A 144,179-nucleotide genomic window follows, 5' to 3' on the forward strand; every position below is an offset into this window, starting at 1 on the left:
TGGGTGGATCCACACTTGGGGTTGAGGGTAAATGGGCAGAGAGAAAAGAACCTTTGCATAGATTGACACTACCAAAAAAAAAAAAAGTCTAGGAGGACGTACTTTATTTTTGTTCTGCCTACAATTTTATACACACACACAGAGATCTCAAAGGACTCCCATTAAAAATGAGAAGAAAATGTGTTCTCCATAGGAAAGAAGAGGATATAGCAAACTAGATCTCTGGTCAGAAAACACCCACTGTCAGGTCAAGGTACCAGCCTCTGTGGGAAGAGCAAGTTTTCTCTTCAGTTCTTTCTACTTTGCTGCTTCCATTCTACATAGACTAGTGATGCTCAAGATGTGAGTTGTGACCCCTTGTTTAGGAGGCCATCGAAACCACTTTCCCGGGGGTCACAGAGCAGAGGTTCTTCATGTCAGATATTTAAATCCCAACTCAGAACAGTAACAAATGAACAGTTATGAAGTAGCAACAGAAATAACTTTGTGGTTAAGGTATCACCACAACATGAGGAACTGCATTGAACGGTCACAGCATTAGGAAGGTTGTGAACTACTCACTGACTTAGATAAACAGGCAGGGCAAAGCAGAACAGCAAGTGAAAGCCAGGAGATTTATATATATATATATATATATATATATATATATATATATATATATATATATATATATATATATATATATATATATATATGGGATATTACCTATATTTACATTTCAAATGTTATCCCCTTTCCCTCACTCCCATCCCTGCTCCTCCCCCTTTTTGCTTTAAGAAGATGATCCCTCTCACAGCTACCCTCTCCACCTCAGCGCCTTGGCATTCCCCTACACTGGGAAAAATGTACCTTCACTGGACCAAAGGCCTCTTTTCCCACTGATGCCAGACAGTGCTCTCATCTGCTACATACGAAACTAGAGCTATGGCTCTCTCTATGTGTGTTTATTGGCCGGTGTTTTAGTCCTTGGGACTTCTGGGGGCAGGGAGGGGGCTGGTTGGTTACTAATGTTCTTCCTCTGTAGTTGCAGACCCTTTCAGCTCCTTCAGTCCTTTCTCCAGCTCCTTCATTGGGGACCAATGTTCAGTCCAATGATTAGCTGCAAGCGTCCTCATCTGTATCTGTATGACTTTGGCAGAGCCTCTGAGGAGGCATCCATATTTTACTCCTGCCAGTAAGCACTTCTTGGCATCAGCAATAGTGCTTGGGTTTGGTGGCTGCATATGGGGTGGTTCCCTAGGTGAGGCAGTCTATGAATGATCTTTTCTTCAATCCCTGCTCCTCCTGTATTTCCTCCAGTGAATGCTTTATTCTCCCTTCTAAGAAGGACTGGGGCATCCACATTCTGGCCTTCCTTCTTTTTGAGCTTCATAAGGTATGCGAGTTGCTTCTCAGTTAGTCAGAGATTTTTGGACTAGTATCCACTTACCAGTGAGTGCATGCCAAAAGTGTTCTTTGTGACTGGGTTATCTCACTCAAGATGATAGTTTCTAGTTCTGTCCATATGCCTAGGAATTTCATAAAGCCATTGTTTCTAATAGCCGAGCAGTACTCCATTGTGTAAATGTACCACAGTTTTTATACCTATTCCTCTATTGAAGGACATCTGAATTCTTTCCAGTTTCTGGCTATTATAAATAAGGCTGCTATGAACATTGTTGAGCATGTGTTCTTATTATATATTAGAGCTACTTTTGGGTATATACACAGGAGTGGTATACATGGGTCTTCATTTAGTGCTATCTCCAATTTCTGAAGAACTGTCAGACTGAATTCCAGATTGGTTATACCAGCTTGCAATTCCAGCAGCAATGGAGGAGTGTTCCTCTTTCTCCACACCTTTGCCAGCATCTGCTGTCACCTGAGTTTTTTGATCTTAGCCATTCTAACTGGTATGAGGTAGAATCTCAGGGTTATTTTGATTTGCATTTCCCTGATGACTAGAAATGTTGGGCATTTCTTTTGGTGCTTCTCGGCAATTTGGTATTTCTCAGTTGAGAGTTCTTTGTTTAGCTCTCTACCTCATTTTTAAATAGAATTATTTGATTCTTCAAGGTCTAACTTTTTGAGGTTTTTTTTTTTTTTTTTTTTTTTTTTTTTTTTTTTTTTTTTGTATATACTGGATATTAGCTCTCTATAAGACGTAGGATTGGTAAAGACCCTTTCCCAATCTGTTGGCTGCCACTTTGTCCTTTTGACAGTGTCCTTTGCCTTACAAATACTTTGCAATTTCATGAGGTCCCATTTGTCAATTCTTGATCTTAGAGCATAAGCCATTGGTGTTCTGTTCAGGAAATTTTCCCCTGTGCCTATGTGTTCTAAGCTCTTCCTCACTTTCTCCTCTATTCATTTCAGTGTACCTGGTTTTATGTGGAAGTTTTTGATCCAACTGAACTTGAGCTTTGTACAAGGAGTTAAAATTTGATTTCTTCTACATGCTGACTGTCAGTTGAACCAGCACCATTTGTTGAAGATGCTGTCCTTTTCCTACTGAATTCTTTTAGCTCCTTTGTCAAAGATGAAGTGAGAATAGGTGTGTGAGTTCATTTCTGCCTCCTAAATTCTGTTCCATTGGTCTACCTGCCTGTCTCTGTACCAATGTGGTTTTTATCACAATTGATCTGTAATACACCTTGAGGTCAGAGATGGTGATTTCCCCAAAAGTTCTTTTATTGTTGAGAATAGTTTTTGCTATCCTGTTTGTTTGTTTGTTATTCCAAATGAATTTGCAAATTTCTCTTTCTAACTTTATGAAGAATTGAGTTGGAATTTTGATGGGGATTGCATTGAATCTCTAGATTGCTTTTGGCAAGATAGCCATTTTTACTATGTTGATCCTTTCAATTCATGAGCATGGGATAAAATTCCATCTTCTGAGATCTTCTTCAATTTCCTTCTTTGGATATTTGAAGTTCTTGACATACAGATCTTTCGCTTGCGTGGTCAGGGTTACACCAAGATATTTCATATTGTTTGTGACTATTGTGAAGGGTGTTATTTCCTTAATTTCTCTCTCAGCCTGTTTGTTCTTTGAGTAGAGGAAGGCTCCTAATCTGTTTGAGTTAATTTTGTATTCAGCCACTTTGCTGAAGTTGTTTAGCAGCTGTAGAACTTCTCTGGTGTTTTTGGGGTAACTTAAGTATGCTATCATATCATATGCAAATGAAGGCATTTTGATTTCTTCCTTTTTAATTTGTATCCCATGGACTTTCTTGTGCTGTCTAATTGTTCAAAACCAGGCAATTTTAATGGCAAGATATCACCTACCTTCTCTTTCAGTGACTAATAAATAAAGGTTCTGAAGCTCCTTAAAGAAAGAAAACTTCTGGATTATCGCATGCTCATTACTTCCTTCCAGAAGAATCAGAATCTAGGTCAGATCTGAGATGTGTGTGCTCTTGTGTTCATCTGTGCTGAGTTGAAATACAATGTATTTCTGTCTCTAAATTGAAAGCCAGAATGTGCTTATACCAGGGACGTGCTGTTTCAGAAAAATTCCCCATGGATATTATTCTCCTTAAAGTGGTAAAAGAGAAATAAGGAAGATCTAATAGCACCATGGAGTTCTTCAATGGAAGCATGGTATCATTGGTAAATATAGTCCAGTCTCTCTTCTTAGGAAAAAATAGTGGAATCTGAGCTTGGCAGGTCATATGCGTTTCTGAAACCATACTGAATGCTGCAGAATAAAGCTGGTCAAGTTGTATGTTAGAATTGAAGGACTGGGTGCTCCCAATCCAAAACAGCCCCACCCTTTTATGAGCTACCCCAGTGTTCTCATTCCACTATACACTTCAAACTGCCTCCTTATGTTTGGACATAGATCTAATGGTATGGTAGGGTTTACCTCAAGGGATGGGGCAGAATAGAGATACGCATGCCTGTGGCGATGGCCTGGTGGGCAGAGAAGGGCTACCTTTCAGAAATTTGAAGATTTCTGGCAGGTCATCTTCCAACAGGTTTTCATTCAGTTGATAGGTATTTACCGAGAAATCACGATGTATAGTATGTAGAGCAGGTAGCAATGCCTATGGCGGTTTATAGTTCAATGCCTATGGAGTAGCTAGGCAGCCTTTCCCCTGGGAAAGGACATATGTTGTTGAAGTTGTTGTTGTTGTTGTTGTTATTGTTGTTGATGGTGGTGGTTTTAGTTTACAACTGCCAAGTCAAACTCCATCACTGAAAGAATCTAGAAATGGTGATTGCTGGTTTGCTTGCTCTGTCTTCTTTCTTATATAGCCAGGTCCACATGTCCAAGGGTGGTAGAACTCGCCGCAGGCTGGGCCCTCCCTCATCCCTAATGCTCCACAGGCCTGCCTACAGGTCAATCTGATAGGGACTTTTGTTTGTCAATAGAGATGTTCAATAAAAGAAATATTCAAAATATTTTCTTGCATAACCCTAGCTTGTATTGAGTTGACATAAACATAGCAAAGCAAACCAATCAAACAAACAACTGTCAGAGTTTCAGGGACTTGAAATTCACCATGAGAAGGAACCAAACAGAAGAAATGGCATTTTTTAGATAAGGTTTTAGGTAAGCAGGCTAGCCTGGGGAAAGTGTTGAGTCATCACAATCTGAATTTTCCACGATAGAAGTTTATGTGTTCATTCATGCCTAAATGTGTGCACGTATCTGTGGAGGGAAAATGTGTAGGGAGGGTGTAGACAGAGGCGAGGGAGAGGGAGATGGTCTTAAAAATGTATTTTAGGTAGAGAGACGGAAACCACAAAGAATGTAATGAGGAAAGTTCTGTAGGTGACTGAGGCCTGAAAAGCTGAGATGATACAGGAAAAAGCAGTTTCAGAAGACTCTGGATGGCTACCTTGTGCCAGCCTCAAGACTCTTCACTTACTTCTCTGGGGATGCTAGACAAAAACTCAGGGTGAAGATGCTAACTCTGGTCTCTCCACATGTAGCCCTCAAGGGCACGTAGAAAGTTTCATGAAAGGTGACAATCTAAGCCTGAGTGGGACTCTGGGCCAGCTTGACAGCATATCTCATCTAAGACAAGTGCTTAGAAACTCTATGCCAAGGCAAAGATTCAGGACACCCTCCTACTAGGCAGACTGAGAGCAGAGCATGTGACCGGGAAAGGGGGCGGGGTCTTGTCTGAGAGCAGAGCATGTGACTGGGAAAGGGGGCGGGGTCTTGTCTGAGAGCAGAGCATGTGACTGGGAAAGGGGGCGGGGTCTTGTCTGAGAGCAGAGCATGTGGCTGGGAAAGGGGGCGGGGTCTTGTCACTGAAATCCACTTAGTGAAAGATCTCAGAATCCAGCTTGCCCCGGTTACACAGCTGATTGTTAATGAGTCTTCTAGATGTCGAACTACTAAACTGTGTCAGATAATATTCGCCTCCCTTCCCCAGGGTGACTGGAATATGTAACATTTATTTCAGTACAATTTCGAAAAACTTCAAAAGTATGATTCTTAAAAATGTAGGAAGGCAGTAGATAGTATGTTTGTTCTCTTCCTTTTTAAGGGAGTCTTTGGAGAGTCTTTCAATTTGTATACCTTTGAAGATAATCTGATCTGCTTATTCATAGCTCTGTATTAAAACCAAAGTAGGGCGCCACTAACTGTAGACAGAGCCTCTAGGAATTATAACAAGCAATAAGTAATTGTCATGAGACCTAGAGTCATCACTAGACTGCAAGGTACTTGTTGATGATGGTTTTAGGTTACTGGGTTTACAGCATTAGCTCCTGGGAGAAATTTCTGCTCCTTTAAGTAACTTAGGGATTGTCTAAGTTTGCCAAAGTTCTTATTAAGCAGTATTTTTTTTTCCAGATGAAAACAAGGGCTTAAAGTTTAATTTCTCAATTCAGAATCAGAAAACATATTCTAGACTTTATGATAAGCCATTTCTCCAGTGACACCAATCAGTACCTCTCATTGATTCTTTCAGTCTTTCCACATCTCTGTCAACAGAGCAACTTACATGTTAGCATCTAATGGCACTCCTTAGACTCCTTAAAATGATAGGGTAAGATACCTCACACTTTGTGAAGTTCCTCTTTGTAGCCCTAAGACATAAGAGGTATTTCTTCTACTGTTGGTCCTAAGTAACAGAGTTTTACCATGAACATTACCATGTGCCCTAAAGGAATCAAAAGTTCCTCTGAAAAGACACTAGTTTCTGGTCAGTTCTTAAATAGCTTGACAACAAGAAGCATCTTTTCTCTCCGGAGCTATAACCATTAGGTCCTTTGCTTTCCATTTCTATTTTGGAGTCTCCTGTGGTCACTTGAAAAACACTGCCACTGCCCTAGCATTAGGAGTGGTGAGAGAGCAGGAAATCAAACTTGAAGAGAGGTAAGCTTTTAAATCTGCTGTCAAGAAGGAAAATCCTGCTGCCACTGCCTTTCTGAGTCCAGGCATTGCGGGAGGTCCCTCGGGGAACTGCACTGTGTGTTTTAGATCCTCGCAGTGTGGCAAGACCCCAGGAGAACAGTGAATTGTTTATTTCAGACAAGCCTTGCACTCCTCTGTTCAATCCTATCCCCCCTGCCCCCCCCAAAAGAGAATGTTGATTGGCATTCTTTCTGACCTCAGAAGAGGGGGACAGCAGGGCTTTGGAAGCAGGAAATGCCCTGGAGGGAAAACCAGCACCTGTTCCAAGAAAACCAAGGTGCTGATGATATGAACTGAAATTACATGGGAGTTTATAGCTTAAAGACGGGTGAATGACTGGAAATTTGCTGTGGCACAGAAGTACTCTCAAACTGAATGTACCATATCCAGGCACCGGAAGTATCAGGAGATGGCAGTGCAAGAACTCCAGCAGGCAGCAATGAAAACAAACGGTCTTCACTTTGAGACCAGCACATGTATGGAAGTGTATTGGTTTATCTATCAAGCCATTAATTTGTCTCTCATTTATCTATCTATCCATCCCATATTTTGAACCATAAGTTTCATATGTGGAGATATTATGCAAATTAACAAGTCATTCTAAAATGAGTTTTAAAGTGATATCAAAACAAAAACAAAAACAAAAAGAGAAACAAACAAATGAACAGAAACATCCCGAAAACAAAGAAACAAACATACAAATCAGAAAACAAAAACTAACCCTATTCATGAATTTTTTGGGGTTCTATCAAAACTGTAATGTACAGCCACTGGCATTTCTGCATCTTAGAACTGAGGATTTCATTTTCAGGCAGTCTTTCAGAGTTGAATCCTGCATTCTTGCCATATGCCAGGGGTTAGGCCATTAATATGTAAAAGAAGCTGGTATCCAGGGAATTGACTTTATAATTGGAGAATACCAGAATAAACCTAACACTTCTCCAACAATGCCCTCCACAGCTCCCTGTTCTTTGGGCTATTAGGCCATGTCCAATTTTCTCGGTCTGTTGCAGGAAGCAGCTGCCTCCGTGTGCTGGAGAAACTTTAATTACGGGGGCCTTTTCCTCCCACTGGAAAGCCTCTTCCTGTGGTTTGGAAGTTTGAATTATTCAAGTTCATGTTAATACACTGTGCTGAATGTGCAGCTTGCTTTCGGAGGTGCTCATGGGGCTGTTTGCATTCTGTAGATCTGGTCTCTCTCTCTCTCTCTCTCTCTCTCTCTCTCTCTCTCTCTCTCTCTCTCTCTCTCTCTGGCCTTCTTTGCTGTCCTCTCTCATCTTCTCATCTTCTTCCTGTAAGGCAGGAAGGAAGGGAAACTCATGACAGGAGCTCGCCGAGCTCATTTCTGGTAGAAATCGTGAGCAGAAAAATCTCCCAGTGGACCTTTCTCAAGTACAACTCTCTCTTCCTTAAAGTTTTGTTGTACAGGAAGTGGATATAATGAAAACACTTTAATCCTCAGAACCTCTAAGTATATTTCTTCCAAATCCTAGCTACATAATTGTGGCTTTTTTCTTTCTAAACACTTCAGTCAATAAGATAACACCTCAGTATTCCTCTTGATGCTACAAAGTTATGAATGAAGAGCTATAGATTCTGGCCTTAACTTCATCTTCATCATTTTTTTCAATGTTTTTTTTCATTGGAAGCTGTGTAAATATAAACTCTGAACTTCAAGTTTTGATTTAGTCATTTTAAGGATTTATTTAAAGCTTCAGTCCTCCTGTTCCCTTGTTCTGTTTTTTTTTTTTTTTTTTTTTTGGAGGGTGGTGTCTAGATTTTGAGTTGTCATTTTGACTTCCAGACAAAGAATATCAGCTTCAAAATACTCAACACTATTCCGGGATTAGGAATCACCACAGTTCTCTTGTTGAAAAAATAGCCATAAAAATGTAAACACTATCAAGAGATTGCATCAATACAGTAGAATTACAGCTACTATTATTTTTCAAAATTATAAGTATGAATTCAGGAATTTCTTCTCATATTCATGTCACAACATGAACGTTACTGTCACACTTTCTTCTTCAGTTTATTGAACAGAAATCACAGGTCCATGGTGCCAAATTCTCTTCCATCCCTATGAATTAAATCTGCTCCATGAAGAGAAAAGCAAAAGGGCAGGACAAGGATTTGATCCCTGAAAATGACTAAAGAGATTCACTGGTGTGTTCTCACACATAACTGAGAGCCATTGTGCAAATGATGGGCTGAGACATGCTGCTAGGAGCTGTTTTAGGTATCAGAGGCAGGGAAGTCTTCAAATAGAACCACAGGTGCTTTTGTTGTTGTCTGTTTGTCTGTCTGTCTGTCTGTCTGTTTGTTTTTCCAGAGAGAGGTGTATTATTCGTGTAGAAAATGCAGATGAAAAGTATATTCAGACTACCATAGCATAGATTTTTTAAAAAATCAAGCAGTCTTTTGAGTTTTTATTGTCAAATGTTGAAAGCATGTTTAAAAAGCAAATCTTAGCCAAGGGAGCACATCTGAGCCATAACTTGGTATCAGAGATCCCTGCCACTGCACATCTCCTGAATCATATTCCAAAAAATATAGAGTCGTCCAGATTTTAAGTCTCTGTTTATGATAAGAAAACCCTGAAAAGGGAGTTGAGGTAGGCAAAAATATAGCTCAAGGGTACGCAGCCAGAATACACTCAAAATACAGTGATAATAAGGGATTCTCCAATGTGTCTGTGTCCAAACTGTACCCATGCATCCATGTGGCATATAGTGGTATCTAAGCCTATGACAGTTTGACAGCCACATATACAATGAAGATCCCATAAGATTTTCCTCTTTTGACACAGGGTCTAACTATGTAATATAGATTGGGCTGGAATGAAGTACGTAATTGAGGCTGGTCTTAAACTCACAGAGAATTGTCTTCCCAAGTGCTGGATTTAAGAGCATGTGCCACCACATTCAGCAGTCCCATAAGATTATAAATGGAGCTGAAGGTTTTGATTCTTCCATTTTATTTTTTATCCTTAAATCAACAAAGAGTAATTTTTTTCCTTAAGAATACATTTTTTAAACATTTTTCTGTGCTTCACTTCAAGTTTAACAAATATGTATTTAACTTCAAAAAGCAAGATATAAAGTCCAAATAGCTGATGTCTTAAGAGGTCAGATGACTAGATACTCATCACAACGCTTTCTTCTTGGGAGGGGAAAGATGAGATGGCTTAGACTGCAAAGTCTACCAAACTCCACGACCTGATTTAATCCTTGGATTGGAGAGGAAGAAAACCAACTGTTGCAAGTTTTCATCTGACTTCCAAGTGTGTGCTACTGCATGTGCCTTATACACAAAATAACAAATAACTAAATAAATAAGTAATGTTTTTTAAATAGACCTTTCATTTTGCCCACTCACAGTCCCTGTCGAGTTGCTGTGACCTCATTAATGAGTGACGGCTCTTCAGAAGGAGCTGAAGGTTAATGGAACTAGAGTTTTTCTACTCCAGAGCATTAGTTATTGTTCTCCATTTAAATCACACCTGAAACCTGTATTCATATGTACTTTATACACATTAGGAAAATTGGACAATTTAAAAAGAAGCAAATGATCCCTTTTCATGGGAGTTTGAGAGCTAATTACTAAGATTTTGGATGAATAATGATAATATAACTTTAACAATATTGGACATGCACTTGAAGTTCACTTGGCTCTGAATTATTTACGAATCTTTAATTTTTTCAAACAAATTCTCATTTTTATTTAAAAATGAAAAAATCAGGGAGCAGAAGAACCAATTGCCTTTCCCAAGGTGAAAGTTATCATATCTCATGGCTAAATGACATTTCATGAGCATATAGAATATACAAATTAACCTCTTTCATACCATAATTTTATATATGTGTGCACATGTGCGCATGTGTAATTACAGACTTATACATATAAGTTAAGATGTTTGTGGAAGATACATCCTAACCCTAACCCTAACCCTAACCCAAGGCCTTAGCTAAGAGAGTCTTTCCCCTTATCCAGAAACTATGAACATGATGTAGACACAGCCTCCCCCATAAGACTCTTTACATATTTCATGTACACATATAAATATGACACAGACGTACAAAGGAATTATGTTTAAAAAACAGTGGACAGGACGGGACAATGCGGTATGAAGATGGGCAAAGTATAGGAGATGCCAGGATGAAATGTCAGATGAAACTCATTAAAATCTCATTACTACACAGTGGACATATGCCAACGACATGTTTAAAATATACAAGCGAGGCTGAGATTGGTATAGCCACAACCTTCTAGACTCCGTATGACTCGGTGCGGATCTCTCTGTGTCACTAACTAGGGTTCTGCTGCAGCAACAGGAAAAGCAGCATCTTGCCGGTTTCCATCATGCTGTGATTCTGGAGACATAAGCAACAGGGGCGCACCCAGTTTTCTAACATGTGTCCAAGCCCAGCACCTCCTTCTGTAGGCCTACAGAAGTCGGTGTGGCAGGACTGGCCAATGGTTTGATTGCACCAATATCCTTTTTCTGAAAGTATTCTGTTCTACCTCGTTTGTCAAAAGACATTACCACCTCCACCAAATAACTAATTGTGTGCCACATTGAAATATGAAAATTGACCCTGTACTAGTGTCTAACCAGCTCCCACCTAAAAGATCCCTAGGGAACAGACCTTGAAATCCTCTTCTACTGATACTGGAGCATGTGAAACTTTCATTCCAACACACGTGCACCCACAGTCACATAAGAAACTCTTCTTTTCCCTCACAACTGAAGGGAGTTGGGAATTGTGGGAGGCATCTTTATGAATATGTTGTACAAAGGATGCACACAAATGATCAATTTGCTAGAATCTTTCGATAGTACTCACTAAGGAATGTGGAGCAGCGGTGAAATCAATAGGGAGAAGCTTTTGGTGAGTAAAAGTAGGAATCCACAAGGGCGATTATAGAATGACAAAATCAGCAATTCCCCGGTATATTTTAAATCAGAAAATACATGCAGTAGTCCAGTTTATTTTGTTTTGCACATACACTCCACCAGACATGGCTATTATATTCAAGACTGATGCAATTCTTTTACAGAAAGCCTTTCTTTAATACAGAAGGGCATAAGAGCATAAGAGACCCATTCTCTTCACTCACTATTCCTCTGAGCACTTGCTCTTAGATGCCTGAACTGCAATGCTGAGAAAGGATGGATAGGCAGAAGCTGGGATCCAGATGTAGGACATGTTTGTTAAATGTGAGTAGACCAATGAGGGTTTTGTGGAGAAGGCATTTTTGCTATCATTGCTCCATCTTTTCCCAGTGTATGTCCCCTGTGGTGGCCTGTGCCAAGATGACCAGTGTACTAAGTATAATTTGTAGTCAAACAACTGAATGAAAGTAATTAATTTTGATGGTGATTACTCTTGTGCCCTGTGCTGTTGGAGGTGGCAGCAGGTTCTCTCTCTCTCTCTCTCTCTCTCTCTCTCTCTCTCTCTCTCTCTCTCTCTCTCTCTCTCTCTCTCTCTCATTCCACTTCAAATGCAAAGAGCTACAGTTCTTGAAGGACACAGACTGCACTGTGGACTTTGTACTTTAAATACTTTGCTGAATTTTTAGGAGAGAGAGAGTTATATTTTAACTGACTAGAATAGTACTGACACACAGTGGGTCTTCAGGAAACACAACTGATGGGGTACTGGGATGGATGAAGTGAAAATACTCCATCATGGACTTGGTTTTTCTCACTAACATTCTCTTATATGTTTCAATCTGGAATGTGCACATTTTCAAGTATATCCCATAGTCAGGACTGCAATATCGTGTTGAGTTTTACACTAAAAATATCCACTCTAAAGACAATTCAGTCACCAGCTAAAAAGAGAACTCACATTGGGCACTGATCAGAGCTATTTATAAATTTTCCTTGGGTAGGAAAAATGATGCCATATCTGCTTCCAAATCAGCAGAGTAGTGCCAATATTTCAAGAGGAGAAAATTGCTTTGGATATTCATATTAAAATTAAAGACAAAAATCCCCAGACATCCTAGCCATTCTCTTTTTCCTTGCTATTTTTAAAGGGCCCCAACCAGTAAGAAAATGTTTTGGATTTAATCACCAACTGTGTCCCCCATTTTCAGCACCTTGATCCTGCCTGAGGCCATATGCAGAGACCCCATGTCTTAGAGCTCTCCAGATGACAAATCCACAAGCTGTGCTGGAATGTTTAGCTGATGAGATTACTGGGTGCTATGTATTTTCCTCAGAAAGGCTGTGAAGAGCATTATGGTATAGAACTCTCCCTCACGAAGCTCCTCCCAGAGAACATTTCCTATGTACTGATGTTGTACTTTGTAATCGATGAAATCAGAAAGCTTAACCAAGATGAACTTTGCAGGTAACAAAGTACTTTCCTATGGACTTTTGTATCAAAGGTAAAAGCTTTAAGCTCTGGTCAATCTCATGATCACGGTGTTTAAATACAAAACTGCCCTGTAGTAGTACAGTAGCAAGCATTGTAGCTCGCAAGAGGAATGGTGATAAACTTTCTTGTATAGTGATCATTATAGAAGCTGCGGAGACCTGGAAGGGCTGTACCATTACTGTAAACGACATCTTTCCTTAAACGCCACACTAACCTACTTTTCCAAAATGATTCATTGTAGAGGAAACATCACACAGCTTTTGTTTCTATTGTAATTACATTTGCAGATTCTAATTAACAAACCAAATGCAGTCCTTCGAAAGCCACTAAACACTGAATCAGCTATTACAGTGTACCCTCTACTAAATGTACTTGCTATTCTCTGTGCAGGCCGGGAAGAACTATTCGACTCCCTTCTTCCCCTTTCTTTTTTTTCTTTCCTTTTCCCTTTCTTTTTTCTCTTTTCTTTTTTCCTTTCCTTTGCTTTCCTTTCATACCTCCCTCATTCCCTTTTCTTCCTTCCTTCCTTCCTTCCTTCTTTCCTTCCTTCCTTCCTTCCTTTCTTTCTTCCTTTCTTTCGTTCTTTCTTTTTTCCTGAGTATCTAAATTAATAATTGGTGGTCAGTCAGGCCTAAATGGAGAATTCAAAGCTGCTCTCTTGCCATCATGGAAAGAGCCTTAAGCAGTTGAAGTTCTGTCCTGCAATTTCGTTTATAAATTATGTTCCTCTGATGCAGATCAGACTGAAATTGGACTCTGACAGAGGGCATCACACCAGGCAGTGCAGCCCAGAGGGATTCCATTCTCTCAAGGTTGCTCAGTTCCATCTCCTGTGTCTGGCAGCCTTGTCTTAGGAGGGCTGGCACTACTGAGAACACTTTATTGTTCAAGAAAATTTAAATACCAGATGGTGTCTCAGAGAAGATGCTAATTTTTCCATTTTGAAATATAAGCTTGTTGAGAATGCATTTATTTTTATTTTTAAAATTTGTGACCTGAAAATATCTCAGTGATATTTATGTTGATATTGCCATATCTACTAAAGATGCTAAGAACTATTAAAAAGAGATAACTCATGTATCATACTGTGTGACTCATTTTTAATTGCAAGATATTAACCTTCATGAAAAAGATATCGTCAAAACTGTGTTGCAAATGCCCCATCAAGGAGTGAGTGTAAAGGCAAACCTGGGGACTTCAGTGTTGTGCCTGACTCTGGGGACCTGGTTCTCATCAGAGCTTTTCTCTCTGTGACTGTCAGTGGACCGTCACTCTCAGGACCCCTAGAAGCAGACTGACAAGCCTGTTCTCTGGAGCGGACAGGAGTCATGTGTTCAGTCCACCTACCGTGACACTCAGGGTCCGAGCACTGCTGCTAATTGTGCATGTGATGTCAGAGACCTCTGCTCGGGAGCAAACAACAGGCTAATTAAACAGAGCCACAGTCATGTATGCTTTATACAAGGGAGCCACCCAATCTCTGAACACAGTTCATGTTTTGTCTTCACCTGTCAGTACGCTAGCACACTTAAGGCCTCAAAGAGTAATTACTCTCAGCATCTAAGCGGCTGCAGGTCAGCAGTGAATACAATGGCAGAAATAGGAAACAAAGGCCATTCAATCATTAATCTGACAGATATCTATGAGGCCAAGTGCTGTGCAGGCACCAAATCTCAGGCTCTGTAGTCCACTTCCCCAGCTGATAGATAAGATAATGTCTGTGCCATGTCTAGGGGGATCCTGATTTCTGCAAGGCATTAGGAAGCTCTTCTAATGCTCTTATGGACAGGATGAAAAAGGTAGGTTGTCGCATAGGAAGATAGATATGAATGTCTGATAAATGGATGGTGCCACCGGGAAAGAGATCCATAATGCCAGGCTCGGGAGCTCAGAGTTCAGCCATTTCTTATTCCACATTTGTCATCAGAGCCTTCAATGAAGACTTTACAAAAAGCCTCTTTATCAGCGTAGCGGAAGAGTGCTGTGGCTCGAGGTTAGGGACTATGCTTTGACAAAGCTAGGATTTAAATCATGCAAGTTTCTGTTTTCTCATGCAAAAAAGAGAAGTATCTACACTACCACTATGGAGTTACTCTAAGGATAAAAGGGAGTGCCTTGTAACTGAATGTGTGCCTGTTATCCCAAAAGCATGTTTTAAGGATGAACTACTCAGAAGACATGGTTTCGCTGTGGTATACAGCAAAATCAAGATGAGCCTGTACAATAAGGTAGAATAAGGAATATGTTAACAATTAAAGTCATACTTTAGAGATTGTTTAGTTATTTTTAAATTTCATAAATGCTTCTTATTCTTGCTTTTCAGTTAATTCTATTATAAATGTGACAGCAGAGTCTTGGTCTCCCTATCACTGTAATAATGGAATGTGTGTGTGTGTGTGTGTATGTCTATGTGTTTGTGTGTGTATGTGTGTGTATATGTGTTCACGTGTGTGTGTATGTGCATGTGTTTGTGTGTGTGTGTGTGTGTGTGTGTGTGTGTGTGTGTGTGTGTTGTCTCCAGAGATATTCACTTCTGATGGTTCTGGGGCTGGAGTACATAAAGCTGAAGACAGCCATGTCTGGTGTATATCTTCCTGTTCTGTTCTCATGCAGACTTCCTTTAGTCAGCAATGCTCACGTTTTCTTATTCTCTCATTTTTTGCTACTGATAGAGTTAATGAAAGAAAGAATTCAGGTTAACAAAACAAAAAAACAACCAAAAAAAAAAGAGTGCCAAGACTATTTTAAATCATAATTGTCTACTCTCCATTATTCCTTCAAGTCAGACCATATATTTGAATAAAAGAATAGAGTTTTATGCATAAAATAGTAATATAGTGACCCTCAAAAGTATAGGAATCTCCGGTGAGCATAATGTTATGTGCAGGAAACTCAAGTTCCTCTTGACTAAGAAAAAATAATGCTACACTAGGGCAAGAGAAATAAGTCTAAGACCAGAGACCCACACACTATAATCTGCTACAGTCACGGGTATGTATGAATAGCTGGAATTTTCTCAACAGAAAAGTGCATGTTAAAGTCATGTACAGGAGAATTCAAAACAAAACAGAAGTGGGTTCTTCAACAACTTCACAACTTTTCCAAGTCTACACCAAGCGGCAAATGAAACAGACATAGCTGGAAAGGGGGGCATTTATCAGAATAATCTCATATATTAATTTTACATGCTTCTATGTGCTTCAAGAAGCTAACTATATCAACAATTGTAAAGGCAGAAACAGTAGAAGTTTCAAAGGCTTGTACTCTAAATGGAATCGGTACAGCTCTGCCAGCACAGAAAATATATTTACTTCTTGGCATCAGCAATAGTGCTTGGGTTTGGTGGCTGCATATGGGGCAGTTCTCCAGGTGAGGCAGTCTCTGTAGATATTTTCTTCAATCCCTGCTCCTCTATTTGACCTTGTATTACCTCCCCTGTTTTGCTCTCCCTTCTAAGAAGGACTGAGGCATCCACATTCTGGTCTTCTTTCTTTTTGAACTTCATAAGTTCTGTGGATGGCAGGAACCAGATACGGATGTCTTCTCAGAGGCTCTCCCAAAGTTATATAGATACAGATGAGGATGCTTGCAGATAAACATCAGACTGAACATGTGAAAGAACTAAGGAAAGGACTGATAGAGCTGAAAGGTTTGCAACCTCATGGGAAAAACAACATCATCAACCAGCCAAGGCACTGAGGTGGAGAGGGTGATTGGGAGACAGAGCACCTTCATGAAAGCAAGTTTAGGAGGAGGAGGGAGGGCAGTGGGGGAGGATATAACACTTAAAATGTAAATACAGAAACTATCCAATAAAATTGCAAAAAAACAAAATGTATAAAATAAAAAACACTAAAAAAATATATTTACGGAAATTAGATTTCCTATATTCTAAGTATAAAATTGAGAGCAGTTCATCTAACTCTTCACAAACCACTCTGCTATATTAATGTTTTCCCCAAAAATGGTCTTCGTATGCCACTCAACTATTAATAAAGACTGACCATGTTAACTATACTTTAGTATGATAACCAACAATCCTTTCAGAACAGTGACTGTGGCAGAAAATAGATTTCAAGTAAAAGATTCATCATAACTTGTGCTAAATTTTTGTTATGTGTTCTTGTCTGAAAGAAAAAAAATGCTAGTGCATGAATAATCACATGCACATTAATGTGCCTATAGGTCATGTATATTCATGCATAACATTTCTGATAAGTACACAGGCAAGTCAGCTCTATAGCAAACACTAAAATAATACTTAAATATATTCTCAAAGATACTTTTTCTACAACATTTGAACTCTTATACAATCCTGATCATTAGACTCTTGTAAGTTACTAATAAAATATATACCCAGTAAATGCAAACACATATAATCATCACTTCTGTCAAATTGCTGGGCAGAGTTAAGAGCAGAAATTTGTAAGCTTAGCAGTCCACAAGCTTTCCCAGGTGGAAGGAGTTAAAACAAAGAATCTTTAAGAGGATAAGCAAGTGGGATATGTAAGCAGATGCAAAAAGCCATGTATTGTTTTAAAAGGCACCACAGTTCCAAAGGTTCCTCAATGAAAAGGTTCATCTCTGGCTAAGAAATGAGCCTCTGGGTTCCCGGGAGGGAACAGGAACTAGTGAGTGAAACTGGGTATCTTGCAACCAGACGGAGTGTGTGTTTCTTTGGGAAAGAAATGCACAAATAATCTGACTAAAAGCACTGCAGTAGGTAAGCCTCAGCAAGTGGAGCTCTGTTGAATTCCATCCTCATATTTCACAGCTTGGGAGAGGCTCCTAGACTCTTCATGATAGCACTACTAGCCACCAGTAGGGTCGGCCACTATGTCAACCAATCAGCAAACATTTGAGTTATGATACTGTATAACATTACTGAGAGCTGGATAAAAAGAATACAACATAGGCCATGAACTGCTTTGTTTCTCACAGAACCCAATTTATACACTTAAAACAATTCATCTGTGCTATGAGAAAATGTAGGTGTCAGGTGTCAGGGGTCATGGGGTAACCTTATGCGTCTGTATGCTGGCAACTTAAGTGAGGAGATAAGGAACCAGATTTGAAAACCCTAAGGCATATAAGAACTATTGCTCATGAAGAAAGATGTCCTGAATACCTGTATCATTTTTTAAAAAATATGGACTTAGCAAATTACTTTTTTGAAATTACACTCATAGCTCCAAAGTTGCAAAATTTGGTAAAAACTCTGTAGAAATCTACAAAGTATTCTATGTGGATAAAGTACTGTGTTAGATCTGAGAAACAGAATGCGTTGGGTTGATGCCTCCCTTCCAGGACTGGCACCACCACAGCAGTCAACAGGTAAGCAACGGGCACGTATGTCACTACTGTGCACTGGTAGAAGTTGATAGGAGCTGATAGGTACTGCCATAGTTTGTCACAGGAGTGAATTTGATAAGACATTCTGGCAATAAAAACTGCAGCATAGCTTTTAAAAATCTTAATGTTTCTGTGACTTCCTATTACCCAGTTAAAAAGAGCATGATTATTTAAAAAGTTCATTTTCCATAGGATCCTTTATCCTTTTTTTTCTTAAATAAAATATTAGTGTATTTGTGGCAATTAAAATAGAAAGTAATTAAGAACTCTTTTGATTAGTTAGTGCATTCTTTAAAGAATGATTTGTTTGTTTGTTTATGTGTCTGACTGAATGTGTACCCCATATGTGTGGTGCCAGAAGTAAAAGAAGGCATCAAGCTGCCCTGGAACTGGAGTTTAAGCCACTTGATATGGGTACTGGGAACTGTACCCAGATATTTTGCAGAGCAGTAAGTTCTCAGCTGCTGAGCTATCTCTCAAGCCCTATTTGTGTGCTGATTTAATGACTAAATAAAACACATTAAATGACAAAGACTGACCAAAGTGATCCCATCAGAAGGTATAAATGATATTTTCAAGAGGGAAACAAGCACCTTAATAAAATAGGGATGTGTGGTATTGATTTATTTAAGTTTTATTTCAGATATGAATATAGGGATTATAGTTTAGGTACACCTTTTTTACATTTTCCAAAGTCATTTAACAGTAGAAAAGAATATTTATTAGAATCGCCCTGGTAAGTTTTCTACATAAGCTAATTTTATAATATAACAAAATCCACACCACCATCTTCATCTTGCAATACTCACAGGCACTGATTGTATATCAGAAGTGCAAAAGTCAATTTTGTCTGCAATATTCCAGTTAGTTATTCCAACCTAGTAAGGCCTAAGATATTATCCTAGTTTCGTAGGTAAGAATTTTGATGCTTGCCTTTTATAATGAACCTCACTGGACTTAGAGATATGGAGAAGGGACCCTAATATGTGTGGTAACATTTTTCTTGGAAAGCCAGCTTCGTTCTGATGGTTGCACACATGTTTTAGTATGAATGCGGAGAGGCCACATGTTGCACAGAGGACACGTTGCTTTAACTTCCTGAGGTGGAAACACATGGTCAAAGCTTTTAGTCAACCCATGTGAGTTAATGATGAACAAGAAATACGTGATTCAAAGAGCCCCATTCCTAGGAGTAAATAAAGTCTATATTTGGTCTTGGTGCCTGTTATTGGTGCAGTGTGAAGGGTCCTTCAAAGTGCTTTTGTTTTAAATTCACCAAGATAGTGCTACTGAACAGTTAATGGCTGTCAACAATGCTGAAAACAGTCTGTGTTTAATCCCTGAGTGTTACCTGGATGGTGTCTGAAGATAGGAACAAGTGTGAAGAAGTGGGTGACAGGAACCTTGCCTTTGAAGGAACCATCCCTGAATCTTCTTTCTTACCTTTGATTCCTGACCACCATGGTAGTCTGAGAAGCTTCATTCTGACAAATCTTTCCACTGTGATACCCAATCTTTCCACCTCCCTACCCAAGCAACAGCTCCCTGCCTACAAACATAAGCCAAAACAAATGTTTTATATCTTTAGGTCCCCTGTATCAGATATTTGGTAACACTAATAATACAAAATAACACAGTAGTCAGGGTATCAGTATACTTTTAAGGCATCTTTATTCTAAACAAGCTAATCTCTATTCTCCCTATACTACATGACTTCCCAAATATAGTATACCTTAGGTTCATTTCTTATCTAACTGGAGCTGAATCCTTGACTTGAACTCAGTTTCTGGACATAGGCATCTCCTTCTCATCTCTCAGCATATGACTGAGTTCTCCATTGAATCCTGTGCTCTATTTAGAATAGGCTTGGTCTCCTAGGACCATGACACAGCCCTGCCACGTTATAAAAGGCAAGCATCTGATCACCAACATTTAAGTATGACTGCCAAGTTTAGGAGAATGGAAGGGCACTCAAGGACTTAGAAGGATTTTTGTAAAGGAAAAAAAGTAGCCTCATGGATAATTAAACACTATTCCCGATGTAAAATGACACTGTGTAGTCATTAGATCTTTCCATACCATTAGTGACTCACCAAGTTTGCTATCCAAGCTACAAACCACACTGTCTGCTGCTGCTCTTCTCTCCAACGTCAGCTAGTGTTTGAACTTAGCAGAATGGTGTTGAGTTATTCCTGCCAAAGTGTCATTCTGAAGGCTATACTTTAGAAGTGTGCATTCATATAATAGGAGATAAAATTAGGTGCGTATGCGCGCTCACGAGCACACACACACACACACACACACACACACACACATACACATACACGTTAAAGGAGGTCATAAGAAAGATAGAAAGATCACGATCACTCATTTTTGTCAACATAATCTTCAAAATGTCGTTTCAAGGTAAGAGTACCTAGGCCTGCTGGGAGCCACAGAAAATGATTGTGAAATGATCAATGGACTATGGCAGCATGTGAGAAATACTAAGGGAAGGTCATGCTTAAGTTTATAAATGATAGAGTTTACCTGGCTTTATTTCTTCACTGTGGCTATAAGTAAAATTAAACCATCCATCATTTTTCTACTTAAGTAAACCTAGGACAGTAATTCAGATGCATAGATTCCAGACTAAAATACATTAAACCATCTGAAAAGCAATGCAGAATAATAAAAATTCTTTATGAAAATTAGATATTTAAGGTGCAATATATGTTTGGAAACAAAAATCACCTTTTTTTTTTTTTCTGGGAAAGCTTTAGCTCAGTGATTTAGTGACCAAAAGCTTCTTTCCAGCATCCTGATGTTCTTCATTGCCATGACTGCATTGGGCTGCATCCTCAGCCTCAGCCTTTCATCCCATGCCCAAATCACAGTGTCTTCATCATTCATAGGAAGAACATGTCATGCTGTCTCAAGCAAGAATTAAAGGGTCACACAGCAAACCTATCAATAGATCAACAACATTGCCACTACTCTTATTAAGTTAGGTTTGAACATATTTAAAACATTCCTATTAGGAAGAGAACCAAGAAAAAAAGGGCCCACAAGGTTATAAGCAAAGTGCAATGGTACTTGCATATGAAAATGTAAAAACAGGAAAAAAGGAAGAAGGAAAGAAAGACAGACAGCAAGAAAAGAAAAGAAGACAGAAAGGGGAAAAAGGAAGAAAGAGGAAGGAAGGAAAGACGGGGGAAGGGAGGGAGAGAGAGAGAGAGAAGAGGGAAAGAAGGAAAGAAAAAAAGGTTGATTTATGAATTTTCTTTAGGGAAAATTTAAAAGTACCACTGCAATGATTGGCTTTAGTAGACAGGTGACTTCAGAAAAGAGAAGATAACTTACTGAATGACGATTCTTTCCTTAAGCATAACCATTCTGATGTAACAGATATAAAAATACCTGGGCAAAACACAAGATGTAAGAAGTTTCTGACTGATAATCATTCAATCAGCAGTTACACAAAAATCAGTAAAAAGACAGACACATCATTCTGATATGGAATGGGCAAGGATGACATCAGTGCAATACATGGCTTCTTTCCAATATGGTACCATATATTAAGAACTTGTGCTGTTTTCTTCAGCGTCTTCGTTAGTGAATAGATTTTTAAGCACTGTATTGGCCTACTAATGAAATACAGAAAACTTACAAGTCAATTTTATTAATTCTCCACTATACATTTGCATAAAATAAAAGCGCCCTCTAGTGGCTGGTGAACATTCATTTTAGATTTAAATACCTTCCTCCAAAGCCCATACTTCATGGTTTGTAATGGGATGGGAGGGTGGGGAGGGTAGGAACATCCTCTTGTAACCGGGATGTGGAGGAGGAATGGGATAAAGAACTCTCAGAAGGCGGGCCAGAAGAGGGATAATGAATAGATTGTAAAATAAAAAAGGATTAAATACAATTTAAAAAATGTTTTTGATAGACATTTAAACCTATATAACTTACATTTTTGTAATAATGCACTTGTTTTTATATGTTATCATCAGTAGTGATATTCCAAAATAATTACATGTTCAAAGCAAACAGGTATAGGAAGTTGGGTGGATATCCTCTATTTTGTAAACTTACAAATCTACTTAACACATATATGGATTCTTTGTAGTCTATCATAACTGCTTCAGTAGGCAGTCTGTTATGGCATTCCGTTAGTATTAGTGGAGAAATGAAAAACTAGTCCTCACACAAATCTGCAGGTGAAAAGAGAAAGAGTGATTTAATACCTTTCATGTAATTTTAGGCATCATTCTTTCTACTACAACAGAAGTTGACAATCAATAGTGTCTTAAAGGGTATTTGTAATGTGGAATCTGAAACTATATCAATCAACTTCAGCATATTAAAATATGTGGACTTAATTTTCACTTTGAAAGAATGGATTTTTAGCAATCATAAATTATAAAGTAATACATTGGACTCTTACAAAGTACTGGTGTTATTTATGAAAATTTTCTGTTGACAGATTTCTTTATTCAAAATTCATATTCAATAATATCACCAATTAGTTCATCAGAAAATCTGTCACATTTATGGTGGCATAAACATAGATTTTTCTAGTACTTTTACTTAAAATCTGGAATTCTATCTGTATAAACAAATATTATCTATTTTGATCATTTCTTGACAAAAGATCTGTAAAATACCTAAGTATGAATAATGCTACATTGCTTATCCTTCTCTATGGTGAAATAACTAGTACAATGAAAATATGGCTAGTTTAGCTAGCAACTCAAACAGTCCACCTGAGTCTTTCTCTCAAAAAGTACTTGCACTGGTGCAAAGAGAACAAATGTTTTGTATATATACTCAATTTCAGCACATAACATATTAATAAAAGAATACATAAGGGCTGATAATATAGTTCGTAATTTGTACTGTTTCATTACATCCCTAAGTAAAATGGCCTCTTCTTACTCGCTTCTCATGAATGCATGACAATTATTTTGGTACATGTCACCATTGAGTTTTGTGCCAATCATACAAATACCAATGTAATGAAAAGAACAAAATTACCATTGTCTTTTAAGAAGCCCTGGAAAGTGACTAGAAGAAACTAGGAGTCTATGGGCTGTACTTTGAAAGTTTTCTCCTATATATGTTCACTATTAATTACTAACCATGAAAAGGATTATAGACTAAAATAGTCTCATTTGACTCTAGAAGAGAAAGACATACTGCTAAAAATGTGCCAAGCCTATTTAGACACTTGATGTAAATAAAAGATGGAATAAATGATTTATAACATGGGAATCCAGTAGGTTTTTTAAAAAGTCAGAGACCTGATAATACTTATCTGTTTCTGAGTTTGCTAGAAATCATCATCACTTACAGAAGTCCTGAATTCTCAACACCCATTCACTTCCTGTGACACATAAGATTGCTTCTTTGCTCCATTTCAAAAATCCCTTTATTCCTGCTGAAACCCAGTTCAGACCACCAAGGAACATATAGCAACAGCAACTGTTGGAAACTGGGTGTGGGGGTGAGAGAAACCTGTATACAATTAGCTGTAGTAGCAAGAGCAGAATGAATGTATTCCATACATGTTAAGCTAGGGACATTACCAGAAATTGCCAATTGGACTTCCATCCCTGTTGATATTGGAAGTTAAATATAGGCTGAGGGTTCTGAGAGAAAAACCTATACTTTGATTCCTTAGTCCACACACCCCATTGTACCCATAGTACTGTCTAGCTCTAAGTTTGCTAGGACATCTTTCTGATTGTTATAGGATGCCCATAGCCACAAACTCTAGTCAGTACTTAAATAAAATCAAAAATACTCTTCTTTCTCTTATGAGAAGTGAAGAGTGCCACATTTGAGCAATGTGTATTACAACTGGCCTCACTTTTTCCCTCCCATAATAATCTATTGAGAGTTAGACTCATATTTTCCAGAGCTATAGTAAAACCCCCACTGTTGTTTGATAAAACAAACAGATGTCTAAGAGTTTTATTGCTGTATTAAAGCTTAATATAGAAACTAGGATTAAAACTTGGATGTATTGATACTGGTCTAAAATACAGACTCAGAGGACATTCATAAAATAATTTAGATATTCAAGCCCATGTAAAATACAACATGTCACATGTAAACTCTGCTTTAATTTATCTTTCTGTAAAGGTTAAGGGTGAAAATTTTACATTTAACTGTAAGAAACAGAAGAATGAGCATTACGAGTTGGATGATATTGACTTTCTTTTAATGAACAGTGTAATATTCATAGTAACACAGACTAGAAAACAGAAAAATATTGTCTTAATTAGCAGGAATGTGAGGAGAGGTCATAGTGATCTCAAAAATATTCATGTTTACCAGGTGTGCGTTGTGCTACTTATGAGTGATTTATGAGTCTTGACAATTTTGATACGAACAATATTCAGATTTCTGAGGTAATCACTTGATTTGCTGTATTAAAACTGATGATGCAGGAAAAAATGTACTGAGTTAATTCACAGTGGACACTTAGAAGTTGTGTGCGAGAAGCTGATCAACTGGACAACATATATACTGCCACTGATCATAGGGAAGAAATAAGTAACTAAAAATAGTTTTTATTTCATGAAATAAGACTAAACACCCATTAAAACATTGAGTTGAGTTTTACCTACTAATAAGTATGAAATGCATCAAGAATAAACTAAAACTTTGCAAACTCTTTTTTGATCCTAAGTCTACTAATAACATTTTACCTTTGTTTGACTGGTCTGCATAGTGCAAAATAGTCTCATTTTATATCTACCCCATGGTTCACTGACCACTTCATTATAAGCACAAGAAGGACACAACTCTTTCACAAGAGCTGACGTACCTAGGGCTTGTCTCTGAAGCAGGAAAATCCCAAGTAAAAAGACAGTAGCTATAGACATAGTAGTCACGTGGTTCTCCTAGTGGCTCCCTCATGCCAGAAAAATCTGGATATGCCCTTGGAGACACCCTCACTCCCTGGTAGCTAAGGCCCACTTATCATGGAGGACCCAGAATTCTCAATCAAGAAGATATAGAAAAAGAAGGCAGCAGTCTGCAAAACACCTTTGCATAAACTGGCAAAGTAAGAAGCAAAGTTGAGACCTGATCCACAACGTACTTTTTCTGGGGAGACCACTGAATTCCTTTGCCATGTGGCTGATGGTACCAGTGGTGCCTCCCTCTCACTTTAATAAAGCAGACTTAGAGGACGTGAGGCCATATGGACCGACTTTTCACAAGAAGTCTTCTGGAGGCTGAAGAGAAAGTCTCATTGGTCATGGTCTATGAAATCCTTTCTCATCCATATATGCACCAGAGGAAATGAACTCTCTAGAAGGTATTTTCTTCAAAATAACTGAAGCTTGTAAGATACTCACAGTACAAAGAGAGCTGCACAAGGCATAGATTTGAGTAGTTAATGGGTGAAACTCCTTCCTATAGAACTGACTTGTCAATCAGACACATACCTGAATTTCTAACATATTATTCAGGGTAATGAATTAAATTGTAACTTTGTGTTGTGGATTGTCCTGCAGCCATTTGTATTTTGATGTTAATTCCACTTCCCCAGGAAGGGTGGCCTAGTCACTTACTCTGGTGACTCCATCAGAACCTGCCCATTTTAGTTTGTAAAATAAAGGTGAGAGTCGGTGATTGAGAGGGTTGGAGGAGAAGGGAGAAAGAGGGGGACAGAGGAGGATCAAAATGGAGCTCCAGAAGAATGAACTGGATCCAGGTGGACTTAATTGGCATTACGTAGCAACGAACATTTTAAGGATTTTATAGATCTTTTATCTCATATGAAAGGGCAGTTTGTATTTTTTCCATAGGATATAATCTTATTGTATAGAGGGTCTGTGGATTGAGAATTGAATATATAAACCTGTATGAAAAGCTATCGGGCCTTAAGAGTAATGTTTGTGCTGGAAGTTAGGGCAAAGAAACACACTGAGGGGGTAATTCCACCGGGATGGAGGCAGTCATGGGGACTGACTGAGACCGAAGGGGTGGCTTGGACCAAGTGACCGTCCATGAGTGTGGCTCCATATCAAGCAGTACCCGAGGAGTGAGACCACGGGGGCTGATGAAGAGATAAGCAATACCTTTTTTTTTTTTTTTTTTTTTTGAAATATTACTGCAACAACCTTGGGTTGAAAATGTCACAAATCCTTTTGTGTTAAGCATCATCATTTTTTTAACATGGGACACAAAAGACTAGAAGACTATGGCATACATTTGTCTTTGCACCAAGATTGTTGAACATTTTGAGTAGCAAATTAAGTTTACATTAAATATTGTCTGCCAGGGCCTTCTCCCAATATTTATTTCATAACTATAAAAGTCAATCTAAAGAAATGAGTTATTTATAGTTTTCAACAGGCCTTTTGCCAAGGTCTAAAGGCTAATGTGTAGAGAACCAAACCTCTGATTTGAGTGAAAGTATTACATGTAAACTTATTCTTTCTGTACCATAGCAGCAGGGAAATAGCACTTCACCATGGAATGGCTGGAAGAAAAAATAATGCCACAGTTTTCACAGAGGACAAATCTAACTGCAAACTCAATTCTTATAGATAACAAAACCTTTTCAAGTTCTCAAGGCCCTAGTAGGTGGCATCTTGAGGACACTCAACACATTCATTGCATAATCGCACTCTGACGATACTCAATGCGTTATTTATGTAACAGGACCCTGAGGATGCTCAATGCATTTATTACAAATAGCACCCGACACACGAATGTTCTGCATGTATCAGGCACCAGTCAACAACTGAGAAGTGGTTCCATAAGAAAATGGTATTACAGTTACTTTTCAACAAAGAAGAAAGAAATAAAAATGTAGGCTTATCTATGTGGTGTGTAAAGGCTCTAAAGAAGGAGTGTCTATAGCAACGTCAACCACCTTCAAATTCATAGGTACCAGAAAGAGGAAGAAGAGCCAACTGTGTTTACTAACCAAACAGCTTCTTTCTTCCCCCTTGAAACTCAGAAAAACCTATTGTTTTTCAAGTAATTTGTATTGTAGATAAAGCCTTGAAGATAATCAGTATGTGTTAGATGTATGTTTAACAATAAAATTATATTATCTCATAGTTTTCAGTGACAAGTGCATAGATCAGTACTTTTAGCATATTCCTATTTACATAAACTCACTAGAGCAAATATTCTCTGAAAAGTAGAGCTTGGAAACTCCATAGTTTAAACTTGTAGACTATAAATATCCTCTGAGGTTGAGTAGTGCTGATACAGGCAAAGGCACCAAAATTAGATATTTAGGCAGAAAAATAAGTTATATAAATAAAGAGTAGAGGTGTCATTTCAATTCATTGTAACAAATATCTCCATTTAAAAGGATCAGACATGAATGGAAAAATATTTGCACTGGGATGCCATACAATCTTTTTGGTGTCTTAAGGGAAACATTCACAAGTGGGTCATACTTACATTTTGACATTTTGTCTTCATATTTAGAGGCACATACACTAGTACATTAGGAGGGCTTACTTCTCAGCAAAGCGATTCAATTACTCTCTGTTTATATTTTAATTTTAAAATAGAGCGATTTGGAATATTACTGCCAGTTAAGAAGACATTCATGTGCAAAGTACATTTTATAGTCCTTGCTGAATCATTGTATGTTTTCCTAATTCTTTCATTATTAAGTCATTTTATTTAAAGTTTAACATCTCCCTTTGAAAATTAGTAACAAACATTTTTGGCTTTCCCTTCTAAGAAAAACTGGAGCAAATTGGTGCTTATATTTTGGCGAATCCTAAATTTTGCAAGAATAGATAGATGTCTTGTTAAAGATTACAAACTAACATCAAGTCAAACATGTGTTAAAAAAAAATCTAAGAATGATTTAAAATTAAAAGGAAATGTGAAATGTCTTTGAAAGATAAAAAACAAACAAACAACAGCAGCAGCAACAACAACAACAACAACAACAAACCCAACTAACCAAGAACAACAACAATAAAAACACCCAAATACTTTTCTGAAGTTTTATAAATGTGTTAGAAATAGATACCTAAATAGGGACAAAGGACAAACAAAAAAATATTGGCTTTGACCTCCATACTCTTCATAAAATATGATTAATCCTAAATAAAATGTAGGCTATATCCATTAATATATCAGCTAAATGTGTGTCGAATCTAACTTATATCACCGAAGGTTATGAGACAAATAAAGATTTCTAAACCAAATGCAAAAGTTAAACAAACACCAATAATCTCAGCAGATATAATAATCTGCCACTTCAGAGGCTGAAGCTAAGTGAGTGTTAAGTTTAAATCTCACCTGGCTGAGACGCTGTTTGGAAATAAAAGGTAAAAAGAAGTTCAGGGTATTGCACAAGGATAGAACATTTGCCTAGGAAATCCTAGATCCAATCATTAGTGACATAAAGAAAAAAAGCTTATGAACTGCATTCATTAAAATTCTAATTGCTTATTTCAGGACATAATTATCAGAAAAAGGCACGTTACAGATTGGAACAAATATTTATAATGCATATAATAATTATGCTAAACACCTGAATCCAGAAACAAAAATTATAATAAAATTATGGTTGGTTTTATGTCAATTTAACACAAGCTAAAGTCATCTGAGAGGACAAAACTTCAATTAGGTAAATGCCTCTATAAATTCTGGCTGTAGACAAGACCGTGGGGCATGTTATTTTAAATCAGTGATTGATGAGTTGGTGCCATTGTGGGCTGGTGATCTTAGGATCTATAAGAAAGCAAGCTGAGCAAAGTGACCAGATATATGATTAACTCCAACAAATTAGTAACCTTCCTCTATGCAAATGATAAATGGGCTGAAAAGAAAATAGGGAAACAACACTCTTCACAATAGTCATAAAAAAATACAAAGTATCTTGGGATAACTTTAACCAAACAAGTGAAAGATCTGTATTACAAGAACCTAAAGTCTCTCAATAAAGAAATCAAAAAAGACTTCAGAAAATTGAGAGATCTCCCATGCTTATGGATTGGTAGGATTAACATAATAAAAATGACCATCTTACCAAAATCAATTTACAGATCCAATGCAATCCCTACCCAAATTCTAACTCAATTTTTCAATGACACAGAAAGAGCAATTCTCAATTACATATGGGAAAAAAAAAAAAAAAAACAGAATAACAAAAACAATTCTTAACAATAAAAGAACTGCTGGGGAAATCATCATCTCTGACCTCAAACTATATTACAGAGCAATAGTGATAATAACAGCCTGGTACTGGAACTGAGACAGAAAGGTTAATGGATGGAGTAAAACTGAAGATCCAGAAATGAGACCACACACTTATGGATGCCTGATCTTTGACAAAGAAGCCAAAAATACACAATGAAAAAAGAAAAGCATCTTCAATAAATGGTGCTGATCTAACTGGCAGTCGGTATGTAGAAAAATGAAAATAGACCCATATTTATCACCTTGCACAAAGCTCAAGTTCCAGTGGATCAAGGACCTGAATAAAACCAGATACACTGAATCTAAAAGAAGAGAATGTAGGAAAGAACCTCAAACTCATGGGCATGGAGGCAAACTTCCTAAACAGAACTCCAGTGGCTCAGGCTCTAATATTAAGAATTGATAACTGTGTCTTTATAAAACTGAAAAACTTCTGTTAGGCAAAAGACAAAGCAAAGAGGACAAATTTGCAACCTACAGATTTGGAAAAATAATCACTAGCCTGTCTTGAGCATGTTGGCGCCACAAAATAGTTTTCGGTGGGAATTTTTTCAAATCACAGACAACAACCAGAAGCTAGTCAGGACAGGAATCTGACTCTGGCCCTATACCCAGGAAACTGGCCCAGATTAAGAGCATTTACATTTGAAGCTCAGGGCAGAACACCTAGAATTGAAGTTCAGGGCAGAACATTTACACCTGTAGCTCAGGGAAGGCTCAGAAGATGTAGGTGTGGCAGTCTCTTTGTCTCTTGGGACCGCCTCTTGCCCCTAATCTTCCACCTGGCCACCAGAAGGATAACAGGATTTTTGATTACTAACTTGCTTGTTCCCTGACTCTGAAGTGAATGTTATCTTTCTGCATGTAACAGAAGTGGTTTAAAAGAAGACTGAATAAAAAAGAGCTTGGCTTCAGCCTCAGAACTGGACGAAGTCATGTTACAATTTTGACTGTCTTTTTTTCTTTAGATTCTCACTCCTGCCCTAGGGAAACTTGTCATTTGACCGATCTGGTCTTGGACACATACCCACAATTGATAGAGGGCTAGTATCAAAAATATATAAAGAACTCAAGAAGATAATCTTCCCAAAACAAAGCAAACCAATAAAAAAAATGGGGCATAGAACTAAACAAATAATTCACAACAGAGAAATCTTAAATGGACAAGGACCATTTAAAGAAATGATCAAAGTTCTTAGTGTTCAGGGAAATGCAAACCAAAACTCTCCTGAAATTCTACCTTACACCAATCAGAGTGGTTAAAATAAAAAAGAAAAATGTGGTTTATTTACAAAAAGGAATACTATTCAGCTATTAAGAATGAGAACATTATGAGTTTAGCAGGAAATTGAAAGAACTAGAAAATATTATCCAGAGTGAAATACCTCATACCCAAAAGGCATTCATGGTCTGTACTCACTAATAAGTGACTAATAGCCAAAGAAGTACAGAATATCCACAGCACAATCCACAGAACTCAAGAAGGTTAAAAAGCCACAGTGCCCAAGTGAGGGTGCTTCAATCCCCGTGAGGAAGGAGAAGAAAGCAGAGGGCATCGGGAGGGATTTAACCAGGTGGGGGAGGGGAGGGCTAAGGTCATTGAAATGGGAGAATGGAAGGTATTTGGGGTGTGTGTAGGAGTGAAGCCCTGAGGGGCAGCAGAAAGAATGGAAATAGACAACTAGAATTCTCCATAGCCTCTGTATCAGCTTCTTCCTCCATGTCCCTGCCCTGTTTGAGAGCCTATCCTGACTTCCTTGAAAGGTGGCTTATGATGTGGAAGTATAAGTCAAATTAACCCTGTCCTTTCCAAGTTGCTTTGGTTGTGGTGTTTATCACAGCAATGCAATCCCCAACTAAGTTTTCCACCCATTAAAAAATGGCCAGAAGAAGTGATCTGAGATATCACTATGAAAGATAAGCTCATGGCTAGAAAAAACATGAGAGACAAATATCTAAAACTATATTTGACAGCAAGGAAGATATCAGTTTCAATAACAAAACACCTAAGCTATGTAATCTGGGTAGTGATGTGGATCAACATGGGATTCTTATGCTCCTTGTGGTATGAAGTCATGGTCGCATACACCCTAAAACTGGATTCAGCAACTCTGGCTCTATCATTAGGCAAACAGAAACATACCTACCAGGCTTACAGACGAATGGTGTTCAGAAGAATGCTTTATTCACAAGAATGCAAATCTATAATCAATGTAAGTATCTCATGACAGGTGAAGGCTCAATGCTGCGGCGTATTCATTCAGTGCATCGTGATTAATGGTTAAAGATCATTGAAATTTTAAGTTAATGAAGAAATTGAATGAATCAATTTCAAAACAAATTATCTTAAGGAAATAAATACTGATTTCATTTGTAGGAAGTTCTAAAATAAGAAACACTAATCAATGGTGGTGAAAATCAGATCACTTGCTAGGAGCAGATGGGGTTTCTGACTATAAAAATATACAGGATATATAAAAACATTCAATATCTTGACTTATAAGAGGCATTAAAAGGGATAGGTTAATTTTTTAAAACTGACCAAGATGCATTCTCTACGGGTTTCCTTTATTATGTAAATTAGATATTTTGAAATGATTAAAATAGATTCTTCAATATGAATTAAATGAAAGAATCTCTCAGATCAGCCAGTGGGAGGGCTACTTAGTAAAGACTGACAGACTTCCTACTTCATCAGATGGAGCTCTGTAAGACCTGAAGACTGTTGCTGCTTAGTAACACATTTGAGGATATCATCTTCACAATGGAAGTCATAGAAGAAGCTATATAAGGAGCGAGAGCTTAAGGGGCAGTTGGGTAAACAGCAATCATTAAAGCTAAAATGTCTCTATATTAACGGAATATAATCTAGTACTTTGAGTAATATCTGGGGGAAAAGGTGACTCTTTCATATGTTTTCATGGGTTCATGAACACTGTGGAAGTTCATGTGGGTACGTGACAGATGTTTGTGCTCTGCCTCTGGAAATAAGTTAGAGTTTTTGACAAATTCACAAGTAAATGTGATCAGAAAAAGTAAATCCAAAAAACCAAAGTGACTCATGACCAAAGCTGTTTTGTTTTAAATGTCCACTTACATACAGTTTCTTCATCCATAAGCAACAGGCACACATGAATGCTTCTAACTTCATTTGTTATTCATGCGTAGCTCTCAGAAGTTTCAGACATAAAAATTTGGCACAGATATTATGTAGGTCAGTCACTGCAAAGAAGATTGACAGGTGCACACCATCTAGGGAGCATTGCCAAGGAACTTTGGGGGCTGCACACCCCTCAGTAAGGGCAAAGATTTTTCTAAACACGATTGAAATGAAGATATTCTCAGTTCTGTGTTATTTTACCTCGTCTATTCTTTACTGTTCCCAGTTTCAATTTAAGTATCCATTTGTGTAAAGTGAGTCATTTTTAGCTTGAATAACATACGAACAATACAAAACCCATGGATACAGAATCGTTTTCGTTTGTGCAGATAAAATTTTATGTGGAGGGTATACAAGCATTAAGTAATAGCCAGGATTGTTTATCGCCCTTTGGCACTAGGAAATGGCACATTGTGTGCTCACTGTGTTCTGCAGACCTCCTTATTCCTTACAGACGTGCAGGATGTGCACTTGTGGTTTCTGCTTCATTTGCTGTTTATCCTAAGGACATATATGAAGGTCATTTTAGCTTTCCAACAAATTACTAGATATCTCACCATATTCTATTATTTCTCCTTCTCCCAAATTGAAAATGGCGAATATTCTCACAGATCTACTATTAGTGGACTCCCACACACATTTCACAATGCATGTTGGGCAAGTCTTCAATCATGGGCCACTGATGTGCTGTGAGTTCAAGGGTGGAAAGAAAACAATGTGAGTGTCAGAAGTCAGGACCACCATGCTTCCTCCGTGCACCGTTTTATATAAAAGGTCTTGTTTTTATTGATTTCTGTTTTCAACAGGTTTCTCAACAGTCTGTGATTTAGACACCACATGCACATCGCACTATGACAAAAGTGCTTCTTTAATGTGAATTTCATTTCTTTCTCCATTTGTTAATGTTTGCATAAAATCACCTTGCAGAGTGATATTCTTTTTTCTCTCCTCTTGTCTGGGCAGTTGCTGGCGGCTTTTAATTTGGGAAGTCTTACCGCGCCTCACTGGTTTCAGCTCAATTGTTCCTCTAGCCAGCAGAGCATTTCATCTCTACTGAAGGTCACTGCAGGCTGCCAAGGCTTTGAAAACATACCATCTTTTCATTCATGCTGCAGCTACCCCTGCAGGGTCATTAAGAGAAATGGAAGCAGGCATGTGACTTTTTCTATTAGCCATTATTGAGTCTATTGTAATATAACGTGAATTGGGCCATCAGTGAGCGAGGATTCTCCACAGGAGTCATTTTGGAATTTCAGCAGTTTGCCTGTGTACTGGTAATTATTGGCGTAAATTATACCATGTCATCTGCTTTTGGATCCTACTCTTCCAACCATATCACTACCAGTCGCAATAAAGCAGTGATGTAGGAAGCAGCCTGGTCTAAGGACACCCATAAAGCAGACACCACATCGGCCATCTGTTGGAGGAGGGATGGCATTAAACATCATGTGGACCTGGAACACGTCCAGCATTGTTTATTCTGTCACGTATCAAATGAGCACTGAAATCAAATTGATGATTTTTTTTTCTATTCCAAGGGGACAAGAAATGGAAAGCAGAAATGAAGCTGAGTCTAGATCCACTAAAAGTGTGGATCTAGGCATCTGGATCCCAAAGGTAGGGAAAATGCATAAGAGATGATATGACAGGCATATCACCTGCATTTTACAGAGCAACATTTAGTCCCTGGACAACAGGTAGACTGAAATTTTATTTATATACACTGATATTAATATTACTGTAAAAATCAGTCTCTTCCATTTGAGTAAGTTAAATAAAACATCAGGACAATTTTTTCTAAGACTTTATTAAATTTTTTTAAATTTGCATTTTAGGATATGAAACATGTTTTTTAGATCATTTCATAAATTAGTGTTTCAGGTTAGCCTCCATAAAAGAAATAAAATGTAGATTAGGAAGGTGATTTCATGTTTTGTTGCAATTTTTAAGTTTTAAGTAAACAAAACTGTTGCAGAGAAGAAAGACTGAGAAATAAGATGTTCCTTCTAAGAACAAGTTGTATGTTTAAAAGGGAGACTCACTGAAGGTTGATACAGGCAACTGATTTAAGATCTTTGAAATTCCCTATAAACCGTACAGTGACTGTGTATATAATTAAATTCTTACTTTTCAGTCTCTAAAATGTGAATATGCCAAGCTCCAAGTAAATGTCTGACATCTTCAGAAAGCTAACACTTCTTTTAAAGGTAAATCATCTTATTTTCATTTTTATAAAGCACATAGGTCAATCTCAGAAGAGATTTCCTGATGACAGCATGCTGTCAAGTAGAAATGGTGTCTTCTTCCCCAGGTAACATTCTGTACTATGGCACTGACTAAAGTAGCTGGTGACATGGCTGGAGTCCAACTGCAAGTCTTCTTTAAGGATAAAGTCTCTTATGCCTCCTCCTTGAGGACTAGCTTTCACAGCATTAGAAAGTCCCATCCAAGAGATGGAAGACTACCAATAGTCCTACTCTTTTATAATACCTATGAATTACAACAATGACCAGTGTGGCATGGTAACCCTAAGGGTAGAGTAGTGGCAAGGATACCTTGACAGTAACCAACAGCTCTCTAATTGGACTTATCAACCATATTTGATGGTGGAAACATAGCCAGCTACTCAGTACTAGTTGAAGTCATGATTATTGGAGGAAAACCAGCAGCCAATACGTTAGGAAACCAGCATACTTCTTAACAACAGTTCATTTGTTCTTAGACCCAGAAATAAATGTGGTCCTCATTTCTCTTGGAGGAAACTTGTCTTTGAAGCAGACAGAGGTATTACAGAAAACCATAGCCATCAGAATACAGAGTTGTGAATTTTAGTGCTAGCTAATACATCTACAACACAATCCCTGTCCCTAAGGCTCAGGGAACAGGAGCAGAAAGATTGTAAGAACTGGAGACCAGGAGACTGATCTTTCGTGACTCCTAGTGATGTCAGAAGAAGCTACATACATAAAATCTCACCAGCAGGGCTGCTTAAAGAGAAATTGAACAAGGAAGCTACCGATAAATATGCTAATATGAACAGGGAGAGGGGATAGCCGACAATGCTTCATCCCTACACAAAGGCAGCTACAGAAAGAATTGTGAAGTAGCCTGTCTCAGGAAAGAGTTCACTAAGAGTTATGCAGTACCAAATGGTCAGCCCTGAAAACATGCATAAAAGTATTATTATATAGACTAAGCAGGTTTTATTTATGGAAAAAGAAACAATAATTAGTGAAAAAATGGTTTTGGATTTGAAAGAGAGCAAGGAGGGTATATAGGAGACTTTGGGAAAAGAAACACTGTAATTGTATTATAATCTTAAAAATAAACAAAAAAGGTTATTGCTGCAAAACTGAAGATATTTTTCAGCAGTTTTTAAATGCTGTAAGAAAAACATTCTTCAGTATGGTGAGTTATCTGTAGATATGATACTTTATTAGAACATTGTAATGTTTATTATTCAAAGCATAAAAAAACATTTCTTTCATTGATCGATTATTTAACCATTACTCCAGAGTACCCAGAACAGAAGCCTTGGCACCAAGTCAGAAGCAAAATGTGATGTGGTGTCTTACCTAATAGAGCTTACATTTTAATTGGGAAGGGACGCTAATGCTAGGCACACTGATCTATTAATAAATGATCCTGCAGACTACTGGATAATGATGGTGCCTGTGGGTAGGCAGGAGGATACAGAAGGGTTGGAGAAGTTAATTTTAGAAGGAATGGCTAGAGGTCTGCTTCCAGATCATTTGAACATTAAAACTTACCAAGAAAGAAGCAAGATGTCCTTGCTAACACTGCTGTTAATTCAATTTGAAACTTAGAATACTTTATGAGATGAACTGAGGTTTTCTTTTTTATTTTTATTTTTTTGAAAGTTCATATAACTGGCGAGAGTTAAGCTCACTGCAGTGTGAGCAGATGCCATCTCAGATCCGGTACCCTGACCTGCCAAGGCTCATTAATCTCCACCATTTTATACCTTGCTATTTGTGACTTGCCATTCTGGGTCATACCATAGTCTGTCCTCATCATATATGGCCTTTAGCTTAAGGCGATAAGAAAAAAGCATCAATGTCTACACTAACAGAAAGCATAGCCAAGTTTTTAATGTGAACAATCCATCAACTCAGGTTAAGTCACCACAATTTGAAATTCCACAAGGATTACTTCTATAAGTGACCTACCTAATCACTACTGATCTGCCCAATGTATTGTTTTTCCTTCTTATTAATTATGTCTGGTATTAGATTTCTGAGATATTTTAGGTGGCTTTGCAATTTTTACATGCATTCATTTTTTTTGTTTATATACATGCTCTAGCACTTACCATGCATGTGTATGGAGGTCAGAGGGTGACTTACATAAGTTGGTCTTTTCTTTCCTCTATGTGGTTCCCAAGGGATTGAATTCAAGCCATTTGAGTAGAAAGAGCCTTTACCCAATGAGCATTCTTATCATCCCTAAGCAGATTATTTCTTAAAAACAACTGTCTTATAACAGAGACCATTGATGGACAAATTTATGTCAGTCAGATATAGTTCATTGATTCTGCCCATGAAAGCCTTCCACAAAACGATCTTCTGTTTCTACACATGACTCAATCCTTTTGAGTCATTGTTCTTCTGACTTTGAATAACTTTTCTATTACCACCTTCCTCCTGCAGTTTACACTGAAGCTTAGAGCAGCCAGCATCTTGGTCACCAGTACTTTGGGTTTAATATGCTTAACCCAAGGGTTTGCTTGGCCGCTTGGATTCTGTGGAAACACAGGGCAATGAGGAAGCTTCTTGGCTGCCAAGAGAGCATGGGTCAGTAAAAAGGCATCATAGTGCAAGAGCAGGACTTACTTCATCTAGTCATTATGAGAATTGACTCAAAGGAAATCCACCCAGCACCACACTGTGACCTAGCACATTTTATTAGCTATTATGAGTCTATAACTATTTCTCCCAAATGACTATTTTATCAGTTCCTATTAGACCTCAGAGAAATATGGCACAAGTAGTCTAATTAACTTGGTGACTTTTTGCTGTGTTATATTTATTGCAAAAAATAATAATAATCAAAGAACAGTAGAAGCAAATGAAAAACCAGAAATAGTGACCATGAAGAGATGTATGATTTAAAAATTTGTTGATGGTTAGGCTATATAGAAGGTGATGACACCATAAAACTTCCCCTGTTTTAACATTAGAGAAGACAAGAATCACTTATGTTTAATTTTCTTAATATATTTCTTTGGAATTATCCAACTTCCAAGTACCATTAGGCAGATCTTATGTTTTAGATAAACTTTTCTCCTTTAGGGCTCAAAGCACAGCTGCCAGCAGTGATGTGTAGCTAAAGAAAAGATGGTTTTGTGTGTTAGACTCATTTACAACACTGCCTCATATTGTGTTACCAGTCTTTACTGATAATTCCGTAATATCTGTGGCCATCCGTGTACAAGCAGTGTGAAGCTTACTGTAGAAATGCTAGCTGTAAGTGTCGCAACCGTTGTCACATGCATGCCTGCAAATTCAGCAGTGAATAGATAGGCTGGGGGGTTCCTGAAGTTTGCTGGCCAGCAATCTGACTGAAATGGTGAACCCCTGGCTTAGTGAGAAACTATTTTATAAAGAAAGTAGAGAGACTGAGGAAGATATCTGACAACATGCACTTGCACACACACACACATATACACACAAAGAAGCTCTAATTGTATTTATGTATGAATTTGTATTGTCTGTGGGAGATCTTAATGGTATTTCTCTGGAGAGTGTACATATTGATTTTGTATATTACAAGTTTCATACTCACTTCATATTTTAAAGCTTTATATTCTAGTATGATTTAATAAAATTTGACTGCATGAAAAAACACTCAATTCGCTCAGCTATATGAATAGACACTGGGGGGATTTTATCAGGATTTTGTTCCAACAACCATTAATACAGCTCCCTTGCATATGTGTTGTCAGTGGGTTTCTAAGAGCCTGCTTTATCACTGTTATTGTTGTTTTTAAACATCTCTATCAGAAACTCCCCCATTATCCAGATAGTTGGGAGTTTCACCGTGTTTCTTATCCCTTATAGTAGGGATGGTGCACCACCATGCTTCTTATCCCTTATAGTAGGGATGGTGCACCAAATTGAGCCATTCTCTGTGTGCAGTCAACCGTTTATGGAATGAAGAAATAGCAATACTGCTGTTGATAATGATAATAGTAAAATTGACAGAGCTTGTTACAGAGCATATGTAAACATTCCTCAGCATATATATTCAGAAATTTATGTTGGGAAAGGTTTTTTTGTAAGAGACTACACTATTCTTGGGACTTTGTGCTCATTTAACTAAACTCTTTTCAGGTTTTTGTACGCTAAAGAGGAATCTGAGACTCCAGTGAAACTAAGAATCCGACTAAAGTCTCAAACAACTAAGGCCAGGCCCGGCCAGACTAGACACTCAGGTTCTCCATTTTTCAACCACTTCAATGTCTATTGTTTTTCTTTTATTTTTTGCTTCAAGAAATATGGCTTCCATGGTGCTTCTAATCCTGGATACACTTGATCATCCTGCCCCAGCCTCCTGAAGAGTTTGAGACCATGTGTGTTATATGTCTCTGTAGATGTGATAATTCCTTGTTTCATGTTTATTCATGATGTCTTCTGTGTCCTGATTTTTTTTCAGGGTGCACAAGCTCGTTCATACTTCTGTGGGACCTTCTAACTTCTGCTTTAACATTAATTTAGTCAGATCTACTGTAATATTAATTTAGCCCTTCTGATTTTTTCAGGGTGCACAAGGATGTTCATATAATAAACATCTGTGGGAACTTCCAACTTGTACTTTAACATTAATGTAGTTGGATCATAGTGTGGCCCTTTCAGCCTCCATCACATGGAGAATTCGTGCTCCACCATCTGTACCTTCTTCCTTTGTTTCTAGCTGATATTGATACAAGTTGTAAGTGATATGAGCACACATGTGACGTGAGGAATGGTGAGGTTGATATCTGTCACATCAACTGCACTACACAGATTTCTTTTATCTGATTTGCATATTAGGGAGCCGAGTACATAATGTACAATTTAGAAAAGAAACAACATTTAATGAATTAAAACTCAAACTATGAATTTTTAGAAATATTAGGTACATAAGAATGTACAGGATTAGTTTTCCTCTCGTTCGCTGAAGTGTCCTCAGCATCTAGAACAATGCCTAAGAAGGAAACAATAAGCCTTGTGTTGAAGAATTTAATAGATTGAACTAACTTGGGATGTGTTTGTGTACTGAATGAAACATTAAGAAACCGACTCAACTGCTATGAGCCCCTCTCTCACCCCCGGCTTCATGCAATAGCAATGGAGCGAGTAAGATACAAGAACCAAGTACAGTGTGTGAAACATTCCAGACCTTGGGGTCACTGCCGTCACTTTATCTGAAGAGTTTCGTTATTTCTCAAGTCTATCCGACTACAGGTTGTTTTCTTTCTCTGCTAGGTTTCTCTTTGCTGATGACATTAAGTATCTGTTTCTCAGTCCTCTTGTTTATATTTACTAGAGATATCAGCTCCTCCTCTTCACTACTGTTGATCTTCGCACTGGGGCTCAACGCAGTCCAGCCTGAGCTTCTGCTCTTAGGCTCAACGTGTCCTGGTACACTACGGGCAGATGGGCCTGGGGACAGCTTTGCTGTTGTGAGTACCATTCCACTCAGTGTTTACTATTTATTACATAGTGCAAGTTCACTGGCTTAAAGATCTTTACAGGCATATGTGGTGAAGAAGAAACACGATATTGACATAATATAATCTGAACTCTATTTAACAGTCTTAGGTTTGACACAGTGTAAAGTGTTCTGAAGAAATTACACATTGAACATACATGAAGAATTTGTCTGCCATTTGGCTATTTATCTGATTGTGGCTTCTGCCTGTATCTTGCTAATGGGAAGCAAAAGAAACTCAGGCAGTCTGCTACATTCTGACCGCTTAATAGCCCAGTGATATGATAGAACGCTCTCTCAGATTAATTATTAAAATCATACTCAGGGAAAAGCCACTTTTAATATGATCACTTTCCAATTTGCCCCTTTTATGAGGTTTAGATTAACATAATACACACTATATTTTCATGTATGCAGTCCTGATAGCATAAAGGCCTTTGCTGACAGAATGTTCACTTGTGTTAGTAGCATTAACACAAGTAATGGAACTGTTCACCCTTTTGGAATTTCTATCGTCAAAACCAGACAAGAAAATTTCTCTGTGCTGTAAATGTATTTCTTACGCAACCAAAAAATAAATGCGTTTTTAAAGTGGCTACATAATGTGTCTTTGGAAATGAATATATCTTCAATTTGTTTCACGCTAGCCCTCAAAATAAATAAACCTGCCATAGCTGACTGGCTTCAAAGCAGCTTAACCTTAATTTGAAAGACCATATTAAAAATATTGTTGGCATCGCCCTCCCTGATCACGTCTGAAGAGACAGACGGGTCCGCCTTTTCCTTGCATGTGTTTATAGTTACAATCTACATTTGCTCTCATAACACATTTAAAAAAATCAGCTGCAGTACTGACATCACAGAAAGCGATTCCAAATTCTAAATATAAGTCATAAATTCAAAAAGGCAATAGGGCGCAGCCTATGAGTTCTCTGTTGACAATAACCATTCTCCATTTAAACAAAGCAGAAACCGAGCAGAAGTGGATTTGTGACAGGTTAGGAAGCCTGGAGACCACTGCTGTGGAGACCACAAAAGAGGCATTTGAAGGAATTCTCTTCAGCATGTTTCTTTTCTTCTTGTCATCTAGCATGCCTTATATCTCTTAAGGCTCCCTTGGATTACCTAAAGAAGTGACCACGCATTTGTTTAGTGGTACAGAAATGGTGGAACTCCCCAAACACAATATTTCCTTGAATGCTTTATCCATCAGTGTCAGACCTAGGAAGGGATTTGTTTACTAGAAGACTGTGTGACTTGTGTTGATTCCAGGGGAATCTGTTAGGGATAAGCATCTTTATTTTTTGCTTTCCTGGGTTGGGCACCGTTTCTCCTAAATGTCATACCAACCACTGGCCATAGAATGTTGACAATTTGGAGCAGAGCCTTTTGGTTGTCATGTTAACTGTCAGAGGGTGAAATTTGTTTCTTTAAAAGGTGAAGGAGTATTGAGACTCATCATTTGCCAGGACATAATTTAGCATGTTTCCTTCCAATATTTAAGAGTAAAGAACAATATGCCGCAATGGAGGGAGCTATTATTATTATTATTATTATTATCATCATCATCATCATCATCATCATTATTATTTAGAACTGAAAAGGAAAATTGTAAAACAGATTTGTTTGAGGGACTGGGAAAGAAGCATAGGTAAATTTGCCTGAAACATGCTTAATAACAAGTTAAGTGATTAAGGATTCTTTTATGGATGATCAGCAGAAATGTGGGGGTGGGGTAATAGAGGATAGGTCTCAGATCTGCCTGTTCGTACCATGTGCAGGAATATCTAGATTCTTCCCAATCGGAAGCATTTATAAGTGTGGGCAACAGCAGAGCAGGTGACTGGAAACAGGGGCTATAAATTTATGAAACAGGTAAGATAGGAGTTCAATTCTCAGCTGTCCACCTTCGAATGATTTCCTTAAGCTGGAACTTCTTCATATGTAAACGTAGGATACAGGACGTCCTCCAAGGATTCGGATGAGGATAACAGTCACCACGTGCCAGGGGCTCTGTGCTATGTCTTTTACAGAGGCTTCTCAGTACACCCTGCTTTCCATCTCAATAAACAAAATTTAAAGAATGCAAATTTATCAAAAGTTCTGGGTTGAACTTTGTTGTCTGCCCTTAGACAGGCTCTTACTATGCAGGCTAAGCTGGCTTTTCATTTCAAAGATTCTTTAAAAACAAACAAACAAACAAACAAACAAACAAAGAATTCAACTTGAGAGCTGAAGAGAGTTCTGGCGATATTGTGAAGGAACTGGAGCCAGGGTCAGCTACAGTTCTGCTCCAACCTATCAGCAGTGACACCAGAGGGGGATGGTTCCAGCAGCACCAGCCAGGGAACCAACTGTTTCCTCTTCCTTCCTAGCCCCCAAGACTGTGTGACTGGGGGGGGGGGAGCGAAGGGATTAATGGGAAACAAATAGAATGGAGGAAGGAGCTGCTGTGGACGACTGCGGTCATCACTGCATATCCATTATAACTGCATGGAAATGCTTATCCACTCTGGTTCCTCTTTAGATAACAGGCTGCCAGGTCTCATTGGCATCCAATTTAATGTCTTGGTGAGAAAACTAGGAAGCTGGTATGCTGCGCTCTGTGAGGAAGTCACACCCATGTCTCCTTTAATATCGTTTTTTGAGAACTCGCATCTCTAACCTGGCCCTAGAGGGAAAGGGGTTGGTAACACTGACAGGCTTCTGGATTTCACTCATCACTTTTCTTCATCATTTACTGGTGACTTTTGACTTTCCGTCACGGTACAGAGCAACAGAACACTTGGACCTGTCAACCCTTCTTGATGCAACATTTGTGTGATAGTTCTGACCTGGGTGTCAAAAATACAAATGGCCTACTCTCCAAATTATTTTATTATCAGTGGGCTAAGATTTATTTACGACAAGCCCATACAAATATTGTTTCATCAAAATAAATTCCCCTGTGCACCTGAGGTACCACTTATCAGTTTTCCTCTTGTCATAATGTTCTTGCCTTTTGCGGCCAGTGTCTACTCGAACCTTTGAAACAACTGGTCCAAATGCCCCTAAAAATCTAGGAATATACTCTCCATGTGGTGATACTCTGAGAGACTTTCTGCAGGTATAACCAAAGGTATTGGTGCAACAAGGGATGAGCTGCGAATGAAGCCCACAGCAGCCTTTTCTCACGTAGACTAGTCAGGATGATCAGAACCGAGGCTTCATAGTGATTCGGTTGCAGGTATGGTTTTAGCAACCTAAGAATCATTAAAGTACAAAACAACCTCAGCCATAGAACTGGCTAATCAAGTACGGAGGATTCCACAATCGTTTGATGTTTGTGACTGCTTCCATGACAATACCTATGAGAATGGAGAATTTAAACACCCAGGAAGCTTTTAGGGCTGGCTCAGAGTAGGACTTAGACAGTGAATGTGTGAGTCGAATCTTCTAGACTTGGGGTGAATGAACAGCTAAAAAGAACACCTGCAAGACACCCACACAGTCTCTGATTATCACGTGTTCTAAGTCTGAATCTCACAAGTACAAGCCTGACCACTCCACGCCGATGACAGATTACTTTAGCCAGGTACAGCTAATAAACTGTTAGTATAAGAACCTAATTAGACTGCTCTAGGTTCGTGTGAAAGCGGAAGATCTAAGTATGAAATAAAGGTGGGTTAGTCTAATATGGATCCAAATTAGATAATCGGTCCTAAAGTGTTTGAGTAGAAATGTGATTAAAGTTTTTTTTTTTTTTCTTCAGAAGGCATGGCAGACATGCTGGCCGAGGAGAGACAGTTGCATTAGAAGGCGAGATAGGTCTGAACATGGAATCAGTCCATGTGAAACATGACTAGAGGTCAAAGCATGTTCCAAGACTTGCTGCATAGAAATACTCAAATTATTTATTGATTCTGCTTCCTGGTCAGGATAAGGTTTTTTGCCAATCACCAATAAAACAGACTTCAAGCTGAACAGCATCCAGCCAACCAAACTTGAGTTGGACTTCACTTGAACTATGACTGAAGCATCCACTGAGGTGAGTTGTGATTTCAGTTCATCTTGACTGAAAAAAAAAAAAAAAAACAGGGCAGAGTTTACCACAGTAGGATATTCCAGAAATGACAAGGATGGGGACCAGCAAGCCCAGAGCAGGGTTGAAACCTTCAAAACCTGTCTTCTGTTCTTCTCTCATAAGCAGGCTATATCTCTCAAAGCTTCCACAACCTGACAAAATGATGGCCCACACTGGAGGACGAGAATTCAAGACATGGATGTGGAGGACATTTCAGAGTCAAACCAGAAAACAAACTAAAACAGAAACAACACTGAAAGCAGAATCAGAAGGAAAGGAGAAGAAAAACACTGAGTTTTGTCTAGTATTGGTGGTCTCATGGTATGACTGTGCTCTGGTTAGTCCTACTCAGTGTTTACTGTGCAAAAGTTCCTTCCTCCAGAGGCACTTCCTCTTTATTTTTCTCTCACACTCACTTTCTGTTCCCCAGTTCTTCTCCCATAACACCTCACATATAGTTTTATTCACCAAATAGTTCCTGAAGACCTACTATATGACAAGAAATAGTCTAGCATGCTGAGGAGACACTGGTGAACAAAAATTCCAGCTTTCTGTGGAATTCTCACATTAAATGATGAAAGGAAGAGAGAAAATAATGAATTGGTTCTTATTTAACTTTAGGTAATGGATTACATTTTTTCTGACTCACTGAACACAAGCCACTGTTTTGCATCTCTGGGACATGCTGTAGGCCATCAGTCATTATTTGCCTGACTTGACTCTGGCACTCTAAAGAACAACAGTACTAAAAGTCAAAGACATTCCTAAAACTAAGGATCTGAGCTCTCTCTCCTTAGTACTAATTTATGAACTATCACAGTAATTAGAACAGTTGGGTAGTAGTCTCTAATTTTAGGTCTAATTTGAGAAAGTTTTGTGATTGAGACACTGAGTTGTCAAACATGCCCAATTCCAGGGAGCAAAATACGTTTTTTTTCTTAGTTAAAGCCCTTTGCTCCTACAAGCCTACAGTGAAATATTGCCATTCTCCCTTCATTTCTAAATCACAAGACAGGAACAAAACTGTGCTATAAAGATGTAGTTCTGAGAATACAATGTAATTCAGCAGGGTCTCTCATTCCAGGTATTGGTGAAGCTTTGTGGATTATTATCCAAATGATGCAAATTATTCTAACTGAATATCTATTAACTTATTGATACTTATTATGCACACAACAGGTATGTCTTAGAAGTTACGTTTAATAACATCTACTAACTTACTGAAAGACTCATGAAATGTTTTTCTTCAAGAAAAGTGTTCCTGTCTTCCAACAAAGATAACATATTCTTTAGCTTATACACACTTATTTTGTCCACAGCCTGCAATTGTGAATAGAGAGGTCATAGGGTATGGATGGGTGGGTGTCACACTGAACACAGCCTCTGGGATGCTCTTGTTCTCCCTACAGCCTCTGTACGCTTCCTCCTGGCCCTTTAGTTTATGGACACTGGAGGGCAAAGAGAAGTCAAAGCAGAGACAAAGAGCAAAGTGGTGGAGAGTTTGATGTGCAGTTCTTTGTGGGTCAGTTTAGGGTCTCCTTATTCACATTCAGTTTGTCTACTATGTCCACAGATCCATGATCTGTCTTTATTATGACAGCAGCATAAACAACGGAAAATTACAAGATGGCTATATTTTAGACTAAGGCTACTTTTACAACTTGATAAATAAATACTGTCTAAATAGCTGAGGACAGTACCATGAAAACACACTATAACAGCTCCACAAAAGCAACTTTCAGGTATCCTTTAGTAACATGTTTAAATGGTAGAAACTATATAAATGAAGGATGGCAGGTGGCAGGTTTTTTTTTTTTTTTTTTTTTTTTTTTTTTTGTCAATTGATAGTCATTTTAAAAATAGCTACAAACAATCATGCAGTGGAGCTAATAATCCTGTACTACAGGGTTGGTGCTACTCAAATATTGAACACAAATTGCAGTGTTTCAAGTCCCGGAAATGTAGGTTCCCTTGTAATAAAAAACGTTAGTGCCTACAAATGGAACAGCAAGGGAAGGCAAGTCAAATGAATAGGCATTGAATTTGATTGTGAACTTTTTAAGAGTGTATGCAGGTTCTAAGTTTGATCATACATGCTTTTGAAATACTCTGTAACCAAGAAATGTCTTTAGGATTAAGAGAAAAAGATTAAAAGAGAGAAGGTGAGTAGCAGAGGTACAGGAAGAGGAAGAAGGAGAGGAAGAAGTAAAATCTTACAAATGAGCAAGGGTTATGTTTCTATCTCTGATACCCAAATACTCCCATATTCCTACCCAAAACACACACACACACACACACACACACACACACACAATGGAATACATGTTGAAAATGAGAGCCAATTGTTAGCTTTGGACTACTTTTTATGCTCGTACAATCTGTTTGTTTTCCAAAAAGAAAGAAAAAGGGAGAAAGGAAAAGAAAAGCACTTTACAGCTACTGTTTTTACTTTTGCAAAACCATAGACACTCCCACGCAGCACAAGCTCAATTCCAGCCAAACTGTGTGTTTGCGTGTAATTTTAAATATTAAAAAAAAAACAAAAAATATAAAAACATGTCTTCCATTTCTGTTAGCAAAGTCACCTCAAACTACCAGGGCTAAACATGTAATAATACTTTATTGTCATGAGCAGGAATCTGCTTTACTAATTAAATGCAGCTGTCAGTAATTACTCCTTGTCAGTATAATCTATTTTTGGTTGCTCTACTTTAAGTGATAAAAGAGGCCCTAATATTGAGAAGATGGGAGAGTCAAGGTGACTGCTTACTTCCTCATATTAGACACTATTTTACAAGTGACAAGTAAGTCACTCTTCTTATTTCAATACTGTATTAACTGTACTATTCTGTGTGGTTTTTACCACATAGCATGGTTAAAAACTTACAATTAAATTGTCTTTACTTTAAAATTTGAAAGCTTGATACCATCACTGCTCTGTGTAATACCAATAAATCTTAGCATTTTCCCAACACTACCCTGACATACTCAGGACACATTCTGAAGGCACAGCAGCTGATAGTTAGTAAGTCCATAAGGAAAACAGAAAGTGAAGTCTCTGAGATCTCCATCAGTCTGCATATGCCTTCTCATCACTGTCAAATTGAATTAGAAGAAGAAAGAATTCTGTTTTGAGGAGCACTAATAACTTTTCTTTTTATAATTTTTTTTCACTGAGATTCATCTAGTTTCTCTAAGGAAAAGAGTTAGAATGGTTTAAGCCTGTGAGTCCAAATAATAATAATAATAATAATAATTTCAGGATCTTTGTATGTAATATCAATAGATTTGCATCTGTGATACTAAAACAAGGTCAGGACAAAGTTAATGCATCCTGATTCACTGCATGAGACAGTTACGGAGGCAGCCACAGATGCTTGCTTTCTGTCCAGGGTAAAGCGGAGACACAGCCCTGACAAAGCAGATGAATGGGGTAGGAATGGAGAGTGTAAGCTGGGGTCCCAAGGAGGTATATGATAGACCAGAAAAAGGACGCACAGTGTGGGGGGAGCTTGGCGTGCAGGTAGCGCTGCACTCTACCTGGGATTTAAGACTTCTGACATCCTCAGAGCACCCTGGCTCCTTCTCCCTCCATCTGGTTCCTATGCACCACTCCAATAGGATTCCATGATGCTAGCTATTAATCATCTGTGTAGTTCCTCACAAGTCTGGCAGCTACTCTACTGGATGTACTATGTTACTTAAATATATTTGGCATATAAAATGTATTCATGTAAATATAGTTATGCGAGTGAGAGAATTTTTTTCATGAGCAAAACAATGGAAAGTAGAATAAAACTATATAAATGCATGTAAAGATATATAGACAAAGACTAGCTCACAGGGTATCCATAGTCCATTGGAAATGGCATAAATGCCTTGTTTGCCCACACACTCTCACTTTGTCCTATTCCTAAACATCCTTATATCTAAAAAACAGTTACAATCATGGCAATAGAAGAAATGAAAGAGACACTGAAGGCCTTATAAAATGGGTGGGTTGGTTTTTTAAAGAGAAAATTCCAAGAGGTGAAGGAAAAATAGCGGGAGCCTTTAATAGCTTCTGTTTTAATTTTAATAGGTTCTCTCACCTGCCCCACTGATTCCAGAGGCTGGTGTCTACTGACATCTATCTTCTGAACCAGTTGATTGTGGTCCTAGAATCTTGCAGGTGCTCAGTGGTCAGCTGTCAAGTTTCGAGTTATTGCCATAGCAGTTGCTAAGGTGGTTAGCACTTTAGCAAGATTTTAGGCAGCAGAGCCAAAGACACATCTTTGACCCTTTCCATTGATGAGCATGGATTTCTTTCTCATATGAACATCGACAGGTCTCACTGGTCCCACAGTCACATTTACATTTGCCTCAGTTTCATACTCCAAGATATCCTTGGCCGATGTTGGAATCCATGGTCTTCCCTCCCCTTCTCCCAGAGCTCTGCAACATATATTTCTCAAGCTTGCTATATCATGGGGGGCCTGGAGCCTGTACCAGGGACTGTCCAAACTGATCCAGGCCAGACTCCCAGGACTGGTCTCTGTAAACAGAAGACGGCTAGATGTGCAGATGCAATATGACCTTAGTCACTTTAGGGACCTTATGGAATTTTTTTTACAGCATAATTCCGGTTTCAAACATCTTCCAGTTTGGATGGTTGTCTATTTATAGCACACAAAAGTCTTTTGTTCAACTTTCCAAAATTTGAACACTCTAAAACGTTTTAATTAACTCATATTAATCATACATAATAGGTTTTCCTATGATATTTTTATGTCTACACACACACACACACACACACACACAGACACACACACACACACACACACACACACACACACACACACACTCAAATATATCTAAGTTCAGTTAAGCAGCCTTTTAGATCTGGTCGGGTGGCCAGCAAGATGACTCAGCAGGTAAAGGCTCTTGCTGCCAAGGCTGATGACTGGCAGTCAATCTTCAGGATGCACAAGGTAAAGACACCAATTTCTACACATTGCCCTCTGACCTCCACACACATATACTACAATCAGTCTGGCAGAGGAGTTTACACATACAATAAACAACCAAAACAACCAAACAAATACAAATAATTAAAAGTTAAAATACTGTTAAATCTTCAGAACCAGAATTTCAAAGTAAGATTTTAAGTGAAGACTGGTAAGGTTAGTTTAGTTCTCTCCCATTAGATTTCTCTCAGTTAAGATATAAAATGAGGTTCTTATCTTTTTAGTTAATAATATTTTTTTATGTTCTATGTAATTTACAAAGTAAGAAAATATTCAGCAATGTGTTTAACTGTGTGGTCTTGCTTCTGATTTCAGAAAGGATATTCCAACTACGCCAACTAAATGTTTATTCAGGTGTGCTGGATTTTTTTATCTGAAGTGATTGAATTTCAGGTATCTTCCAATTGTGTATTACTATTTATTTATGTGTTTACTTATGTTGGGTATGGGAGCAAGTGTAAGCAGAGAATGCGTTCATGTTTCCCATGCACCCTGTTCTCTCCTTTCACCTTTCCATGCTGTCTTAGAGCATTTGTGTTGTAAGTGACTTGTGACGTGAGACCCTATGTGGAATCTGTGTCTGTGGTATTATCGTTTACAAGCTTTCGCAACCGGAAGTACTCTAGTTCCTGGATTTTAAAGAGATTTCCCAGTCTGTGGTTTATATGCTATATTCAATCCATCAAGATTTTCAGAGTTCAGTAGAGTATACTCGAGATAATTTTGAGGGATACATTTTGTTTTATATATTGTTGAAAAGAATATTTTTTTATTCATACTTGGGGTTACTTATTAGGGAATGGCCACACACATCAAAACTGTGTTTCCACATGTTTACTATGAAATAAGTGACCAACAGGCTGCCATTTCTTTCTTAGGCGATAAACGTGTCTTCCACTCATCTTTTGGTCTTACTGGATTTTTTATTTTGTTCAGTGTAAACTAATTTCATTTCAGATTTATCTCAAATCTTCATAGAGGAATAAAATTCTTCAGAATTTTAATGACATTAAGATAATAAATGGTTAAATTTGTCTCTTCCTTTATAAGGAGACAGCTTAAATACACATGATAATATTATATATTTCAGAGACTTTTAATAGAAAAATCTCAAAAAGTGAGTTCATGGATTATCATAAAACCACCTGAATCTTTCTTAATATCAAAGGCAATAACATAAAAATGAAACAGTCCAAATTTCTATAAACCACCATTAGAGAAACAGACTTCTAAATTTATTCTTAAAGTTTTAGGAAGTAGCCAGGCATGGTGACATGTGCCTTTGACCCAAGCATTCAGGCATCAGAGGGAGGCAGATCTGAGTTTGAGATCATGTGAACTATATAGTAAGTTCCAGGACAGCCGGAGCAACACAGAGAAGTCAAACCAACCAAAAATTAGTAAGTAATCTTGACAGGTGCATGCTATCAAAATGGATTAATTATTAAATAAATAAATAGATGGATTTCTGGGGAGTGGCCAGAGTGATTTCTTTGCTTCTCTTGCTTCCCTGCTTGCTCGTCCAATCTTCTCACACCACCTTCAATTTTTGTCACTCCATCATTTAGTATGTAAACAGATATTTGGTTCTTTACCTAATGGTTTTATTATCAAGTCTATAAATTTTCTAAGAGTGTCAAGTCCCTGTGATGTCAACACCAAGAGTTCTTCCTAGCATATGGGAGACACTCAGCAAATGAGCACTGTAATCAGTTGAAGAATTTTCAAAGTGAGAAGAGGGAATAACAATGTTTCGGAGAGGAAGGGATGAGATGGTTATTTTTGCAACAAAAAATGTAGCTAGTGCTTCCATTATCCCAGACACATTAGAGATACAGGTTTACGGTTCTTTAATGGAAAAGTGGGTGCATATGAGTAGGGAAATAGGAAACAACCCTCAAACGGAGTGTGATTAATGCTAGAGCAGATGATCAGAAATCTAACCCACTCTGGCTTGGGAATGAACTTCAAAGAAAGGCACAAGTAATAAAACCAAGAACAGAGGTGTCGAAGATGCAAAGTTCCAAGAGCAATGAACATCTATATTTAATATGTCCAAAGGCAGGGTCATAACAGAAGGGACATAGCCTGTTGCTCCTTGGAAACAAACACACCATTGCTGTGACACATTCAAAGAATGATAGATGATTTCCAAGCCTTGTCATTGGGAAAGTAAGACTGAGCTAGTAAGTGTGAGTAAGTGTAAAGCTAGCCTGGGATATGCAGGAATGAAGCAGTGAGGGTGTGGGTGGACTGTGTGGTCAGGGTTATGGTTAGAAGCTTTGCAGAGCACTAGGGAGGAGGGAGACTCGTAGCTGATGGACAGGTGAGAGGTCTCAATGGCCTGAAATAAAGCAGGAGCTAGTGTCAGCGCTACATGTCCCTGCTCAGGAGGTAAGAGGCTGACATCTCATGGACACAGCGACATGGAGCAGGAGAAGCAATACCAGGATATGCCCGCTTCCCATTGACCCTTGTCACTGTTCTGTTTCTCACTGTTCTTGGATGTCTAGACACACAACTATGTCAACACAAGAGAACAAAATAACAAAGTATCTGTGAAGAAGTACCATTAAGGATGTAATAGTTCATACAGTTTCTCAAGTCCTTTGTTGGTGTATAGAATTGGGAGTCCATTATTTTGAAGATTTCAAAGCTTTAAAACTATATGCTGCCATAGCAACCCCGAAGTGTCTCTACTCATCCACTTCAAGGGCCATAGGTTATGAAACTACGATAAATACCAAATTATGAAATTCTACCCAGAGGAAATTAGGAATAGCAAGATATGCAATACTAAACCTTTTGGTGTACCTGGCATTGCTATCAAGGCAAAGAGGAATAGCATAGCCTATTTCCAAGAGATGTCGATGTTATGTTGATACTAAATAATTTGTGTAGACTCAGCAAAAGTGGCCTAGAACTATACTTGATAAGAATAAAACAAATACAAGTCCTTTAAACAAACATCTGTTTGCCATGGCCCATGAGTCTTTCACCCATGAGCCTGTTCTGCTTTCTGCCTCTGTTCTCTCCCTCTATTCCATCCCCATCCCTTGGCCAAGTGTCTCTGGGGCCACTGTTTCCTGCACTCTTAGAGGTCCACAGAAAGAAGCCCTATTTCTGTATAACGTGTTGAATGCCAGAAACATATGGGTGGAGATCACAATCCAGCCAAGCTCAGCCCTAGAGAATCATAACCCAGGATCAGAAAAGTAAAAGTAAAAGCCTTGCTGGGCACCCTCTTGAAAGGATGGCTCCAGACACAGTGACATGACACTCACAGAGGCCTGTCACTCACAGAGGCCTGCCACTCACAGAGGCCTGCCACTCACAGAGGCCTGCCACTCACAGAGGCCTGACACTCACAGAGGTCTGTCACTCACAGAGGCCTGCCACTCACAGAGGCCTGACACTCACAGAGGTCTGTCACTCACAGAGGCCTGACACTCACAGAGGCCTGTCACTCACAGAGGCCTGTCACTCACAGAGGCCTGACACTCACAGAGGTCTGTCACTCACAGAGGCCTGACACTCACAGAGGTCTGACACTCACAGAGGCTTGTCACTCAGAGGCTTGTCACTTCATTCTTGAGTGGAAGACACCTTCTGGTGCCTTCTTGCTCTGTTTTCTTTCCTTTAGCTCAAAAACAGGTGCAGTTAGCAGTTAGCAATTTGAGATTTAGAAGCTGTCTGGCCAGGTGAGGAAATCCTGCTTCCTACTTGCAGGCAGGGACAGTTTCCATTATTATATCCATTGCAGTTGATTCAGCAGGATCTCGATGAACCTTTTAGAACCTACTTAAAAATAGATGTAGAAGTTTGCCAAAACTTAATTCATTGCCTACGTAACTATTATAAACACACATTAAAGCAGTGTGAAATGACAAACCACGAAATAAAGTTTTGTTGTTGTTGTTTTGTGTTTTAAGAGGGAGGGGTATGATAAGAAAGGTACGAGGAAATACAGAGGCATAGAGGTAGAATCTATTGAAAATATTGATTAAATGTGAGGTGGGATCATTTATTAGTTCATTGAATGACAATTACATAGAAGGACATGGGTATCTAAACCTTTTGAGCTTAAAATGGGAATGGCAGAGTAAGTTAAAGTTATCAAAAATGAAAACTTAAGAATTAAGCTAAACTTTAAAAGAGGTAAGCTCTTTAATGACCACAGTTAAGATAAAGCTTTTTTTCTTTATAAAATGAATACTTAACTACTGTGTAAATTAGAGTCCAAGGAACACAGGTGTAGCTCACAACTTTTAGCTGATACTGAATTATAAAGAGACTAACAAATATGTTGGTGGCTTTAATGGAAACTTTCACTTTGTCCTTACTGTGCCTGTGTCAGAGGACACACAGAGGACATACACTGCAGATCTCTGTCAGAACAGACCCGGAAGGACTTTAAGCTAGCCTCTGTGGCATACTCCTGTAACCACAGCACTTGAGAGGTAAATACAGGCAGACTGATCCACATCTGAGGTCACCTGGGACTTGTTTAGTAAGTTACAGTCCAGAAAGCCCAAAGAGTTGTAGCTGATTCTTTAATAAGAATGTGAGTTGGCTCTCCCATGAGTCTTTGAGCCTTTTCTCAAGTTCTCTACTTCTTTCCGACTTTATGGTGGTTTCTTAAGGTGGAAAGCAGGGCCTTAGCCATTCTAGGTAAATGCTCAGTCATTGAATTACGCTTCCAGCTACTCACATTCTATGGTAGACATAAATCTTTAAGTCCAGAAATCAAATTTGAGTTTTGCAACATCTTTCGTTGTGTTCTTCCCTCAGCAGTAAGAGGACACACACGACCTGTTCTAGGACACACACATAGCCCAGAACCCTATGATTCAGATTCAGTCCTGTGCACATTGGTCATCACAAGGATGTTTCCTTAGATCAACCTTAATGTGTCACAGTGATATAAAAGATGATGATGCTGTCACCGGGATCAAACACTGAGTCATCCCTGATACTCTGTGTACTTTGTATCAGTTATTATGAGAAATTCTAGAAATGATGTTTCTACCACTCCATAACATTTAAAGATAGGAAGCATTAGAATTGTTAGGTAACCTGCTCCAAGGTGTGAAGGATAAGCAGTCCTGAAAACAGAGAAAAGCTCACCCAGCCCTAACCAATCCGGTTCTTGCACTACGATAAATATCCACATTGAGGTGTTTGATTACGGATGAGTTTCTTTAGGGACTTGAGTTAGCTAACTATGGCAGAAAGCGTCACAGTGACATTTCAATATGTTTGCAAATAGTTCCCCAAACTATGCTCAAATAGCATGGTCACTAATGTTTATGACAGGGCACCGTGCTTCCTTCCTCATGAGCACTTTAAGGATTCTATTATTGAATGTTAACTATGTCTTTTGTGTCCTTTTAAAAGTAAAGGGCACAATTACAGGCACTCTCCCCCATTTCTAAATGCAAGCGTTGGAGTCAATTCTGTAATAGTCCTTACGCTCCCTTGCTGTGTTTTCCCACGCCATTTCACTAGGATGATTATTCCACATGGCTTCAGAGATGAGGCCTCACATATGATGACTGAGACCATGACTGTTAGACAAGACACACGATTCTGGTTATAACATACACAATGTAATTATGAAGATGTTTCCAGGCTCTTGTTTTTGTTTTGCCTCTGGACAATCAACTTTGGAGTAGCCTGCTTTGCTTCAAACAGCAAACAACAACAGAATGCTTACTGTGTGCAGATAAAGTTGACAAACTTAAGTTACATCTCCTACCTTTTATAAAAGTCAGATTTCTTTGGTATGCACCTTATTGTAATACCTAACATTGACCTCTGTGCAAGAAGTGCACATTAGAAGGATATTATGGGACACAAAACATTCAGTACCACATCTTCTATGCTGTTAAAACTGCTTAACTCTGGCATCCGTTCTTAAAGTTAGGTAGTTTAAAAGTAGCTGAACCGTAGGAAATTACCGAGTCCAATAAAATCTACATCAAGGTGCAGCGCTGCCCACCAGTCTCCAAGGCTCAGGTTAAGCAACTATTTCATTACAATCTCTTCCCTGTAAATTCCTCAAGGATTTACTCCAAGCCAAAAGCCATCGTAAATCACAGTTATCTGGCTGCTCACTAGAGCCTTTGCTGTTTGCTGTCTATTGACATGGGAAAGAAGAAAGAGTTTATTTGGTTTAAACTTCCACATTACAGGGAATCCTGGCGGGTAGGAGCAGTAGGAGCTCAAGGCAGGAATCTGGAAGCAGGACTGAGACAATGAAGGAAAGCTGCTCATCTGCTTCTTAGAAACACCTGACCATCATTGGCACCGCCCATTATGGGCTGGGCCCTTCCACACCAATGCTCAATGGAGCCACAGGCATGTTTACTGGACAATAGATGGAAACAGCTTTTCATTTGAGGTTCCCTCTTCCTAGGTTACTGCATTTTGTGTAATGTTAGTAAAAAGCTAACCAGCACAACATTTATTTAAGTAAAATGAAAAACAAAACAGAACAAAAATCAATCCTATTCAAAAGCAGTGGAATAGCATAGGAAGCTGCCTGGGACCAAGTACCTGCTTCACCATTTGGTACTTACAGGGCTTTGGCTGTCATTTAGTAAGATAAATTCTCAAATTTCCTCATCTCGAAAATGGGTGTAAAATATGCATTTTTCCCTCTGCAAGAAGGGGAAGAAGAGGCTGTCTATTGATACAACAACAACAACAACAACAATAATAATAATAAATGAGTTATTAATATCACTAGAGTGTTAGGCACACACTTGTGGCTATCATATTTCTCAACCAAATTGCCCATAAAGGCTTATCAATCTAAAAAAAAACTTCTGAAACACTTGTAAATATCACTCTAAAGATGATGCTCATGTTACAAATCACATATGTCACAAAAGATGTTGTTCCTATCAGTCAAAGTAGCTACAACATATAGCTATGCTCAAGGACCAATATAGAAACAAATTCTTTATATGCGTGTATACATAAATACATATATGAGCATGTGTTACAGACATATATTTGCATAATTTACATATAAAATGTGGTAAGAAGAACTCTTCAAACACTTCTTAATACAGATATAGCTTTCTTTCTTCAAACTTTTCAAAATAATGAAAAATAACCCATTGCACAAAATTATAATAAATAATAAGGCAGATAATGAAACTTGCACTGAAGACTTAGAAATGTTATTTATTCTCACCTGTACATTAGTGAGAGGACATTCCAAATGTAATAGTATTTTTAACAATTGATAAGTATTAACTATCTTGGACTGTGTTTGACCAGTGACTTAAAATGTACTAATTGATATCTTGCTTTAATTGTATTTTACCTGTAGAATAGGGTAATATCAATGTTCTCAGAAGCAAACAAACTATACAGAAATGAAAACTTGCTAACAACTTAATTCAGGAAAAATATGATTTAGCATGCTTTCAAGAATTAATAGTACATTTCTAGAAAAATTTATTCTATTTATTTTATGCTATTCTGAATAGCAGCATTCCAGCATTGGAATCCATATGGAAACCTGACAGGTCATGGCACTGACTTGCCTCTATGTTGGGGACAGGACTTGAATAAATATAAACTATGAACAATTATTCCTTTTTCTTATTTTTCTCCACAGTATTCACTTTCCTTAAGACACATTATAATCCATTACCAAACAATAACTACTCAATTACAATCTTGACGTATTATAATAAAATATTGCACAAAATGTAAAATTATGTACATATAGCAAATAAAAGATATAAGTACTCGAATAATTTGTTACACACTTTAGTGTGAAGCTCACACTATATCCTCAAATATGTTACAGTCAAGCATAGTAAGGGCTCTTCCTGTCTCCATCAGTAAATAGTGTCTTTTACTACAAGAGTTATTTTATTTATAAATAAATGTCACTAAGTAGAGTAAGTCACCTGCCAAGATATGTGTCCTTTTTGTTAACTTTCCCATTTGTATAGAATTGCATTATTAAGAGGAGTTCCTGTTTCTAAGATTAGAAAAGTATAGGGATGAGGAAATGAGGAAGCAAAACACTGTTCTATAAACTCAGATTGCTTTTGAGGCAACAGGAAGATTTGCATTTATTCATAAGCGGATACTAATGGTGTGCTGAGGTATGGCACTACCACAGAAGTACAGAAAGACAGCACTAGAAATGTGACCCAGTGCAGACTCATGACTTACTCCTAAGAACTCAGACAGTTAGAGACAACATCAGTTAAATGACACATGGATTAAAAATAATGACAGGATTGGGGTGGAAACAAAGACACTTTAACATCTAATGTGACTTTTGAGTCAACAGCCCTTTGTTGGTTAATCACCTACTGTGGGGAACATACTGTCTCCAGAAGAAAACCATGGTTTCACAGTTCCATTTACACCGAGAGGAGCAAACACTTTTTGCCTCTAGCAATAATCCTTCCTTGTTTTAAATAATGGCCCGGCTCAGCTATGCTTTTTGTGTGCGCTCATGTGCTCAAGAAATACTCTTTGAATGAGTGCAAATTCAGTGAGGAGGAAAGTTATTCATTCAAAAACATCTGTGCGGGCCTGTGAGATGGTAGGGAGAGTGAAACCAGCATGCCATCCAAACATTGGCCTGTAAAGCCTCCAGAGGGAGTGACTTCAAACATTAAGGTCTGGAAACCAGGACCCAGCACCTGCTGTGACTGGTTAGAGCTCTGCCTATAATTCCCCTCACAAGTTGCTTAGACATCTGCACTTGAAAATCTTTTGTATAAGCAATGATACCTATCTCTATTTTATTAACTGAGGACAGAACGTGTTTAAATGGCACCGGGAACTCGGAGGAGAGGCCAGAGCTATTCTGCTCACCCCAGTGAAAGCACAGCAGTGAGGACAGTTAGAGGCGGGCCTTGTGTTTTATTGTTCCCTAGCAGGCACCTTTATTTTCTCGCAGAAGCCAGTCTGAGGCTGATATGGTCCTAACAAACAGTAGGAGTTGTGAGCAAGCATAGTGTAAAATAAGGAATGGTGCTTTCATTTCTCCTGCTAAAAACTTCACTAAGAATAAAGAGGGGAGAAATCATGAGGAGGCAGAACAGAGACAACTTTAAAATGTGCCATGACTGATGGCAATAAAACATTATTTTAAAGTTATATTTGATATCCAAATTTGGTAATTGCTTTTCACCATCTCCCACAGTTTCTTTGAAAGGTAGAGAGATGTGTTTTGAATTGAGGTATAGCAGGAAAACACCTGGCTAAAGCTCAGAAATACGTAGTGAACATTGAACAACACCGTTTAGAAGCATCCACTTTTAAGACTGTCTACAAATCAATGTATATAGAACGGGGCCAGGGCGGGAGAGGATGCCTGCCTGCTCTTTTTGTTCCAACCCAAGACCCTGCATGCCATTTATCAGGCTCAGTTTACATCAATCAGAAGAGAGTCACAGGGCAATGAAATGTATCCGAGAATAGTAATATGACGTAAAGCACTTTACAAACATTAAACATTTCCTGAAGAGACTAGTATTTCCCTCGGAATAACAGAGACTCGGAGAGAGACAGAGACAGAGACAGATGGAGGGAGTAGGAGAGTAGAAAGGAGGGGGGAGGGAGGGAGGGAAGGAAGTAAGGAAGGAAGGAAGGAAGGAAGGAAGGAAGGAAGGAATGAAGGAAGGAAGAAAGAACCACCCAGGACATACATAATCCAGAGTGGCTTTCTTGGGTGGCTACACTAAAGGAGGATGTCTGAGACCTGTGCCCACCACGCTGGAATGACAGAATGACTCAGGAGTAGTAGCACTAGAGGCTTGCTAGGTGTACACCTGAAACCCTAGACATCCAAAGTCATCCACACCAGGCGGGGGCTGGGGTCTTTCTTCACTGGGGCAGTGTCTAAATCCTGGGGGCAGGAGTTTACGCTGTAGTGGGTCACAGCAGCTGCAGACTTCTTAGATATAATCATTTGATCACTCCCTTGATTGAGCTCTCTCTCTCTCTCTCTGTCTCTCTCTCTCTCTCTCTCTCTCTCTCTCTCTCTCTCTCTCTCTGTGTGTGTGTGTGTGTGTGTGTGTTGTTTTGGGTGTGAGTAAAAAGAGTGAGCAGACTGAGACTTGAGGAAATGGGAGTTAACATTAGGAGCAGATGGTCTTCTCCAGAGTAGGCACCCATTTCCGTGGTAATGGAAATACATACGTCTGCCCTTCCCCACGCTCCCACCCCTGCCTACCCTGTCTGCCCCTTGCTTGAGTCTCGGTGCAGCTCACTCCCGCTAAAGCCATGATATAACTTCAGATAAGAGTGCACAACCTCCCAGAAGTGGCCAAGCAAGAATCCCCAAACTCTGTGAGGATCATCAGTGACAGTGCATTCTGCATCCGATTCTAGAGCACTGGATTGGAGGTCTCTGAGCAAGACGGAGGGACAGGAGGACGGGTGGGTAGGCCAGTAGGATTCGGGGTAGACCTCTAAATTCGCTCAAGCAATTGCTCCCTCTATTTCTCTAGTCCTACTAGTTTAAGCCCCACCCCAGCAAAGGGATCAAAGTCTTTCCAGGAGGCTTCTAGGAAAGCCGCGCCCTACAAAGTGCTTGGGGCAAAGGGTTGACTTCTTTAGGTGACTCCCCTTTTCACTTTTTCCTAAATCCAGAAGGTCCGAGCCTCGAGCCCCCTACCCCTCTCTCCCGCGCTAGACCAGCAGCGCCCGGTGCTCACTCACCCTCGTCCTAGTGGTGACAGCCTTGGGTTGGAAAGCCCAGACTAGTCGCGCCGGTCGCCGAGTAGTTCCCGCGATCGCAGTGGCAGTTGTCCAGTAGTTTGGGATGCTCAGCTAGGAGCGAGACGGCGAGCAGAACAAACGGGCAGCCCAGAATCCCGGCTTCCACGCTGGGGCGGCGACCGCGGCGGCGGCGGCGGTGTCGGGGTGACGGGCGGCAAGCGGAGGTGGGAAGAGAAGTAGTGGAGTTTAGGGCGCGTTTCCCGCACTTCCTAGGAGGCTGGAGCCAGGTGCGGCAGGGCGCGCTCCCGCGGCGCGGGCACGTCCGGGGCAGCCTCCGGAACCCGAGTCCTCGCTGAGAAGGGGACCGCAGGAGCTCTGCGGGAGGAGTTCGCATTCTTTAGCCCGGCGCGGGCACTGGCGCCGACCCGGACCCCGCACGCGAGGGGCAGAGCCTCGGGCTTCCGCGGTGACAGTGTCGGGAAGCTCGGTCCTTCGTGATGCCTCCAAAAGAGCTACAGTCAGCGCGGCTCAGATCTTCCCTCCCTGCGTCCCCAGGCGGCCGGTGCCAAGCTGTGCGGACCGCGGACTCCCGCCGCTCGCGCTGTCACCGTCGCCGCCCGGTCCCCGGCGCGTTTGGCGGGCTGCAGCCTCCTGGAGACGTGCCCAGCGGGATGTGCGCGCGCGTGTGTCTAAGAGGATATCTTCCCCTCCATCACTTTGGCTCGCGGGAGGGACCTGGTCCCCGGCGGCCAGCTGCGGAGCGGCTGCCAGTCCACACCCTCCCGGCTCTCATCCCACCCACCCCGCCCCTTCTCCTCCTCGCGCTCCCCCTCCTCCCTCCGTTCCTCCTCCCGTGGCCGCTCCTGCGCTCCTAAAGGCTGCAGAGGGACCTAGAGGAAAGGCGGAGAGGAGGAAAAGGGTGGCGATGGGAGCGCAGGTGTCTTTGAAACGGAGGTGGGAGTAGACACCATATAGCTCCTATAGTCAGGGCAAGGCCCAGCCTTAAGGGTTGAAGTGGGAGGAGGAGGAGGATATACTGGGAGGTGGAGGACTTGCGGCTGGGCCATGGTGTGTCCCACCCGGAGAGGAAAGCTTTAGCTAACACGCTATAGCTGCAAGGTGGGTGGTCAGGGCTCCCGAGCTATCTAAGATCACAGCTTTAAGGAACCTGAAGACGTAGGTTACTGGGCTGGCAGGACAGTGATCTGATACTTAGAGATGGAAGAAACCCAGTGTCCAAGGAGAGGAAACAGACCTCTCTTGCTGTGGTGGTGGGAAGCTAGACCCAGAGATTGAGAGGGATCACATAGGTGTCCGGAGAGATGACTTCTGCAAGCCAGGTGAGAGTGTAGCGGCTAGGAGGGGCTGGTGGCGTCAGCCGCGGTGCTCTGGGCTGCTGTGTGCCTTCTGAGTCGCAGGGGGCGATCACTGCTTTTAGTTGGGAAGAGGAGCTCTGGGTCAGGCTTCTTGCAGGTCTGGGGTTCCAGACCCCAGAGGCACAGTCAGCTTTCCAATTTAGTCCCTCCTCCCTACCTTCTGCCTCCAGCAAAATGGCAGGGCAGGAAACTGAGTCTATTTGCTGGATTCGGTTTCTTTGTCAGGTAGAAGAGAGCCACCTGGAAGCTTATTTGTGGGGCTTCCCTCCTAATTTCTATTCTCCAAAAGCATCCTTGACTGATCACAATTACAAAAAAAAAAAAAAAAAAAAAAAAAAAAAAATTATTACTACCCCTACTCACGGATATTTCCTAAAAAATTGATCAAACATGGTTTCTTCTCCTTCCATCTCTTCTTTCCCTAGTTGTTTTGGTAGAGGTAGTCCTCTTCTTTAATACTTTTCATTGTACAAATGTTCTTTAGGGAAAAAAAAATCTCACTAGTATTGCTCAGTGCAGTAGAGTAGAAAAAAATTGTAACATATCAATCCTTTCTTTATGGCCATCTCACGGTGTTAATTCTATCTATCCGAAAAAGAGAGGTTGGCGACAATTGGTAAGACACAATATTTCTGGATTCTCACTCTGAAGCAGCCCCGCTTATTTTTGGGGACCCATCCTTATCATCACCTCCAAAGGTCATGAACTCAGATCTCAAACTACAGTTTTAAGTTATCAGTCAATAGCCTGAAAGAAAGAGCTGTTGAGTCAGAAGAGATAAGTTAAATTTTCATAAACTTACGTACCATCTACTCAAAGGAAAGTCTAACCTCAGCAGCTACAGCCACAAGTATACTGTGTAGCCTAAGGAGCAATAGGGGGAAAGGCTGCTTGGCAGCTCTGCAGTCCATCAGCCTCTTTAGCTCACCACTGGCAACAATGGCACCCAATTACATTCGTATGTTCGAAAGACAAGGAATTTATTTTCCATCTCAAAATCACAGTTTAAAAGAAATCTCAAACAATAACGTATTAAGAAAGGAAGGAAAACAGTTTGTTTTTTTTTTCCCCTGAAAAAAATGTTGCTATTTTATTTTTCTTGAGGGGGGGAAAAAGTGCTGATAAGCAATAAAGTTCAGAAAGGCATAATAATAGATTTTGAAGAAGGCATTATTCTGTCTATCAGTTCATTCAGTTAGCAAACTATCCTTTTAATGTTTGCTTATATAATCTATTTATTAATACGCACATTTTGGGGGAGGAGAAAGAGTACTGTCTATTTCTTTATTGTAGCTGAGATGTTTAACAGGAAAGAACCTGTCAGAAGACTATCTGTTCTCAAAAACTCTAACTTTTCCTCAGAGAATCCTTACCCTGGATAGCTGATGAATTTGGAATGTGTCACAAATTTAGTCTTACTGTCAAGAGTCACCCTTCAGGCTAAAGCCTAGTAGCTCCCACTCCTTTAGCTCAATTATGGAGGACAAGTATAGGGGACACAAAACTCATGGCTCACATAGGCTGATGTCCACACAAAGTGGCACATCCACAAAATATTTTTTAAATTAAATTTTGGAAACAGTCACAGATTTTATTTTTAAAGCTAAACCACAAAAGCCAAGTAAAGAACATCAATGAAAACACTTGGTTAATTAGAATGTTCATCTGGGAATGGATTTCCCCCTGAACCATCATGATCTTTTGACACAAAAATACACCCATTAATCAATATTCAGTTCACAACTCCTAATGGAGACTGCCCATCTCATGCTTAGTAAATATGTATCATTTTTTAGGAAATTTGGGAGGGGTAACTATTCTCTAAAATTGATTTTTTTTTAATGAGTTGTAACCAGCACCTGAAATCAGTTGGATAAGCAGGTATTCATTGGAAGAGCCTTTTATATGTCAACCATGGAAAATTAAAATATGAACAAAAAGATGTTGAATTATATATTGGGAGACCTATAGCAACCTTGGGAGATGTGCTGGTCTCAGGTCTTAGAAGACGCACTGTATACCTGCTTTGTCATGCTGGATCTAGTGAAATATTTTGTATATAAGAGGTTTTTTTTTTTTCACTATGTTTTGCTGTGTGTGGTTGTTTGAAAAAGATAATGGTCCACATAGGTAATATATTTGAATACTGCTACCCAGTTATTGAAACTAGGGAGTTTGGGAAGGATTGGCATGAATGACCTAATTGGAATGGCTGTGGGCTTGCTGGAGGAGGTGTGTCAATGGGTTGGTTTTGAGGTTTCAGAAGTCCACCATCTGTCTCAGTTAGTTTCTCTCTGCCTCATGGCTTCTCTGACAAGTGATCACATCTAAAGATATGATCTGGCCAGAATGTAGACATTCCCTGTATTACAGTAATCTGGCTGGAATGCAGACATGCCCCTAGTATGTTCCTAACAGTGAAGGTAAGATTAGTCTGTAGTCTGAAGGAGCTCTGTTTGAAGTGATGTCTAATTGAGGGGCAGACAAGGCCAGAGAAATAGCTGACTTAATGAGTCAGAAACGTGATACACCTAATTTACATGAGAACAGAACAGGAAAAAAGGAGGCTATTTAGGAATAGAGAAAAGGAGAGAGAGAGAGAGAGAGAGAGAGAGAGAGAGAGAGAGAGAGAGAGAGAGAGAGAGAGAGAGAGAGATGGTATATCGTGTGGTGTGTGTATGGCAATATTGCCAGGACAGTTTTACAGAGACAGGTTACAGAGCGAACAAGCTAGATGTAGATAAAGACAGAATGAGAAATTTGAACATTATTACCAAATTCCAAAATATGCAGCCAGACAGAGCAATTCAGTCAAAAGTGAAGAGAATTTAGATTGAATCAGTAAGCTTGGGTGATTAGATTGTTCAGAGGCTAGAAGTTCCTAGGCCTAGGTCTAGGGATACTAAAATGTAGAAGGAAATGTTCTAATCTTAGCTCAAGCTGTGTATTTGCACACCATGAGTATAGCTCTCATCTCATTACTTTGTCTGAGGAAATGAAAGCATCATTTCCATGTCTCTAATTTGCAGATCTGGATGAAAACTCAGTCTCTGCTTTAGCAAAGTGTCAAGCCTAAAAGAACACTAGCAATAGGACAAAACAACAATCTACACATTGCGAAAGGCTCTTCACCAACTCGGCATCTGACAGAAGGCTAATATCCAAAATTTTCAAAGAACTCAAGAAGTTAAACACCAACAACCCAATTAACTCAATTAAAAAATCAGGTACAGAGCTAAACAGAGAATTCCCTTAAAGAAATGTTCAAAGTCCTTAGTCCTTAGTAAAATGCAAATCTAAATAACTCTGAGATTCTACCTCACACCCATCAGGGTGGCTAAGATCAAAAACTCAAAGGACAGCATATGCTGTTGTGATTGTGAGGCATGGGTAACATTTCTCCTTTGTTGATAGGAGTTTGTACAACCAGTATGCAGATCAATTGGGCAGTTTCTGTGAATAATTTTACCTCAAGACCCAGCTATAGCACCTCTGGGCATACACCCAAAAGATGTTCCACCATACCCCAGTGACACTTGCTCACCTATGTTCATAGTAGCCTCATTCATAATAGGCAGAAACTGGAAACAAGATAGATGTTCCTCAACTGAAGAATAGATAAATAAAATGTAGTACATCTACACTATTCAGCTATTAAAAATCAAAAACATCAAGAATTTTGTAGGCAAATGGGTGGTACTTGAGAATATTATCTTGAGCAAGGTAACTCAGTGCCCATAGGACATGTATGATATGTACTCATTTATAACTTCATATTAGCCATAAAGTACAAGATGTTCACGGACCCAAAGAAGTTAAACAGGAAGGAAAGCTCAAGTGAGGATGCTTGAAACTCATCTAGAAGGGAAATGAAATAGTCATAGAGGCAGATAGGGGAAAAACTGGGAGGGAAATGGGTGGCCAGGATCAGGATCATGGCCATGAGAATGAATATAAATTTGCAACTACCAGTGTTGAGAGGGTGGGAGGGGCATCCCTGGACAAGACTCAGACCTTGGAAATAGGAGATCCCCAAGGATCATCAATAGGGGTGATCTAAGCTGTGACTCACAGCATTGGGGACATAAAACCTAAAAAGGCCACCTCCTGTAGCCAGGCAGAAAGCCCATTGGATCAATGGGAAAACAAACCCATCCACAAATTTTCAACCCAAAATGTATCCTGTCAACAAGAAATGCAGGCACATGGGATGAAGCTGAGAGACCGAAGGAATGGCCAACAAATAGCTGATTCAACTTGAGATCCACTGTAAGGGCAAGGGCCAATCCATGACCCCAGTAATAATACTCTGCTTTATTATTTATTATTTCAGACAAAAGTCTAGCATGGCTGTCCTCTGAGAGGCTCCACCCAGCAGCTGACTCAGACAGATGCAGACACCCACAGGCCATCAGTAGATGGAGATTGGGGGCTCTTATGGAAGAGTGTGAGAGCACCAAAGGGAATAAGAACTCCACAAAAAGACAAACAGAATCAATTAACCTTGACCTGTTGGGCTCTCAGATACCGAACTACCAACCAAAGCACGTGCATGGTCTTGACCTAGGCCTCCAGAGTTGGGGGATATCCAGGGGCTTCTCCATCTACTCAGAGGAGAAGGGGAGGAAGGATGGGGGAAGAACTGTGGGAGGGGTCACCGAGAAGGGGGCAGTGAGTGAAATGCGAAGTGAATAAAAAAAAAGTATTAGAAATTTTAAACGTGTCCAGCTTCTGACTGCTGCCATGTTCCCTACCATGAATCTCTGCCTCTGGAACTGTGAGTCTCAGTAAATATTTTCCTTTCTAAGAAGTCCTGATTAAAGTGTCTCTTCCGATCAGTGAAGAGTTAACCAAGACACTGTGATTATTCTTGAAAAACTGAAAGGTTTAAAGCCAAATATTATCTTAAGGAAACCATCTCTAATACAAGATACAGTCCCCAGATAGAATTTCAAAATCTATGGGAATGGTTAAGGAGAATTTTAGCACTTGTGAGCCTTTGATTTCTAATGCTGAGCAATATAGTGTGGTGTGTGACATACATATATGCCATATGTGAAAAGTAAAAGAGTCCATCACCCCAGAAATAGGTAAACTAAGTTTAGCTATATATTTCACTTAAACCATTATATTTTTGGTAATATGATCTTATCAAGTGATCAAAAAATTTTAAGAAAACCTTTTGTACTTTCACAGTATTACAGCAAAGTGGCTCCTAAAGGCATGCACACATTAATCTCTAGAGCCTGCAAGTACATTTTCTATGTTGTAAAATAAAACTTTCAGATGTAGTTAAGGTTACAGACTCTGGTTGAATGACATGAGTTTCTTTCTTAAATAGTCATATAGTATTTTTATATAATACAATTCATATAGTTACAACAAAAGCTACAGATCTTAACTTGTGAACAGCCAATGGTTTTATATAAAAAGCAAACAAATCCTTCTTACATAATGTAAACACTTCAAAATCATTCTAGTTTAGGGACAACCATACATTTCAAGAATTTGCTTAAAATATGATATTCAGTAGAGGCATGTGAACATTTGGTGACTGTTCAGCATGCAATTAATCTGACATATTTTTTATATATCAAAATTACACTTCAAATGTGGCAAGAATCAATGGTTTAATAGTAACATGTCATTGAACACCAGTCTGTACCTTATTTTCTATATGAATGATTCTTCACGTTAACTTTATGCTACTGTTATCTGCCTCCTAGAAAAACTTCCATTCAGAGGCTTATCATGATCTAGAAAGAAGCAAATAAAAGAGAGAAACAAATAAAATGCAAACAGGATATGTGTGTGTGTGTGTGTGTGTACATATGCACACACATATAGTATAGGTTCGTGGATGTGTATGAGATTTTATATAACATACATATGAATCCAAAACTGAACCATATATATGCGTTACAGATTTTTCATCTGTATAACCTACATAATCCTCCTGTGTTATATATAGCTTTATGATTATATATCTACATGATTATTTCTATCACTTGTTAAGAGCAAAATTCTGTGTTCTGCTATCTTTAAATAATATAGCAGTAAAATAAATCCAGAGGTACAATGAATTTTAGTTAATACAAATTATTCTGAAGACCAACAGTTCTTCATAGTTTTTTTTTTAGAGCTAAAGTTTTGTTTAATGATGAAAGGTCTTCATAGAGGTTAATACAACCTATCATGACTTTATTATTTTCCATGCTAGTGATTGAATCTGGAGTTTGTACATCATAAAAAATCTTCTCTGTCACTGTGCTCTACACCAGCCATTAAAAAACAAAACTTTGAGACAGGGTTTAAGTTGTCCAGAATGTCACTATGTAGCCAGGACTGTCCCTTAACTCATGGCAATCCTTCTACCTCTTCTTTAATGCTGGGATTTGAAGTATGAACTACCATGCTGGACAAAGCTCTCACACTTACCAAGACATACTGCTCCTCTTCTCACATTCTTAGATTATAGGCATGCACCATTATTCAACCATAAACTAAACTGGATTTTTACACAGATTCTTAACATCATAAAATCCAAGGATTTTCTTGGATTGGAAATAGAAGATCTAGCAGCAGAAGAAGCAGGACAGCCTATTTCAAGCTTGGAATAAAGTGTGTATTTGCTGGTTTGAAAATAGAGGTGACAATGTGACAGAAATGCAGTACCTTAGGAGCTGAGAAGCTCCTAGCTATCAAAGAGAAAAAAAAAAGATTCCTTTTCTACCACCCAAGTAATTTAGTTCAGCAACATGAATGAGCCCGGGGTTGGACTGTGTCCAGAGCTCTCCGAAAAGTTGTGAAAAGTTTTATGTTAGCCTGAGACTCTCAAAAGAAGAAACTAATATTTCTGAGCAATAGAACTATAAAATAATATGTAAGTATTTTATATTACTAAATATATTTTAGATTTTATAGGAGCCATAGATAACATATGCATGTACCAAGACTTGAAATCTGGTACATATTTTACATGTACAACACATTTCAATTTGGAGCAGACTTTTCAAACAGCCACATGTGGCTAGTGGTACAGTACCAGACAGTGTAAATCTACACAAAGCATCACTGTGTCTGAGAAGTGTCAGGTTTTTGGCTGGCTATGTCATCATGTGGAGAGAGAAAAGGAACGAGCAAGGAACGAGCTTGGCAAGATTTTCATGGTCCCCACCCTATCCCATGTGAGTGGAGTTTTGTTCCTTATTCAGAGAGATGTATAAATCTTACAAGGCATTTTCTTGGATTCATCATCCCTGATATTATGGGTTGTATTAATTATAGGCTAATAATAAAATCTTTCAAAATATTCTTTTAGGTATCAGTGAAGTTTTGGAGCAATCAAGACAGTGTTGGTCACCCTTTAAAAGATATTTAAGATGAAATATTTTTTATTTATTTTCAACATTATGGCATGGGGTGGTGGACAAATGTCATCATGACACCGTCCTAAATGGTCAGGCAGATTGATTCAGCCTTCCTGGGAAGGATGCAGCTACTTACCCGAAAATATGCTGTTCAATACAATCTACAGTTGTATCTTTATTAAGAAGAGAGGATGTTAGATGTGAGTGTAAACTGATCTGTTATCTTGTGGATTGCCAGGATTGTCTTCATTCCTATAGCTGGGTAGGATCCTTCCTACATCACTAGTCCATGTGTAAGTTTCTGAAAGTTTCGCGCTTTGCAAATGAGACTATTCCTCAATAAAAAGTCCATCCCCTGACCAAAGATATGTGAGAAGCTATGCTCTTTGGCTAGGACCTTCAAAAAGTCTGTCAGAATGAGCACTCTGTTTTTCATTGTTTACTAGCCACTATCTAACAGCATCTTCACCATCTTCTCCAATGAATGAGAGTATAGCCCAAAACATCTAGACCACAGGTTAGCCACATAATCTGGAATAAAAAAAAAATACAAAGACGTTTTTTCTAGACTGGCACAAAATAGGGTTGAATTCACACACACACACACACACACACACACACACACACACACACACACACACACACACACACAAATAAATAAAAAACCCACAAAACCCAAACAAAAAAAAACTATAGTGATTTGAATGAGAATGCCCAGCCCTAAACCATTGTCTCTGGCATTTAAATGCTTGGTCCCTGGAGCCTGTTGCTGTTTGGAGACTCTTAGGAGATGTAACCTTGTTGGAAGAAGTGTCTGGAGGTGAGCTTCAAAGTTTAAAGGTTGGTGCCATTTCTGCTTATTCTCTTTGCTTCCTGTTTGGATTTGTAGCTATAAGCCCCCAGCATCTTCTCTAGCCACTAGGCAGCTTTGTGGTAACCTGAAGCTCAATTAAACCCTTCCTTCTAAAAGTATTTGATCAAGTATTTGATCACAGCAACTGAAAAGTAAGTAAGACAAAAGCTAACAAAAGGTTGAAGTGAAAGGCGAACTTTCTAGGTATGGGGAAGAGTGAGCCTAGCAATATAAAAGCAGAAGGTGAACTTCATTAGTGTGTGTGTGTGTGTGTGTGTGTGTGTGTGTGTGTGTGTGCATATTCCTGAGGCATCCCCTGCAACTGGAGTTAAAAGAGTTTGTGACTCTCATGTGAGTGCTATGAATTGAACTTGGGTCCTTTGCAAGAACAATATACTGATTGATTTTTTTCGTATGACAAAAGTATATTTCAAACATGCATGACAATATCATAATCAATCTCCATATTATGTAAAATTAACACATAAGAAAATTTTTGTTTAGTTCTTTTCTGACCACAAGACAAGATACTGAGTACAATTTTTAGTTTACATTTTACTTATTCACTGTATATCCCATTAAGTGCCCCCTCCAAGTCACCCCTTCCCACAATTCTTTCCCCATTCACTCTTCTTCTCAGAAGGGACCCACTGGATGTCTTCTACTCAGGCATTTCAAGTTTCTATGAGGCTAGGTGCTTCCTCTCCCACAGAGGCTATGTCTTGAGCCCCAGAAAATTAATTTAAGATTAACTGTTGATAAGTCACTGTTTTAGAATTAAATTTATTTTTAGTTGTATATAGCATCAAATTATACATATTTATTGGGTAATGTTTTTAAAAGATGTGTTATGTAATGTAACATTTAAGCCATGTTACATATTATAAATACTTTTATATTCTTTTGTTTGAATTATTTTTACGTTTATTCATTATTTGTATAAAAGAGTAAGAGCAGATGCATATCATGGACTTGTGTGTAAAGGACAATTTAGCTAAACTGATTATCTGTTTGCACCTTGTGTCTTTGGGACTAGAATTCAGGTCTTCAGGCTCAGTGGCAAGTACCTTTACACACTGGACCATCTCTTTGTTCCTTATCATTTCTTTTTGGTACCAACACCAAACAATTCTCGCTTTCAGGTGTTTGAAATGCATAGATTCCTTTTGAATGCAGCACAACATTTCTGTGAAAATCTACAGTTGGTGTTTGCAAGATTTCTGTCTTCACTGTCTGCACAGTGGTAGGCCTTGCAACAAATGCTTATGAAATACTCGAATGGGGCCAAGGAGGCTGAGAATTTTTTAAGTGCAAATTAAAAAAATATTTAAAAAAATATTGTAAAACATTTTGTTAATCAATTTATATTAACTACTGAAGTACTATTCTGGAAACTAGGAGCTAAATAAATTATATGACTAAGGGTTTTTTGTTTTGTTTAGTTTTTTAACCTTTTTCAAATTTTTGCCACAGAACTGTGGGCTAAGTCTGAAGTAGAAATACTATTTGCATTATATTTCTATCTGTTGTTACTGATCTAAACCTAAACTCCATAGGAATCAACTACAAACTTACCAACATAGACAATTAGCCCCTCATATGCTAAATGTTTCTACTGGTCATGATGTCATACTTTGAATAGCAAGGTAATGATTCATAATTTCAAATGACTTGCAGCACAAATCCATTTAGTAAGTTTTAAAGTTAATGACCTGGACATAAATTTTCTACACTTCTTCCCACTAATCTCCAGAAAGGTTTGATTAGAGACATTAGAGAGTTTCCCCTGCAGTTCTTTTACAAGCTCCTCAGTTGCTGTGCCACTTTATGACACTCTAATAATGCTATTTTTTCAAATATCATTTGACTATTGCACATTAAAGAGTGGCATTGATATTGGCGTTGTTTGGTCTTGTTTATACAGCCATTTTTAGAAGAGAATGTCTCATAGGTGACTTCCTGGTGTTCTAGTTCTTAAAGTCTCTCCACCCCCTATTGCATGATGTTCCCTGAGCCATAGGTATATGAGCTCTGATATACATTCCTCATGGTCTCTGCTTGTGTCCAGTTATAGTTGTTTGAGTTGCTCTCCATTTGATACAAGGAGAAGCTTCTTTGATGAGAGTTGGTAGCCAAGGATATGATTCAGAACGTAGTTAGGAATTACACTGGTTTAGCAAGATATATTCTCTTCTAGGATATATGAGCCTTGGGAAGTTGGCTAACGTTTTAGCATCAGGCTCAATTTTTCTCTTGTGGAGTAGGCTTTAGTCCAATTAGACATGTGTTGGTTGCCAACAACATCTCAGTGGACATACACATGGAGAATGAATACTTGGAAGGGAAAATATCTCAGAAGGTCCCACCCATAGTCAAAGAACTATCGGCTGTTGAGAGGGGGCGAGTTAGACTTTCAGAGACAGAGGTCCTCAGCTATCTATCCAATACAAAGTGATCAGTCCTGAAAACACATATACTCATACATGAAAAATGGTCTTACCAGGTTGTAATTTTACATTTGTGCATAGTTATATGGGTCTCATTAAACAACAACAACAACACCAGTAATAACAACTGCAATAATAATAACAAGGCAAATGGCTTAAGAGTTGGGGAGATATTGGTAGAGCTGGAAGAAGAAGGTGTGTGCACTGGAGAGATGAAAGAGAAAGAGGAAAGAGGTGTAATTTAAGAGAAAAAAAGTAATGGGGCTGAAGAGATGACTCAGGGGCTAAAAGTTCTTGTTGTTCCTCTAGAGGCTCCAGATTCAATTCCCAGGACTCACACTCTAGTTTACAACTACCCATAATTCAGTTTTACACGATGTGAAGCTTTCTTTTGCCTTCCACAGGTACCAGGCACAAATGTGGTACACATTCATACATACAGGCAAAACATTCATACCCATAAATTAAAATAAATAAAGCCAAAAATATTTAAAATAATAGTCTGTAAATATATTGGAAAATAATAGACATTTTTTTTTTTTCTGGCACAAGAAAGACAGAAATAGACCTAGAGAAATCTGGGGGTGGAGTGTGAAGAGGATAATAAAGCAAGAATCTAGACTGTGAGAAAAATTTGCTTTTAGTTTTCCTTTGTGATAGGAAAAAGTGCAAACTAAGATTACTAGTACTGATTTGTCTTGTTCCCCAAATGCTCACTGTTCTAAACACGCAGTGCTTGTTACATGAAGCCATGGTACAAATACATAAGTACATACATAATAAGTTATAAATTCCCTTAGTTTGTCAATCAGGAAAGCAATAATAGAAGGAGCTTCACAATAATGGTGCTGTTCATAAGGGGTTTCTCAGGAGATACTGCAAGGGCCTCCAGCAGAGTAAATCTACTTAATTTGCCAGTTCTTCTTTATTTTCTGGGAAAACAAAGATGGCCGTGCAATTTATCATGTGCACTGAGATACTTAAGAAAGAAGGAAAAGGGGGCGATTAATAATGATGGCAGGACAGCACCTTCAGAATTTCCAGCAAACTGGGGTAAGCCTTCATCTGGAGAATAACAACTGATGTTAGCTGCACATTTGAGTGAAAGGAATAAGGAATCATTGTCCAGGTCCTCCAGAATTTTTTGAAGACCATGGAAGTAAAATGGTACCAATCACAATAGTTAGTTTCTCTCCAAACTCATATAAGGATTAAGGGTAATTTATATCTTGACCGAAGTATATTCTTGCCTATCAAGGAAGGCATAAGATGGTGATGGTAGATCACTTATGGGATACATTCTTTTTTTTTTTTAACTTTATTTTACAAAACAGAGATAAATGTACAGATTTTAAGCATTTTTGCATAAAATTATACAATACATTTTGTCAGTACCTTTTTTTCCAGATTTTAAAATAATTTTTATATAAAACTGTATGAATATATTTTTTAGTCAGTACTTGATTTTTTTAAAGGTTTGATAGTATGCATTGAAAACTTAATAGTTACAATGAGCATAAAGTACATGTAAAACAAAATGTAACATGGAAATAGTCAAAGTTTTCTTGTTGTATAAAGATTTTTTTTGTTTTGTTTTGTTTTGTTTTCTTTATTTCTTGGACTTCATACAGTCTGTCAGTTGTTTCTGGGGCAGTGCGAGCCTCTGGGGTTAGCATCCCACTATCAGTGACTGCATATTATGTCTGTTCTTTTGTGACTGGGTTATCTCACTCAGAATGATATTCTCTAGATGCAGCCATTTTCTTAAGAATTTGGTCAAGTCATTGTTTCTGGTGGCTGAGTAGTATTCCATTGTGTAAATGTACCACAAGTTTTGTATCCATTCATCTTCTGAAAGACATCTGGGTTCTTTACAGCTTCTGGCTATTATAAATAGAGCTGCTATGAACATTGTGGTGCATATATCTTTGTTGTGTACTAAGGTGTTTCTGGGGTATATGCCCAGAAGTGGAATAGCTGGGTCTTCAGGTAGTATTATGTCCAATTTTCTGAGGTATCGCCAGACTGATTTCCAGAGTGGTTGTATTAGTTTGCAACCCCACCAACAGTGGAAAACTGTTCCTCTTTCTCCGCAGCCTCACCAGCATATGTTGTCATCTGAGTTTTGGATCTTGGCCAATCTGACTGGTGTGAGGTGGAATCTCAGGGTTGTTTTGATTTGCATTTCCCTGATGGCTAAAGATGTTGAGCACTTCCTCAGATATTTCTCAGCCATTCGATAGTCCTCAACTGAGAACGTTTTGTTTAGCTCTGTACCCCATTTTTTAATAGGGTTATTTGATTCTCTGGTGTCTAGCTTTTTGAGTTCTTTGTATACCTTAGATATTAGGCCTCTATCTGATGTGGAGTTGGTAAATATCTTTTCCCATTCTGTTGGCTGCCGTTTTGTTTTCTTGACAATATCCTTCACCTTACAGAAACTTTGCAATCTTATTAAGTCTCATTTGTTAATCTTTGACCTTAGAGCTTGAGCCATTGGTGTTTTGTTCAGAAAATTTTCTCCTGTGCCTATATGTTCTAAAGTTTTCCCTACTTTCTCATCTAATAGTTTCAGTGTATCTGGTTTAATGTGGAGATGTTTGATCCACTTACACTTGAGCTTTGTACAAGGAGATAAGAAAGGGTCTATTTTCATTCATTTGCATGCTGAGTGCCAGTTGGACCAGCACCATTTGTTGAGTAGGCTGTCCTTTTTCCATTGAATGTTACAGCTCCTTTGTCAAAAATCAGGTGACCATATACGTGAGGACTCATTTCTGGATCTTCTATTCTATTCCATTGATCCACATGCCTATTTCTGTACCAGTACCATGCAGTTTTCAGCACAATTGCCTTGTAATATAGCTTGAGGTCAGGGATAGTGCTTAATGTACTCCTTTCTTCTCTCTGCTGAATGAGACGTGGTTATTTTCGTTAACACTTCTACATCTTGGGTCATGAGGCAACATGCTCAGGGTGACAGAGGGGAAAAACAGGGACAGAGCTGGATCTCCAGTGAAGGATTGGCACATGACCCCATTAGGTGAGGATAAATAGTGACTTTATCCTGATTAATAATTCCATATTATTTTAGAATTTTCTATTATGGATGCTTAATAATCCTATACCTACACTGTCCAAAACCTATTACATGACGCTAAAACTCCGTTATTGGAGAAACCATAAGCTTTGCCTGCAGGATATAGAGAAGCCTGCTTTAAGCTCATCAAAACAGATCTTGTCTGATAGTCATCTTTTCTAGTGTCAGAAAGTGCAGCATCGACTGCAAAGTAGAGGAAACACGTCAGACGTCGTGTTCAGTGGTGGGCACTGCATACTGTAATACTAACCTGCCAGGTCCTCTGTCCTCACAGGCGCAATGTGGCATGAATGCTATGGAAATTACTAAATGCTTTCTGACTGGGTATGAAGCCTGCTTCACGGGACAGAATTTCAGACCTGGTACTTTAGTCATGATTGAAAGCCCGTAGAAGTTATGGGCCCTAGGGTTAGACCTTCTACTGTTATTTTGCTGAATTTTCATACTGTCCAAACAACTTATAAATTTGCATTTTTGTATCTATATGTTTGGGCCTCTCTCAGCCATGGTCAGAGATGTTTCTTTTTGAAGTAGGCTGCAGTCAATTGAGATATGTACAGCGCTGGTCACAGTGCAGAGAATGAGGGACTGGGTGCTTGGCCTGAAATGGGACATCTCTGTAAACATGTCCTCTTTATCTTCTGTTTCTATGGGACGTGGGAAAAAAGGAGGTAGAAGAAAAATGAGAGCCAGACGGGCAGGCGACAGTGGCCTGCTGTGAAATGTTGTCTTTCCGATATGACATAGCTGGTATATATACAAACACAGCAGTTGTATATAAGACCTTTACAGTTTCAAGCTGACCTAAGTGTTGGGGAAATTGGATAACAGCACACCCAACCTCTTACTGAGCATTTGACAGGTGATATCTGCTAAGGGGAGGAGAATCACTCTTTTGTGATAATGGGGCCACTGGGTAGATTCCATTTCTCACATGTGTGGCCCCATACCCATGCAAATCTGGGCAGCACTAATTGGACCTGATGGGTTATAAAAACAGAGACACAAAGTTAAGAGAGTGATCATTGAGGGACCTGTGGGCAAGTTAGAGACAGAAATGAAGGTAAATGTCATAATTCATTATAAATCATAAATCATAAATCATATATCACATATCTCATATCATATATCATATATCATATTATATCATATATTATATATATACATGGAATTCTCACAAATAAACAACCCCCTACAAACCCCAAACTATTAACTGATTCACATATTTTAACCACATGTATAATTCAAATATTTCTAGTGGATTTTAAAAAGTAAGTATAAAGTTACTCCCAATAATATATTACATTTAAATAAACATGGACAAAGTTACCCTTTCAACATACGCTCACTATGAATACAATGAAAGTGGTCCTCATGGTTCATGTTGTCTTCACAATACCCTGTGAGAATATTGTCATTCTAGAACATCCTTCTTAATAGACAGGCCCATACCACTTAGTAATGTTGCATAAGACAGCAACGCTTTATGCTATGACTGCTTTTGTTACTCTATGTATGTTCTCCCTTTCTCTGTCCTCTTGTTCTATATACTTTCATGAAAAAACATAGATAAAACTTATACCTTACACAAATGATAAGCTGACAACAATAAAACACTCATTTTTTATATCCCAGAAACACAATGTTCCTTTTGTTTCTCAATAGGCTCATTGAATTTGCAACCAGCAACTCATTATAGACAAGAGTCTCTTGGTATAGCTCTCAATAGACTGGGTATTTCCATGACACTGAACTATCGGCAGTCATGGCTTTGGGATTATCTTATAACACACTGGGCCTCTAGCCATTGCATGCTTTAAAATCAGCACCAAAATGTCCTATGATTTATCATAAATTTCATAAAGGGTTGATCTATACATATTTCTCTCACTTTTTACATTTTTAATTTATCCAAATGAGGTAAGAAAACTGTTTCTTACAGAATTTAAGTTATACCTCCAGTGATACCAGAATCTTTTGTTTAAATATATCTGGTTAAAGCATCAGTAGAGCAAAGGGGGTTTCTGATGGATGTTGCAGTGCACTTGGGAGTTATGAAGACAGACCTTTGCGCTCCCTGATCCCTTTGGGAAGGCATTGCAAATTCCCATAATGTTGATTATATTTGGGATGTTAGTAAAATGAATTCTAGCAGGTCACCTTCACAGAACACAAACTAACCATATTTACCCAAAGTTCACGTTCAAACAGCAGGAGTGATACCAGTTATATAAAAAAAAAAAAACTATGTGTATTCTGTTTGAATGAAAAAAATATAAAACCATGAGATTCAAGTTTCTTTAGCGAACTTAAGAGGATCCGAGGACAAAAAGGTTATAATGAACGAGTTCCCCAACAGGGGGAAATAAGAACTTTCTGCCTCAACCATGATACATGTGAAAAGTCATTCTCTTTTTGTAGAAGCCAAGAATCTTGATGACATGACAGATTTCCAGCAAGATAAGAAAGAAGATAGGAAGAAAACAGGTAGAGGAGATGACATATGTGGAGAAGGAAAGGCATAAATCTTTCTGAACTTACTTAATAGACCTTCAATCCCCTTCTAGCCCACCACACAGCAAAAATAGTGGAAAAGAAAAGTTACTAGGACAGGGGGAAGTAGACTTATTTATAAATAGTTCTTTGGAGGTGAGTCAAATCTCTCTTTTCAGTATATAAGCAGTTCAGTCCAGTAACAAACACCACACATTAATCAGTAACTGCAGTCCAGTTGTCTCAGCAGACACCACACATGAACCAGCAGCTGTGGTCCAATCTATTTGGCAGTCACCACACATGGATGCGGAAGGGCAGATTATTCCTGAAGAAACTGCAAGGCTTGCCAAGTGGCTGGAGGCTACTGATGCAGCAAAAAAGCTTCAGGAGCCTCATGAGAATTTCTTCCGCATGTTTGTCTCTATGGCATCACCACAAGCTGAGCTCAGCAATCCAGTGTAAGGTGAACCAATACATGTGTGTCCTTAGCAAAGAATAGTGAGGTCGAGCAAAGCAAACCAATGCATGAGCTCCTGTGAGGTCTGTGGGGTCTGTGTGGCCATATTTATATTCCTTCTGAATATCATGTGTCCTTTCATGTGTTTATAATAGCAAAATATCCTTGTGTCTGGCGCAGGAAAACATTCCTTCATGTGTCATCTTTAGCAAAACAGGCTTTTGCCTGTGTTCCCCAGCAAAACATTATTTGACATAACTAATTTTCCAAGAAACCAGAAGTTTCTCTTCAGAGATGGCATGTATAGCAGAAGCCATGAAGTTTTGGTGGGTTATATGTAAGACACCAAGAGTAAGAAGTGCAAGGGCCTAGGTTGTTCCTCCAAGGGGTGGTAATAATTCCCCTACATTGTTTTCCTGTACATCATGGGCCTTTGCTCACCCGCCTGCCTGCACTCCTCTAATTTCTAACAAAGGTATTTGATGACTTGTGAGTTTCCTTTCCTTTCCCAAGACATGGCTAGGTTCAGTATAACACTGAATATTACAGATTAAGACAGTGTTTATTAATGTGCCCTGTATTATGGGAACTAGGTTAGGGACAAGGGCATAAAGTACTTATGGGCCACACCATCAAGGTACTTGGAGATACTTGGAAAGAAAGACTGTGGAGCACGGGTTCTGTGATATGATAACCAGAAAGGTGCATTAGAAGCAAATAGCTGAGGTAATTCTAGCAGCAACATGGGTTGGGCATTTAATGTTTATAGCAAGGATGCAAGCGACTGACTCATCATGAGACATAACTGTGTTTAATAAACCATATTTAAGGAGGCAGGATATGAGTAATTCTTGTTTTGAAAATATTCCATTTAAAATGATGAAAGCTAAAGAATTAATTTCCCTGGTTTGGTTTTGTGGAAAACCCATTAATTCCTAGTGGAACACCTTATTCTCTGATATATCAAATAAATGAGGCATTGCTAAAATGACAGATGAGAAACACAAAATAGGGAGTAAGAACTGAAGAACCAAGAAAGGAACAGAAATATGTCACTGTCAGAGTGCCTCATGATTGTCAGCCACTTCTGGAGTGAATCTTTCTTGAGGTGTGATTTTATCTTCTCAGCACCTTGAAGATCATGTTGTTCTCTTTCTGTCTGATGGCAAAGCTGAAAGGAAAGGAGGGTGCTACTTGTCCAAGGTCACATTGTAAGTTATACAGTAAGAGGTACAGTTAAAGTTCTTACACACACACACACACACACACACACACACACACACACACACACACCCATACATACACACACACATACACACACACACACAGAGAGATACAGAGACAGAGAGACAAAGAGACAGAGAACAGAGAGACTCTTATGCTTATGTACAAAATCACCCCCCCCCATACATATTTATGTTTCCAAAGAATTTTATCTAAGGACTTGAAATGTTAGGAGCTGGAAGCAAATGTCTAATAAGTGACGTAAACTTCCAGGCTTGGTATGAAATGCTCTGCTAGAGCGTGACTTTTCTACCATCACTCCACCTTTTTCCTCTTCATCTTTCCTGCTTTTCTTCCTCTTCTAGGAAAATGAAGAAAAGAAATGAAATATCAGGAGAAGAGAAAACAGCAAGGTTGTGAATGGAAAAGGGACTGAGGAGAATAGGTGATAGTTGTGTGGGAAAATCTTCATAATGTATGTTGTAAATAGCATAGTTAGGTGTGTGGGAAGATGGCTTAGTAGGTAAGAGTACTTGCTCCATAAGCAGGAAGACCTTCTTTCAACTTCTCAGCACCTGTGATCCCAGCACTGGGACATGAAGACAGCTGGATCCCAGAAACTCACCTAGTGACCAGCCTGTCTGTTCAAGCTTTTAGTCAATGAATAAGTGAGGGTTAAGTGGAGGAAGACACCAAGCATCATATCCTGGCCCATGCATTCACACACAGAGGCATATGCATCTAGACATCTCCATACATGCAGTGCATGAGCACACACACTCACATGCACACACACACACACACACACACACACACACACACACACACACCTCACAAAATAAAAAACATGGCTGTGGAAAGGGTAAATGAATCAAACTCTTTAGCTGGTGTCTCTGCTACGAGTCAGGAAAAGGATACTGAGATGGAGTTGAAAGTCTCTGGGCCTTGTTTGTTGCTATTAAGGGCAATAGTCTTCCTACATACCTGCTCCACAGCCCAATCATTGTAAATGCCACTCAGATCCTGAAGCTTCAGGGATGTGAAAAGACATCAGAAACCAATTCAACTTCTTAAAACACAGAGCTCATTTGTGGAAGCAGCATCCTGCAGTATGAAACCTGCAGTTACTCAGCTACCTGAAGTGTTTACTTCCCCTCAGCTTAGGCACAATCACAGGGCACATCTCACAGGGTATTATGAATAGTCATGTGAACTTCTTCATAGAGGGGTTGGCTCATAGTAAGTTCCCCACTGGCTCTCAAATATTCTTTGAGAAAATTAATATTTGTTCTCTGTCAAGTGTTAGTGAGTCCTCTGACCTAAGTTATCATTTCAAGAACTATAAAAAAGAAGAGCTCAATAAAATTCTGCTATTTATGAGCTTCTATTGTTCAACACCGAGATTTCAGTCTTACATATAAGGGGCAAGTATCTGATGGCTGTTAAATGCCTGCTTTCAAAGTTTTACATGGTTGTAGACTCGTGCCGCATTCTCCTGTCAACTGTAATCTGAAATTGAGTTTTTATTTCTCTAAGAAAACTTAATAAGAATATAATTTTGCAAGTAGGTATTGATTATTAGTTTTATATCTAGTACCATAGATGTGAAGTATCTAAAACCTTAGTTATTTAGAACAAGGGGGGGGGGAAATAGTAAGAAATGTATCCAACAAAATATATGGGAAGAAATGATAGTTTTATAAGTCCATAGAAATTTAATATTGTGAGCTTAGATAAAAAAGAGTTTTGGAAATGCAGGGATCTCAGAAAGCAATACAGTCCACAAAACACACAGCACAAATGATTCAGGTTGCCTTTCACAACCATTGGTTTAACCTACTTTGTGCCATAACAAATGTAGTTACCAGAATAGTGAAGGACTCTTTATCAAGCCAAAGAAACCAACTAGAGCATACTTTGCTTACTCAAATAATTTTGTAAAGATACATTTTTTTTTTAAAAACGTAGCATTTTCGATTACATGCAACTTAGTTGTTTAGTTTTACATGAGATTGTTAAGTGTGAATGGATGGGTTTTATTGGATAATACAAGTTAAAGCAGTATTCTCATAAAGTAAACCATCTAATTATCGGTTTTATAACTAGCTTTCATTTATGCTTGGTTATGGCTGGGCTGCTTCTATCAAGGGAGTGTGTGAGGCTGTTAGCTCTTTCCAAGAAAGCAACTGTAAAGGGGGCTATCACTGTTAGCAAGGGGACTTGTATTATATAATTCTCTCTCTTAAGAGGTGAGAACCTCCTATCAGAATATGTATTACTGGGATCTGGAGTGAGGTGTGTGTATTCAAACTCTGGTCCTTTTTGCAAAGATTGGACACCCAGAGAAGTCCCTCCAAATCACTCTGGAAGATAGACATGGTTCTTTAAATTTTCCTGTAGGGATACTAAAAGATGTACATATATCACAAAACAGGCCATACTACTCTGTCATAGTGAATGAACAAAGGGAGGTGTGTTTAAGTTTGTATCACTGTATGAAGGCTATCCAGCCAAAATAGAGATTTACCTGTACAATTAATAAACTATCTAATGGTTTTAAAGTATCTAATCATTTGACTTTCTTCAGTTGGTCTTTGTATGTGCATGTTTGCAAATGCTTTTCAAATTCCCTTTTTATAAAATATGGTTTATGCCAAGTGATGTTATCATCTATGCTTTGGATGATGTTGCTAAACCTCTGAAAATGACTACATTTGTTGCTGTTGGAGCCTCATGGTGGTTGAAACTTCACTGTAAGGTAGATTTCACAGACTGAGCTTTTCATAAACATGTCCTAGGCATCAAGTCTTAAAACCTTAATTTCTCTCCCGATGCCCTCAGAATTCCATATGATCTGAACAACAGAAACAACATAAGCATTTCCACTCACCATAGCTCCACCCTTCCCATCAGTATCAGCTTCTTTAATTGTCCTTTTGCCTGGGCTACTGTGATAGCTCCCCAGATGGCTGGCTTCCTTTTACTCCTCCCCTCACAAAACCAACCCTACCTTAAATAAATCTCACAAAACCAATCCTACCTTAAATAAATCTCACAAAACCAACCCTACCTTAAATCAAAGAGTTCACATTAAGCCTCATGAATTAAGCATCTCAGAATGATATTGCTCCACTGGAAACCTTCCATGGCCATCTTACCTTGTTTAGGAAGAAAGCTCGAGTCCAGACTCTGTTATAGTGTTGTCCTTCACTACTTTCTTTATTTCACTTGTTCTTTGCTCTCTTGTGTGAGCCACTGTACCTCAGCATAGCAGCCTCATATTTGGTTCTTGGACATGCCCAGTTTATTGTGCTAGGACCTTTGATATAGCTGTCACTTCTACAGGGAGGACATTCTTCATGTAACTACATCCCTTGTGCCCTTTTGATCTCTGCCGGGAGCTACTCGGCAGCATCTGCCCAGACACACTATACCATATCTCCCATGCAACGTCTAGCACAGTATTTATTATCATAACCTAGTTATTGCTTGTTAGCACGCTGTTCATTTGTTTGCCCCTGTTATTAGCCTTGTTCTCGCTAGAATAGAAATTCTGACTAGGCTGTTAAAAGCTAGAAACATAGGGCAATGGAACTTTCAGGAATCTATAAGGATGACTGACCCTAGATAAGACTCCTGAAATAGGTTGTATGGAGTCTGAGATGTCCATCTCCTGTAACCAGGCAAGACTTCCAGTAGAGGGATTGGGACACCAACCCAGTCACAAAACATTAGATACACAGTTTGTCCTACATAGGAGATATGCAAGAGTACAATAGAGAGCAGAGTTTGAGGAAATGCTCAACCAATGACTAGCCCAGCTTGAGATCCATGACACAGAGCGAGCCCACCCAGGCACTCTGCTATATTTATAGATAGGAGACTAGCATAACTGCCATCAGAGAGGCTTCGCCTAGAAACTGATGGAAACATGCAGAAACCCACAGCCAAACATTAACTGGAACTTTGGGAGAGGGCAAGAAAGTTTTAGAGGAGTCAGCAAAAAGTAACCCTACAGAGTCATAGTTGGTTTATAGAGACTAAACCACCAACCAGAGAGCATGTATGGAGCACATCTAGTTCCATGGAACTAACTTGTTCTATGGAACAAAGGTAACAGTTGTGCATCTGGGTCTTCATGTGGGACTCTAAAGCGCGAACAGGGTCTGTCTCTTACTACCTTGCCTGCCTTTGGATCTTTTTCTCCTAACTGGGCTGCCTGTTTAGCCTAAACAGGAGAAGGCTTTCCCGAGGAGAAGGAAACGTGGGATAGCTGAGGACAAGGGAAGGAGAGGGAAGAACTGAGAGGAAAGGAAAGAGGGAAAAGCTTCAGTCAGGATGGAAAGTAAATAACTTCACTAATAGAGAAATAAAAATGATGAAACTTCAGAGTGGGAGTATCTATCATCTGTCACATCATTTTGTGGTAGTCTTTGCGTTAGAACTGGTTTTCAACTAACAAATGGGCTGCATAAATGAATTCAATGGAAGAATTCTCACATTGCCTAAGAGTAGATGTTTCCTGCATTCTGACTAAAAGTTTTTTCCAAACAGTCTCAATTCTAAGATCAGCCCAGGGCAATACCATTCCTTAGCTCCGAAAAAGGATGATGTCTTCATTTGTCAAGAAAACAGCATACTATGGCACAGCCATTGTTTTACTGTTATTCTTTTTGCTGTTTTTGGCTTGTTTTTCTGAGACAGGGTTTTTTCTCTGTAGCCTTGGCTGTCCTGGATCTCACACTGTAGACCAGGTTGGCCTCGAACTCCATAATTCTGCCTGACTCTGCCTCCTGAGTGCTGGGATTAAAGGCATGTGACACCACCACCTAGAACTGCTACTCATTTTATCTCCAGCTTTCTGCTCTCCTTTTCTTTATATGAATGTTTTTGCAAAAAAGACTCATTGCATCCAGATAACAAGTAAAATTAGTTCTTGTCTTGTATGGGAACAAGCATGAATCTCAGAGAGGTCATACATTTGTGACAGTTCTGAACTCCATTGTCAAATATCAAAGCCCATGAAGGGGGCTGGAGCAAGTGAGTAAGAGTGCTTTTGCAGCAGACCTGGGGCCCTTCTCCAGGATACACACTGGGACTCACAGACAGCTGGTACTCAGTCTCAGGAAGTCTTACGCCGCCTTCTGGTCTCTGAGGACTCTGTACACATATAGTGCACTGACATTCATGGAAGAAAAATATTGATATGCACAAAATAAAATAAAAAAACAAAAGGTCATAAAACTTTTCTGTTTTGGAGATTATATATCTCACCAATAATCATGGTCTCAAATCTTACTGTAGTCCTTACGTTGGTCAAATTGTTGTCAAAATAGTTAAATAATTTGAGAATTCCTGATTCCCTGTAGACTGTAGAACAAAAATCTGGCTAAGGGTTAGAAATTTAGTGTTAAGCCCCATTCCCCATGATTCTTAAAAAAAAATAGGGTTAGGTACCACTAAATTAGATCCAACCAAAAAAGAAAATAGAAACCAGGAAAGATTTGTCAAACGGAATACATATTACATTTACAAGTCTTTGAGACAGCATCCAATATTAGCTAGCTCAGTAGTTTAGTGACTCAGAGAGACTTCAGTAATAGAGTGTGGACAAAAGAGGTTGCAGATCCTGGAGATACTGGTTTAAGAAGAAGGGTAGCATATGGAGTTTCCTAGAAACATCACAAAGTAGGAGGTAGGAGATGAGGCACGCCCACCCTAAGGATAACATTCGGTTTCTGCCCTCCTTGTGAGAATTGAGCCTTATCCCTACAGAAGAGATAAATGGCCTACTTAGGATTAGAGTATGGAAATTCACATCTGGTGGCTTGCACCTGGCTAACCTATTCACAGGAAAGGTCATTTTAGTGCTAAAGAGTCTCCCCAGTCCAGCTCTCCTGGAGGGAAATGGGCAGCTGTTAGGGGAAAAGGTTTGCAGGGTTTTAAACCGTTCTGCTTACAGAATAAGCTCTTGCCTCAGTGGCTGGGAGGACAATGACCCTGCATTTGATATCACTATCTTGGGCTACTCCTTTCTTCCCCTCACTACTGTAAAGTTAGCAATTAAACCATATTCCACATCCTGTTCTATTGCCAAAGTTAACATCCAGAGTATTTTTTTATTGTGTTTTGACAAATATTGCAGTATGGCCTTTTATATTTTACACTGCTTCTAGTTATTAAACTGGACTCTTTTGAATGATTGTTCATAAATTGTTGTAAATTTTTAAAAAATTTTAAGTGAAGAGTATTTATTCTGTTCATTTATAGACAGGGCACCAGGAGGAATCTACGAAAGTAACTCCTGGCTGTCCGTGCTGAGATGCTCTTGGCACTATGCCCAACGTGCAGGTAAACATACATGAGAGTTTTGTAGATTCCAAGTTTGGAAATGTTTGAATTTGTCACAAAGTGCATGTTGGCCTGGAGGTGCTAGCTGTTCTGTTCACAGCAACAACTACAAGGGCTGCTGGGAAAGGGACTTAATATCACAGTTTTCATCTCTAATCCATCCATTTAAGATGCTAATAACATATGAAAAACACCTAGAATAACATCTCTAGCTCTATGAAAAGTCGCCATCACTTACCTTCCCCACTCTGTTCCGTTTTAAATGGTATGAAAAAACTGGCAGGCTCTGCCCTGATAATGCACAGATTTGCTCTTTGATGTTTATGGAGCCTAAATCCTCCGTCACCGCTGACCTGGATTTTTAGCTTATCTATTAAATGCTGAGCTTTCACATCCTCTCATCCAGTGGAGGCAAGTTTGTACTAAAATAATTTAGTTTTCATAGAGAGCAAAACATTTCCTGTATCCCAAATGTCAACCTTCCAGGAAGAAAAAAGTTAAGGTTGCTTAAGATCATTACATGCATTTTTTTTTAATGTTTAGTTAAAGTATAATTAAAAAAATCTTCAAGCACATTTTGGACATTTTTAAAATAAAGATTTCATATACTGTTTAAACATTTAGTTCAGCATGCTTAAATTTCAATGATTCACATAAAAACAAAATTGTACAGTAACCAAACAATCCTGACACAGGGATGAGTCAGAGCCTGGCTGCTCTGGCTTCGTCCTCAGGGATGTAAAGTCCTGCTCATTCTGTGTGATTTCCTACAGGGCTTCAACACTTAGCATTCAGACCATAGGCTTGGGCTGGGGTGCAGTAGGAATCTGGAGAATACTGTATCTCTGTTCATTTATCATGGCTGAATTGGCATCTTGAATAATAACAAATGAGCCCTTTTTACCCAAACACCAGTTACCACTGCATTTTTGATGATTTCTGTTTGAGTTGCAGGGATGAAAGCTAATTACACAAAAGCTGATGAAGGCGCATGGTGAGAGTTTGATGTGATCAGAGGAGAGGCTGCTGGACATCAACTTTGATCCTGCAGCCAGAGATAATGGTATGGTAAACACACACGTGGCATGAAATATTAGAGATTACCGAAGTCATTTGGAAATTTAAGTATCAGATTAGTGTTTTTCTCAGAAAAATGCTTACTGGACTTGAAGCACAAACAAGCCTTGAATATTACTTCTTGACTTAATTTTGTCATATCTTGAAAATTCTAGCTACATATAAAATCATAATTTTGCAAGCTATTTTTAACTTGATTTCAAAATCCAGTGCTACTTAATAAGATAACCATTGTTTTAGAAGAGAAAATTTCATTATGATATTATTGGTTGGGTGGTAAAATTGTAATATGTAAAATATTCCTGACAAAATAGGGTTCTACAATGTAATTATTGTCACTAGATAGCCATTTAGAGTGACATTATATCTATTATGTTTAAATAAATTGAAATGGAGCTGGGTCACAAGCACATAAAAGATTTTTTTTCACAGCCCACACTTAATATATTTTTTCTCACCCTACTTGATAGATCATGACATTATTTTCTATGTAGTCCCATCTCTAGGAAATAAAGAAATTAATATTGATAATAAGAGAAACCATTTTGCCAATCATTGCCTGTTAACAGTAGGAGACATGCCTTCTTTAGACTTGGTATTGATTTTCCTTAGATATCAATAAAATGAAGTTTTAAAAATCCATATCATAATTCTACTTTATCTTTATTTTATTTTAAGGATACAACTATTTGAAGACTACCTGGTGTAACCTTACTTAGGTCTAAATTAAAAACTGTCTCCAAATTTGCTTTGCTGTTTGGACAAAGGTGCATAAATGTCCCCAAATGGGACACAACGGGAGTGACCCACAATAAAAGCACATCTCCTGAGGACCCAGTGCTTGTTTTCACTTAAAAGTTGCTTCGTAATTTTAAAATTTGCAGCAATGGGAGACTATACCTGTCCAAGATCAACTGAGGACCACCCTGTCCAAGAGGCTTCAGTAATGTATGGCTGCCTCCTTTAAAGCATAATTTGATATAGGACAGGTAACTTCCTCTTTTACAGTTCTATGTGATAATTAAGAAGCATTTTATGTGATAAGTTATGTTCTTAGTATTGTTCATTGAATTAAAGTTTTTGTCTTTATGTTCCAGATGAATAATATAAATCATTTTTTGTTTTTCCAGTTGATTATTTCTTCAACTATTTACCAAAATTCTTCAACATTCCTGACATTGTATAAAAGCTAAACATACAAAGAGTTACAGATTGTACTAGATACTTTATTTTTAATTTTTTTGTAGTTTTTCCAGTGATGCTTGAAGAAGATACTCTGTTCATTAGGAGTTCACAGTAGTATGTTGGGGATTAAAAAATGGCACAGTGAGCATTTTGGAGGCAGGAGGATTGCTGTAACTGTGAGGCCACACTAGAACTTTATAGCCCAGCCAGGGAAACAGGGACACCTTATTTCAAAAACTGAAAGATACAAAAGTAGAAAAGATGATGTACTTCTAGGCAGACATTGTAGTAAGCAATTATGGACTATCAGGGGCAGGTAAACATGGTAGAAAATGGGTGTACCCCAACATTCAGGGTATCAAAGTGAAGAAGGCTGATGATTACGGTCCATGGAGCAGAGCTCTGCACCCTGGGTGTTGACAGTAATGAACATCAGGATATTACCATTTTGAATGTTTATACACTTAAGAATATTACTACTTTGAATGTTTTGGCAGTGTAATCCACAAAGAATGAAAGAGGCTACATTTCTACACTGCTAATCAATCTTGCTATAAATTTCCTTTTAACTTTTAGTTTCACAAAGATTCTAGAACACAGAGCCCTGTCCTAATTCTCTTCCTTCCTTCCTTCCTTCCTTCCCTCCCTCCTTCCTTCCTTCCTTCTTTCCTTCCTTCCTTCCTTCTTTCCATCCTTCCTTTCTGCCTTCCTTTTTTCTTTTCTTTCTTTCTTCAGTTATATATATAAGTTAAACATCTTAGGGATAATTTATGTCTCAAATTTAGAACATAGGAAGAACATTAATACATGCATAGGATTATATGTATATACAGTCTTAAAAGATTAATCATATAATGTGATAGGAACACACTCAGCTGAAGAATTTTCTGAAAATATCACAGACATACATTACTTTGTATATTACTTCAATCATTAAGAAGTCAAGGGCCCCGGTATCTCTATAGAATGTGTAGGAAATAGAAAAAGTAAATGTCCTGAGATGGTAAAGTAATGTCTAGGAATAATTTCCTCTATCCCCAAGGAAAACAGAGTTTTTGTTAAATTAGGGGAGAATGATATAATTCTGAATAAATATTATCTCAGAACATTGTGATTATATTTAATATATAAATATTAATACACTTAATATTTGTGTCTTATATTAATCCGTTATATTATCCTAGAATGTTCTTTCAACTCCTACATGCTCTAGTTAATTTTTTGACCTAAATTTAAACAGCTTCATTTTTTTCCCCCAATGGAAGTATATACCCATGGACTCATGATGAAAAGTTATTTGCTTTAATATACAGGATTCAGCAAAGCATTTTATGACTAGCAAGAGTTGCAGCTTAAGAGCATATCTTCTGCCCATATAGAGGTCAGAAGTAATTTGCTTCACGATATAGGAATTAAAATCAATACTCTTATTTCCTTAGGAAAACAAACACAACATAATATAAATGAGAAAGGAGTAAATTATTAATAGATGGGCTTATCTAAAATATAATACAAGCTAAGCAAGGTCAGCCAGAGAACTGAGTTTAGGAAGAACACATTACAGGAAGCATAGAGAGGCTAAATAAATCAGCACAGCTGTGTCAGTAGAGACATACTTTCATCTCAGCATTTTGGAGCCATATTACACATGCCCTAGTAACTGTCCATTTGAATAGGTGTCCACTTGGGTGAACGCTTGAGGGAGAGGAAGCTGGAGAGCTAGGAGTCTTGCTTAAAGTGTTGGCTGTCTTGAGGCAGGGTTGATGGGAGCTACACCCAGGATTCTCTTTAACCCCTGATTAGCCATCAAAATGTACAGAATTCAACCAGATGTGCTCTGTGTTTTCTAATGTTTACAGCCTGTGCTATTTTATTCTCCTTTGTCCAAGACTGAGTCAGGTACTTCTCCTCCCGGATGCTCATCTTCCTTCTTTCTGTGCTGGGTGTTTTGCCCCCATTTGATTGGAGAATCAAGGGGCATTTCCTTTCCTTTGCCTTCCGCACCCAGTGCTGTAGATGAACTCCAGGGTGTCTGCCTATTCTGCAAATACAACAGCGCTGTCCTGTATTGCTAGTTTATGCTTTGTGAGGGTGAAGTTTTTCAACTACTATCTTTCTGGATCCTGCTCTGATTTCTGATTTTTTATGACTATGTAATTTTCAGGACTTATTTTCTAAGCTAAGAATGTATAGTTGTTTCTTTTGTCTATGTGTATGTTCAAGTTCGTACAGGTTCGTATTTGTGGGGATGCACGTTCATGTGCATCAAGGAGAGGAAAACTCCACATATTTTTCTGACTTTTCCTTCCTTCCTTCCTTCCTTCCTTCCTTCCTTCCTTTCTTCCTTCCTTCTTCCTTCTTTTCTTTTCTTTTCTCTTTCTCTCCCTTCCTCCCTCCTCCCCCCCTCTTTCTTGGCACAGTCTTTTTTTGTCATAGCACTTAGCTTGTAAACCACAATCGCAGGTAACTAAGCTAATTTCCACCTTCACAGCCTCTTAAAAACCTATCTTTTTATGCTGATTAGTTTGTTGTGGGTTCTGAGCATCAAACTCGGATTCTTAAAGTTGAAAGGAATCAGTAACTAATAAAACAAATTCTCCAGTCTGGAAACAGGTTGTTCCAAGCATCTGGACAACAGTTCTTCCTTGGGAAGGTGAGAATACTCTAGAGTATCTTGAAGGGCCCATGAATGTACAATTTGTGACCAACAAATTAAAATCTCCTTCTACACTAGCTTTCTTATTATCTGTGTAGCTAATGTGTTTATACATGTATAATTCTTCCTCACTGCAGAATCATTACTCAATGTAGAAATGTGCTCATTTACCTATTCAAACTACATCTGAACACTACTTTAACGTCAGTGCTGGAGAGAGAAATGTATAAGCTGAAGAACCTATACTTCACACAAAGTGACAAACAATAATATACTACTAGATAACGGACAGATTTCTCAAGTTCTATGGACACGGAGGGGAAGCTACAACTGTTGTTGGGTATTGAGGGCTTGCCATGGGATCAGTTGCCACTGAACACATGATCAGTGTGGCCTCCACATTCCCTGTGATACCTTAATGTTGAGGTGACTCTTATAGCAAACAGGCCTTTCTTAAGGTGGATATATGTCAGTACATGGTACTTGATGTCTTCTTTGGTTTCAACAGCACATAACACTTCCTAAAATGTCTCCACCAGTACATCAGTGAATGTAATGCTAAAGCTAAGCAGTGGAGAGAAGCTGTCACCTTGGTGGCTTGGTTTGATGCTTTTGTGATTTTGAACATATTTCAGAATATGTTTGTCAAGCATACTTTCCTAACGGTCATTTGTAGCACAATGTTATTTTTCAATGAATACTTCCACAGAAATCATGTTAACATTTGAGCATTAAACTTAAAGAAATCTTTATAAGAGATGGTTGGAATTTGTGGCTTCTCTTTTAGACTGGAGTTCAAGTTTAGACCAGAGGCTTATTGGAACATATGGCATTAGTAGTTTATCAAAGATTAAAGGCCCAAGAAAAGGAAAGTTTGTTAACAGATATATGTGCACAAAGGGGGAGACTGTGCATCCTAATGGCTTGCAGAATCACATGGGAAAACAGGAGTGAGAATGACATTGTTTACAGCACACCCATCTCCAGAGAAATCCAGGAGACTGCTTCAGTCTTATGTAATGGACAGCAATTTTCTTCTCTCTGTTTTGCTTGGTCTCTAACCCTTACTCAACAACAATAAAGAATCCCTGAAGACTGTTAATTTGTTCTTCTAATAAAAATCACCCTCACACATGTCTGACAACCCTGCAGACTCTGAAGAAGTAACTTGCTCTGTGAGCCTTTACCGTCATTATTAGTATGGCAAAACTCCTTTCCTTGGAACATTTGCACACTGGGAATTTTCTCTTTTGAGTGTGTTCTATTGTCCTTAAAGAAGGATGCATTCTTCTTTCTTACTCAAGTGAAACTGCGTCACACCATGCCTACTTACTCTCTCTGCCAAAGAAGCAAGATGGACTCTGTGAATGTAGCATGAGGAGTCTGGTAGGATCAGATGGGTGACTACTGTTTTATTTCTGTTATCAGCTAGGGAGCTTGAATTTGGATCACTATCTTGTTTCCTATGTATTAGCTTCTTATTTAGCAAGAACAAAGGTTAAAAACAAACATCACATTAAAGATAATAATATAACATTGAAGATATTTTAGGCATAACATAATTCTAAGTACTGTTTTTTTTTCTTATTTTGTTTCTGAGATTATGTAATTGCAACATTTTTTCTTCCCTTACCTCCCTTTAACCCTTCCATGTTTCTCCTTTAAATTCATGGTCTTTTTTCACTAATTGTTATTGTATGAATATATGTATATAAATATACATATACATTTTAAATATAACCTGTTTAGTCCATATAATCTTACTTGTATGTATGCTTTCAGGGCTGAGTATTTGACCCTGGACAACCAATTAGTGTGCTCCTTCCTGGAGATGACTACCTCTCCCGCTCCCAGCTTTCCTTAGTTGCCTCTAGTTCTTTGTGTACGTTTTAGGCCTCCTGGTCCTTTCCCCATTCACTTTGGCATGCTTACTAGTATACTTGTTCGGCTCACAATGGGGGCAGTCCTATTTATAAGACCTCATGGGCATAGCTCCCAATATTACTAGGTGACACCAACTCACAGCAAACTCCATGAGTCTCTGGCTCTTACAGTATTTCTGCCCACTCTTCTGCAATATTGCTAAGCCTTAGGTACGGGAGTATTTTGTAGAATGTATCTGTTGGAACTGTTCTATAGCTCTTCATTTTTATCAGTTATGGTTCTCTCAATGAAGGCAACTTTTGCCAAATTCCAACAAGTTACACTGAGGACATTATGGAGACACAGTAAAGCTCTGCAGAGTCCAGTGTTAGCTACCTACATACACTTTTAGTGATATCTACTTAGCAACACATATTTACTTGATGCATGTATGTATATAGTTTTTAAATGTCAGTAATGGTATGTTATGTCATCAGTGGCCTATGCTGCTGTTTGGGCACTATTAGATTGAAATCCTTGTTACAGTGACTCAGCCAAAAAGCAAATTTCAGGGAAAATGGATTCAAGGGTTTTCTATGTCACACAGTAGTTTGATGACAGTCAACATGCCACATATATTCACAGATGAGTTTCATCTATAAGAAGAAGAAATTTTGGAAAACAGTTCTTTTAAGTGTTCAGAATCATGTGAGGATTTTAATATTAAAGAGGGTCAAGGTTATGTTTACAATAACAAATCACACCTAAAATTGAGTGTATGTGTATTGTGTCCATATGTATGTGTTTAATGTTAGTATGTATACCCATATGAGCATGTATGATGGATGGGTTATATGTATTGATGTGAGTATATAACAGAAATCTAGGTCGGGTTTCTTTTTCAATATCTTTTCACTTTAACTTTTCAGATAGGATCTCTCATTGAGCCTGTAGCTCCCTGATCTGGCAACATTAGGACCGTCCTGTCTCTGCCTCTTTAATACTCTGATTATAGACATACATTGCCTTATGTGGCTTTTAAAGAAAATGCAGACGGTGAAATGCCGAAGAATTGAACTCGACTCTTGCTGCTTGGGCAATAAGCACCTTATTGATCAAGTTACATCCTTATAGTGCTGCACATCTTATAGCTTAAAATGAATGTTTCTCTTATAAAAGATCCAATTTCAGGTTTGGAGATGCTGACTGATCAGAGCTTCCCAGCTTGTCTCTCACCTAACCAGGCTGTTTGACCCTGGTGACTCTTCCTATATGAAAGCTCTACCATGGTCACTTATCTATTTCTGTCAAACTTGTATCTGGTCATATTTCATGGGATAAAACAAAGACTTCCATGTCCTACCTACTGGTGAAGTAGGTAGCTGGATATTATTATGTCTCTGGATGATAGCCATTAAAAGAAGTCTAGTAGTCATGAAATGGACAGCCCTTAATCAGAACAGAGCAGGGGCCACTCTGCTATGAGGCTGTCTCTCATTTGTAATACAGCTGCATCTAGAATGATTACATGCAATGTTTACTCAGTGAGCAATCGACCTTCTATTTTAATAGACTGGGCTTAAAGTTGCAGGTATACTTTAGCTCTGTGTGGGCAAGAAGATTGGAACTGAACCCCTAGGCCCCAGGCTTGCAGACAAGTAGTATTTTACTGAACTATACTCTCACACATTAGAGCATCCTAAATGTGCAACTCCTACCCATAACATTTGGTGGTGAGGAGTTTGTGTTCCCTTTCTGTTGCATAGAAATACAGCGATCAGCATGATATTCATGTCAAAGTGGAAATGGAGAAAGGGCAGAAAGAGCATAGGATTAGTCTTCCCAATGCTGACTTAGGTTCAGGGCCATGTCCTTTCTTTTTTGCTTTTAGGCAGAAAGAGTGAATGTGGGAGAAGGAAACAAGAATAAATAGTAATAATGCACAGTCAGGGCAGTAGCTCTAGAAGTCTCCAGGGGAAAGCTAGCCTTACTGAAGTCTTGATGGGCTCCCTTCCATGGGGGCCTGGGTGGTTTATGCTGTAAAGTAGATGATGACAGATAACTCTTAGATCAGAGCCTTTGGGATGGTAACGTGCAGAGAAAGATTTTCCCAGGGAGATTTGCTCCTGCCCACTAATTGTGGTCATGTATTTTATGGCTTTGGGAGTACTGTGGGTACTAGCACAGGTCTCAGTGCTGCCTGAAGCGGTGTTTGTGTCCGATTCAGCAGAAGCCTCAGCTGCAAGGACTTCCCAGGGTGCTGCTGAAACTGCTCTTGATAACGTCCCCAGGGGCTTCTTAACTTTTATACGCAATCATGTGCTTTCCTGCCTCGCACAGCATAATTTGCTTACAGTTCCTGCTATTGACCACATCTACCATTTAAAACTCTTCCAGCTCTAGGTAGAAGTTTGTAGCTCGTACTTTCCAAGTGTATCCTTCCGTCTAGCTGCTATTGTTTTTCCTCCACACTCCTGGTAAACATCTTTTCTGCTAAGTGTTTAAATATTAATGCTGCCTAGAATTTGGTTCTCCTTGCTTCCCCCTCAACATATTTTCTACAGAGAACTTTTACCACTGAAGGCTTTTGAAAGGAGAAAAGTGAGGTCAATCTGATCACCAATTTCTTCCACTGCAGCCCAGTGGCAGTCCCTGGAGAAAGTAGAGCAGTGGGTGCTTCTAATCCTCAATGCTGCATGACTACCTTTCTACTTGCTCTAGAGCAGGCTTCTCATAACCTCTGTGAGGGCAATTTTGAATCTTCATATTGAGAAATAACTTCACATTTTATTATACAGATTTGAAATAGGCCCATTGGGCAGATGAAGTGGTTAGTTAATTGTTTCAGATATTGTGCAGTATTAACCTTAGAAATAAGAACACCTTTGGTTATTTTGTTAAGGGTTTCAGCCGAGGAATCATTCTCTGATGGGCTGCACAGCTAAATGGGTGCTTCAAAAGGACCATGACATAGGCCAAGGTTGTTTTCCTTAACAATTAATTTCTTTAAAAAGTGTATACATATTGGGTGTTTTGCTTGTATATTCACACATCATGTATTTTACTGTTTCAAAAGGTAGTACTGAGCCTTCTTTCCAACACTGCTCAAAGTTTTGTTTACGATATTGTTGCTATAAAGAGAAGCAATTAGATGGGCAGGAGTTAGGGGAAAAGGATATTCTTATCAAAATATATTTTATAAAAAAGAATTAAAAAAAAAAAAAACCTCCCGCAAAACCAGCAAAGAAAAACAATGATTGAAGAGCCCTAAGGTCAGCTGTGGAAAGACAAAAGATGATCCGTATGATTTAATCCTTTTATGAAATAGGCCAATAAAGACAAAAGTTAGCAAGTATCTTTTTTTCTCTGAGTGCATTATCTGATTCCTGACTTGCTTCTCCATACTCTTCTCTCTAGATAAGGGATATGCTTAAATGGTGTTGCTTTTTTATGAGCTCCCAGTTAATGTTTTCATATGATTTGTGATGAGTAGTAGCTTTAACTTTTTTTTTATATCCTGTAAAATGCAAATAAGATATGAGGGTAGAAGCAGATCCATGCAGTTAGAGGTTCATGGCATTGCTAAGTACCCGTGAAAGTTTCTAAATCCCTATTATGAGATTCAGGACTGACTTCATCATTAACTAGTTCCAATCAGCCATCTCTGGTACTCTAACACTTTTAATCACCTTGACCTAGAAGATGTGCAGGGATTAACAGTGAAGCAAGGGTGATTAATTGCACTCTGGACATGGGGGATTTGGACTCCATCTGTGGGCATCCAAACAGAGACAGATACCCAGTAGATAATTAGAGCACATAATGGATGCCTTGGAGAAACGTTAAAGATCCATAAAATCATGCATGTGATGCTGAAGAGTTGTAGAATGGAGGGTGAGGTAGACATAGAGCAAACTTGTATTAAGGTAAACTATTCAGAAAGAGCTTAATGTAAAGAATCCCAATATAGAGCAAAGTCCAAGATATAGTATTAAGTCTTAAAAATGTCAAGATTTTCTCTAATATAAACCTTCATGGTTAAATGAAACATACATCTGTAAGTCATTTTCCTTACCATCCTGGGTCCTCAGATCATGGATTCAACTAAGCAAATACTTTTATTCTAGCTCCTCAGCTTGTTCAATGAAAAATACACTGAAATATTTTATTCCTGACCCCTCATATTGATGAAAGAATGAACTTGACAGAAAGAAGGAGGCTCTAAACTTCTCTCTGAATGATAATGGGAGAAATATATGGTGTGTGGAGAGGTGGGGTACATCCCACATAATGAATCATATGCAGAAAGTACAGCAGAGAATTCAATAGCATACTTCTAAAACCTCAAAAGTGCTTACTGTAAGTGATATTTTTGTGGCCTTTTCTTTGCCCAGATATTTGTCATTCTGTAGTTGATTTAGAAAGAGATTCATGGAAAGTCATAATTATTTAAAGAAGGGAACAAGCAGAATGCTCTCTTGCTATGTCTATAAATCTTTCCTTATGTAGGCTGAGATCTATGCTCTGGCTGCCTGCTTTGCCCATGGAACAGGAGTATATCATGATGCCAGCATTGTCAGACCTCTAGAACCCCCTTCAGTGTAGAACTGTAACCAGAGACAAGTCTACTGTCAAGTTCTAACCACACAGCACAAATACCATTAAGTTCGTACACTGACATCAACTTAGGAATTTTCCATCTTTATAATATAGGCTGGTTGAAAATTTTAAATATACTACTTAATACAAAGCTAGAATAAGAAAATTAAAACACAACAGAGTACCAATGTTCCTAGCAAAGCAGATTCTGAGAAGGAAATATGAATTAGAAAACTAATGTAGAGATGACCATCACATTGAAAATGGTGCTACACATTTCCTCCATCCTATTAGTCTAAGACGTCCTCGGAACAATCTGAAATGTAAATACAAAGCACTCAGTAAGATGAAGATTTGAAAATCTTATTGAGAGACCAGAAAAACTATGAGGACGTCATTTGGTGTGTGTTTCACTGATTCTTTGGTTGCTCACTGTTTTGTCACAAGCACCTTAGCAGCCAATGTATTTAAACAAATACATTCTCATGTTTATATATACTCAGGTATCAAAGACAGCGTTAAAGCTATCCAGTCTTTCAGAGTGATGATACATTTCTGGGGCTTCCGAAAAATTATTATTATTTAGTGATGCGTGGGATGGGCTTTGGAATGCATGCCTAGAAGCGTTATTTTCTTCCTAGAAATGCTTCACTAAAGTCAGATCTGTCACTAAACTCACCTTCCTATACAGCCTGGATCTCTTGGATAGGAATTCACAAACCCTGAGGAGCATTTTCTTGTGGAGACAATCCTTCCTGAGTGTCATCTGGAAGGAGCTTCTGCAGAAAGAAACCAGCACTGTCACTATAGGCAGGGAAGAGACACTACTCTCTCCATCTATTACCAACCCTGTCCTCTCTGAAAACCAAAGAGACTTTCTTAGGTTTTCACCTGCTAGCATCTCAGAAATCTGGTCTTTATGTCTCAGGTCCAAGCCTTCACCTAGCACAATATGCCAATGAGGAATGGCCCACGGAAGTTAATAGGAACTCTAAATAACAACCACATTTCATTTTAAACTTTGGAGAAGACTAACTTGTCTAGTAGACACAGAAAATATATTTTGATAAATGAGGCATCAACTTTGATGTATGTATATGACGTGTGAGTATGGTATACATGACAGTGCATACGTGTAGAGGTCGAAGGCCAGCATCATTTGTCAGTTCCCCATTTATGCCTTGTTTGAGATGGGTTTCTCCTTTGTGCTGCATATGTGAGGCCATCTGGCCCGCAACCTTCCAGGGATTCTCTCCTTCTCCCAGCTCTCCATAGGGATATTTGCATTACAGGGGAAAGACACATACCTAGTTTTACAAATGTTCTGGGAATCTTGACTCTGGCCCTCACATTTGCAAGATAAGTGTTTCATCCAATGAGTTATTTCTTTAGTCTCTAAACATCTTTGGGTAAGCTAAAAATCAGACCTAAGTATATGCTTTGATTGCATATTTGAACATTCCCCCCATCATTTATTTAAATTAGTGACTATGCTGGCTATTTTGTTCTGCTGTTTCTTTCCACTTGAAATAAAGGCACTAATGTATTTAACTTTGTTCATTTATTAATTTCTATTTTGCTGACAACATATTTTTAGGTTAGGATAAAGTCTAGTCAGAATGACTAAACCACAACAACTTTACTTATCATTAAATTTTATACTTATTAAAGGTTCATCCTAAGATGGCTTTTACTTTTTCATCCACTCTACCCATGCAGTCTCATGTGGATTTGTAGTTAAGTAGCTACAACTGTGCTCGTTTCAAGCCTAGAGTTCTTTTCTCAAATCCAGAGTAGACCATGCTTGAATCTGGCTCAACTTTTCAGAGTGATGCTCATGATTAAGTTACCATAAACTGCATACACTTCATGTCTCTCCAGTTTAGACTCTCAGTTAAGTCCTGGGGAATGTGGTCAGTGTAACCCAAATCTACTTAGTCATTCTGTCTTTCCTGGCTTAATTAAAATATTCAAACTTGTCTAGTAAGTTGACTATAAGGTTTTATGGTTTTTCAATAGACTGAGCCTCTCATCTCAAGACTATTCTTTGTCTTTATTTCTAACTCTTAGTTCAAGTGTTTATCTTGCCTCTCTGGTTTTAGAAATAAAGTACAAGCCTTTCAAACAAATGTCACAAAAGTACAGAAATCTGTAAAAAATTAAATTTTATTTTCTTTGGTCATTTGTTTTTGCCCTTTCAAAAATTTTTGCCTATTTTGCTTTTCAAGTTTAATAACAGGGGAAGGGACAAAATGACAATCCGTAAGATCTGTAAATTGCAGCTCAAAATAAAAATGCTGTTCCTCTCAGAGCAGAGTCCTTCCAGTACTTTTAAATCTGCTGGCATTTTATGCTCACTTCATGTGGTTTGTTCAAGCATAAGAGGGTCATTGCCTTAGAGATATAGCAGGACAGGCATGGTGTGCAACCCTGTGCTACTGCTGGTAGCTATGAAAAGCAAGAATTTTCAGTGTGTGTGTGTGTGTGTGTGTGTGTGTGTGTGTGTGTGTGTACTTCTCATGACTGAAAACGGGAAAATGGACATCTAGCTGTTTCTTTTGAATACAGAATTGTCTTCTACAAAAACTTGTTTACTGCTTGCTTTTATGCTTTCAAAAAGGTTGGAAGAAGCTACTATTAGCTAAGCAGTTTGAGAACATTGTCAAGTCTTGAATATTTACAAGTTTCAACCCTTGAAGTAGCCAGAGTATACTAAAACATATATGGAAATATAGGGAATGCTCATAACATAGTGAAACAAAGCTTATCATAGGCAAGGCTTTATGTATTAGGCTGTTGTAATAAGTATCATTAACAGGTAGCTTAAAAACAACATAAACTTGTTTCTCATAGTTATAGATGCTGGAAAGTCCAAGACCAAGGTGCCAATATAGTAGTGTTCTGTTGAGGTCTCACTTTCTCTTAGATGCATCTGCTCCAATGGGTGGAAAAAGAAGCAAGATTTCATATTCCTCTTTCATAAGGATAGATACCACAATCATAAAGTTTATACACGATAACCTTTATGAATTTTAGGAATGATAATTTCCCAAATATTACTTTAAGAATCAGAAGCAAAAATAAAAGATAAGACCCATAACATCTCATTACTTTGAAGCATATAGTTTCAATAGTAAATTTTGGTGGAGCCATTTAACATTATCTTTATAGAACATCACAGTTCGAGCACAAATGACTTTAAACAATTCAAAATAGAAGTGGACAATAATAAGTCACGAGGCATCCCCATGGCTGTCCCCACTACACTCACAATATGTTTGTTTGCTGTTTGATTGCCAGCATTGTATGTGCTATGGAAGTATGATCATACTTTCTTACTTATTAGCTGGGCAAATGTTTCTGGATATGTTTATTATGATTCCAGACTATTACCCTTAGTAGCTAGTGATGCTGCAAACAAAACCAAAATATAGACAGTAGAGCCCAGACTAGGTCTAGGCAGAGCCTTCTCTGTAGACACCTGCATTGCCTAGGAACTTGCTAGAAACTCAACTCCAGGTTTTAGGTTCCACCCTGTCCTCCTTCATTCATTTCTACCAGGTTCTACATGTACCAGGTTCTACATGTACCAGGTTCTACATGTACCAGGTTCTACATGTACCAGGTTCTACATGTACCCGGTTCTACATGTACCAGGTTCTACATGTACCAGTTTCTACATGCAGGTTCTACATGTACCAGGTTCTACATGTACCAGGTTCTACATGTATCAGGTTCTACATGTACCAGGTTCTACATGTACCAGGTTCTACATGTACCAGGTTCTACATGTACCAGTTTCTACATGCAGGTTCTACATGTACCAGGTTCTACATGTACCAGGTTCTACATGTACCAGGTTCTACATGTACCAGGTTCTACATGTACCAGGTTCTACATGTACCAGGTTCTGCATGCAGGTTCTGCATTTTTATCAGGTTCTACAGTTGGTTCTTAAATGTCTGAAATTGTTCTCAAGAGTCTTTCACACAGCTCAAAAATCTTCTTTAATGCATCAGAAACACATAGATGGTTTTTGAAAGCACAAGTTGTTGAATCAGACCCAAGATTTCAGTTAGGCAAAGGGAGACTGTTCAGTTTCCAGAAGCTGCTGATATTGTTGACTAGAGGTCATGTTATCCAAATCACTTGCCAAAACAGCAACTCCCAGTCTACATGGTTGCACATAAAAATCTTGTACGTTATTCTTTAAAAATCAATGACTGTCTTTATTTATAGTTTTTTTTTTTTTTTTTTTTTTTTGGTTTTGTGTGTTTAAAACCAACCCTCCCAGAAGATGAGAATAAATTTTCTGTGATTGGCTTTCTAGAAACTTCCAGGGGTTTTAGTTCATTTAAATATCCTCATGTATTCAATCCATTAACCACCGATGAAGAGTAAATCAGATCTGGACCTCAACTTTGGACCAACTGTATGACCTGTACATGTCATCTTGGAACTTAAGCATTGACAGAAACAATAAGCTGAACTGTGAAATAATAATGTGACCTGTCCTTAGAGTATTAAAGTATCACGGATTTTGTATTTTATATTATATGTTTTAGAATGTCAATATTTAATGGTTTTTAGCAAATATGATTACTTCAATTACTTGTTTTGTTTTACTATATGGAAAAGGAGAGAATGTCTATTTACTAGAAAAGGGAATGAGACCCTAGGGAGATATATATTGATGTAGGTAGACACAGTCCACTGCATTGTACCATTGTACCCATTAGCTAGGTTCAGAGCTGTGTGAAAGCAAAGAAAAACTGGCCATAAGTATCACACAAGCAAACAATCAAACATCCATTTGTTTCTCTCTCCTTTGACTGTAGACTAACTGTGATGTGTCTAGTTGCTGGAGTTCTTATTTTGACCTTCTCTCAACAACTACCATAATCTGTATACATTATCTGATTAAGCTGCTCTGTGGGGTACAATAGGAGCTCCCCAAGTCTACTGATAGTCCCCATATTATTGGAGTATATAAAACATTACTTAAGGTCAGGATAGTTGTTGAAGCTACAGAAATGAAACTGGAAGAATTCTTCTTATTATTATTATGTGCTATTTTTCTAAGATGTTATTTTAATATGGTCACAAAATATTTGGCAATTAAGAACTTATCTCTTAAGAAATAATGAATATAAGGCATATATCTTCAGTTTATGATTATGATTACTTTAATTTTTTATTTAATAACATATTTACATGTAACTTGATGTGTTTATTAGACTGTGCATTTAGATGCTATAGAAACATATAAGAATGAGTTAATTATGTGTGTGCATGTGATAGCATGTTAGCATATGTATGTACATAAACGTGAAAATAATGGGTTGTTATTCTGTAACTCTTTGAGATATATCTTGCATTCCCTAACAAATTGTGACAATCTCCCTCATATCCTTACCAGATTCTGGGTAATAAAAAGTCTGCCACAATCCCAACGGAAATAGTTCTTCCATATCCAATATAATTTTTATATCAAAATCACTTTATTTATTTGTAGTTTTCATAGTCGGTAAAATTAAACTTTTTGTTTTCTTTTTGAGATCTGTAATACTCTCTGACTTACCATTGAAGAAAGAGGTATCCACAAGGAAATGTCAGTGCAATACTAATATGACCCAGTGAGACTGCAGAATTGTACCACACACTACACTCTGATCAACCTGCATTTAAAAAAAAATGTTCAGAAACTCGTGTTTACCCATTTAGAAATAACAAACCTAAATAAGATGAGTGCTGGGAGTGTCTGAAGAGCTTACTCATTATTTCCTGGAGTTCCTTTTCTAAAATAGATACCATCTCTGTTATTATATTTTAGGGTTTGTGTTTATACTGTTTTACTTATTTTGAAAAGTATGTGAAGGCAGGCAAACATGACATGGAACATACAACCTACTCTGGTCTCAAAGTGAAATGTCTCATGTGGTGCTCAGTTCTTCTCGAATATTATTATGAACTCATTGTTCTGTAAAATTTCAGACACACTGTATTTCTGACATATCAGAAAGACATTTACTTAAATAGTTTTAAAATAGTCCATATTTAGGCAATTTCACACAATGGGAACATGCAGATAAATATTTTTATAGACAGAAAAATGATTCTTTTACAGAAGGTGGCATGATAGAACCTAAAGAAGAAACTCTCACAGTCATTGTCCACAAGCACCAGCAATAAATTCAATGTCAGAACTAAGCAAGATACTTACAACTAAGTAGTCCAACAGAAGTACAATGTTTAAAGTTTTGAGTAAATCGTAACATTTTCTCTCACAGTTTTAGAGTGGATAATTTGTTATTATTATTCTTTTATTATTTACAAATTTTATACTTATATGTCAACCCAGCACAGAGGTAATGAGAAATTTCCACCATATTTATCTTTTTACCATTCATATTTATATTACTGGCTTGTTTCAGTACAACTGTCATGTAGTCAGTACTTTATTATATCCAAATCTGTAACACTTTTGGTGGCATCTATGAAGTGATGAGATAATATCTCAGTTACCACTTGCCCACAAATATGTTAAATAATATATTTATCATCTTTGAGGAATAGAATATTTCTCTCTGGAAAGAAAAAAGAAATATGAAGGAAATCGAGAAGGCAGAGTACAGTGATGCCAAATGTGCTGGTCATTTCTCTGCTGCCGTAATAAACATCATAAGTAAAGCTGCTTATATGAGGGAGAGTTTATTTGGACTTATGGTTCCAGGGAGTTAGGGTACCTGTGGCAGAGAAAAGGAGCCTGAGTGCTTATGAATAGGAAGCAGAAAAAGCAAAACAGAAATGGTGTGAATCTTTAAAAGATCATAGCTCATTCCCAGTGACATATTTCTTCTAGCAATGCCACATTTTCTAAGCCTATACAATTTTGGGAATAAGTATCAAATTTGGGAATAAGTATCAAATATCTGAGCTTATGAAGGACATATTTCTTCCATCCACCACAACTAAAGATAATGAAATTAAATAAAAACAGAAAATGCAGTAGGAGGGATACAGAAGACATCTAAGCATTTCTCATAAATCCTTTGCAACACTCATCTTCATTGCTTATATCTTCAGGGGGAGTAATTCATGACCCCAGTACACACAACCATTAAAGTCCCAGCAATCTTTTTTCTAGGTCAAAGGCCAGTAAACTTCTTAACAGGACATATAATGAATACTTTAAGCCTTTCTGTTGAAGAGGCTAAATCAAAGAAGTTATGCAGGAATACACACAACCTTTTAAAAAGGTAAAATAAACCTTTTAAAAAGTTTTACCTTATGAGTCCCACAGAAACAGGAAGAGGCACCATTAATTTTTTATAAGGGAGTAAAATTTTAAACTTCTGGCCTACATCAATTATAGAATTGATGCTTAATAAAAATTAAATAGGTAAGAAGAGAACTTTAAAATTTTTATATATATTTTCCCCTCAACATCACTATTACTTTTCATTAAAGTAATTATTTTCTAGTTAGAACAGAATGTTACTAAGTTCAAGATGATTTCACATTGCAGAGTAAACAATGGGTACTCATCAGCTGGACCTGTCAAGGAAATCAGCATCGTGAAGTGAGGTAAAAGATAGACATCTGAGACAATCTACATGCTAAATTAATATTTTATTTTAAAGGCTTCAAAAGTAACTATTTTACATTTTATGCTGAGAAACCAAATGAAGTCATTATCAAAATATTTAAAAGTGCAGTTTGGCAGAGAACCATATAGCTTTACCTGGAGATTTGGGGACACAAATTCAACTGTAGAATAGAAATACATGATTTTGAAGTGGAGAACATGTGGAAATTAAGCACACTCTTAGCCCTCTTATCTTTTTATTCTGTGCTTTTATCTTAGAAAGAGCAGAGCTAATGAAATTTTTATCCCATTAGCATTTATGAAATTATGTAGTTTGTCTTAATTGAGCACATAAAGCAAACTTGATATATATATTTTTAAATCTATGTAGATGGTAAATATATAAAAACAGGAAAAGATGATACACATAATAAACAGTATGCCTAGGAAAATTGGAAAATATGAAACACTGTATGTCATAACATTGGATAGAGTGAGGTGTGCCAAATTATGTGTACAGCCACTGGTGTCAGCAGCAGGTGAAATTAGATCTATATTACTGTTTAGTGTTGTGATAATTTGAATGCAAATGTCTCCCTTAAACTCATATGTTTGAATGCCAGTTAGTGTAACTGTTTGAGAAGGATTAGGAAGCATGGCCTTGTTAGAGATGATATGTCACTAGAAGTTTTTTGGGTTTCAGGGGTCCACTCTAGAACCAATGTCTCTAACTCTGCCTACTGCTTGTAAAACAGGATGCAAAGTTCTCAGCTACAGGTCCAGAGCCATACCTGTCTGATTCCCACCATGATTATGGACTAATTCTTTACAATTGAAAGCAAGTCACCAATTAAATGCTTTCATTTATTACAGTTGACTTGGCCATAGCTGTTCTTCATAGCTATAGAACAGTAAGACAGAATTTGGTGTCACAAGTGACACAAGTGTGACAGCTATGAGCTTGCCATTGCTTGGACTATATGGAGGACTGTGAGACTCTGGACTAGGAAAGCAGTCGAATACTTTACATGAGACATGATAGAATGTCCTTGTGAGACCATGGGCAACAGCAGTGGTGTATGCATTGGATTGGGTACAAATGGCTTAAGAAGTTTAAGGGGATGATCATTCTTGTGATATTTCTGCAGACTCTGGTTGCTTTATGCCTTTGACCTACAAATTTGCTTAAGATTAAATTGAAGAGTTTTAGATTAATGATTTTGGAGAAAGAGATTTCAAGACACCCAATTATAGACTATGTAACATAATTATTAATGATCACTCTTATGTAGGTCTACAATGAAGAGGAGGGAACTGGACAGAGCAATATGGAGTATACAGTTTGAGGAAACAGAAGCACCAGGAAATTTAATATAGGGACCAAGTCTTGTTCTCAAGGAGATAAAAATTCTAAAGAAAGTCATGATGATAAATGGAATAAAGTGAGCGGTGACCCCAGGGAACGATCTAACTCAGCTGGTATTGCAGTTTTTGAAAAACAATAAAAAGCAAACAATAACAACAACAAAAACAAGCCTGAGGGATTTTCATGAAACCATCTACAAGGCAAAGTTAATCCAAGTGCAAACCACATAGAGGACCAGGTTTTAGCCCACATAGGAAGTAGAAATTGGGATCTACAGCTACGATATTCTGAATTGAGAGTTAGAAAGGATATAAAAGAGTGGCTATGGAATTTTCCATGGTTAAGGAAAGTTATTTAGGCCAAGAATTCAGCAGAGTTTTCCCTGCATGAGGAAGTCATTGTGTGATGCTGGGAAGGTGAAGTCTATATTGTGTTTATTAGGTCCAAAAGAAACAAATGCTAGCTGTGGCTGGCCTCCAGGTTCTGTCAGTATTGCAAGTACCTGTTACAGAGTCCATGCTGTCATCCTGGCTCTTCTCACCCAATCCCTCTCCTCTCCTCTCCTCTCCTCTCCTCTCCTCTCCTCTCCTCTCCTCTCCTCTCCTCTCCTTCCCTCCCCTCCCCTCCCCTCCCCTCCTTTCCCCTCCCCTCCCCTCCCACCCCTCCCCTCCCCTCCCCTTCTTTCCTGCCCTGGTTCAGTCTCTTGGCCATGTTCCATCCACTATTTTCTCTCTTTCCTCATATCTACAACAAAATACTTTTCCCTTAACCATACCTTGAAGTGGTCATGACTTCATTTTATACCCCAAGATGTTCAAGGTGCCAAAAATCATTGGATACCTTCGCTGTAAAACTTGTAACAGGGTATGTATGCATCCAACTCAAGAGAGAAAAGGAGGTACGGGAGTTTGTTGTAACTGATGAAGCTGAAAGGAGGTAGAGATCTGGAGTGCTTTGACATCAGATAAAGAGACACAGCATGTGGAGTTCTTGATCTATTATTTACAAACAGTCCTCCCTCTTCCTCTTTGAAATGGTGACATATATTCTGTATCATTGTATGTTAAAGTTATTTAATCTGCTTTTTTTTTTTTTTTTTTTTTTTTTTTTACTTTTCACTGATTATAGTTAAGGGTTTGTCTTGAGTCTTAAATAGGGTTGCGACCATGAAATACTATGAGGACTACATTTTGCATTATAACTAAAGCCTGTGGGAGTCAGGGAGAAAAAAATATGATGGTTTAAATGAGAATGAGCGTCATAGGCTCATATATTTGAAATTTAGTCATCAGGGAGTGGTACTACTAGAAAAGGATTAGAAGGATTGCTAGGTATGTCTTTGTTGAAGAAAGTGTATCACTGGAAGTGGGCTTTTAGGTTTAAAAATTCCATTTTTTTACCAATGTTTTTCTATCTCTGCCTGATACCTGTGGATCAGGATATAAAGAACTCAGTTACTGATTCAACTCCATATCTGTCTGATTTTCATCATAAAAATCATAAACTTTAAAACTATAAGCAACCCTCCAATTAAATACTTTATTTTACAAGATTTTTCTTGTTAATGATATCTTTTCATAGTAATAGAAAATTGATTTAGATAGGTATGCTTTGAACTCTGTGGGGCAATTTGGCAGTGAAGGTTGCCCTGATTCTTGGTTAAGATAAGTAGAAGCTCGGGAACCCTAAGAGAAGACAGCAGGAGCTTCCTAGTACCCTGGGAGTTCAGGTCCAACTCATGCAGCTGCAGCCCCCATAGCCTCCCCTCCCTGTAGAGTGGCACCATTCATGCCCGAAGTCCAAAGTCCCTCCTCTGCAGGTGAGGATGTGCTGTATGCCTAAGTCAGATCAGCCACGCCCCAAGTCCCTCCTCCAGGATGTCATATAGGCTCAAGACAGAAGCAGGAACACACCACCAAATATGTAGATCAGATATTGGCCAAGCCAATAGGAAGCACCTGTTGTTAAACTCCGAATTACCTCAAAACTGTATATATGAGGCCTATCCAAAATTAAAGGTATGCAGGAATTACTCCATTGTCTGAGAGCTTTTGTCATAAGAGCTGTAACACCACAGCTTGGGAACTCATTTCCTGAAGAAGTTCCCCTGCATTCTCCACATCCCATTTGCAGAGCAGCAGAAACAGAGACAGGGCAGCGCCAGCAGTGGAGGCAGCTGAACAGGTTTCCCCCTCCTTGACCTGAGCTCTCTCTTCCCTCTGCCACAATGCATGTGCCTAGCTGGACCTAGCAGAAGAGGCAATGGAAGCTCTTCCCCCTCCCTGACCAGAGACCTCCATGTGGGGTCCCATAAGCCTGGACTCTTTTAATGGGAGACTCAGATCCTAATATAAAACATAATAAATTAATATTTTCTTTCCATAACTTAATCCTGAAACCTTGTTACATTAGGAATTGAAACGGAATGTTAAATATATGGAGAGACAAAAATAGAAAATATAAAGAACACATCTCAGCCCAGATACGTGATATCCTTTTAGATATGGGCAGGCATTCTGAGACATTGACAAATTATTTCTAAAGCAAACTTGCTTCTTGTAAATTTTAAATGTGAAAGTTGAACAAGTTTTGGAGTTCCAAAAGGTGCCTGAGTGGTAGACTCATCACTACATTTTATCAGTATTTCAAAGACACTGATTTCTCAAAAGTATTTATTTCACATTAAGCTTTTCTTGTAAAAAAATAAAGCATTTTTGTCAACTTCACTGCCACAGTGATAAACTTCGTGAAGGTATTTTCACACAAGTATATCAATCGTATTTATCATATGCTTTGACCACGTATATCTACATTTCTTTTTCCTCTGCTCCCTTCAACTACCAATATCAAATCTATCATACAAAAAATGTATTACATTTGTATTTCTGAGTACGATTACTCATTTCACTCACTATAATCCCAAATTGTTTTATTTTTTCTGCAAGTAATATAATTTCATTCTTTGGAGCTGAATTAAATGTATCACACACAGAGAGAGACGCACACGCAAACACATACACACACAAACACACGTGCACAAACACACACTCCACATTCTCTTTCATCTCTGGTTAGACACTAATATAATTCTTTAACAAGTCTGTTGTGAAGAATTCCACAATAAACAGAGATGTTGTATGTTGAGAGCTTGATATTTTATACAGACCTGTGAAGTGGTGTCACCAACATATAGCCACATGGAAATACAAACTCTCTTGCCATGTGGTGATTAGTCTCCCCTATTAAATCAAGACAACATATGTGTTGCTTTTAAACTCTTTCTGATTTTGCAAGTAGTTCTTTCACAGTGTTAAATAGAGATGTCCTATAGACTACCCCTGAAGCAATTGCAGCTTACCCCTCAGACAAGGATATAAAACAGATCTCCCACCCTTCAGAAAAACAGCCTGAATGATTGGAATCTTGAAGATAATTGATATTCATGTTGTTTCAAGTTGAGAAATATTAATTTAAAAATATACTTGTTCGGGAGAAATACGCCCAGCAAAATCTCCCATCATCTCTTAAGAGAATTTATTTTATGCATTGAATCACATTTTCATAAACATAGATTTGTTTTTAAGTTTGAACACAGACAATTTACAACTTCTGCACTACCCAATGTGAAAAATTCTAGTTGGTAAACTCACCAGACATAATTTCTTACTTTATTCTTTAAAAACAGTGGCTAATAAGTCTGACAAGCTCATTTTGGTTAACTTCCTTTATTTATCACTGGCTGCAGATGTGTTCTTTGGATGTCACCTGAGACTGTAGTTTCTTCTAAGAATGGTTCAAGAAGGAAATAGGAAGCATGGGAGAAAGGAAGGAGGGAGGGAAGAGACAAAGGGAATGAGTTGGGAATGAGAGCGAAGAAGAGAAGAAGAAGAAGAAAAAGAACAGGCATGATAGAGAGAATATAATAGATACAATTTTTGAATTTTCGTTGGTTACAAAGGCTACAAATGCCCATGATCATAGTCAGAGGTACAGCCATGGGAGCCAACTATGTCATGAGAGTTGGTGGGTGATGAATACTTTTAGACAGAGGCTACAGGATTCAGAAGTTCTGTTGGCAGAGGTTGGGGTTTTACAGCTAGCTAGAGTACCCATTTCTTACTTACAACAAAAATTATGACCCCATGATTTTAAACTTCCAACCACCAATACTCTAGGTGCTACATGTCTGTTGTTTATAAGCCAGCCACCTTATTGCGAAGCTCTTCTAGAATAAACAGGCAGAGAGAAAATTCTAATGCCACAGTAATGAAGATTTGCTGCATCCTGACATGAATGTGCTATTTCCAGTCATTATTCTGGGTGTTATATTCATAAACTTTTATTCCTGATTCTGAAACTATTTCTCTGTTACTTTCTTGAATGAGAAGATTAAATATAGAAAACTGCACTGATTCTGCAATGCACTGCTTCACTGATGATGCCTAGAGGGAACACTGCATATCAGTGGGAAGATATTCTTACAGTCTAACTACCTGGAAAGACCACATCTTCATAAACCATAGTATTTTCATTTCACTCTGAACTGGTAACTTTAAGCAAAAATATAGACATATTTTGTGAACATAAAACAGATTCCTAAGTTGTATGTTTTAATTTCAGAGATAGGGACCTAATCTTTATAAAAGAAGAGAATTATTTATTTATTTATTTATTTATTTATTTATTTATTTGCTTATTTATTGTGAAGAACAACAAAAAAATACTTTGTAAAACAGTAAGTTCTAAGACATTCATAAACTTCCGTTTCTTACAGGATCAGTAAACTCAGTGGCTTTGCACAGATGGCCAAACTACAGTAGGAGCCACAAAAAGCCAGTTTGCTTCTCCTGACTTTTTGGTTTTCAGACTATTAAGGAACCTTGCTACATCAATTCTTACAATAGATTGTCCTAGTTCCTTTTAAGCACAGGCTCCCCACTGATGTCTAATGATGGCATTACTTACCTCCCTCTCTTCCATCCATCTAGTCTTTCTTTAATAATCCAAAAAAGGTACAAGAACATAGCAAGAGAAATACACGACTTCCTGTCAAGTGAATTCCTATGGAAAATTGTTCTCTTATTGTGAGGATATTTCAGATTTCAAGCATTCTTGGATTTTTTAGATATATACATAGCTTTCAAATCTCATACAAAAAACATTGTATCTTCACTTTTTAGACCTAAGAAGCCGTTTACTTACTTTTAGCTTCAGGTACTATATAAAGGACTACCCTGAGCATTAGAAGCTGCTCATGCAGGTGTGCACAGAAGGAAAGGTGTTTTACATTCAGAGAAATGGACATCAGAATAATAAAACCTGACTCATCAAGTTATACAGTACCTTATAGCAAAGAAATGAAAGATGCTTAAATCTGGGTAGGTAAATAAATGCCTTTAAAAATGACTCTTTCAGAGACTAGAGTAGCACTTGTCTTTATAAGAGGAAGTAGCACAGACCTTTATGTAGTGAACTTAACTTCCATAATTATTTGTTTGATTTTGTTTTGTCCAACTTGACGTTAGAAAGTGAGGCTTTTGGCAAGGATGTGGGCTATGCTTTCTATACTTCTGCATCTAAAACAACCTGTAAGCATTTATGTAGATTCTTTCTCTAGGTAGAAACAAAATTGTTGAACTTTTACAGGAAGCTTAGCTTCTAACTTATCTTTCCACTCAAAACTGCAAGGTTTTTTTTTTTCATAAATCTTGATTATAAGTGTAACCTGTTCCTCTATAGCATGGAAATTATCCATTGCTTAGGTGTATTCAGCATTTTTAGCTCAACAGCTTCTGCATGCTACCCTTCCATGTTTTATCTGCTTTAGGTTCATAAATGGCTACTGTAAGAGATGCAATTAAACTGCAAATGTTTTGTGCTAACAAGGCCAATGCATATCATCTTTATCATTACAGTAACAGTACCAATGGATTGTGTCCATAAACCCATATCCTACATGAAGTAAAGAGGATTAGTTCTTAGTTCTCTTCACTCCCATGTCAATAAGACACATCCTAATAAACTCTGAGATAATGACACACGTTTTCTCCTTTTCCACACCTGCCTTTGAATAGTTTTAAATCTAAGAACTATGGAAGTTAGGATGGATCATTGCATTTCCAGTCAACTTAGACTAACAAAATAATTAATTGTATATTTTTGCAAGACTTCAAATCAATAACATCTACTATCTTAGCCATGGATGATTTAATTTTTTTAACACGTGCTTCCAACCTTTAGTTTTCTGCAAAGCAGCCATATCAATTATTAATTTATCTATATTTTCTCAAAGCAAGTCAGATGTAAGATCCTTCATAAATATTTAGGAATACTGCTGCAAAATAAACAAAACTTTTATTTAACTTTTAATTGCAAGTTTCAAAACCTGTGATTGAAAAAAGCAAAAGAGAGATAAATAGAGTCTTAGAATTCCAGAGATACATCAAACCAAACCAAACAATACAAAAGAAAAAAAGAGAAATTAGGACACATGGGAGGTGACAATTTTACTATAACCTACACTAAAGTTTGTTACACATTAATATAATGCATAACTAGATATAATCAAACTTAACTCAGATTCAAAAGCATACTTAATTCTGATAGCTTACAACTTCCTCCCAATGTATATACTGCATACATAATCTTAATATTAATACTAAACAACATTATTGAAATAAATATCTGAATGTATACAAATAACTTATTTTAAACGTAATTAAAATCATGTGACACCATTTTAATAATCATTAGCAAGCTTTGTGGTATAGCTGGGGAAATCCATTGCTGTTCTTCTCAAAAGAGAGGAAGTATCTTTAATCCTTGAGAACTTGTTCAGATTTGGAGTAGGCACTATACTGGCCACATATTGAGGTCACATTGAATTAGGGAGAGTGCTAATAGATTATGAATGATATGGTTGTGTATGAGTTTTTAGAGAAGCCACAAAAAGCCTCAGGGAGGACACTGTGTGATATCGATGTAGAACACTCCTCTGCAAGCTCAGGGATGGCAAGAATAGAAGCTGTAACAGCAGCTCTAAGAAGGACCAATATTCTCCCCTAGAGACTCTAGAGACTGCATAACCTAAATAAAGCTCTAATGTCAGACTTTTAGCTTCCAGGTTCATAGGATGAACTTTCACTATTTCAAGTTACCCAGGATGTGATCCTTTGTTTCAGGAGCCCAGGGAACTGATACAGACTCAATATGCAACATTCTCTGTATTTTACATTGTGAGATAAGGCATGCACACTATAAGCGGAACATATATGGCTAAAATAATTTCAAAACAAATGTGCAATTTACCTACATGAACAGCAGACAGCATGTTGTTACACTTCTAAATACTCACAATGATCTTTTCTTACTACATTTTCTCCTTTCCCTCAAATGTTTCATCCTTACCACAGCCTCTCCCATTCTCCCTGTGCTCCATCTCTAACACAGCCTTCTTGCTCTCCTCACAGCCATGCTATATGAACTTTATCTTACAGAAGAGTAATATACTCCCAAACATTCCACCTCACCAAAACGTATTACTTAAAGCAAAAATAAATTATCTTCTAGTAATAATAATTATTTACATATACATGAGCATTGTGAATTTAACAAAATCTCTTGTACTATAGAATACTTGAATATAGAATATTCAATCAAACAATAGATTTTTAAAAATCAATGTAAAATTATACTTAACCAATTAACATAAACATGAGTTCCTATCCACTAGATAATATAGAAATCATTGACACAACAGTCAGAGCAAATGCAAAAATCAAAAAGATTCTAAATCAAAACATCCAGGAAATCCAGGACACAATGTAAAGACCAATCATAAGGATAATAGGTGTAGAAGAGGGAGAAAAATATCAAATGAAGGCACAGTAAATATCTTCAACAAAATTATAGAAGAAAACTTCCCTAACCTAAAAAAAAGAGATGACCAAAAACATACGAGAAGCCTACAAAACACCAAATAGACTGAACCAGAAAAGAAATTCCTCCAGACAGATAATAGTCAAAACAACAAATGATCAAAACAAAGAAAGAATACTAAAAGCAGTAAGAGAAAAAGGGCAGGTAATATAGAAAGGCAAACCAATCAGAATTACACCAGACTTTTCAACAGAGACTATGAAAGCTAGAACATCCTGGACTGACATCACACAGACCCTAAAGAAAAATAAGTTCCAGCCTATGTTACTATATCCAGCAAAACTCTCAATCACCAAAGATGGAGAAACCAAGATATTCCAGGACAAAAACAAATGTACACAATATCTGTCCACGAATTCAGTCCTACAAAGGATAATAGATGGAAAACTCTGTCACAAAGAGGGAAACTTCACCCTAGGAAAATCAAGCAACTAATCCTCTTGCAAAAAAACCCAAAGAAGAAAAACACACAAACATAACTCTACCTCTAACAACAAACATAGAAGGAAACAAGAATCATTATTTTTTAATATCCCTTAACATCAATGGACTCACTTCTCCAATAAAAAGATATAGACTATCAGATAGAATATGTAAACAGGATCCAGCATTTTGCTGTATACAGGAAACTCATATCAGGAGAAAAGACAGGCATTACCTCAGCATAAAAGGCTGGGGAAAAAAATCTTTCCAAATAAATGTTCCCAAGAATCAAGCTTGAATAGTCATCCTAATATTGAATAAATAGATTTTCAACCAAAAATCATCAAAAAAAAAAAAAAAAAAAAAAAAAAAAAAAAAAACAAGGAAGGACACCTTTTACTCAATAAAGTAAAAATATATTAAAATGAACTCTCAATCCTGAATATCTATGCTCCAAATACAAGGGCAATAACATTCATAAAATAAATATTACTAAAGCTCAGAGCATATATTATACCACACACAATAATAGTGGGAGACTTCAACACCTCACTTTCATCAATGGACAAAACATAGATGTAGAAACTGAACAGAGACACTGTGAAACTAACAGAAGATTTAAACCAAATGGGTTTAATAGACATCTACAAAATATTTCATCCTAAGACAAAAGAATATACCTTCTTCTGATCACCTCATGGCACCTTCTCCAAAAAACAGGACTCAACAGATACGAGAATATCGAAATAATTTGATGCATTCTATCAGATCATCATGGACTAAGACTGGTCTTCAATAAGAACAACAAGAAAAAAATCCCACATACACATGGAAGTTAAACAATTATCTACTCAATCTACTCAATGATCTCTTGGTCAAGGAAAACATTAAGAAAGAAATTAAAGACTTTTTAGAATTTAATGAAAATGAAAGCAGAAGTACCCAATCCTATGGGATGCAATAAAAGCAGTACTGAGAGGAAAACTCATAGCTCTGAGTGCCTCCAAAGAGAAACTGGAGAGAGCATACACTAGCAACTTGACAGGACAACTGAAAATTCTAGAACAAAAAAAAGCAGACACAGCCAAGAGGAGTGGATGGCAGAAAATAATCAAACTCAGAGCTGAAATTAACCAAGTAGAGACAAAAAGAAATATACAAAGAATCAACAAAACTAAGAGCTCATTCTTTGAGAAAATCAACAAGATTTATAAACCCTTAGCCAGACTAACCAGAGGGTGCAGAGAGAGAATCCAAATTGACAAACATCAGAAATGAAAGGGGAGACATAACAACAGAAACTGAGGTAATTCAAGAAATCATCAGATTCTATTAAAAAAGCCTACACTCAACAAAACTAGAAAATCTAGAGAAAATGAAAATTTTTCTTGACAGATACCAGGTACCACAGTTAAATCAGAATCAGATAAACCATCTAAACAGCCCCATAACTCCTAAAGAAATAAAAACAATCATCAAAAAGCTCCAACCCCCCCCCTCCAAAAAAAAGCCCAGGACAGAATGGGTTTAGCGCAGAATTCTATCAGACCTTCATAGAAGACATAATAGTAATACTTTCTAAAATATTCCACAAAATAGAAGCAGAGAGAATACTACCCAACTCATTTTTTGAAGTCACAATTATGTTCATTCTTAAACCACACCAAAACCCTACAAAGAAAATGTTAGATTAATTTCCCTCATGAACATTGCTGCAAAAAAATACACAATAAAATTTTTGCAAACTGAATCCATGAACACATCAAAATCATCACTCAACATATTCAAGTAGGCTTCATTTCAGGGATAAAAAGATGGTCCAATATAAGGAAATTCATCAATATCATCCACTATATAAACAAACTTAAAGAAAATAAATTGCATGATTATCTCTCCAGTTGCTGAGAAAGCATTTGACAAAATTCAACACCCCTTCATGTTAAAAGTCATGGAAACGTCAGGTATTTAAGGTACATATTTAAACATAGCAAAAATAATATACAGCAAACTGGTAGCCAGCATCAAAGTATATGGTGCGAAACTTAAAGCAATCCCACCAAAATCAGGGACTAGACAAAGCTGTCCACTCTCTCCCTACCTTTTTTATATAATACTTGAATGTTGAGAGCCGTTTGTGCCGCAGCCAAACATGGCGCCGACTTCCCGCCAATGACTCAGCAAACAGAGGTATTGCCCAGCCCGAGAGACATAGTGCACATGTACCACAGTCGTCACAGCCCGCTCTCGGGGCATACTAATGAGCTACTGGAGGACTCACCAATCAGGTAGTGACACGAGTCTCCTGGGCATATAAAAGCAGTACATTTTTCTTCCATGTGGTCCCCTGCTCAGAGTATTGTACAATAAATGTTGTTTGCAGAAGCTTCCGGTTGTTCCATGCCATTCCTGCCAGCGGGATGTGTGGCGCACGACAAATGGTGCTGAATATCCCGGGAAACAATGCTGGCGCCGAGGGGACCCTTCAGTTAGCTGAAGTGGATTCAGAACTGCGACAAGGTAAATAGGTAAGCTCTGAGAGACATGTCCCTCTTTGGATTTTATGGGGCGCCAAGAGAGCATGCCAAAAATGGAGGCATGTCCCTTCTTGGATTTTCTCCAGCAGTAGAAGGATTATTGCTTGCATTTGTGGTAACTGTTGTAACAACATCTCTGTGGAAGTTAGCTAGACAAAAAGTTATCACGCAGCACCAAGAGGTCGGGTCAGAAATGGAGAGGAATAAAATAGGGAGCGTGCAAGGAACAAAAAGTAAAACAGGTAGGCTCTGAGAGGCACGTTCAAAACAAGTCAGAAACGGAGCGAATTTCAAAATGAAACTGAAAGAAAACCGAAAGGCAGAAAGACCACCGGGAGAAGAGACAATTGTGCCCTGGGAAACAAAGTACAAGTTTCCTGGAGAGGATACTTTGTATCTGCTAAAAGAGCAAAAAGCTTTAGAGCTGGCAGAAGAGTTAGAGGATGAATTGTTTGAGTCTGAGGAGGAAGATTTAGAGGAGGAAGATTTAGAGGAGGAGGAAGTGGAATTTGAGGCGGAGCGGTTTCAGCCGGGGCGGAGGACTTCTATAGGGAAACCAGAAGCTCTTAAAGCAGCCGCCTCTGCTCTTCCACTCTATCCAGAGAGGAAGTGCAAGTTTTTTTTTTGTTCACCGGAGACACGCCATGCCCTAGGGCAAATGTTTCCCGTGTTCGAGGATGATCACTGCCTCAAGCATAAGCAAGTTAAAGAGTTGGAAGAGTCAGTTCAAACTTATAGAGTCACTGCTAATTATACAAAAAACCTGGATAGGTTAATGCCCCCTGGATTGCCGGTTGCTGGCCTATTTCCCAGCCAAAGGGTAATTTGTTTATTCCAGCCCAACCTAAGTGGTCACCCTTAAGAGATTCAGCCCTTCCTCCTTAGACTGGCTGTCAATCTTGGAGAATATGTTGGGCAGTTAAGGGCCTCTTTACTTTTTCTCCTAATATAGGAACTGTTTATAATAATACCTTACAAAATTGATCTGGTTCAAAAACAGATAGATATATTGTGGAGGGTTGCCCAGCTGGGCTGCCAATGGAAGTTCTCAGGATTATGTGTGACCAGTATTCAGTATAAAAATTTTACTAAAGCTGCAAATTATTCTAAACAATTATCTCAGTATCTTTTACATGTGTCCATTGATACCTGTTCAAGAGTCATTTTTGCTTCTCCTTTATCGGGAGAAAAGGCTTCTTATGCTATTACTCATTGTCTTGAAGCATGGAGTGCATGGGGCATACCTAAAGTGTTAAAAACAGATAATGGTCCTGCCTATACTTCAGCAAAATTCAAGCAATTTTGCCATCACATGGGAGTTTCACTCCTGACAGGATTGCCTTATAATCCTCAGGGTCAAGGCATCATTGAACACGCTCATCGCACCCTAAAGGTTTATTTAAACAGACAAAAGGGGGGAATTGAAGAGGTACCCCCTACACCCAAATTGGCCATTTCTACACCCAATTTGGCTTCTTACCTTAAATTTTTTAAATTTGGATGCTCATGGCCATTCAGCTGCCGAGTGCCATGAACTATGGCCCGCTCCACCTAAAGAGTTAGTAAAATGGAAAGATGTCCTCACTGGTAATTGGAAAGGCCCGGATCCTATCTTAATACGCTCCAGGGGAGCTATTTGTGTGTTTCCACAGGGAGAAGAAAGCCCAATTAGGATCCCAGAACATGTAACACGTCCAAAGCTACCAGAACAAGAAGCTGTTCCACCTGCTTCTGATGAGCCTGTCCTGCATGATGATTCAAGGGGAACCGAGTTGGGAGATTCTGTCGGTGTTTCCAAAACTGATGCTCATTTGCCTTAATGCAAAACTATTTTCTTGTTTGTTTGACACCTATAAAACCTTTGATGTACCATACTTGCCCTTAGACACGGAGATAGCAGGGTTAGGGGATTATAGAACTCTTGCCTTATCAAGTAATTTTTGGCATGCTTTTGTGCGGAGGGACTGTGTTTCTGCTCAAGATGGTGTGCAAACTCTGTACTCAACAACAATGTGACAAAGTGGTCATAGCACAAGCTCTTGCTGCACTCGAAATGGGCACCTCTCCCTCTGTTTGGCTTAGTATGCTTAGGAAAAGTGTTGGGTCTGTGTCTGGATAGCCCCTGCACCCTGAGCCTTTGAGGCATTGCACCAGGAATGGGTATCCTACATGTAGGCAGCCTTTGCACCCTGCAGGGCTCATTCCCATTGCACGCAGGAAGGTGCCTTACCCAAATTTATTGCTGATCATGGTCTTGAACCCTAAAGGTCCAACAAGAGCCTGATGGTTGATCGGCCATGTTTTATTTAAGAGAGAAGTGGGAGATGTTGAGAGCCGTTTGTGCCACAGCCAAACATGGCGCTGGCTTCCCGCCGATGACTCAGCAAACAGAGCTGTTGCCCAGCCCAAGAGACATAGTGCTCATATATCATAGATGTCATAGCCCGTTCTCGGGGCATACGAATGAGCTACAGGAGGACGCACCAAGCAGGTAGTGACACGAGTCTCTTGGGCATATATAAGCAGTGCATTTTTCTTCCACGTGGTCCCCTGCTCAGAGTATTGTACAATAAAGGTTGTTCACAGAAGAATCCTGTTGTTGCACGCCATTCCTGCCAGTGGGACATGGAGGGGTGTGACACTTGAAGTATTAGCCAGAGCAATAAGACAATAAAAGATATCAAAGGGATACAAATTGGAAAGGAAGAAGTCAAAATATCACTATTTGCAGATGATATGGTAGTATATTTAAGTGACCCCAAAAATTCCACTAGGGAACTTTTACAGCTGATAAACATCTTCAGCAAAGTGACAGGATATATAATTAACATTTCTCTACTCAAAAGACAAAGAGGCTTAGAAAGAAATTAGAGAATTGACACCCTTCACAATAGCCATAGAGAATATAAAATACCTTGGTGTGACCCTAACCAAGCAAGTGAAGGATCTGAATGACATAAACTTCAAGTCTCTGAAGAAGTAAATTGAAAAATACCTCAGAAGATGGGAAGATCTCCCATGCTCATGGATTTGAAGGATCAACAATGTAAAAATGACCATCTTGCCTAAGGAAATCTACAAATTCAATGCAATCCCCATCAACATTTTTACTCAATTCTTCATAGAATTATAAAGAACAATTTGCAAATTCATTTAGAATAATAAAAAAACCAGTATAGCAAAAAGCATTGTTAACAGGAAAAAAAAAAAAAGTTCTGGGGAAATCAGCATCCCTGATCTCAAGCTGTATTACTGATTGATTGTGATTAAAAACTGCATGGTATTGATACAGAAACATGCAGGTAAACCAATAAAATAGAATTGAAGATCCAGAAATGAACCCGTATGCCTATGATCTTTGACAAAGAAGCTAAAAACTTCAAGTAGAAAAAGAACAGTCTCTTCAACATATGGTGCTGGTTCAACTGGCAGTCAGCATGCAGAAGAATGCAAATCGATCCCTTCTTATCTACATGTGCAATGCTAAAAGTCCAAGGTAAGCTTCATGTAAAACTAGGTACACTGAAACTAATACAAGAGAAAGTGGGGAAGAGCTTAGAACACATAGGCACAGGGGAAAATTTCCTGAAGAAAACACCAATGGCTTATGTTCTAAGATCAAGAATCGACAAATGGGACCTAATGAAACTGAAAAGCTTCTTTAAAGCCATGGACTCTGTCAAAAGGACAAAATGGCAACCAACAGATTCAGAAAAGTTCTTTACTGATCCCACATCTGATAGAGGGCTAGTATCCAATATATACAAAAAAACTCAAGAAGTTATAACCTAGAGAATCAAAGAATCTTATTAAAAATGGGGTACAGAGCTACGCAGAGACTTCTTATTGGAGGAATGTCAAATGGCTGAGAAGCACCTAGTAAATGCTCAGTTGGGATTGCAGCTGTGAATCGCAGTATATCAGTGAGGTGTATCTTTTGGACAAGTTGGAAGTATGTATATATTTACTCATGGTTGTTGCATAGATACTCAACTTTTCATTGATGAATAATGAAAATTAATTATATTACATCAGTAACTCATACAGAATCAACTTTTGGCTTTAAGTTAAGCATAATTTAAAACAAAATGTCTTTGAAAGTTTAAAATTGAACCTGTACTTATCTATGAGTCACCAAGTAAGGAGCTGATAAATGGACATGTTACATAATGCTCAGGTATAGATATATATTGATCTTCTCAAACCTTTATCATTTCTGCTCAACAACGCTTTGTAATTCCTTTATGTAGCTTTTCAGAGTTATGAAAATATTCTTATTTTGTAAATTTACCCTGCTGTGCAATAGTTCACCAGAGCATAATCCTTCTAACTATAACTTGGTATTCATTGATGATTCTTTTCTTGGCTTACTTTTTCCCTATTAGGATTTTTCCGCACACATGGCACAGTAATTTGTATGATAAATTGTAGTATGAATTTCTAATTTTTAGACTGTGAGTTTTAAAGTGGACCTCATAATTTCTTTTTTCTTTCTTCCACACTTGGCTTATGGTTCTTCCTTGTAGCCACATGCTGCCTGCCTTATTCTTATTCTGAATGGTCATCTGCAACCCCAAACCCCCTAAATGGAGGAACAATGACCTGGCATGCTTAGTGTGTTTTACGAGTACCACTGCACATCTTACACCATCATTTTTTACATAAGCATTATAGTCTTCATTGAATTCAGGTTCATGTTTCTAAGAAATGAGGTAATAAAATAATAGGTCTTTGCACATAATGCTCGAAATACCCAAGATACAATCCACAGACCACATGAAGCACAAGAAGTTGGAAGACAAAATAGTGGATATTTTAGTCCTTTTTAGAACAGGAACAAAATATTTACAAGGAGGAAAGATGGAGACAAAGTATTGAGCAGACACTTAAGTAAAGGTCATGAGACAGCCCCACTAGGGGATCTATTCCATGTACAGTCACCATACCAAGACAATATTATGAATGCTAAGAACTGCATGCTGATAGAATCCTGATATAGCTGTCTCCTGAGAGGCTCTGCCAGAACCTGATTTAAAAAAAAAAAACAAAAAAACAAAAAAACGAGTCAGATGCTCTCAACCAACCATTGGACTGAGAACAGGGTCCCCAATGGAGGAATTAGAGAAAGGACTGAGGGAGCTTAAGGGATTTTCAACCCTATAGGAAGAACATCAATATCAACCAACCGAACCTCCAAGTTCCCCCCGCCCCTGAGACTAAACCAGCAACCAAAGAGTACATACACATGGAGGGACCCATGGTTCCAGCTGCATACATAGCACAGGAGGCCTTATCTGGCATCAAAAAGAGGAGAGGCTCTTGGCACTGTGAAGGCTCAATGTCCCAGTGTAGGTACAGGACAGGGTGGGGAGGTGGGAGGGAGTAGATCAATGGGTAGGGGAACACTCACATAGAAGCAAAGAAAGGGGGATAAGGGAATCACAGAAGGGAACCTAGTAAAGGGGATGATATTTGAAATTCAAGTAAAGAACTCAAGAAGTTAGACTCTAGAGAATCAAATAACCCTATTAAAAACAGGGTACAGAGTTACACAGGTACTTCACAGAAATATCGAATGGCTGAGAAGCACCTAAAGAAAAGCTCAACATCTCTAGTCCACAGGGAAATGCAAATCAAACAACCCTAAGATATCATCTCATACTAGGAGAATGGCTAAAATAAAAAACTCAGGTGACAGCAGATGCTGGCGAGGATGTGGAGAAATAGGAACATTCCTCCACTAATGGTGGGATTGAAAACTGGTACAACAACTCTAGAAATCAGTCTGGAAGTTCTTCAGAAAATTGGACATAGTACTACCTGAGGACTCAGGTATACCACTCCTGGGCATATACCCCAAAGTAGCTCCAACACCTAACAAGGACACATGCTCAACAATGTTCATAGCAGCCTTATTTATAATAGCCAGAAGCTGGAAAGAACCCAGATGTCCTTCAACAGATGATTGGATACAGAAATTGTAGTACATATACATAATGGAGTACTACTCAGTTATTAAAAACAACAAGTTTATAAAATTTCTAGGCAAATGGATGGAACTTGATGCTATCATCCTGAGTGAGGTACCCTGTCACAAAAAAGCACTCATGGTATGTACTTGCTAATAAGCAGATGCTAGTTCCCCCCTGCTCCTAAAAATACCCAAGAAACCATTCACAGATCTTATCAAGCTGAAAAAGTAGGAAGACCAGAATGTGGATGCCTCAGTCCTTTTTAGAAGGGAGTACAAAACAGCGGGGAAAATGCAAAGTCAAATAGAGGAGCAGGTATTGAAGAAAAGATCTATAGAAACTGCCTCACCTGGAGAACCACCACATATGCAGCCACTAAAGGCAAGCACTAATACTGATGCCAAGAAATATTTACTGGCAGGAACCAGACATGGATGTCTCCTCAGAGGCTCTGCCAGAGTCATATAGATACAGATGAGGATGCTTGCAGCTATACATCAGACTGAACATGGGGACCCCAATGAAAGAGCTTCAGAAAGGACTGAAAGAGCAGAAAAGTTTGCAACCTCGTAGGAAGAACGTTATCAACCAGCCATGGCACTGAGGTGGAGAGGGTGATTGGCTGAGGGAGCATCTTCATGGAAGCAAGTTTAGGGGGAGGAGGGAGGGGAGTATGAGAGTAGGGGAGGTGTATAACATTTGAATTGTAAATGCAGAGAATATCCAATAAAATTGGAAAAAAAGAAAATAGCCAAAACCAAAATCTTCTAAGTGACATATACAGAAAACATCAGTACAGTTTAATAGAACTGCATTACAGTTTCCTAAATCAGGTTACTTCGCCAACTGTGAGGATAATCATTCCATGGATAATCATCAAATTCTCTTATTGAATAGAATCAGAAAAGCCATGGAAATCAGTTCTTTTCTTTGTTTTTCTTTTAGAATGTAAAATAACCACCTTTAATGCAAAATGAAAGGTCCAGGCTACAAGGCAATTTATGAAGTAAAAGGAACACTTTTAAGTTTTTTAATATTCATTTCTTGCATCTCATTTGTTTATTTGTTTTTGAGAGTATAGTAAAAGCAGTTGGAGGGTGAATTGGAAAAATACCATCCTTAGAAATTTATATTTTGTAAATCAAGTTAATTGACTACAGATTATTCAGGGATCTCAAAATTTCCCAGTGAATTCCTTTCTATTTTTGGCCCGAATGGTCCCTTTTGTGTGAATGTAAAAGTGACAAGCTGCACGCTCTCAGGCTTTGTTGGAACGTGCCCTCCCCAGGCCTCTTCGGACCGGAAATTTCAGAGGGTACAGAAAGCAGCTCTGTATGGCTCCTGGTCTTAGGCCTGTGTGTGTGCAAATATTTGCTGATGAATGTAAAGAAAAGTTTGACCTTTAGCCTTTAGACTCTTAGAAATTCAGGAAGAAGAAAACTACCATGCATCAACTGAACTATTTTTACCATCAACATCCATATAAATTTATTGTCTGTTGTTAAAGCACTTGGTTTAATCATCTCTGTAAGTCCTTGTTTGGCTGCTATCATCCCTATATCTTAATCACATGTATCCTTAAAGAACACCAACTGGTGTTTATAAGCCATTGTCATAAGGAATAAAGGAGAGCAAACTCCAGAAAGAAAATGCTTTTGGGGAGAACATCTGATACAGTGATATGGGTTATTATGAATTATAATAGATTTTGGCTCTTGTGGCTATAGAATGGTATATTTCTTACTCTGATTTTATTGAAAAAATAATGTAAGTTGCTAGGATGCTCTCTATTTCCAATTTAATTGCCTCTACTGGGTTTGCAACAAAATGTAATCTTGCAGAAGGAAAACTGAGACTTGCTCTAATTTCTTTTTATTTTACCTCTGTGCAAACTTAAGTCACAACCTAGCAAGCAGTACAAAATGGATTTAGTTTTTGAACCTTATTACAGCACACAGCATTAGTAGAGCTGGATCACCATTATTATTTCTGCACATGACTTGTTGATCAAATATTTTACATATTATATTTTTACATCTTTTGTTTTGCATCCAAATCTCCAATGCAGATTTTCCAGCAGAGGAAAGGAAGGACTAGAAGGTTTTTGAAGCAGTTAAGTGTCCTGGTTGTTATTCCACAGAATCCTGGTTTTATCCCTACACTGACATTGTAGTTCCATGGCTCCATTTCTGTGGCTGATTTCCCTATTCTGATTTCTGTGGTCACTAATGTCATAGACAGGCAAAACAATGAAAATAAAAACAAACAAATAAATCCTAAAAATGCCTATGGCTGTATGTCTCTGAATTTATAATTTCCATGCTTTTACAGATGCTTATTATTTTAATATACTTTAATTAAAATACAATTACATAACTCTTCTTTTCCATTTTCTCATTTCAACCTCTCCCAGGTCGCCTTCCTCCAAATTCTTCCATGGCTCCCAGTCACTTTAAAAATGATGTCCTCTTTTTTGTTGAATCTTGTTGTTTTACACACACACACACACACACACACACACACACACACACACAGTAATCTAACCTGTTGTTTGTTTGTGTGCATACAGTTTCAGAGATGACTTTGTATTAGATAATCAATTAGGGCTTCATCCCTGGGTGATCCTAACTTTTCCTTTCTTTGTAGTCATTGTTCACCACTAGCTTTTTGTTTTGGGATGGGACCCCATGGAATTTTCCCAGCTTCTGCAGCATCAGGACTTGTGTGAGTATCCATTTCTAGAAGGCACTGTCTCCACAGAAGAATTTCTTGTTTCCCAGCTCTTATAATCTTTTCTGTTCCCACTTTCATGATATTTACTAAGACCTGGGTATAAGAGCTGTATTGTAGATGTATATATTGGTGCTGGAATATTCATGATTCTTTGACCTTTTACTTGTGTCTGTGATTTTTTGCAATGGTCTTTATTAAGTATAAAGAGTATTTAGAAAAAATTTTTTGAAGGTGAATGAGGCAGTTCAGTGCCTGTGGATCTAAAGATAACTTTTAGAGTACATTTAGGAATTTTGCTGCTTTAGTAAAGTGACAGTGTTAAGTTCTCTTCTGAAATCCCTGGCATTATTACTCTCAGGTAGTTGGAAATTTTCTTTTATGTGATATGACAGCCCTCCTGTTGAGTGTGTCTTAAGCCCAATTAGCTAACTGTAGCTGTTTCCCACAGTATCAGAAAACACTGTGCAGCTGGAGAGGAGGAAAGGAAAGGGACCAATAGTTCTACCCAGCTATGACACCCATGCAATAATGATCAGCCCAGCAAGGTCTGGCTAAAGGTGTCATAGTGGCATAAAGGTTGACAGTAACGAACTCTCTGTAGATCCAACAATTAACACTTTTCTTGGGGTGAGAAAATTTACTTGCTATATGAAGAGTGAAAATCGTGATACCAACTTTATAAGTACATCTAAGTATAATGGTACTTTGTCAGTTTTACCATGGACAATTTGCATAACAAAAGGCTTAATTTATCCAATTATGTAAATAGCTTGTTATTGAGTAACCTGAACTATAAATATACACTGACAAGTCAGGACTTTGCATTTAAGGATCGAACAGTGCAGTGTAGTATTACAAATGCACACACAGAAGGAAGATTACTGAACTAATAGCACAAGTTATGGGCAAACCAGCCATCTCAGGGTAACAGGACTTCTTGTTGGGTGGCAAGTACCAGGAGAAGTTACATGGCTACTCTGATTTCCATATCTCGTAAAGACAGAAGTGCATCCAGTTATAGCAAAGGATTTGTGCTTAATTAAGTTTGCTATTATGGAATGCTGTCCTCTAAGCATAAAAGCCATGACTAACTTAATTCAAGCTGCCATGATAACTTTCGAGAGAGACTCATTAGATCAGTCTTTTTGGTAGATCAGTCTTCTCTTATAGCAGAAAGTGCTCAGGGGAATTAGCTCCTCATCTGAGATTCCAGCCAGTTGCTACTGTGGCCTTCCAGCTGCATGCACTTCTGCCACAGCCGCACAGAGTCTATCGAAGGCACAACAGTGTATGGAGGGTAGAAAGAGAACTAAAGGTAGGATGATGGGTTGAGGGTTGTTTTCATCGCAGCCATGAGGATGTTGTCATCCTTTCTGGGTTAGAACCTAATATGATGTAGCTTTTGGGAAACTCTGGTAGTTATTGTTTTGCCAATCTATTCTTGGGCAGCCATTACTGAGGTCTGTCACTGATACATTGTGAGGGTGTGTAGACTTTTGTTCATATTTCTTCAGAGAATGTTAGCAGAACACATGGCTTCATCATTTCTATGAACACTTTCCAAGGTGCCAATCTAAGGTGTGGGATTGAATGAAGTCCTGAGTGGATGTGTAGGGAATTAGGAGAGGTTGAAGCCCTGAGTAAATATATATTATTGAGAAGTACTCCGATACCTCATAGCCATGCGAAGTGGCAAAGTCTTCACCAGTTTAGGCTCATAGAATTGATGAAGCCTCTCCATTCCTTCTTTCACTCCTTTGTATTTATTGGGAGATTCTTGTTATCTTCACTTTCTTGAGTCTCCTCAAGGATGTCTGCCTTCTTATTATACTGACATTTATCCATATTTTCAGAAGGCAGAAATTCCCCAAACAAAATTAATTTAATCAGCCAAGTAGACAAACAAAGAAATAAACAAACAAACCTCTAATTTTATTCTTTAGGGAGTACCTTAGATTTTTAGATTATATAATTCCTCCTTCCCTGCCTTTTACATCTAAACCAGGTTCTGTGATTAAGACTTGATTCAAATAATATCCTCGATGAAATGTTATTAAGCTTTATACTGAGAATACATTTATTCTTTCATTGTTTGTTTAAGCCTCTAGTTACTAAGTACTAAAGTTCCTGTGTGTGTGTGTGTGTGTGTGTGTGTGTGTGTGTGTGCAGGGATACCTGTCATTTTTTATTTCCAGGTTTCTAACTTTTTTTCTCCTCCATTAGTGTTTCACTGTCATCTCACGTGTAGCAAAATGACTTGTCAATATCATGTATTTAATAATTAGGAAGTGAAAACACCTTACTTTAACACTAGGATTGCAGGGAGGTTGAATTTCATCTTTATATAAACCAGAGATAGTGTTTAATTGTTTTCTAAACAATGCCAGTAGAGTTATATAGTCAATACTGGGCAACTAACTCACCTAACATTTTGTGCCTGAATTTTCTGTCTTAATGATCTTATCATAAGGGTAATTAGCTTCAAGAATATAGCTAGGGAGCTTGAGGGAGGGCTCAGGGGTTTATGAGTGTTTATTTTGCAATCATAAAAACTGAAGTTCATGCTCCAGTACCCATAAAACCAGCCGCACATCCCATGCCCACCTCTGACCCTATGACAGTTTCCATACCAGAGGAGGATGGAGGTTCAGACAAAGTTTCTGCATCAAGAACTATGTGGGGAAAAGAGAAAGAGAGAGACGGTGGGGGGGGGGTGGGGAGGAGGAAGACAATGGCTTCAGTTTATTTCTGTGCATGTAGACATAGGTGTGCTTGTCTACACACAGGAGTTTACAAACACTAACAAATAAATGCAAATGTACACTAATATATCATATTTTAAGGAAGAATACAATGGGAAAGTTCTAATAGCATTAGCTATAAAGCTGAATTTTGGAGTACCTGGCTCCCATTAATTTTTCACACTTTTCCTCTCACTTCCACTCTATCTCCAACTCAAACTCACCCAGTTACCTTGTAATTCAAAACTATTCTTTTCCCCCTAGGAGAATGAAATGAGTTACAATTCCAATAAACTGCAACTAACTACTATGGACAAGATGCTTAAGTTCATCATAACATATTTTCTGTGTTCTTGTTTTATTTGTTTTCGTTTTACTTTTATTAAAAATAGTTTGTTTTTTAAATACAATGTATTTTGATTACAGCTTATCCATCCTTTACTCCTCCTGTTCTACCTCCTCTCCCACTGGGATATATGTACTCCAGTCTGTTGTCAGAAAACAGACAGCTAAGAAAGATAATAAAATAAAATAAAATAACCCAATCTTAGTGTAAAATGTGTTAAACTGGTGATGTGAGATGCCCAGTTCAGTCTCTCTTGTGGGAGATTTGATTTAGTAACACACACACACACACACACACACACACACACACACACACACATATATGTGTGTGTATGTATGTATGTATATATGTATGTATGTATATGTGTATATATATATATATATATATATATATATATATATATATATATATATATATATTTTCTACAGCCTTACACACATGGCTTTTAATGTTAGATGTGCCCCCTTGCCTGTATTCTTTTTCACTTCCTTCCTCCCTCTTCCCTGTTTGATGTTCCCATTTTAGTGGTTCTTCCCTCATTCATCCTTAAGTGTTTATTTTATTTCAGTTTTCTAGGGAGCTCCACCTCCTTTTCAGATTGTTGAAAGGGGCAATACTGAGCACTTTCTCTTCAAAGTTCTTGTCTGTCACAATTTTAGACCTTTCTAGTTTCTCATTGCCTCCTGGAAAAAGTTGTTTTTAATGTTGAAGCAGGAAAACTGTACTTAGATGATTTAGGGAATATTCAAAAAGGGATCATCAATTTATAGTCAGTTAGAAAGAATAGGGCTAATTAGATTACACTTTCTTTCCTCCCTTCTTCCTTCCTTTCTTTCTTCTCTTCCCCTATTGTCCTTTCTTTCCTCTCTACCTTCTTTATTCTTTTTCCTGCTTTCTATACTTTTCCCTTCGTTCCTTTCTTCTTCCCTCTCTCCCTTCAACAGTACAGGTCAAGTTTTATGGAAAGTTCATAGTTTTCCTTTTGTAAGGCTTTGTTTCTGTTTCTCAGTCTCTGAATGAACTGTTTGTTGAGAATCAGCTCTATCAGAAAACAGGAGGGGAGAAGGGGAGAGGGAGAGGGAGAGGGAGGAGAGGGAGAGGGAGAGGGACGAGAAGGAGAGGGAGGAGAGGGAGGAGAAGGAGAGGGAGGAGAAGGAGTAGGAGAGGGAGAAAGGGAGAGGACAGAGAAAGAGAGGGAAGAAGGGAGAGGGAGAATGAGAGAGACAGAGATTTTAAAGGTAAATATTTAGCACACAGCTTACATCTGGAAAGAGAAGCTTTTTGTGAGAGAAAAATGATAATCTGATAATCTAGTAATGTATTGCTTTGATATGTCTCTCAATTCTATTACATTCTACCATGTGTGAATCCATCATGATCCTGCCTCTGTCTCAAGGTTGGCTGTAGGACATTTGCTCTGAGTTAATGTCACACCCGAGATCAGCTATTTCTCCCCATGGCTCCCCGTGGGCACGTTGTAGGGAGCTTGTTTATTACTCTGCCGCACTATGGACTGCCTTATCACTACACCGTCAGCCTGAAATAGTGCTCCATTCTGCTTCACGCCATCAGACACTACAAATTTCCCTGCTTATGGGTGGGATATCTGAGGATTGCAATCAATATCTTGATACAAGAACAGAAATTAAAATGGATTTCATCTTAGATCATAACGTACTGTGCTAGCTGTCTTTTCAAGCTTTTGCAGCTGAATACCAGTGTTCCTAGTATGCCGAAGAGAAGGAATAGTGTGTCCAGGGTTTAGGTCAGCTTTATTTTTTTATGAAAAAAAAAATGGAAAATCGCTGGTTTAACATTTTTACCTTTGAATAAAAGAAAAGGGAGTTTCGTATTTGAAGAGCTTGCGACCTTTTGCAATTAGACAGGAAATTAGACAGGAAAGTCTGCAGGACTGTCCTCACAGTGATGGGGTGGGACAGCCAGTTGAGCTGGCTTTGAGGCCTCTAGGTGGCAGGGCAACTGACGTTTAGCTTTTCAGGATACTGGTTTGATAGAAGACTTTACAGTGGTCTGAGGCACTTCAGCAGCAAAGGAGGATGTAAGGGCAACTCCGGAGGTTGTTCCAGTAGATGCAGATGTACTGTGAATAGCAACATCTGCAACCTGCTCCTCTCCAGAGGCACAGGGACTGCTTAGCTGAAAGCCATTGGGGTTCAAACACGGAGCTGTGTTCCTTCTGTTTCACTTTTGCATTTTTTCTCATCTTTCTTCCCCTTCCTTATTAAAATACAGTCACATAACATTGTGGGAATACAGAGTGTTGGATCTTGTTTCTGTCAGCTACTGAATCCACTTGCAGAGCCAGAGGTCACAGTACCAGTGGAGAATACTGAAGTGTAGCTCTTCACGGCCCGTGTGTCCTTGAATGTTCATATCCATCTCAGTGTTGCTGTAAACGATGGTGTGTCTGTGTTGCCATGGGATGATGTTACATCGCAGAGTTAGAATTATCTGGATTCTTGATTTTTTCTGTTTCTTTTTTAATGGGAGGGTTGATTTTGTAAGATATAATGTGTTTTGATTTAAATCCACCGTCTGTCTATTACTTGCTTTCTAACCCTCTATCCCCTCTACTGCCCTATTCTTCTAATGTCACATGCTCATCGTATTAAACCCAGGGTCTGCTTTGTGTCATCTCTCTATAGCTAGTGTGGAACCAGACACTGGGGCATGGGCAGTGTGCTTGAGGCCACATTCTTGGAAGAAAAATCGATCTTCCTTCTTCTAGCAGCCATTAATTACCTATAGATCCACAGTGTCATGACCCCTCTCTATGCTGAACTGTTTTTCTGGCTAGATCTTGTGCAGACCTTGTGCTGGCTGCAGCAGTCTCTGAGTCCATGTATCCAGTTGAGTTGTCAATTCCCACTTTAATTTTCTGCTGCATATATCCACCAACTCCGGCTCTTAAAATCTTCTTGTCCTCTCTTGCAAAGTGAGGTGTAATGCTGGTGCCACATTTAAACTTGTACACTACATAGTTCATTATTTCCTACACACTGACCAGTTATGGGTTTCTGTATTGATCACAGACTATGACAGAATGAGATACTCACACTAGAGTTGAGCAATTCACTGATCTTTGTGTGTAAGGTTTAAAACTTAGAGGTCAGTGTATTTCATGATCATTTAACAGGGTAATAGTAGGTTCTCTCCTAGAACCTAAGATCCATCCGTCCATCCATCCATCCATCCATCCATCCATCCATCCATCCATCCATCCATTCATGTGTTCATGATGTAGTTAACCACACTAGATGTGGATTTTGTCTGGTGGAATAGGTTTTAAATCCAATCACAAAATGGTTGGTTACTCCCATAGCATTAATGCCAATGTTGTACTAGTGTGCATATCTTGCTAGGATACTCATTATTGTGGTCTTTAGGGTTTAGCCAGGCAGAGATTTGATCACTTCATTGCCTGGTAGTGTACCCAGCCCTTTGCAACATTATGCAAGCTAACCAGTAGAAATGAAGCTTCTATGCTGGTGCAGCATGCTTCCTCCATCTTCTGTGACTCAAGTACATGATGTCTTCAGCAATAGTTCTACCATCAAGCTCCATATAATAACCAAGAGCGATGAAGATAGCCTGTAATTGGTGAGGTCCCACTGCTCACCAGCACAGAACAAGGCTACTTATATCTGGTCCTGCCTGGGGTTTTTACTTGAGAATCCATATTGTGCAGATAAGACACAGTCTACCTATTACAAAGTAATACCATTTACACTTTTAAAACTTATATATTTTAGTAAGCAATTACGTTAACATATTTCCATCTTTAGTGATAATTATCCCTCATTTCTCTATCATGTTTCTCTAATTTCACCCAATTTAGCCCTTCTTGATCTGATATTACCCCGTTACCCTTCATAAATAACAAATATTAGTCCCTTCATTTGAAATACCTCCCACATAATCCATTAGTATTTTTCTGAGTTCCATGGATACTCTGATTTAAGCACACTTGAATGAAAATGATTATCTACCCTGTGCTGTGCTGTTGATTAGGTTGGGTAGTCTAGATAAAACAAATAGCAGAAATTCTCATATGGAGCAACTTCACAGTGGGTTTTAAATGGAACAAGCTAAAAGTAGTTTTTTTCCTAATTATTTTATGAGATAATTAAACTGCATTGAACTTAAAACTATATTCAGTATGTTGATGCTTATATCATTATGTATGCTTATATCAAGTATGTATGAGTATAAAATATACTCAGTATGTTGTATTTTACTTGAAGAGAATCATTGCTCCCATTAGTTGATATTGGTTAATATTCACTGTGAAATAAAGTAAAGCTGTATTTGATGTCTGGTGAGCTCGAGGTAGACAGAAGTGAAGTTGCACGAACCAGGAAATAATTAATTTAGAAATTGCCTTCCCTTAGGCTAGTGCAGTCTAAAGAATGTGTGTGTGTGTGTGTGTGTGTGTGTGTAAAGTTCAGAACTGAAGAGCAGAGTTTTCAGTAAGCTGTAAGAGAGAAAATACTCACACCCAAAGCTAAACACCTGGTATGCCATGTTATTTGTTTGAAGTTCTATTTTTAATTTGAAATAGTGGGAAAGTATGGCATCAGTTTTCTATTTTTCTTATACTTTATTTCATTTCATACATTTCTAGTTAAAACATATTTACACCACTTTCTGCTTTCCCTTCTTCTGACCACTACTCCCATGTCCTCCCAAGTCCTTCCACACTCCTCCTCATTTCTTATATGGATTTTTATTGGACATTTTGTTTGTTTACATTTAAAATGTTATCCAATTTTCCAGTTTCTCCTCCATACCCTCTATCGCACCTCCTCCTCATGCTTCTGTGAGGGTGTTCACCTAACCACCTACCCCTTCTCCCTGCTCTGACATTCCCCTACACAAGGGCATACATCCTTGGCAGGACCAAAGAATTCTCCCCCCATTGATGCCCAATAAGGCATACCTTTTGCTACGTAAGCAGCTGGAACCATGGATCCATTCATGTGTACTCTTTGGTTGGAGATTTAGTCCATGGGAGCTTTGGTTGGTTGGTATTGTTGTTCTTATGGAGTTACAAATCCTTTCAGCTCCTTCAATTCTTTCTCTACCTCCTCCATTGGGAACCTTGTTCTCAGTTCAATGGTTAGCAGTGAGCATCCACCTCTGCATTTGTCATGCTCTGACAGAACCTCTCAGGAGACAGCTATATCAGGCTCCTGGCAGCATGCACATTTTTGGCATCAACAATATTGTCAGGGTTTGGTGGCTTATTATGGGCTGGATTGCAGGTGGCACAGTCTCTGAATGGCCTTTGCTTCAGTCTCTGCTTCAAACTTTGTCTATGTATTTCCTCCTGTAAATAGTTTTGTTCCCCTTTCTAGGAAGGACTGAAGCATTTACACTTTGGCCGTCCTCCCTCTTGAGCTTCATGTGGTCTGTTACTTGTATAGTGGGTAATCTGAGCTTTTGGGCTAATATCCATTTATTAGTGAGTGTGTACCATGGGTGTGTTTTGTGATTGGGTCACATCACTCAGAATGATATTTTCTAGTTCTATCCATTTAGCTAAGAATTTCATAAAGTCATTGATATTTTGATAGATAAGTAGCAATCTACTGTGTAAATGAACCACATTGTCTATATCCATTCCTCTGTTGAAGGACATTGGAGTTCTTTCCAGTTCCTGACAACTATAAATAAAGCTACTTTAAACATAGTGAAATATGTGTCCTTGTTATATGTGGTATCATCTTTTGGATATATGCCCAGGAGTGGTATAGCTTGGTCCTCAGGTAGTACTATGTCCAATTTTCTGAGGAACCTCAGACTGATTTCCAGAGTGGTTGTACCAGCTTGCAATCCCTCCAAAACTGGAGGAGTGTACCTTTTTCTCTACATCCTTGCCAGCGTCTTTTGTCACCAGAGATTTTGATTCTACCCATTTTGACTGGTGTGAGGTGGAATCTCAGGGTTGTTTTGATTTGCATTCCCTTGATGACTGAGGATTTTGAACATTTGTTTAGGTGCTGTTCAGCCTTTCTGTATTCCTCTGTTGTGAATTTTTTGTTTAGCTCTGTCCCAGATTTTTAATAGGGTTATTTGATTCTCTGGAGTCTAATTTCTCGAGTTCTTTGTATATATTGGATATTAGCCCTCTATTTAATATAGGGTTGGTACAGTTTTTTTCCAATATTTTGAATGCTGCTTTTTTCCCAATAACAGTTTCCTTTGCCTTGCAGAAGCTTTGCAATTTCATGAGGTCTCATTTGGCAGCTCTTGACCTTAGATAACAAGCCTTTGGTTCAGGAAATTTTCTCCATTGCCCATGTATTCAAGACTCTTCTCCACTTTCTCTTCCGTTAGATTGAGTGTATCCAGTTGTTTGTGGAGGTTTTGATCTACTTAGACTTCAGCTGTGTCCAAGGAGCCAGAAGATTAAAACAATTTTCCAGAGTTAGTTTAATGCCAAGCAGAACAATTGTGTGACAAGCTGAAAGAAGTCAAATTGATCAGTCAGCTTGAAGAAGAGTTTGATTCAGAACAGCTGAGTTAAACTAGCTAGCTAGAGGTTAGAAGGAACTAGAAAGAGTCATTCTATTTAGCAATAAGTTTCCAGGATGACTATTGTATGTGGTAAAAAAAAAGTTGATTTAGAAATTTATTTTTTCTTTTCTTTTTTATTTCGATATATTTGCTGGAGCAAAAAAAAAAAAAAATGATGAAAGCGTTTTTACAAAACTGTCATTTTGTTATCAAATAAAGCAAATTCTTCCTAACCAGGGAATTGGTTTTGCTTTTGACAAAGGCTTTATTGTATCCTTTTAAATTTAATGTGGCATGTCACATATTTTATGCTCCAAATGAAATAAAATGTAACAAAAAACTGCACAGGAAACAAACAAACTCATGACAAGGTAGAATCATATTGATATCATATATGGTCTTATTGCCACACTTTTAATGCCAGAGTCAACAGGGGACAGCAATTTAGACAGGTGGGCTACAGGCATACTTACTAGGGAGTACAAAAAGAATATTGCAGAGTGATGTCAGAATAAGGCAGTCATTAGCTCAGCATTCTATCAGGTATTTGACTATATTATTTAAAAAGGTTTATGTGTAAGTACAGGGATTCCTATAAATCAATCTGTTCTGTGGAGGTTGAAGCAGAAAGATCACTAGAGGTCATGTGTTCAATACCACCTTATATAACATAGTGAGGCACTTGATTCATCTGTTTGAATTCTATTTCTGTGTTAACGTACACCACAGAGCAATTTTGGAAGGATAAGGTCATTTATTTCATTTTATGACTTCATGTTAGTTCATCATCAAGTGAAGGCAGGAACTCAAACAGGGACCTGAAGGCAGAAACTGATGTAAGGGCCAAGAAGGAGTGGTGCCTGGCCTGCTTTCTCATATAACTTAAGAATACCTGTCCAGGAATGGTATTCCCACATCAATCATTAGAAAAATACACTTCAGACTTTCCCCAACATTGCAGAGGCATTTTTTTCAGCTGAAATTCTTGCTTGCTATATATCCCTAGCTTTTGTTAAGTAGACAAAATAGAAACTACTGACATAAATGGCTCAACTTTTCCTATTTGACGTAATAAACATATGTGCAGATGTTACTGTGAGTAAATTACATATAGTTTATCAGCCGACCAGTATCTCATCTTTACTCTGGAGAATATATGTAAACTTTTAAGAAATCTTCACAGCACTGCAATTTTAGACACATTACGTCTAAACTACTTAAAAAACTCACTCAGTTAAGCATTGAGTATTAATTTCCTAGTACATGTCTATCCAGAGCACTCTTGAGTTTCCACGTTGCTGTTCTTGTTATGTACATTAACAACAGAACCTAAAATCAGCTGCTTGGGACCAATATGAAGATATGCATTGGTCTCAATAGAATGAGCAGAGAGCATTTGATTTAGATTATGCTCCTTTTTTTTTTTTTTTTTTTTTTTTTTTGTACTCTGGCTCCAAGTCCTATACAGGGGCTGAGCCACAGATAGTAGAGTGCTCTAAGAATCCTTCAATCATAAATCATCAATGTATGCCTATAAGAGACAGGCTAAGATTGAAGAAAATGGTAGACTTAGCACTGTGATTAAAAACTCTAGCTGCTTCTGAGGAAGTGGGGCCATGAGCTTCTCTTCAATGCTTCTTCTGGGTAGATTCCTTTAGCTTTCAACATTCCATCAAGAAGTGAGGGGACATAGGAGGAGGCCAGTAAAAACTTATAGGAGTCCTGAGTCTCAGGAAGCTATGAGAGTTACAGGTTCCTCTACAAGACTGCATCAGCAGCACCTATTGCTGTAGACAGGTGGAGTTACCTGTAAGTTGTTCAGAAAGCTCTAGTGATACAGCTTCTGTGAATTATGAACGATGCTTGGGTGAGCTTTCAATGAAACAGCTGCCTGTGAGATACCCATTCTCCTGTAAGCACCCTTTCTCCTATGCTCTGAGGTAACTGCAGTAGACTCAATTACTTTACAGAGCTAGGCCCAAGTAGGATTGTTTCTTTTCTCTGATGCTCATGATCTCTTACATATTTACCAAGATAAATCAGAATCTATATTCACTTTAAACCTTGTATATACGTGATATTATAGAGACATTTTTCATAATCACCCAGAATCACCCTGTGAATGGGTGATTGGACAAATGTTCACACACATAGTGGTATACAAGAGACCTAACTCATGAATAAATGTGTTCACTCTACTGGTATAACTCTAGGAAAGGTCACACAACTCCTTAGTAGAAGGGAGCTTAACTTACAGGGCTTTCTCCACATCTATGTTCATTGGCAGTTGCCATAGTTCAAATGCTACACTCTGATTGTCTGTAATCTCTAATATACTAGATCCATTCATTTCTTGCTCTGAATCTGGGCATAGTCCAGGAATCAGAAGTCTTGACAGTTTCTTGAGGTCATCTGGTGAATTAAAAGTACTTTATATAAAACACTTACCTTAAAAGCAAAGATACTTTATTAATTAAGCAAAATTCACTAACATGTTCTTCCGGCAAAATCTCCATAGAACAGGTAGCTGTCACTAATTTGAAAATATCAATGAATTGTTTGAACCATTATGTAATGGTTAGTAGAACAAGTAACACCAAAGACTGATTATTACCTCACAGTTTATTTATCAACTAAGTGCTTTGAAAAGATAGTATGTGTTAAGATTAAATTTTCTGTGCATTATGTTTAACCATAGACCGATACAGTGATTACAACCACAAGATACAGAATCTTTGACCACTGGATTATCCCTCACCCAGGTAACCGCAGATCTACACCTATTATGACTTTTCCTATTTCCAAGGTAGCACTTAAATAAGATAATTTATGCATAAATTTAAAAACTACTTAAAATGAAGGTCTTTCACATAGATGTCCATATTAGTTCTTTAGTCTGTTATATTGCTGAGTCTTATCCCACTATGTGTATGAACATTTGTACAACCACCCATTAAAGACCCAATGTTATTTCCAGTTCTAGGTGATGGTGATTATGAACAAAGTCCCTGAAGGAACACATATTACAGGGTTTAGAATAAATATAGATTTTAATTTTTCCTGGTAAGTACATAGGAGTTGGATTTGGGGGGTCATATGTTAGAGGATATGCTAGAATGCATCTTTTATGAGCTGTACTTTTATACCCTCAGAGCAGTGCATAACATTTGTCATAGTTTTACATTCTTGTCAGCACTTAGCATTGTCAGATTCTTTAAGCTATGGCTATTCTCATCAATGCACAGAGCTATCTCATCATGGCTTTAATTTGCATTTCCCTAATGTTTAATGATATTGAACATCTTTTTATATGCTAATTTGCTGCTCCAGCATCTTCTTCAGAGAAACATCTGTCCATTCCTCATTCCTTTAGTTTAGGCTGTTTATTTTTATCATTTTATTGAATTTGAGGGCTCTTTAAATTCCATAGACACATTGTTAGTTTGGTGATTTGCAAATTTCTTTCAACTTTCTTTCTTCATTTTCTCTATAGTAAGTTCCAGAGAACAAATGTCGGGTGTGTTTTAAAGTCCTCATCTCTACTGCTCTCCTCTTCTACCCCACAGCTGTATAGACAACTGAAGGCAGCATGAAGGGGACTGAATCCAGTGCTATGTGGTAGCAGCCACACAGCAGAAGCCAAAGCTCTGGGAACAGCTGTGCGTCCCCAGCTGCTGGAGAAGCACTAGTCGTCAGCATCCTCCGACAGGAAAATAAAGTGAGCACCATTTCTATAGGGCTTGTTTAAGGGCACTTTGCTCCCCTTTCAGAAGTCTATTCTCAGGAGACAAACACATTGATTTTAGAATTGAAGCCACCAGTTGAGACTATTTTATAATGTAAAATTTGTCAGCAACCATTTTATGTGGCTACAGAGATTAATTGTAGGAGAAAAGGGCATTTTGTTTGAGCCTCCCAATCAAGGTTAAGTGGAAGAGGTGAAACAACTGTGAATAAATTAATACAATGTTATTTCATGTAATTATTTAAATAATTCTTATCTTTTTCTCTTTCTGGCCATTGACACTGGTTACTTAATACAGTTTTAAATGTGAATTCGCGTGTGTGCATGTGTGTGTGTGTGTGTGTGTGTGTGTGTGTGTGTGCCTTTTCAAAGTTTAAGGGGATGAGATCTGTGTAAAAACTTCACTCTTCCCAGAAGAGCTGGGTATGGCTGACACAACATCATGTTTACACACATTTAATCCTATCCTCTAAAGAAACTGCTACTTACTCCTAATTTCCAGATGCCAACATCTGCAATTAGAAGCTGGCAAAATAATTACCCTAACAGCTGCTGGAAACATATAGTTTACAGAAAAATGTCAAATCTGGTTTTTAATGTTGAATTATCCTAAAACAACACTCGTTCTCATCTTCTGTGACCTAACATTCCTCTCATTTAATTAGTTATTCTACTAAATAAACTTACACGATGACATTCTATTAGTCTTCCCCACTTCACATTTGTTGAAGCCTTAGTAGGACTACACAGGACATCAATGGTTCACACGAAGTGGATTATGGTATCTGAAGGACTACTGTAGTCTCTTCTCAATCCCAGGCCCTTAGTTACAGTGAAAGGTATGTTTCCCCAGGTCTACTAAAGAGTGACCATCCTCACTGCACACTTCTAGCTTCCACTTATAAAAAACCTTTTGTGTTTACTCTTCTGTCAGACATCCATCCAAAATTTCCCTCCTCTCTACTACTCTCAGCCCACTGCTCTCACACCACCTACTTTCTACCATTATCACAAATCCAGTCTTTGTCTGTTTCCCTTCAGAAACTAGCATGCCACCCAGGGAAATAACCGAACACAGCCTACTTGTTAAAATAAGATAATGGGCAAATCTCATATCAGGGATGGAGGAGGCAACTCTGCAGGAAGAAAAGGATCCTGAGGGCAGGCAAAAGAACCAGAGACACCTACACTCACCGTTAGGAATCCCAGGAAAATACCAAGGTAACAACTCTAACATATTTGCAGAGAACTTAGCACGGATCCATGATGACTCTGCCATCACTGCTTCAGTACCTGTGAGCCTATGAATCTGATTGGTTGATTCTGTCAGCTTGTTCTCCTGGTATCTTCTAGTCCTCTGGCTTTTACAGTTCTTCCTCTTCCTCTTCAAGTGGTTTCCCAAGCTTCAAAGGAAGGCACCTGATTGAGATCTTCAATTTGCTTTCTCTCTGTGCCTAATGTGTGGCTGTGGGAGTCTGCATCTGCTCTTTCAGCTGACAAGGGATTCTTCTCTGATGATAATCTATCTAGGCCCCAACCCGCGTGTACAGTAGAATATCATGATGGTTAACTTACTGATTTTTTTTTCTATCTTAGGTGTCCAGGATGTCCAGATTCTAGTTCCTGGTTTGCAGTGTTGAGCATGGGTTCCCTTTCTTGGTGTGGACCTCAAATTAGACCAGTCATTGGTTAGTTATTCCCACAAGTTCTGCTCCTCCATTTCTCTCAATCTTCTTTCAGGCAGGATATATTGTTGGTCAAATGTTTTTGTGGCTAGACTTGATTTCTAATCATACTACTGGTTGTTGCCTGGCTATAGAAGGTGGCAACTTCAGGCTCCTTATTCTTCATTATTAGGAGTCCTAAACAGCAACCTACAGAATGGTAAAATGATTTTCACCAAATCCCTATAGTATAGAAGGTTAATATCCAAAGTATATAAAGAATTTAAGAACCTAGTATGAACAAACTAAATAATTCAACCAAACATGGGGTATACATCTAAATAGAGATTTCAACACCATTAGCTATTAGAGAAATACAAATCAACATTACTTTGATTTTTTGGAGTTTCTTTTCATCCTAGACTCCTTCCAGAGATATCACCCCACACACCATAAATTTCAGATTTTAGTTTCTCTACCCTTATTCTTCCCACATTTGGTCCCTCCTGTTCTCTTTAATCCTCCCACTGAGTTCCCTCTTTCCATCCATCTCTGATATCTATTTTATTTTCCTTTCGGAGTGAGATTTGAGCATTTTCTCTTGGAACCTCCTTGTTACTTAGCTTCTTTGGGTCTGTAGTTTTTATCCTGGTTGTCTTGTACTTTATTGCAAATATCTACTTATGAGTACATATCATGCAGAATATTTTCTACTTCTATCCATTTACCTGCAGATTTCATGATGTCCTTGTTTTCATAGTCAAGTAATCCTCTACCGTGTAAATGTACCATATTTTCTTTATCTGTTCTTTGGTTGAGAAACACCTAAGTTGTTTAGAGTTTCTAACTATTCTAAATGAAACTGCTGTGAATGTGGTTTTCCAAGTGTTCTTGTGGGTAGAGTATATACCGTGGAGTGTTATAGTTGGTTTTTGAAGAAGGATTATTTCTAATTTTCTGAGAAAAAGCCAAATTGATTTCCACAGTGGTCGTACAAGTTTGGTCTTTCACCAGCAGAGGAGGAGTGTTCCTTCTGCCTCATATCCTGACCAACATGTGTCACCACTTGACATTTGATCTTAGCCATTTGTTCAGGTATAAGATGGGATTTCAGAGTTTCTGTGATTTGCAATTATATGATGACTAAGGACATTAAATATTTGTTTTTTATTAGATATTCTCTGTATTTACATTTTGAATGTTATCTCTTTCCACTCTCATCCCCTCTCCCCTTCACTTTGTTTCCATGAAGGCACTAGCTCTCCCAACAACCTACTCCACCTCAGTACCTTGGCATTCCCCCAAACTTGGAAAACACACATTCAGTGAACCAAAGGCCTCTTCTCCCATTGATGCCAGACAATACTATCCTCTGCTACATATTAAACAGGAGCCATGGGTCTCTTCATGTATACTCAATGGTTGGTGTTTTAGTCCATGGGAGTTCTGAGGGTTTGGTTGGCTGATAATGTTGTTCTTCCCATGGGGTTGCAACCCTTTCAACTCCTTCAGTCCTTTCTGTAGTTCTTTCATTGGAGACACTGTGTTCAGCCCAATGGTTAGGTGCAAGCATCTTCAATTGTGTCTGTATGACATTGAGAGAGCCTCTGAGGAGGCATCCATATCTGTCTCTTGCCAGGAAGCATTTCTTTGCATCAGCAATAGTGCTTGGGTTTGGTGACTGCATATGGGATGGGTCCCCAGGTGAAGCCTTCTCTGAATGATCCCCTTTTCAATCCCTGCTTCTCTATTTTTCCCTGTATTTCCTCCAGTGAGTATTTGGTTCTCCCTTCTAAGAAGGACTGAGGCATCCACATACTGGCCTTCCTTCTTTTTCAGCTTCATATCATATGTGAATTGTTTCTTGGGTATTCATAGCTTTTTCAGGCTAGTATCTTTTATCCTCAGGAACACATATAGTCTTGGTAGCTATCAGGATAGGAATAATTAAAATAAATAATTTTCAGAAGGTAAATACAGGACTTAGAACAATGTCAACACTAGGAAATTGAAAGTAATGACTACGCAATAGAGCAACATATAAAGGATTAGCCAGAGAAGTGCTCAAAAATAGAGAAAAAAATACCTATGGAATGAATGTTAAAGTGAGGAGCTGATATCTGGAAGAAGGATTTGGACAAGTGTTCCAGGGTCTGGAGAGGACAATTGAAACAACTCTTATTAAAACCAATCTCTAGATTAAATACTAAAATGAACAGTCTTGAAATACTCAAGGAAAAGAAGAATGTGATAACAGAGCAGAAGCAGCGATGGTAAAGAGAGGGGGAGAGCAGGCAAGAAATGGTGTGAGAGAGGGAGGAAAGCAAAAGAACCAGAGACACGAATGTGAAGCCTGTGACAAGCCCAGCAGGGAAAAGAAAGACTAAAAATTTGGAGGTAGCATGCTTCAGCTGACCTCGCAAATTATAGTTCAGAAAAACTATTTAGATCTTCCATACGTATAAAACACTACCAGCCTATGTAGTTGGGCTTACTGTTATCACACTGTATCTTCACAGAAAGACAACACTCCACAATGACTAAGTTACATGGAGACTATTATATGATTATCTACAAGGTTTTGAAACAGAAAGAAAATAAAATATTTTTATATTTGACTGAAAATAGTGACAACTGACTCCCTCACATTGTCCTCTGCACTTGACATGCACAGGTGTGTGAAAGATTGCACACACACACACACCCCTACATTTCTTTGGCACCAAATAAAATGTTTTCAAAGGGAAACACTGCTAGAATGAACAGCAGGAACATATTTCCCCAGAATTCATTTATTAGGTCTTAAAGGCAAGAGGGAAGACAATTGACAACAGGTTCACAAAGAGATAGGAAGCAACTTCCTGATTTAATGAGAGTTTCTCTCATGAACAAACAAGCAAGCAAACAAATAGAAGTTAATACCAGGGTGGGGTGGGGCAATTGATGGTGAAGGGCACCCTTATTCTTCCTGGAGATTAGTAGAAGCCTCGGACCCAAAGGGACTGCAGGAGCTTCCTAGTCTCCTGGGAGACCACGTCCCCTTCATACAGCTACCGCCCCCTACAGCTCCCTGTAGCAAGGTTTGAGTTTCATAGGTTACACCTCAAGTTGCTCCTCTACAGGTGAGGATGTGACCACTTGTCCCATAAGCTCAAGACAGAAGCAGGACCACATCCCCAAATGGTAGATAAGGTCTTCCCAAGCTCTCAGGCCAAGCCAATAGAAAGCACCATTTGTCAGACTCTGAACCAACACAAAACCATATAGATGAGGCCTGTCCAAAGTTAAAGGTGTGCAAGAATCACTCCATCATCTGAAAGCTTCTGTCATAAAAGCTGAATGATGGCTGCTTTGGAAGGGATCTGCTCTCCCTAAATTGCTGCCAGATGTTCATGCACAACTGGCCTTCCCAGGCCCCTGCAGGTTTGGCCCGGCCCAGCATCTTGAGGCAGTGTAGAAAACAGAGACAGGGTAGCACCAGCAGCAGAGCTGGAGGAAGTGATTCCCCCTCTCCTCAGCTAGAGTCCCTCTTCCCTTCTCCTGAACCTATGCACCTCGCTGAACGGATGCAGCAGTGGAGGCAGCAGAAGCCATTCCCCCTCCCTGACC

This window comes from Micromys minutus (assembly GCF_963924665.1).
Source record: "Micromys minutus genome assembly, chromosome: 25".
NCBI classification, from domain to species: Eukaryota; Metazoa; Chordata; class Mammalia; order Rodentia; family Muridae; genus Micromys; species Micromys minutus.